The sequence below is a fragment of the Bactrocera dorsalis genome, chromosome 1 (assembly GCF_023373825.1).
Source record: "Bactrocera dorsalis isolate Fly_Bdor chromosome 1, ASM2337382v1, whole genome shotgun sequence".
Taxonomy (NCBI): Eukaryota; Metazoa; Arthropoda; class Insecta; order Diptera; family Tephritidae; genus Bactrocera; species Bactrocera dorsalis.
This window is the reverse complement of record NC_064303.1, coordinates 27,285,293-27,409,566: the sequence shown is the minus strand read 5'-3', so window position 1 is coordinate 27,409,566 and position 124,274 is coordinate 27,285,293. Positions and strand designations below refer to the sequence as shown.

At 34.4% G+C, this 124,274-nt stretch overlaps 9 protein-coding genes across 27 annotated transcripts; 4 read left to right on the top strand and 5 right to left on the bottom strand.

Moving 5' to 3' along the window:
• Positions 1 to 11,936: 11,936 nt before the first annotated feature.
• LOC105221773 (serine-rich adhesin for platelets) lies at positions 11,937 to 41,728 on the bottom strand. Of its 5 annotated transcripts, XM_049461016.1 has the most exons (10): positions 41,337 to 41,728; positions 40,118 to 40,500; positions 38,876 to 39,911; positions 27,550 to 27,752; positions 27,149 to 27,464; positions 26,125 to 27,072; positions 22,970 to 24,654; positions 20,972 to 21,043; positions 18,938 to 20,699; positions 11,937 to 16,378 (listed from the first exon to the last, which is right to left on the bottom strand). In XM_049461016.1, exons 3-10 carry the CDS (start codon positions 39,867 to 39,869, stop codon positions 15,723 to 15,725), a joined length of 6,636 nt encoding a protein of 2,211 aa, XP_049316973.1. In that variant the 5' UTR covers positions 39,870 to 39,911; positions 40,118 to 40,500; positions 41,337 to 41,728; the 3' UTR covers positions 11,937 to 15,722. The 5 variants fall into 5 exon arrangements, with proteins under 5 accessions (XP_049316973.1, XP_049316977.1, XP_049316970.1 ...); XM_049461020.1 differs by lacking the exon at positions 40,118 to 40,500; XM_049461013.1 differs by lacking the exon at positions 41,337 to 41,728 and having other exon boundaries at positions 40,118 to 41,146.
• Positions 41,729 to 42,111: 383 nt separating this feature from the next.
• On the top strand, positions 42,112 to 48,343 carry LOC105221772 (ubiquitin conjugation factor E4 A). The gene is made up of 4 exons (XM_049461033.1): positions 42,112 to 43,035; positions 43,106 to 43,494; positions 43,663 to 44,731; positions 46,572 to 48,343. Exons 1-4 carry the CDS (start codon positions 42,270 to 42,272, stop codon positions 47,372 to 47,374), a joined length of 3,027 nt encoding a protein of 1,008 aa, XP_049316990.1. The 5' UTR covers positions 42,112 to 42,269; the 3' UTR covers positions 47,375 to 48,343.
• Positions 48,344 to 48,542: 199 nt separating this feature from the next.
• Positions 48,543 to 51,965, top strand: LOC105221769 (hydroxymethylglutaryl-CoA lyase, mitochondrial). The gene is made up of 3 exons (XM_011198878.4): positions 48,543 to 50,719; positions 50,785 to 51,463; positions 51,580 to 51,965. Exons 1-3 carry the CDS (start codon positions 50,657 to 50,659, stop codon positions 51,828 to 51,830), a joined length of 993 nt encoding a protein of 330 aa, XP_011197180.2. The 5' UTR covers positions 48,543 to 50,656; the 3' UTR covers positions 51,831 to 51,965.
• On the bottom strand, positions 51,961 to 55,344 carry LOC105221771 (uncharacterized). Of its 5 annotated transcripts, XM_029548542.2 has the most exons (6): positions 55,171 to 55,262; positions 54,961 to 55,099; positions 54,239 to 54,699; positions 53,048 to 54,175; positions 52,416 to 52,810; positions 51,961 to 52,344 (listed from the first exon to the last, which is right to left on the bottom strand). In XM_029548542.2, the coding sequence occupies exons 2-6, from the start codon at positions 55,032 to 55,034 to the stop codon at positions 52,087 to 52,089; spliced, it is 2,316 nt and encodes a 771-aa protein (XP_029404402.2). In that variant the 5' UTR covers positions 55,035 to 55,099; positions 55,171 to 55,262; the 3' UTR covers positions 51,961 to 52,086. The 5 variants fall into 5 exon arrangements, with proteins under 5 accessions (XP_029404402.2, XP_029404401.2, XP_019844394.2 ...); XM_029548541.2 differs by lacking the exon at positions 54,961 to 55,099 and having other exon boundaries at positions 55,241 to 55,344; XM_019988835.3 differs by lacking the exon at positions 54,961 to 55,099 and having other exon boundaries at positions 55,171 to 55,303.
• A 987-nt stretch (positions 55,345 to 56,331) lies between these two features.
• Positions 56,332 to 58,650, top strand: LOC105221768 (oxygen-dependent coproporphyrinogen-III oxidase). Of its 8 annotated transcripts, none has more exons than XM_011198872.4 (3): positions 56,449 to 56,479; positions 56,626 to 56,720; positions 56,803 to 58,650. In XM_011198872.4, the coding sequence occupies exon 3, from the start codon at positions 56,831 to 56,833 to the stop codon at positions 57,989 to 57,991; it is 1,161 nt and encodes a 386-aa protein (XP_011197174.2). In that variant the 5' UTR covers positions 56,449 to 56,479; positions 56,626 to 56,720; positions 56,803 to 56,830; the 3' UTR covers positions 57,992 to 58,650. The 8 variants fall into 8 exon arrangements, with proteins under 8 accessions (XP_011197178.2, XP_011197174.2, XP_019844384.2 ...); XM_019988825.3 differs by having other exon boundaries at positions 56,461 to 56,479; positions 56,822 to 58,650; XM_011198876.4 differs by lacking the exon at positions 56,626 to 56,720 and having other exon boundaries at positions 56,332 to 56,479; positions 56,822 to 58,650.
• Positions 58,651 to 60,375: 1,725 nt separating this feature from the next.
• LOC105221767 (U1 small nuclear ribonucleoprotein 70 kDa) lies at positions 60,376 to 62,602 on the bottom strand. The gene is made up of 2 exons (XM_011198870.4): positions 62,436 to 62,602; positions 60,376 to 62,369 (listed from the first exon to the last, which is right to left on the bottom strand). The coding sequence occupies exon 2, from the start codon at positions 62,316 to 62,318 to the stop codon at positions 61,014 to 61,016; it is 1,305 nt and encodes a 434-aa protein (XP_011197172.2). The 5' UTR covers positions 62,319 to 62,369; positions 62,436 to 62,602; the 3' UTR covers positions 60,376 to 61,013.
• A 1,571-nt stretch (positions 62,603 to 64,173) lies between these two features.
• Positions 64,174 to 92,353, top strand: LOC105221765 (protein cup). Of its 3 annotated transcripts, XM_029548540.2 has the most exons (8): positions 64,189 to 64,492; positions 64,554 to 65,064; positions 65,639 to 66,676; positions 69,414 to 69,983; positions 71,311 to 71,512; positions 71,567 to 72,202; positions 80,862 to 81,983; positions 91,818 to 92,353. In XM_029548540.2, the coding sequence occupies exons 2-8, from the start codon at positions 64,582 to 64,584 to the stop codon at positions 91,829 to 91,831; spliced, it is 4,065 nt and encodes a 1,354-aa protein (XP_029404400.2). In that variant the 5' UTR covers positions 64,189 to 64,492; positions 64,554 to 64,581; the 3' UTR covers positions 91,832 to 92,353. The 3 variants fall into 3 exon arrangements, with proteins under 3 accessions (XP_019844381.2, XP_029404400.2, XP_029404399.2); XM_019988822.3 differs by having other exon boundaries at positions 64,174 to 64,492; positions 71,311 to 72,202; XM_029548539.2 differs by having other exon boundaries at positions 64,190 to 64,492; positions 64,561 to 65,064; positions 71,311 to 72,202.
• On the bottom strand, positions 87,219 to 88,545 carry LOC105221766 (serine protease inhibitor 27A). The gene has a single exon (XM_011198868.4). It carries the CDS (start codon positions 88,418 to 88,420, stop codon positions 87,332 to 87,334), a length of 1,089 nt encoding a protein of 362 aa, XP_011197170.2. The 5' UTR covers positions 88,421 to 88,545; the 3' UTR covers positions 87,219 to 87,331.
• A 1,592-nt stretch (positions 92,354 to 93,945) lies between the features above and the next one.
• On the bottom strand, positions 93,946 to 123,415 carry LOC105234282 (sodium/hydrogen exchanger 6). 2 transcript variants are annotated; one of them, XM_011198856.4, is made up of 15 exons: positions 122,647 to 123,415; positions 117,765 to 117,889; positions 117,498 to 117,692; positions 117,149 to 117,438; positions 116,943 to 117,084; positions 115,979 to 116,287; positions 115,798 to 115,909; positions 115,579 to 115,732; positions 115,457 to 115,508; positions 114,457 to 114,489; positions 111,721 to 111,780; positions 111,173 to 111,312; positions 108,063 to 108,171; positions 107,557 to 107,724; positions 93,946 to 94,362 (listed from the first exon to the last, which is right to left on the bottom strand). In XM_011198856.4, the coding sequence occupies exons 1-15, from the start codon at positions 123,098 to 123,100 to the stop codon at positions 94,285 to 94,287; spliced, it is 2,421 nt and encodes an 806-aa protein (XP_011197158.1). In that variant the 5' UTR covers positions 123,101 to 123,415; the 3' UTR covers positions 93,946 to 94,284. The 2 variants fall into 2 exon arrangements, with proteins under 2 accessions (XP_011197158.1, XP_019844390.1); XM_019988831.3 differs by having other exon boundaries at positions 111,173 to 111,294.
• Between the last annotated feature and the right edge of the window lie 859 nt (positions 123,416 to 124,274).

Sequence of the window (124,274 nt, the reverse complement as noted above, 5' to 3'; positions counted from 1 at the left end):
ACAACCGCTCCGGGGAAGCCGTTTTAAGTCAATTGAAGACATTAAACGTGAATCGCTACGCGCATTGAGGCTATTCCGGAAATTTACTTTAACAACTGTTTCGATGATTGGAAAAAATTTAACATTATAAAATTATGAACAAAGTCTTCCAAATTTTTGCTCATAGTACAAGTAATAGTAGTTGCTTGCTGTCACTGAATACATCTGCAAGAGAGCAAAGAGTTCAAATATAGCGAGCCAAAAAAAAAGCGAATCGAAGACGTTTTGAATAATTAGTTAGCTTTTGATAGAACCCATATAAACATTAGCCCCTAGTAAAGGAAAAAAATAAATAAATATACTTTTTTTTTATAATTTTTATGGGCATGTTTTACTTTATTATTTTATTTATAGTTAGTTGTGGTATTTTTGTGAAACTATTTCGAACATTTTTGTGTTTTATGCCATGTGTTACTTATTCTTGTTGTGTTTCTTACCTTTTTTGTTGCTTTATTTCTTTTTGAGTATAATTAATATACACTCCATTTATGTATAATATATATAAGTAACATTTAGTATTACCAACTATGCATACATTATATGTTGTTGCTGCTGTTGTTATTATTATGATGTTTAATTAAAAAGTTATTTTAAGTATTTTATTTGATTAATTAATTCAAGAATATACACTGAAATTGTGAAACGCAATAAATAGTAATTTTATGAGTAATAAGTACACACACATAAATATTTTAATATATATTTTAGATATAGTTACATGAATTGTGAATACTTAATACAATAAGACGTATTTTTGCGTTTTTTTTTTGTAATTTATATTTTTATTAATTTTGTAGTTTGCTTAAAACAATTTCACATTAGTAAATATATATTTTTCACCTCGCAAATTAAGTTAGAATTTGCATAAGTTGCGATGTTCTCCAGTTTCATTAAGTTTCAATAGAAAAATAAATGAAATTCATAAAAAATGTACAAAAAATTGTATATAACTTATATTGGGTATACAGTATTTGTAAATGTTTGTCTGTATGTAAAAGTTGTTGTGTTTATCGCGTTAAAATTGTTGTATTAGTCTACATAGCATTTGTAGAGAGTGTATACATATGAAGGGTATAATATTGTTTGCCGTAGGTTTTTACAAATGTTTGAGAGCTGTATATTTATATGTATGTATGTATGTATATAGGTGTTTTTTAATTCATTTTTATTCTTTCTTTTTATATTATATTGTCTTATTTCCTTATGAGCGCTGTACTATAAACTCGCAATGCACATAAATTATACATACATATATGAGGTGAAATTTTGTAAACTTTTTAACAGTTCTGAGCAAGCACACAAAACTTTTTTTCTAAAATAAATAATATTCAATGCGAAAAGCTTGTCTAAAAGAACATGGTGTTTCTCGAGCAATTCACAAATTAAGAAACCTCACAGGTTGGCCATTACAGCTATATGATATAAAGATATGCGGATGTTTGAAAATCTAAATATTAGGTTTATGCGGACTTGGGGCAGTAATGCGAAAGTGAACAGCCTTGTGCCACCAGTGTCGAATCCTCCGTCATATTCCGGAAAATAAAAGCTTCCCCCAAAATCCATTAGTCGTCGGCCATTGGAGCCGAGTTCCAACTAGTCGAAGTCGAAATTGAAGAGAACTTTGAAATGAAAATTTATCTTAACTGTAGTAAATTTATACCAAAATATTAAAAAAACTAACCTTTTTCAATTTTGAAATCGCTTCCAATATAATACTATACACTATTGAAAATATACCCTTTATGGAGGAGCCATAAAGCTAATACCTGTTACAGTAAAACCGAAAGCAATACACTCCAAAAGCTCTTTTCTATCTATCTAGTATTCACTTTTCTTAACTGAATAATGAAGCATAAACGTACATATGATCTGTATTATCTTTAGTAACCTTTGTGGAAATCAAAAATATTCGACGTAAAACTTTATAAAGGTTTGTCTTATAAAGCATGATCGAAAGCGATTTTAAGTAAGTTCTGTTGCATGGTAGAAATCGAAACTACAACAGCATTCGATAAGTTGCTGCGTTCTAGCAACAATCGGTTCAACTTAAGCAGTACAGATCCAGATTTATTTTCCACCAATGCCTCAGTACTTGGAAGAATTCTGCAAAAATATATAGGTCAGTTTTTTATGTCGCTGTTACGACTAAACCAAATGACTTTCTAAAGTGTTTCAGATAAAATTTTGGTTAAAGATAACCAAAATAACTGGAAAATATTCGAGGCGAGTAGATTCAGTTGTATAGATTTAAAATTTAGCCACTACATAACTTTCGTGAATTAAATTTGGTAACCAATTACGGTTCATCAGCAGTTGGATAGGCCCTCTAGAGATGATATCAGAGTTTCATAACTCCTGATAGAGATCTTCTTCTTTATTATACAGGTGAATACGAATATGTTCTGACAGAAAGGGGAGGAAACTAAGAGATCTCATGAGGGATGAGATGAAAGGCTTATTACATATAGTTTAATAGTTGTTTTAAGTGGAAAAACTATGTGAACATCATGATAAAATTATTTTTTTTTTTTTTGCATATTTCAATCATCTATAACTAATATTTTAAATGATTATTTTAAAAAAAATTGAGTTACAGCCTCCTAAACTGTCGTTTATCTTTAAACAGATTTTTCACTAAATTTCCCAATTCAAATGTTCGAGTTACATTGAAGACAAATCATACGACCATTTTAATTTTTATACCCTGCACAGAGTATATTAAGTATGCCAAGATGTTTTTAACACCTAAAAATAAAACATTGGAAAACCTATAAAGTCTATATAATTATAAATGATCATGATGATGAACTGAGTCGATTCAGTCATGCCCGTCTACCTGTCCGTCCATTGCCACAGTGTTTCGAGGTTTTGCTCTAAAATTTTGCACACGGGCTTTTCTTCCAAAACAGCTGCTGATTTGTCGGAGTCGCCAATATAGGGTCATTATTCAGATCGCACCACTACTGACTCATTGAAAGTGGCTTGGTTCAACGCTCGAAAAAAAGTGAGGTTATCCCTTCATGATTACGAATTTACACGCTAAAAATTAATATTAAATAAAACTGCAGTTAGTAAAATTATATTTTTGGTGAAACAAAATTTTCAATTATTAATTTTTCATTAATCATGGATGATGTGATAAAGAATAATATATAAACAAAAACAAACGCAAATTATTTATTTTGAAACTAAGCTAGTTTTTTATTTGAAATCATGCTCAACTTAAAAATATGAAAATCAACAAATAATTTTTATTTTCAACTAAAATAAAATATTTTTTAAATATGTTGCATGTTTCCGGGATTAGTATGCCGCATATGTGTAATTTAAGGTTATGGCGCCCATGCCATATTACTTTGTAAGCAATAAACGGCTTGGGAGCTGCTACATTTATGTATTTACTTATTAACAATTATTTATTTCATTTAATCATAAATAAAGGTACTTAAAACAATTGATTTTTCGTAATTTAAAAGTTCATTGAGCGCACAACATTTATTCATGGTTGTTATTCTAGTGGCATTAAATATTGTATAAGTATTTTTAGAGAATGCTACAGAGTTGACTCTTCAGAACGTGAATGTGGACCTGAGGCTTCTACGGAGAACAATTGATAAAAGATCAGGGCGAGAAACACATAGCTCATTTGAGAAAAATAGTAAGGGAGGTTGGGATGATAAATTATTTTGAAGGTGAGGAGGGGTGGTTAAGTTTTCGAATTCTTTGAATATGTAACCGAGATCTAAGTGAAAGTGGTTGCTACTATTTAAGCTTTTTAGAATAAATAAATCTGAGAATCGGATCAGGAGATGCTGCAGTCCATAAGAATGGTGAAGACGCACATGTTTGAAACCGAAAGGTTCGCCTTTCAGCAGATCTGGAGTTAAGAGTTCTTACGTTTAACACAAATTGGCCACTACCGGTGCCAAAGTGATCCAAGCTACTTTTTTCAATAGCCCTTTTTTGACAGATCACGCGTGAGTCGTGTTAAGATGTTATGTTATTTTTGTTCAGTATTGTTCAGCATTTCATCATGGAAAGACTTTATCATTGGATTATATTCGACTGAATAGACCGCGTCCAGCACGCAGTGAAGAAAATATAGCAGTCGCTGATGAGAATGTACACGAAGATCGTGGAGAAACGATTCGGCGCCGTTCGGCCTGACATATGGAACAACTTAGCGCATTTTACATCGAGATCTTAAATTGAAAACGTACGCTCAACTTTCCCAAGCAACATTGCTTCGCCCTATGGGCTCTCGAAACATTGCAAGAAGCTTCGACGTTTTCGATGTTTTTTCTTTAAAAAAGTAGGGATCCTCGATATATCACCCTTTATTATCTATTAAAGGACAATTATGTGAACGATAAATGAAAGACGTGGCAGTTACGTATAAATTTGAGAAGCATGGAAAATTCAGCATCCCTAAAAATATTTAGAGAAGGACATTTGATATGACTGAAAGCAGACTCGAATTAAATACTACACCCAGAAATGAAGAGCAACAAAGCAGCAACCCTACTCCTCTTTCTCTTACAAATGTACTACAGGGATTGGCTGAAAGGTGATTAAGTACTCGCGCGATAAAAAGACATAATCGTTCACATTTAGCAAGAAATCTAACCTGAATAGGGCACTATAACGTTTCAAGAGCTGAGGACAAACGCTGCGTACAGTGGTAACCACTTAGGGTATGCCTCACTTCGTGTAGAAAGAAGATTCATTTGGAAAGCGCTACACAGGCTGTAGTTGCAATGCTTCTTAAGGTCTAACTGTATTGTAACTAACAAATTAACAAAATTGTAAGTAACGGAAATTTTCCTATTCTTTTTTGAAATTTGTAGGCACCACTTATCTGCAGGGATCGATATTTGTGTGTATATTTATCATTTTTATCTTGGAATTTTTTACGTATTTTGCAAATATATAATTTAAGCATTTCAGTTAGAACAAAAGCGAGTAGTAATAGTTTTTTTGCCCTGTACTTAATTATATCATTGTTTACGTTATAATTTCAAGGTATTTTTATGAGCACAAAATTATTTGCTTTGCATTTGTGACATTTTTATTTTAATTATATTTGATTCGGATACTTCTTAGGTTCAAACTATGCGCCACTGAGCTCAAGAAATATCCAGAAATATTAAAAAAAAATTGTATTACATAAATAATTTTTCATTACTTCTTTGTATTTTTTTTTTATCTAATTCAGTGGTTCCGCAATGTTGCCGTATAATCACAAATATTTGTATTAACTTGTCATACACTAACAAAATGATTTTATAAAATTGTGGAAAATGTCCATTATTTAATTTTGTTATCGAAAAATGTACGTTGGGCATAAAACATAACAAATAAGCTCATCAGTATGCTGATTTATGATAAATGATAAAAATACTTATATGTATATAGCAGTAGACCTAGACTCATAAATATTTTAAAAATTTCTTTAAAAACAAAATTGTTTATCTTCAATAAATGTTGATTTAAAATTTATAACGACAACAAAATTTGGGCGTCCAAGCCAATTTTCATAGATATTACTTCTTTAAATTAACTTTTCTTTAAAAATCTTTTAACAAATGTTTAAAAAATATTGTTAATTAATATTACTGAGCAAAAAATCTCAATGAAATTCACGCTAATTAACATTAGAACTCATTATGTCGTTTTACAATAAAAATCATTTATACAAAAAAAAAAGTAAAAACTTTGAAATATAAATAAATATGAAATTTGGTTTAAAATTTTTTTTAACTTTTTAAAATAAATGTTATATTTTTAAGCTATTTGCTTACATATATAGCAATTTGCAACAGCAAAATTTATGTATTTTTAAATTTTCAATTAAACTAATGTTTATTAATTTTTGTAATGCTTAATTTTGAAAATAATATTTAATTTGTTTTAATATATTTTTTTTTACTTTTAAAATAAATATTATACTTTTAAGCAATTTGCTTACGTATATAGCAATTTACAACAGCAAAATTTATGTGTTTTTAACGAATAAGGCACGTTGTTGAATCTCAATTAAAAAATTTAGCTTCCAAATATTTATTTTACATTTATATTTGAAAATTTCATATTTATAATTATAAAAAAACAATTAATATGCACTTTTAACCGTTATGTTGGATAATTAAAATATATTTTTAAGCTGCTGCATATGCTTACTTAGGTTAGGTCAAGTTTGCTGACTGATTTACAACAGATCACTTTTTGGCTTTCATGACATCAACTAATTTCTGAAAGATTAAAACATCTATAATCTGTGCTGAACAAAAAAATTAAAATTTCCAAAAATAATTTTTAACTGCACTTTTTGAAGAACAATCATAAACAAAGTTGTAATTAAGTACAATTTTGAAGAAGTCTCCAAAGTCATACTTTTTGAAAAAAACAGAAGAAATTTTTACCAACATTTTTTAAAAACAATTATCAAAAAAGTTAAAAAAAAATATCCAAAGTCTCATTTTTAGAAAAACTTTTAAAAGTTAAGTACAAATTTTAAGAAATTTCGAAAGTCTCACTGTTAAAAAAACATTTAAAAATTAAGTACAAATTTTAAGAAATTTCGAAAGTCTCATTTTATGAAAAATATTTAAAATAAGTACAATTATACAATTATTACGAAATTACCATAGTCTCACTTAAAACAAAAAAAATGTTATTTACTTATTAAAAAAAAATGAAAAAAATCGCAAAAAAATTTCGTTGCTGTGATTGGAGTGAGTGATAATTAAAAAAAAACTACTAAATAAGTACAGTTACCAAAATTTCCTTATTAACTTCATTAAAAAAATATAATTCAAAGCAATTTGTTATTGTTATTGTTAGTGTATGACAAGTTTTACTGGCAAATTTCTGCCTTCATAACTGACAATTTTACGTTTATTTTGAGTTATCGCACACTAATTTTATTTAAATTTTTTTAGGCATCGTATAGTTTTTAACTCTCTCTATCTCTATTCTCTTGCAATAACTTAACTAAAACTGCATATTTAATAGCCTCTCATTTCTTCACATATGTTGTGTTTTATAGCAATCAAATTATTGGAAATTACATGTTTTACAAAGCGGCTTATCTCTCATCAGCATGTTTCGTACTTAATATTGCATTTCATAAAGAAAAAAATATTTAAATATTTATACCCTAAACAGGATATATTCAGTTCGCCACGAAGTTTGTAATACACAAATTTAAACGTCGGAAACCCTAAAAAATACTTGAATGCTCAATGCATGATGAGCTGTATCTGTGTACTACTTTTTTTGATCGGTTTCAATTCTGATTCCGACAACTATCAGATTCCCCAACACCCCTGCATGTTACTTCTCTTTTAAAACGCTTTTTCGGAGCTTGGTTTCTTAAACCGGAATACACTTTTTTAAAAATAAATTAATTTACAACTTGATTTAATAATATAAGTGCTAAGTCGAGATACGTGTTTTTGTCAAATTTCTCACGCAATATACTTAGCTCCAATGTGGTTTTCACTACTGTAAAAAATCATAATAAACGTATAACTGTAGTTCGAAAACATTACATTATTTTCTATTGCTATTATTATTGACTTTTTATATTGCTTACACTTTATTTATAATGTTACAATTATTATTATTTTTCATTTCACCGTCATTTGCTTGAACTCAGCGGCGCAAATTTTTGGATTTCAGGAATAGTTGTGCTTCAGAAATTTTGTATAATATATGTATGTATGTATGTAATTTGAAATGAAATATATGCATCACTTAACTGTTTGTAGTCTCAAAGATTTCGCAATAAGTACAACTGTGGGCAAAGTGCGTGGTGAAAACAAAAAACGCAGCGCAATTCACCACAATTTAGACATTATTTTCACATAATAACAGTTGTGTTGTATATAAACTTGTCATCACAATTTTCCCACCGTTAAAAATTATAGGCAATTTTAATAAAATCGCAACAAATTCATAAATATAATATTTCAATGTGAATGTGTGTGTGTGTGATAAGTTTTCGGTAGGTAATTTTGCGTGTTGTACAGAAATTATACGTAAATATATGTATATATTTATGCATGAACATATATATGTATAATTTAATGCATAAACTATGTATGTAGGCATGTATTTATGTTTAGCATTTATATTATCAATTGTTGAAAATCAGTGCTTTCATTTGCAAATTTAAGTAAAAATGTTTTGGAGTTTTTTTTTTTTGTTTTTTGGCTTATTTTATAGAAAATTTTGCAAAGTAATATTTAATTGCGTTTACTACGATTTTTAGATTTTTTAGATAACACTTCTACATTTTTGTTGTATTTTTTTTAACTGTGTATTTAGTGCATTTGTATTATTTTGTAAACGATAGTTCCGTTTGATGACAGAAAACACAACTTTTTTAGCTACGCCAATTGTCAGTAACTAATTTGCCATACATTTTACAATGCAAACTTTGCTCTGCTACTTTCCATAACAACTTTCTTTCATACAAAAGTGATTTTTATGCTGTGTATAACCTCGAAAATTGTATCATTTCCATTTGAGAACCATGCAGAAACTTAAGATATATACTTTTCCGAACAACTTAAAAATTATTTCCGATTCTTTGCTCAAAACTAGCAACTTTACACATACAAACAGCATTTAGCACGCTATTAAGTGACGCCATGTAGCTGTTTCTTGATTTTTGTTTTTGTTTTTAATACAGATTTTCAGAATTTGTCTCAATCAATGCAACACTGTTAAACGTGCTACTTTTGTGGTCTCTTGCAATGCTTTAATTGCAAAACAATTTTTAACCATAGTTAAATCAAACAAAATAAAGGGGCATGGCTTGGGAGAGCTATAAGAAAACAGCAACAACAAAATAAAAACTATTAACACAACTGCTATTGTACATAGTAGTGGATATACACTGCGTGTAATGAGGGTCGTTAACAACTACATTGATGTTTGGCCAAAACGGCGCAACAAATCAACATTTGTACAGTGCAAACATTATTCAAATATTAATATCACAACATGAGATCATTTGTAAACTTCCTGACGCATGCGCGCACACATTCAAACACACACTCATACATACAAAATTACACACAAACGCAGCCAGTCTCCCACACACACACATTGCTGACTTCATTGTATAACAGTATTTTATATAAATAACGTATATTTTTACATATATATAGGTATATATATACAAATTAATTCATAATATTCTTTTTCTTTTAATGCTAGTATGGTTAGTGTAATTTGAAACAACAATAACAATAGTTTTACCTAAAATTTACGTAATGTTACACGAAACAAAATGCATCACATATAATATAACGGAGAAAAATAACTGCAATTGCAAGTAAATAATTGGGGAAGATGGAGTTATATCTGTGGTGTAAAACCGTATACTTTATAGGCGGTATTTAAGAAATTCAACTGCTAAAACTATAACCCCGGATGCCATGGCTGTAGTCGTATACAAGCTTGATTTAAGCCCAATAACCGCAGAGAATAGCAAAGCAAATATAATTATATGATAATTACATAAATTACATACAATAACTAAATACATAATCTTCATATATTATTAGCATTATATTATTTAAAAAACTACAAAATAAAAAAAAGAAAACATTGTAATAGTTATAAAATAAAATAAAAATACATAAACAATTAATAATATCTATAACAATATTAAAAATATTGAAATAATATTTTAGCAGTAAAATTATAATATATTATTAAAATAAAATGTATAAATAAATCTTAACGTATTTCGACCACATTTTGCCCTACATACTGCTTTAAATTAATATGAATTTTTGAAATAGTTACGATATTCTAAAGAAAATCCGAAAATAAATAAACGAAACATGAGTAAATTAAGAGAAATAAACTAAAAAATATTACTAATTAAAAAGTTTATTCCAAACAAAATAATAAAGAAATAAATTAATTCAAAAAAATAAAAGCAAAAAAAATCGAAGAATTACAAAAAATAAAAATAATAATAATTTCAATGAACACAAAAATATTATTTCAAATAACAAAAAATAAAAAAATAAATTAAAAATAAAATAAATAAGTATTTTTAAAGAATTAATACTTTAAAATTATATAAACAAATTGGATATATATGCAAAATATTTATTTTTAATTTGATAATTTTTTTATATACAATAATATGTAATATTAATTAAATAATAAAACAAAAATAAATTGTCTATAATTTTATTTTTCATTTATTGTAAATGTTTGTACTTTTATTGTTAAAATATATTTTTAGAAGATGGCTTACTATGCAGATAAAAAAAATAATTACCTGGATAAATAATTTATAAAAGAAAATTAACAAATAATGAATAATAAATTTCAAATTTAGATAAAAAACAAAATAAGAAAGCATAAGTTTCATTAGTAAAAATATAAATAAATTAAAAAATATAAGTTCTTATTTTTTCTTACTATATTTTTTTTTAATCAATTATATATTTTAATTTCTTGTTTAAATTTATATGCTTAAATATGAAATAATGAAATACAAACAATAAAACTACAATAAATTATAATATACAATTATAAAACAAAAATAATTAGGAAAATTTTAAGATTTAATTAATTATTTGTATTTTATTTTGTTTTCTTGTTTGCTTTAATTTTTAATTCATTGCATATAAAAAAATTAAAAATTAATGTAAAATTAAAAACCAATAAAAAAACCGTAAATTTTAAATTATTTTACTTTTCTTATTGATTTTTGTGTTCATTTTTAATTTCTTATAAGCTATAATCTTTTCTATTATTTAAAATTATTTGTGTATATAGAAACAATTATAAAGATAAAAAGTAAGAAAAAAATAAGAAAGAATTGTATGTAAATTAGAAACAAAAGTATTCCTGATTAAATTAAATTATATATTAAATTATATATTTTCGTTTCTATTTGGTTCCTGTATATACATACATATGTATTTAATTTTGTATGCATTTGACCAGGGTTGCAAATAATCCGTTAAGAAAATTAATAAATTTCTGAATAAAATTTTCTTTAATCCCAAAACAGGATTAAATTGCTTTTAGGTTCAATCCCAAATACCGGATTGAAAGAAATTCACACCCAATCGCGGGAATATACTTACATTTAAAATGTATAGTATAGTTTTCAATCCCAAAATCGGAAGTGAAAATTGAAAATTGTAATTTTTAATTATACTATCAATTTTAATATCAAAAATTTCAATTACATAATTTGCAATCCTGCATTTAATATTAAAATTATACGTTTACAAAGAAAAAATTATAAGATTAAAAAAAAAAAAAACAATATATAATTTAAAAAGAAAAATAAATAAGAATATTGATAAAAATAAATAAACATATTAATAATTATATTCATTTAATAATGTATGAAAATAATATAAATATATTTGTAATTAATAATTAGAAACATATTTTTTATTTTTATCTTATTATATATTTCACTTTTTCTTTGTAAATTATAAAAAAATTAAAAGCAAAAAAAAAAAATAATAAAAATAAAACGTTAAAATATGAATAATAATTGTAATTTCTGACAAAAACTATTGAAACAAATTTAATTGATAGTATTATAATATTTTTATAGTTTAACCTAAAGTAAAGTATTTTTTAGGATAATACAAATTCCTGCATTAATTTTGTTAAATATTGCAGGCATTGAAGAAATACGAAAGATAAAACAAAAAATTTTACATATATTAAAAAATAAATATAGCCTAATAAAATAAAATTAAAATTTTCAGTTAATTTATTATAAATTAAATTGAAAATATATATAAATTAAAAAATTGAAAATATATACATATAAATTAAAAAATCTAAAATTATATTCTAAAAAATAAAATCAAAAATTTTCTAATAATCTATTCCAATGAAATAACTGTTTTTTTGTGTATTTATGGCATATCAGTTGTACTAAATTATTGTTGCTAACTTTTGTGTTAGCAACATTTTTTTTTTTGTTAGATAATTCTGCTACTGTAAGTATTGCAAGTGATAAGTCAAGGGTAAACCGACATACTTGCATAGAATATATCAGATCGTATACGTAAATAAACAACAGTATATTTGAACATATTGGTTTGTCAAAAAAGTCTTGCGGTATTTTCGCTAGTTGGCGCTGAAAGCGCGTAGTTCTAGTTTTATTCGTCGCATCGGGTCATGCTATACCTTTTTGGAAAGCTCATTTCACGCGCTAACACGTGTTTGATTGATTGTCGTTTCTTTTAAGTCGTTCGCGAGTTATAGCGTCGCAAACATGGAGCAAAATAAAGAGAAAATACGGCATATTTTACTGTACTACTACGATAAAGGCAAAAATGCATCTCAAGCCGCCAATAAAATTTGTGCAGTTTATGGACACGATACAGTTTCCATTTCCACCGCACAACGATGGTTTCAACGTTTTCGTTCTGGTGTAGAGGTGGTCGAAGATGCGCCACGCTCCGGAAGGCCTGTCGTCGAAAATTGCGATAAAATCGCTGAATTGGTCGAAAGAGACCGGCATAGTAGCAGCCGTAGCATCGGTCAAGAGCTGGGCATGAGTCATCAAAAATTTATTTCAATTTCAATAAAAAAATAAAAAAAATCAATAAAAATACCGCAAGACTTTTTTGACAACCCATTATATAAATGCTTGGTGGGCTATAATGTTGATGATAACTAAAGTCTTAAATTTTTGAGAAGTAATTTACATTTACAAATATTATTTATGTATGCAAATTTGTAAAATATTTAATGTACATAGTACGTGGTTAATTAACATGTAATTTAAAAAACTATCTATAAAGCTTTGTATATGCTATATTATAGGCTCATGCAGAAAAGCATAGTAGCGAAATACAGTGTCGTGAAAAATGATAAAATTCATACCTGTAATGGATTTGTTACTTCATTAGAAAGCAGTACATATTCTGAAAACACGATATAAATATTTAACATACATATCTACATTTGTATTTACATATATTTATTATTGTATTACGATTGCTGTTTCTTAGCATCTATGCATTTCTAGTTTATATTGTGTAAATGGCGTAGAGTAAATTTAAGTTGTAGGAATATGTTGATCTTATACATTGTACAAGTATAACCTCAAATATAAAAATTATTTTATAATGTCATTAAGAAATTATTTTAATTATATACATTTTTTTCAAATGACTTTTTCATATATATTTGCAATTAAGTAACAAATAGCCCATTTCAACTGGGCTTCCCGATAACAGGAACAATAAAATTTTTTTTTTATTTTTGTGTTTTCAAAATAAATAATAATAATCAAAATAAATCAATTGAATTGAAGACTTAATTGTACAACAAATTTTGTATAGTAAAATTACTATTTAAAATCAAAAATAATTTGACAAATTTTTTGTGTTAATATTATTTATTTATTATTATATTTTTTTAATATTAATATTATTTATTTATTATAATTTTTTAAACAATTTTCAATTGTAAAAATGTTTGTAATGACCGAAAATATGTTTTTTTGCAAAGGAAAAGTTAAAAATAAATTTCATACTTGAATCTAATTTGTTAGAGCCTTTGTTAAATTGTTTAGAACTTAATAATAATTATCAAACAATGTGTTTTGTTTAATTTTGTAAATTTAGGAGCACATAGTGCAAATTTCACTTTTAACGCCAGTTCAAAACTTAGAAAAGTAATAAAATGCTTAAAAAAAATTTTGTGTTTAAGTTTTATGCAATGAATAATTATGGAGAGTCTACTTAATATTTAAGTACATTAATTATATATATATATATATACTTATTTTTATTATATATATTTTTTGTATAATCTCGGTGTCTATTAAAGAAGAAGATATACATATATAATTTTTATTAAATATTATCATATAATTAGTTTTTTTTTTTGCGTTGGAACTGATAAACCAAAAACGTTTACCAAATTTAGAATTACTTTCACAAGAAGGCAGCCAATCAAACTCTAAATCACTTTTGAAGTATGTGTGTCTGTTTGCAAAGTTAATTAAAAAACACACTTCAACAATTTTATTTTATATCTATTAGACATTTTAAAGGCATTTTATGCCATTTTTATTGATTTGTATCATAAAGATTTATAAAATAATTTTATAGTACATATTGCCGAATAGTTTTAATGCAACTTCGGTAATATGAAATTTAATACGATTTTATATAAAACCAAAAACTATAAATTTAATTAATATTTTGATGACTAATTTCATTTATTATTTTGTTTTATTTGCAAGTATTTTTAAACACCTTGAATCACATTTCGCTGGAACTTTAAAAATTTTTAAGTTAATATTAATCTACAAATTTTGCTTAATAAATTAATTTTTAGAAAATATGTGTAAATAAGTACACATTCATAAATTTTCAACTTTGCCGCTAATCGCAGTAATTTTAGTTTATTTAGTTTAGTTTATTTGGAAATTTTTGGTTTGCTTTAAGAAAATTGATTTGAAATCTTAAATCAGATCTGATCAAAACAAAAAAAAGAACACATTACAAAAACAAACTCCACGCTATTTACACAATTTGTTGTGAGTGCAAATTTCATATTATTAAGGTATATATTTGCTTAATATATACTTTTTATTTTTAAATTTTTGTGTATTTGTTTTACATAATTTGTTATTTAAATTTTGTGTATGTATTTGCTTTTCCATACTTTTATCGTTTTTATTTTGCTTCAATTTTTTTCGCATTATTCGCAATAACTCAAACGACTTGTTTGCCATGGGCATCGGGTTATAGAAGTGCAAAACACCCTGGGGAAAAATGCTTTAAGCATATCAAGTACCCTGCTTAAGGAGTTTGTGCAAACGCCTACAAAAACTGTTTATCACCACAAAACACCCCACTGCGGTTTTTAAATTAAATAAATATTTATATACATAATTATAGCATCATTTCGACATCAAATGCAGCTCAACAGGTAACGCCATTGCCTAAATTTAATGCTTTTAGGCTTAACCAAATACATATTTACAGTTATGAACATACACACACGCACATACACACCCACACCAACATTGTTTTGTAAAAGAACAATAATAGTAGACATTAATACACCATTTACGCTCGCATTTGAAATCACATTATTATTCCTCAGTTGCAAAAGTTCAATGGAAATTATTGAAATAACACGCGTAACACACAGCAATTGAGATTGAGTTGAAAACAGAAACTAGCAGTTTTGTAGTTGACGTCATATGGTAACACTTAACAGCTTTCATGGCTGTGTAGAACTTGGAAATAATTTAAGCGTTGTTTGAAAAAATACATAAATGTAATAATAGTTCCGCTTGCTAACGGTACACACAGCATATTTAGCATATTTTCAACACTTTTCAACTTTTTGTAGTTGTTATTTGAGAAAAAAATGTACACTGTCTAAGCGTAAATAAAAAGTGGGAGCGAAGCAAGCGCGTAATTACTTCTTAAAGCTAGCACAAAGATTAGAAAATCCACTAATTTTAAGTTACTTAAGTGCGTAATCGCCAAATATATATATATATATCTGTATATCTGTCTGTATAGATTAATATTGTAGGTATACAACAATACAACTCCCAATTTTTAAATTAAAAAATCTAAGTAAATGTAAAAGAATTAAATAATTTTTAAAGTTTACAGTTAGAAAGTAAAGAACCCGTTAAATTAAGTGCTAGCAGAAGCATTCGAGGGCGCACTGCTAACTGGCTCCTCTTTTTTGACTGACGCTGGCGCCAGTGCTAGATTAGCTCCTTCGACAGCGTGTAAGCCACTAACCAGGCTGGCATTACCAGTGGTTTTAGCATTGAAATCTTCGAGCACTGTAGATTTTTTAATCACCCCCGCAGCGTCCACATCCTCCAATAATGCTACCGCCCCTAGTGGTGGTGGTTGTTGCTGCAACTGTTGCTGCTGCTCCTTTACACAACGCACCGCCTCCTCGATCCCTGTGAGCTTTTGTAAGCTTTGCAATGTCTCCTCATTGATTGTATGCTCCGGTGAGATGTTCTCTTTGATTTCTTGCTTAACTTCGGTGGGTATGAGCGCAATATCATGCTGTTCTGTTGTTAGTGTAATGTTACCAACGCCACTTCCATCAGAACCGCCTGATAAAACGTCATTTGTGTTGCCGCTGGCACCGCTTGTAATACCAGTGTTCGTATTTGTTGTTGTTGTTGCTACTGTTGATGTTGTAGTAGCCTCATTTCCAAAAGAGAGATTTTGTCGAAAGACCTTACTTAACTGTTGCGAGGCATGGACGAATTTTTGCAAGAGCTGTTGTGAAGAGGCGTCACTTAAAGTGCAGTCACTAACATTGAAAGCTGCAAAAGAATGTGCAAAGAAAGGGAAAGATGATCATCATATATTATTATAAAATATTTATTACAGTGGGGTTTAAATTTATGCGAATGAAATAATAACCAAACCGAAAAGTACCCATCAATATGTTTTTTATTGTATAATAAGGGGCACACCTGATATCAAATGATCGATTTTTCCTATTTCCATAGGTTATATGTACCTTTGAAAATAATTTACAAAAATTTAAATCGATCTCACAAACAATTTTTGTATTATACCCTTTTAAAGTGTAGCCACTCAAGGCAATCAGCCTGATGGAGCTAATTTTATTTAAAGACGATTTCTTCAAAACTTTATTTTTCCAATCTTGCTTGATTGCTTACTTGAGAACAAACGATCCGATCACTAACAATTTTTTATCTGCACGTTCTTTATATAAAGGGTGTCGAAAAGACATGAAATTTTCATGAACAAATACAACGAATATAATATTATGGCCAAGAATTTAGCATTATTATAAAAATAAAACTTGCCATTATGTTCTAAAAAGCGTTCGAATAAATTCTAGCCTGGGCATCTCGCCTTTAAGCGCTTTTGCAGCAATTGGGGCAATTTGTCAGCAAGAAATTCTCTCGAAAGGCGTCAATCGTTTTGCGCATATCTCCGTAGACAAGCGACTTCAGATAACCCTACAAAAAATAGTCTAGTAGAGTACGATCATAAGAGGCCACGCCAGAGGCGCACGACGCGAGAACAGGCGCTCATCAAAAGTTATCTTCAATAAATTGATCGGTTCACTAGCTGCATGACATGTAGCACCGTCTTGTGCAAAGCAAAGGTTGTCCGTATCAGCATCTTACAATTCAGACTCGAAAAAATCTTTAATCTTGTCTCTATAGCGATCCATAGACTGAAACATTATGGCAGCCCCCATTTTTGAAGAAATATACACCAATGACTCCCTCTGTCCATAGCGCACACCAACAATGGATTATCGCACTCCAAATATGACAATTTGGTTTATTAATTTACTCATTCAACCAAAAGTGAGCTTCATCGATCGGTTGACATCTCATTTTGGGCCCATTCACCGAACCTGCGACGCGCTTGATAGTCGTTCGGCTGTTTGTATTTTGGTAACAAATTTGCACAGTTTGCAAACGTTGTTGCGGAGTAAGTTTGTTTATGATGAAATTGCAAACCAAACTAAGTATATGTAAATTAAGTAACAGCTGTCAAAAATACCTACTGCGAAGTATTGGCGCATTAAAAATCACACGACTTAAAAAACCAAACGTTAGTTCTCCAGTTTTGGTAAGCCAAAAACTAGATCTCTGACAAATAACGATACTGCACTGGATGTGTACAACCACAGTAAAATCAATAATCGCTTATGGAGCAATTGCCTGGTCGGAGTGAAAGTAAACTCAGCCAGAACTGCAAAACCCCAAAAACTAGCGTGCGCTTGTATAACAGAATCCATGAAAAAATGCCTCACAGTGGCACTAAAGGCTTTACTAGAACTTATACTCCTCACGAATTTATAGAGCTTTCGCAAAGGAACCCCTTATTAACCATGAACAAAGATGGGACAGGAAAAAGAAAGGTCGTATCATCCACAAAAGCAGCAGAATTAAGGAAAAGAGTTCATCTATCCAATTTTAATAGACAATATGATTTTAATAGAGGTATGAAGACAATAAAACTCACTTGAAATTCAGCACAGGTTTAAGATAAAAAAATATCGTGGGAAGGAAGAAATAAAAGCACACTCACAGGTTTGGTACACAAGTCAACAAACGAAATCGGCGCCGAGAAGAAATACTGCATATAGTAATTTACAGAATAGCCAAGCTGCACTGATGGCAATATCATCAATCAAATCGCACATGATATGGGAATGTGTGAGGGAATTAAATGCAGTAAGAGAACGGAATAAACTTCGGCTACTTAGGGTTCCGGGACATAAAGGAATTGAAGCAATCGAATTAGCAGACTTTCAAAAGAAGCGGCATCGCTCTTTTTCCTAATAAGCCCTCACACCATAAAAATGGTTCTGAGACATGACGAAAAGAAAATAAGGACAGTTACTGGTATTGTAGTGACGGAATAACACATGCGACTGATAGACGATTACAACACTCGCAGATTTAAACATAATTAGCAAAAATAACTAAAGAATACTAATAAGATTTCCAACGGTATATGCACAAAATAGGAATGAGCTCTGACGAAACTTGTCGCTTCTGTGAGTTAAAACCCGAGAAGCGGGCGCACATAGGTCGGAATACATAGGCAAATGACTGGACGAATGCTGACGCATCTATGACTTATGCAGCCAAATGTGCAAAGTCACATTAAATAAATTCATGAATGCCTCAAGCTGCCTTAATTTTCAAAGGGCCCTAGGATTGAACGACACAAGATAAAAGAATTAGTGGGCACTATAGACCTATGGTCGCATATACTCCTTATCTATCTATATATGGTATTGTATTTGTGAAGGCTATTACAGGTTCGGGTTAACTTTGTTTCTTGTTTTAACTGAAATCAGATTCACGAGCAAAGAAATCTCTCACCTGTAGCATTATTAATGGCAACTGTTGTGTTCAAAGTAGAGGGAAGCATAGCTGTAGGATTTGTTTGTGGTGGCGTACTAGCCGCTGACGATGGCTGTGTCTTATTCTCAGGCGATGAGCTACGCTGAAAGAATAGTGAACGTAATTTGTCCACAGCGCCTGGATTCGCCATCCACGAGACTTTACGTTGGCGTTGTTGTGATTCTTCCGTTGTTAACGGCGACGCAGAAGATGAGCTCAAATCGGTTGTTGAATTCTTGGTGAGCGTAATGTCGTTATCATTGTCATTGAAAACGGCAAGTGGGCAACGAGTAGTAGCTGCATTTAAGAGTTCATCGCGCAAACTGAGCTCACCAATAGCACCAACATTACCACCAATACCATCAGTGGAGTCACTCGAGCTACTGGAAAATATGGGTGACAGCGGTGAGGATGTCGTTGTTGCTGAGGAATTCGAATGCAGCGACGCAGGCGATGTCGATGATGAAGAGGACGAAGACGAACAGCTGGGCGATAATGAAGTAATGTTAGAATTCTGTGTACTAGTAGTGGTAGTAACAGTGGCGGCGGTCGCTTGACTTTCGATTGTGGATACTTCATTAGTGTTTGGCGGTGAGAGTGGTTGTTGTTGTTGTGGTTCACTTGGTTGCAGTATTGTTTGACCTGCTGGTTGTGATATTTCTGCTTGTAGCGTCGGCATTTCGGCTATTGTTTTTGTACTATTAACTTCTTTTTCAGAAATATTCTGACTAAAATCAGGAATATTTGTGCTTGTGTTGCTGCCGCTGTCTTCGGCAATGGCGGGAGTTGGCGGTGTGACTATAAGTGTTGTATGTTGAACCACAATTTTGTCACTTTCGCCGCCGTGTTTAATAGCAGTTGAGACTTTATCTTGTTGAGTTGCTGTTGCTGAATTTTCACCCGCCGCTTTGGTGTCAACTACTGGTACTACCGCCGCTATTGTTGTTGCTGCCGGTTCTATTGGCTTCGCTTGTGCACCAGAGTATATAGTGAGCTTGGCATTTTCCGGTGCATGCTTAGCTATCGGCGTAGGCGGCAAATGGATCGGTGGTGTAATTGGCGGTAATGAGCGACTTGATAATGGCACGCGTGGATCTTCGTAGATTTTCGATACCAGAAAACGTGAGCGTTGCGACGATGAAAATCGTTTAATCGATTGTGTCGACGATGTAACAGTAGCCATTGAGGGCAGCGAACTGGACGTTGGGAGTGAGCTAGATGCCGCCGCCGGTAGGGCGCTCAATGAACTCTTATATGGCATATCAGCGGGCATAGAAACGGTGCTACCATTGCTGTTGGTGGCTAGCGATGATGTAGATGATGCAGTTGAGGGCGGTGTTTGAGCCAGGGGTGAGGTAACCGGACTGTCTTCGGTGACACGAAATACCTGAAAACGACTGCGATTTGGCGAAGAAGATGGTGAAATTGTTGGTGGACTGGGCACTGGTGAGCGCAGACGTGCACCGGTTTTTCGCTTCGCTTCCAACTTCGTATTGACCGCCGATGGTGCTGGGGAGGCGTTGGCGGTCATCACGCTAGTAGACTCGAAGAGCGGTCGTGTATGGCAGGTCAATGAGATTTTGCGTGAGCCCATATAGTAGCCGCTGCGTCGTTTATTAGTCGCGCCACATGTATGTGATTTGTCCGATTGTAATTGCGCCTGCGTTTTTTCATTACGCGAACACATTGAGCGCACGTTTTCCAATACGCGCGTATAGTCCATGTGCGCCTCGCTGCCCACCTGCGAAGGAAGATAAAAATTTAAGGAAAAAAATTGAATATCCAGTAATGTTATTGCCAGTGTAGACATGCTATTTTTAATCACATAAAACTTATTGAGAAGCAGGTAAGCAGAATAAGTATATGAACCGTTATTTTCCATTGCATATAGAAAAAAATATGTTATATATTATAAATTAAATACGTGCAAGACAAATGTAAGCGCCATTTAGCAAGCAAAAAATAAGCCATTCCATCAGCCAGTAATTTGTAGAGTCTAATGACCTTACTTACACACTCCGCTGATTTTGTCGTCTGTTGGTTGTATAAATCCGTGACATGTGGCACTATTTGTAATTTTTCAAACTTGAGCGCAAAACATGCAAAGTACAAAATTATGTTCATGATTTTCGTTTTCTAATGAGTTTTCAAAGGCATGTTATATAGTATTGGAAGATTATAATGATAATTTAATCATCAACCAGCAATCTAATTAGGAAATTAGAACTCATAGGCGAGCATGAAACTTCAACTAACAGTCTCTGTACAAATAATCAAATTGAAAATATTGTTCTATATTTTGTAAAAGTCCAAAGACATAACCATAATTTATACGACTGCTCCGTCAGGGCACCCAAAACTAGTCCCTTATTTCGGGTAACCTCGAATAATATTTATACCCTGAACAGGGTATTTCATTCATCATTTTTTCTTTAAGAAGCTGGTCATTTGTCGCGACTGCCGATATCGGCCACTATAACATATAGCTGTCATACAAACTGAACGATCGGAATCAAGTTCTTGTATGGCAAACTATCACATTTGACAATGTATCTTCACAAAAGTTGGCACAGGTTATTTTCTAAGATAATAATATAATATACGAAGAAATTGTTCAGATCGGCTTACTATAGCATACAGCTGCTATACAAACTGAACGATCGGAATTTGGTGCTGGTACGGAAAACTTTTGCATTTGACAAGAAATAATCACGAAATTTGGTATAAATTATTTTCTAGGGCAACAATGTAATATATGAAGAAATTGTTCAGATCGGTTAACTGTAGCATATAGCTGCCATAAAGACTGAATGATCGGAATCAAATGCTTGCATGGGAAACTTCCTCATTTCACGATATATCTTCACGAAGTTTGACATGGATTACTGCTTAAGGTAATAATATAATCTCCAAACAAATTGTTCAGATCGGATTACTTTAGCATATATGTATGTAGCTTCCATACAAACTGAACACATAGTTACTAAAAGAAATGCACCAGTGAAGGGTATATTAGCCTCGGTGCAACCGAAGTTAACGTTTTTCCTTGTTCTCTTTATAATCAAAGTGGTCAAATAAACAAAACACTACTACTAAATAATACCGCTAAATACTAACAAGAAACCAGTAACATATTTATGTTGTTGTAGTAAGATATTTCAAAAATTTCTTGAATTGAGGAACTTGAGGAATTAGGTTGATGACAGTTCTTGGACGATTAAAATCCGACTAACCGTATTTGTACTGGATGTAAACATTATGCAAATTAAAAAATACTTGGTCGGATTCTAGTAATGTAGACCCGTAGTTAGCCAAAAAGTTTATAACACACAGAGGGAACTTATAATATAAGTATACATATGTATACTTAAATGAACAGGTTGGAGATTCAATAGGATTTGTCTGTATATACGCGCCCGTTTTTGAGATATCGATCTGAAATCGACCCATTAAGCATATAGCATAGCTGTAATACAAACTGAACGATCGGAATCAATTCCTTGTATGAGGAACTTTTTCATTTGAAGAGGTGTCTTTGTGAAATCTGTCTCGGCTAATTGTCTAAAGCAGCGTTACAATCAACAAGAAATTTTCCAGAACAGACTGCTATCGCACATAGCTGTCATACTAACTGAAAGATCAAAATCAGGCATTTGTATGGAAAACTTTTTTATTTGACTAGCTATCTTAACGAAATTCGATACAGTACCTTCACGCAATTTTACATGGATTATTTTCCAATGCTACAATATCCGAATCCGAATAAATAGAACGGACGGTATGCTATAGTCCAAACAAATTGTTCAGTTCGGACCACTGCAACATTAAGCTGCCACCGACCGATCAAAATCAAGTTCTTGAATAACATCAATATTAAATATACTTCATGATCGCCTGATGAGCTCAAGACAAGACTTTAAATAACACTAACGCTGAAACAATTCAAATAACGAGTTCGTAACACAACTTCAAAGCATCACTTAACTTTACTATTTGTAAAGCCATACTCACCGACAAACGTTTCGGCTCATCATCGATATCGATTTGCGTGATTGTTGTATTTGATTTGAGCACTTCAGCAATTTTCGTTAGACTCTCCACTTCTAACTTATTGTCGCGTATATCTAGGCGCTGCAAGGTGCTATTGCCACCAAAAGTCAGAATAGAAGCCAACGTCTCGATGCCATTCGCACTAAGGTGTGCACTCTGCAGACCCAGTGTCGTCAGCGTCGTATTGCGCATGAGACTATCTTTTATTCGTGTCACGAAATCATTTGATAGGCAGTTTTTGCCAATGTTTAGCAATTCAAGAGAATTGGTCTCCGCTAGCAAGTTCGCTATGTAGTAGCCAGCCTCTTTACTCAAATTATTATTCCACAAAGCGAGCGCTTTCAAGCCGCTGGGTGTTTTCACCGCGGGCTCGGTGCGTGCATCCGATTGTCGTTGTTGCCGCGTGAGTGTATCATTTTTGGTAAGTTTTTCATTTAGCTGTGATGAAGTGGAGAAATTAAGATCACTACTAATGCTGCCGTCCAGTGAATTGTCACTACAAAGGCTATCTGAACTCTGCGAGCGATGACGTGTGGCAGGTGTAATGAAGGTGACCGATGACTCTGTACGACGCATACCCTGACTAGCGCCGCCTGGCGAGGTCGACGGTGGCGGTGGTGTTGGTATTAATCGATTACCATGCGCTTCCTTATCCTTAGCCACCAGACTGTCAGAGACGATAGTGACTTTTGGCATTGATGGCAATTCATTCAAAACATTTTCATGTATATCCGCTGCTTTAGACGCTGCAACTGTGTTTGTTGTTATTTGCATTGTAGCAATTGCTTTCTCTTGCTCGTTCGACGCCTTTACCACACTGGCATATGTGTTGGCTGTGAAACCCGTATTTGGTGTTATTGTTCGACAATTCGCATCAATATCCTCCTCCAATGCGCTTAGTGGTGGGACACCCAATTGTCGTATGTTCAATGGTGACGGCGGTGTTGGTGTAGAAGTTGGCGTTACACCCGCGTCAGCCAAATACTCTGTAGACTCAGTAGCTATAGTACCCGTTTCAATGGCTACACCTTTCCCAATATCGTCCATCGGCGCACCGTCAAAGGAGGACGATAGCCGACTATATTCCTCTGGCAAATGCCTACTAATATCACCTTCGGAGGCACTTTCAAATGCAGAATCAGTACTGTGCGTATCGTCATAATCATCGGCCAGCTTTGAGTTCTTATTCACATCGACCGCCTTCGAGGCCGGTAACTGTTGCTGCAGTAATGTTGTTGTTTGCTCTAACTGTAAACGATCATCATCAACGATATTAGAAATGGCGGCAGGTGCTTCCGCAATCGTGCAATCACCTTCGCCGGCGGTTACTTCGAAGATATCGGTAACATTTGGCGCGTTCGCTTGCTGACCTAAGAGTATATTTTGATTCTGATTATCCTGATCTTGTGCCGCCGGTCCGCCTAAGTCGTGATACTTTCTGCAAACGTCTTCGTCGCCACTAATGTCGGAAATTGTGCTGCTTGTTGTATTGTTGTTGCCATTGTTCTCATCATTACTTGATGGCGAGCTGGCCGATATAGTCTCACTATGGTTGTTACTGTGACTAACGGTTCCTTCACCACTACTCCCATTACTGCTGTTGTCAAGCGTTGCGATGCCTGGATCTGTCTCCGAAGGTGTAATATCTAGAAAATTAGATATACACATTTAAAATTATATTAAATATAAATTTATAGTATTTGTGTAAGGTTCAAAATTTTATTATATTTGTGCGTAATACTACATGGATAAATAAAATGGTTTGTAAATTTCATTATAGATAAGTAAACTGATAGATCAATAGAGCAATTAAAGACCGTCCCGCGATATTTGGGTCAATGTAACCGGAACGGACCTGAATTTTTATTTTGTCAAAAACAGGAAGCATTCCAAATTAGTGCAGGTTGTCTGCAATTCAACTTAATTACAAATATATGGTTGACAAAATTTGAACGAATTTTAACGAAAATATTTTTAAAAAATTATCCCGGAGAAGTCATTGCACTGCGAGCACAGCAAGCGACGATCAGCAACCATCACTGGAGGGGTTGCGAAAGCCTAAGTGAACCTTGTTCCATTGATACTCACGAGCTGAGGCTAAAGATTTTGAAGGACACAACTTGTCAAAGTTGCAATGAATAAGATGAAATGGAAACATCTAGATACTTTCTCCACTGTCCAGTTTTCACCAGACTAAACTTAAAGCATCTCAATTGCCACACTTTTTGCGAACCCGGCAAATTGGCGGTAGTTTATTGATATAAGCCGCCACAATAAATTTGTGGCAGGCTCTAGGCGATTTGTGGCTATGCGACAGTCTTTTTGATTCATACCTAGGAGCACTGAGCTTCACATCGGACAAGCACCTCCAGCTGTGCTCACGAGAATTCAGTCTATTCATCTAACCTGCCCTAACTTAGTCTCGCCGTTAATTTTGTTACAATTATATAAAAATTAAACTATAACACTATAATAAATTGGGTTGAAATCAGTTTAGTAGTTTATGAGAGCTATAAAATTTTATGCGTGATATGAGCTATCGCACATTTATTAAATTCAACTTAACCGTTATATTGGAAATAGTGTGGTTATTTTATGATTAAACCGATTTTCACTGTAGATAAATAGGTTTACAAAATACTTCTTTTTAGCAAGTTTGACTGAAATAGGTTAAGCAGTTACTGAAGTGTGCTCTTTTAGCATCTTAAAGGACGCGGCCTCGCCCACTTTTCAAATATTTTTAGCTCACAGGTGCCCCCTTTCACCAGGACACGTTATACCAAATAACAGTTTTGTATTTTAATTTGGGGTTTAGTTATAGCAATTTGTATGTTTTTACTTTAAGGTCCATTCGGACCATTTCTTGGTTGTGCACCACTCTTGGTTACCAAGTTTTATTAGGATATATAATTTTTTAAACGTATCGGAAAATTCTTTCTGTATCGAATTCGATGCGGATTTAATGATTGAACCCAAAATTAAAAATATGTTGAAAGGAAAAAAACAAAGAAATTCTGAATCAACCATTGACTCTATATCAACATGTTGCCGGAATATAAATATAGTTTTCTTTTTAAAACAAAACATACCAAATCTTAATAGTAATCGAAACTCACCTATCAACACCATTTCCTCCACTTCTTTAGCTTGACCTAGATTTGAGTCCGTCACGCTTTCCACCCGCGCTGCCACCCGCGCCAATAAGTCGCTTGCCGCCTTCATGTTGGAGTTACCCTTATGCGTATCGTTCGATGCGCTTGTCGTCCCCGTTGCCGCAGACGTATCAAATATATCATCACTGGTGATGCTTGCATCTTCAGAGCCACATGCCGCTATGGTATCTGTGGACAAATTCGACGCGCCCTCTTCGCTGCTGCTTTCGCTATTCATGGACAATAGCTTATCCAACATTGATTGCCCAGTTGGCGCAAATGCGCCATTTTTATGATTGCTTGATTTTACTGTGTCTTCCGTGTCGTCATCACCGTCCATTTCGTCCAAAGATGACACATTGGACGCTGTTGTTAACGCCACAGCAGCGCCAACTGAAGATTTGCCATTTAGAATTGTGTTGTTTGCTTGTGACACCGTTACTTCAACTAACACCGCAGCATTTGTGACTTTATCTGTTGTCTTCAACGTGCTAAAAACGTCCGTGGAGTTATCAACATTGCTTACTTTCTGCTTGCTATCTGGAACTTTATCTTCACTTTCACTATTTTCCGCGTTTTCGTCAACGCTGCTCTTACTACTGGCATTGAACGAATCGCTAGAGTCTAAATCAGTTGTTTGTGATGCATCAATTGATGACAAACTGTCGTCGTCATCTATTGCCGCCGAACGATGCAACATCGAACGCCGTTCCAATTCACTGGATTGCAGTATTAATGCGTCGACGATGTAAAGCAGACCCATATCTCTAATATTGTTGTTGCTTATATCAATCAGTTCAATGTAGTGATTGTATTTCAGCAAAGAGCCAATAGCTTCAGCATCTTTACAATCTAAATCATTATGTGCTAACCATAGCTCTTTAAGTATGGAATTTGAGCGCAATTTAAAACCTGTAATAAATACGAGTTTTTGTTGTTGTAAATTTATTGAAATATAGAGAAAATATAACAAAAGTCAGGCACTCACATAAGCCATCCAGCGCACCCCTTAAACCACAATGTTCCAATTTTAAGGTATGCAAATTAGATGCACTTATCGCCAGTCCCAAACCATCGGCGCTTTGCTTCGAAATTGGATTGCCTTGTGCGATTAGAACACGCAATTCTTCGCTATGCTTCACCATAGCCATGCAACCAGCCCAACCGCGCATGGTCATACCTTTGGAATTGGATGAGATGTCCAATTCATGGGTGGCCTCATAATACTCGATCATTTCGAAGAGTGCACTTGTCGCCCATTCGTCCAGATCACATGATGAGAGATCTATAAATTTGTACTGTACCTGCAAAATATACGGGAGTACGAGAAAAATATATGTTTACAACAATATTTTTTCGCAATCCACCAGTATCGAATGTATCGATTACCCGTTTAAAAATTTCCTCCAATGCTTCACAATCGCTGGCCGCCAATTTAATTGTTTTTAACGATAGCACTGGCTGACGTTGTTGTTTATTTAATTCAACACCTTTCAAGTGATCCAATACAGTCTGTAAGGGTTTTGTTTTATGTTTGCGGCATGACATCACATAGAGTTCGGCAATTTCGGAAATGCTCTTAACCAAACATGCTAAATGAAATGATAAATGATATTAATGTATACATATATGCATATTTATGTTGTTTAGTAGCTTAATATTTATTTATTTGATAAAATGAAGCAAAGGTTTAATTCACGCTATAATACCATTGACAAGTACATTTAGTGTCGCATAAAAGGGTATAAAAAATGTATATTGATTTTGATCGTTCAGTTTGTATGGCAGCTTACGCTATAGTGATCCGATCTGAATATTTCTGGAGTTGCCTCAGACAATGAGATACATAGAAATTATCTTGACAAATAAAAAATGTGTTCATACGTAGGTTGGCTTTTATATTTCGGGATTCGAGAACAAAAACAAATTAAATCATCGAAAATCGATTTATTTTTTTTTTTTTCAAAATATTCTCCATTAAAATCTATATAACTTTGCGTGTGCTTAAACAAATTTTCGAAGCACTCTTGCCACTCTGATTGAAGTATCTTCAAAACATGCGTTTGGAACGCATCAACCGTCTCTTCAGGTGTCGAAAAGCGTTGACCTCTTAGTTTATTTTTATTCGTACAGGAACAAAAAGTAGTCATCCGGTCCTAAGTCAGTACTATATCAACAGAGTGATGTTTTGACTGCTTATAAATGAAGTTGTTTCAATCGGTTTGCGAGAGCTGGCATTTTGGTGGTGAAAAGTTATCCGTCTTCGGTGGTTGACTTTCCTAACTTCTTGAAAGACAATTGGCTAAGGATTGTGTACCACTCAGAATTTACTGTTCTGCATTTTTATACTGGTAAGGTGGCGATATGTCCAGTTGTTCCAAAAAATAAGAAACCATTTGCTTGGAAGTTCTTCGTGCACGAACAACTTTTGTTGGATTCGGCTCATCTTGAATGACCCATACAGTTGACTGCTCTTTTCTTTCAGCGCTTACGCGTAAATTCACGATCGGATCAGATCGGAATACCTCCGATCGAAACAGTGTTCTTTAATATAGATAATTCTTGAATGCGTGTCATTGACATAATAGAACTTACCGCTCTCACAATAAGCGTCTACGTAACAGAAACATACGGAAACTACGGAGGTCGGGAAGAGAAAGGGGAACGTGGTTGAATTTTTTAGGGTTAAAATCGGTTTATCTCGATTTCTGGCAGTTTTGCCTATAGACAAAAGTTATATGGCAAAGTTGCAGATTATGAAAAGATCTACAACTTCTATTTACTATATACTCGTATGTTAGATTTTTTTCATAGTAGTGGTCAGTTCATGAAACTTTCTTAAGCCAGCTTTCTAACGAAGAATCCTAAAGGTTCCTAATGGACTATTAAAAAACGTGCAAAGAATTAAAATACGAGTTGTATATTTGTGAACAGGTGACCGTAGATAAGCAGCTAGGGAGAATGAGGTGTAATGTGTAAGAAGACAATCTTTCGAATACATAGGAGCAAACTCTGTATTCAATGGAAGGAAACCATATTGCCTCTTTAGATTGGCCATCACAATTACCAAACGTCAATTCAATAGAGAAATATCCTGTTAAACTTTCGTACCCACGCAGTTTCGAAGGTCCCGTAGCCTACTGGGCGATAGCATTCAGGAACATCAGAAGACGTATGACATATATGTAGAGAAGAGAACCTCTTTTTGATAAAATTAGTTCTGGAGCGAACGAGGTGTGTTCTTTGCGGTAACATTGAGACTTTACGGATAATTAGAAATCAATCATCTCCTGGCTGGGGTAGGCATTTAGATTAAATTATTGTAATTGGCAAACTTTTTTTGATATTTACAGCAATAACAGCAAGCCAAAGCAAACAAATGGCAAACGTCTTCCAGAATAAGTGCAAAAAGGAATAAGTTTATAGAACATTCACTTCTGAACTAAAACAAAATAACGTCAACTCCGGTTAAAAGGTTTATATACAAGAAATTGATTTTGTTAGGTTGGTTCGTATGACAGTTGAGCGGATATTACTACATCGCCCTGGATAAAAATCTGTGCTAAATTTCGTGACGATGTCTTGTTAAACAAACAAAATTTTATTCGAACTGTAGCGCTGCTTTTGACAAATAGCCGAGCCAGATTTTGTTAAGATACCTGTTCAAATAACAAAAGTTCCTCATACGATGAATTGAATCTTATCGTTCAGTTTGTATGACAGATATATGCTTTAGTGGGCTGATATTGGCGGTTTCGACAAATGCAGGTTCTTGGGGAAAAAGAAACCTGTGTAAATTTCAGATCGATATTTTAAGAACCGAGATACTAGTTCCCGTGGCTAAGTTGGTAGGACTGTTCTTAAATACGATGACAAACATGACGCGATCTGTCAACAGCAGTTGCTAAAGCCGGTAGACCACTGTAGTTCATTGGATTTTTACAATGGATGGAAATATCGAACAAAGAATTTGTTGCAAATTTTATATTTCTAACCAAATTTCGTGTGCGGAATCCTTAAGAATGTTAGAAAAGGTTTACGTTGATTCAGTTTTATCAAAAACACAAATCTACGAGTGGTACAAAGCCTTCAAAGACGGTCGGGAGATCGTTGAAGGCATGGCTCGTTCTGGACGACTTTCGACTTCTTCGGCTGCCGAATATAGTGAAGGGACATGGTGCTTGAAAATCGGCAGGCAAGCGTTAACTAGATGGCAAGAGAGCGACATCTGAAGCAAGTCCGTTCGAATGATTTTGGCGGATATTTTGGGTATGAAACGCGTTCTTTGCTCGACTCGTCCCGATAAAACTGAATTTTTTTCAAAAAGAGTGCCGTAAACATGTCCCTTTGGAGATGCTTGATCGTGCGAATTCCGATCCCACATTCATGGAGAGCATTATAACTTCCGATGAGACATGGGTTGATGACTTTGACACGCAAACAAGTCAACAATCATCGGAATAGAGTGAAAAAAACGAGCCGAATGATGCTAATTATCTTTTTCGATATTCCTGGTGTGAGGCATCATGAATTTGTTCCGAAGAGACAAACGTACAATAGGAGTTCTATTTCATCGTATTGAGGCATTTGCGTGAGAACATCCGTCGAAAACGGCCGGAATTGTGGAAGAACAATTCCTGGATTTTACACGATGACCGAATTTAAAGCCAAAACCGCAATAAATACCATCGATCGACCTCCTTATTCACCATATTTTACTACGTGTGATTTTTTCTTGTTCCTCAAACTGAAATTGCCGCTCCATAGAAACCGTTTTCAGTCAATCAAAGAGATAAAACAAAATTCGCTGAAGAAGCTAAAAGCCATCCCAAAAAGTGCTTTTGAAGAGTGCTTCGAGGGCTAGAAAAATCGTTGGCATAAATAAATATTGATGAATAATTAAATAATTTGTGATTTATTTACTATTTCCGGGTACTCTTTTATAGAGTCTCCGACATTTGCCTCTGGGTGTTACAAACTTCGTGGCAAAGTTAATTTACCCTGTTCAGGATATTAAAAGAGCACTGTTATGTACTTATACATATAAAATTATATATAATTCAAGCATTGAAAGGCCTAGGAAAATAAACAGTTTGCATGGCCCAAAAACGTATTTATATAAAAAATATATTTTCTATTTGTGCATCACTTTTTCAAATTTGTAAGAAGCAAATATTTTGCAGTGTACAAAAACAAAGCCAAACACAAATTAGTGAACACCACAAAAACAACAGCTAAATCCAATGACTTACGGTGTGAAAAATTAAATAAATATTTAAACAAATATACATAAATGTTCACATTCATATTTTTAGATATCTGCCGGTTTTGTGCTTTGATGAATCACAAAGAATTACTTTGTATATATAGCAAAATTATTCCCGGCAACGATTCGACAAACAAATAAACTAAGGAAAAACGAAAGCGAAAAAAAAAATAAACGAATAAAAGAAGAGCACTCAACGAACGACAGTAGACGGACTGGTGACATTGGCATAAACAAGTGCATATGTATGTACGTATGTACATATGTATGTATGAGTGTGTATGTGTTTGTGTTTGCCAAGATGATGAACGTTGACGGGCGACGTCGACTAAAGATCTATACATAAGTATACTGTAGGCATATTTGACGTTATTCGGCGATCGCGAGAAATTTTTAATTGATATGCGGCACAAACCAAAAGGATGGAACTAATTAATTTCTAGTATTAAGAGTACCTACGACAGCTACCGTACGTGTAAACAAATATATATGTTCATATGTATATAGAACTTATTGTACATATTTACAAAAATGTGTACGCCATTATTTGAAAAAAAAAAACAAAATATGAGAAAACGTTAACTTCGCTTCACAAGCAGATAAGTTTCCAAACAAGAACTTGATTTTGATCGTTCAATTTGTATAGCAGCTACATAAATGCGATCCACTCTGAACAATTTGTTCGAGAATTTTACGGTTGCCTTGAAGAATAAGCCAAATTTTATGAAGATATCTAGTCAAATAAAAAAATTATATAGGAACGTGATTTTGATCGATCACTTAATATGTCACCGATATGCTATAGTGGTCCGATCTAAACAATTTGTTCAGATATTGTTGCTGTGCTTTGGATAATAATCCATGTAAAATTTCGGAAAGAAATACATTTTTTTTAAGCAAAAACTTGTTTTTGATCTTTCAATTTGTATGGCAGCTAAATGCTATAGTGATCCGACATCGGAGTAGCAGTTGCTTTGGAGGAAAAGGATATGCGCGAAATTTCAGATCAATACCCACAAAAAATAGGAACTAAATGGTGGTCCATTTCGAGGCTCCCTACTTTTTAAAGAAAAAGCACAGATACTTCACATTTAATGGGGAATGTTTATTATCATTCAAAAAAACGTTCTTTAGCATTAATTTTTGAAGATTATCTCTATCAATTGTTAGATGCGGCTACGTCTCAGATGGTCCATCCATTGAGTCCAATTTTCGATGACTCGTTCGAGCATTTTGATTGGTAACTGTCGTAATGTTTTGCTCCAAGGCCTGAATCAAAGCGGGGTTGTCCGCATAGACTTTAGACTTTACACAGAAAAAACTCTAACGGTGTGATATCACACGATCTTGGTGGCCCAAAAAGTGAATGTGCAGGGAATGGCGCCCTCTTGTTGAAACAAATTTGTCCCCGAATTCATTAGCTTCAAGCATCAAATAGCCGGTTATCATGGTGCGATAACGATCGCCTTTGACGGTTACGCTCTCTTCGGCATCGTTTTGAAGAAATATGGACCGATGATTCCAACGGTCCACAAACCACAGCAAACCGTTGTCTTTTCTGGACGAAATGGCAGCTCTTTAATCTCTTCAGATTGCTCTTCTCCCCAATCGTTCCATACGTCAGACCGAGTTGCTGCGAATGGCGGCGAATCGGCTCTTCACGGTTTTCGTGTACACTCTCAGCAACGGCTGTTATATTTTCTTCACTGGGTGCTGGACGTGCTTGAATATTATGCAGTAATAAATGGTGGGTTTCAAGATCGACGATGGAGTTGCAAATAGTATCCTTAGTAGGCCGATTATGTTAACCATAAGTTGGTAGAAGCACGATAAAGACATTTTTTATAGAACGTGTCTATCAAAGAAAGGTTATTGAAAAAACTACTTGGATCACCCATTAGTTTAGGTATAGATACACAGATAAACGGATGTATATATTTTATAGTGTCTCTAACGCTTCTTTCTGGGTCTCAAACTTAATATAAAATACTAAATGTTATTGTTTCACCGTAAAGAGTGCAGCAGTCACCCCGCTTTACGTACATACATACTCCTTTTCTGCTTATTGAATTATTGTGAATAAAACGATTAAAGCATTTGAATTTATTCTCCTTCCTCGTCGTTTTCTTCTTCAGTTTTTTGTTTTACTTCAGCTACAAATTAAATACAAGTGTGAAACAAGACTAAATAAAAAAACAAAACAAAAAACAAATACAATGAATTTGTTAACAAAAAATAAACAAACGTAATACACTTGCATATGTACTATATACATATCTACATACATACATACATACATATATGCTTGTATAATAAAATCCAGTGATTATTTGCGCATATGTGAGCTGTTTTGCTAATTAGGCAGCTCAACATTTAGCGTGCAAAGTGTTATTGGATTGTCAGTATCAACGACACCGATGCTTTATCACGTGTTCTATCGAATCGTACAGTATACATACACACCCACACATACCTAAATACATATAATGTATACTCTAGCAAAGTCAGAACACTCGAAAAGTAATGAAACGCGAAAAACTAAAATGAAAAGTTTTTGCACGAACCAAAGCAAATAAAGTCTATCGATAATCAAAGCAAAAAATAAAAATAAATAAATAATTATATATGTATGTATACATGGCGCTCTTGATTAATGTGCCCCCTATAATGGCAAACACCCACCCTGAATATAAAAAATGTTTAATTGCAAAACGATTGACCGAACAAAACCCCTCGCCTAGCAGATTAGAGGACAATTAAAATTTTACTTACATTTAAAAAAGAAGGAAAAACTAGGTAATACTCGCAGTAAAATACTTAGGATGACCATCTAAATAAGTTGGAACTATTTTTAAATTGATCTCACAAATAAAATAGAAATAATATTATTGTCAGCGGGAATAAAACAACGAACCAGTGGAAAGTAAGACGTATGTATGTATGTACATACAGCTGCGTGTAATGAAATAGTAGTGAACATTCGTTTAAAAAAATGTATATATTTATGTATTTCTACTTCCTTATTAACGTAGATACCGCTTGTGCAGTTAGAGCCGAGTTTACAACAGTGCGCCAGTCGTTCTTCCTTTTCGCTGTTTGGAGGCACTTGGAGATTCTAAGCGTAGCCAGGTCCTTCTCCATCTGGCCTTTCCAACGTAGTGGAGTTTATTGTTCCATCGACTGCGGTATTAGCCGTTACCAATGCACAAAGGACCATAAATCTACCGCAAAACATTTCTCTCGAAAACTCGTAACGTCGACTCATCAGCTGTTGCCATCCTTCATGCACCATATAGCAGGACGTAGATGATGAGTGACTTATAGAATTTGGTCTTTGTTCCTCGAGAGAGGACTACTACTACTATGAGCAAAAAATAGTAAAACTTTGTTCATAAAATAAAATTTCTTACTTCATTCTTCAAAATCTATGTCATCGTCCCTTAAAAGTAGTCCCCCTTGGCTCCAACACACTTCTGCTAAAGCTTTTTCCAATCCTCGAAACAGTTGCTAAAATAAATTTCCACAATAGACAACACCCAAGGACTCTTTGAAAATACTAAATAAATACCGTTACTCCGTAGAACAGATGGTATTGTAGAATGTTTGTAATTCTCATGGAGCAATGAAATAGTAGCAAAAACTTATTATAAAATTTATTTAAAGTCAAGGTTATAGTTTTTAATATGCATAAATAGTAAGTTCGGCAGGTTTTTCTTACTTTTAAAACGGATAATAAAAAAAATTTGCTTTTATTCTTTAATAGGACACGCGGAACCTTGCAGTGAAGAAAAGGGAAAATTGATTAGAAACTTTACATAGACCAGCCAAACCTTAAAAAAAAATTCCTGCAATATATAAAAAAAAACACAAGAAAACAGTGGCCCCAGAAGGATTCTTTCAGAGGTTGACGAAAATTCGACCAATAATGGCTGCTGTAGAGTTTCGGGCGAATTAATTTAAACGTGCGCTGTTCATATTGTGAGAAGAAGGTTACAAGATCATAATTTGCATGCTCGCATCCCTTCTAAGGCCCCTTTATTCTAAAACAAAAGCACGTAGCACAACATCTTAGATTTTCACAGGAACATCTGACCTGGCCAATAGAGAAATGTGGGAACATACTTTGGACTGAAGAGTCGAAAATTATTTTCTATGGCCGGAAAGAGTTTCGAAAGTATGTGTGACGTCCCCTTAACACAGAGTATGACATAAAGCTTAAAAACATAGTGGGTCAAGTAAAATGATATCGTGATATTTCTCAAATATACTGCAAAATGTTATGCTATCATGCACTAAAACACTAAAAAAAAAAGAGTAGTCTGTCACACAAATGAGGTTGGGGCAATAGGATTGAGTTTATAGACCAGCCAGCTCGATATTCTCATCTCAATCCCACTGTTTGGACCTACAATCAACAACGATCCGTGATCCGTAATTAAGGGGGCACGGCGAGCTACATACATATGTACATATATCTACGAACAGGGCGAAACTTCTGTGGAGTCTATGAAGAGATATTGTATATTTTTGACTTAAAATTAAGATCATTATACCAAGTACAAAATATATGTAGGTATACACAGAACTTAAAAAATATCTCTCAACGATAATTTAATATAACTTTTACCAAGCAGTATAATAAAACTTATACTTCCTGTGTGAATTAAATTTCTTCATTTTAATTTTTTTTTACCTGCAAACATATTATGGAAAGGGAGTTTTACATGTGTTAACAATTGAAAACAATTCTATTGCTCGCAGCAGTACATAAGTATATTCGTATATATAAAATAATATACATATGTATGGATATATCTACATATGTATGTACATATATGTATGTATATACTTGCACGTATGTAACGCGAGTGTAGAATAAACAATTGCCAAAAATTACAACGATAAATTAACATCTTTACTGAGCAGTCAAATGTGAATATACATATAAATACATACGTACATATATACATATTTATGCATATACATATGTATGTACGGGAAAGGAATATATTTAATGGAATTTTTCAATAAAACTTTAATATTCAAAATAATTTTACTAGTAATTTTACAAGTACCTCAAAATAGGTAGAGCAATATCAAACAAACGTCACGAATAAAATTTATTTTTATTTATTCATTTTATCGTACTCATGTATATATGTAGGTACCTGTCAAATGATAAACAATTTTCATATCAGATTTAGATAATAATGGGCAAGTGAGCTGAACAGTCGACTAACATTCATTTTGGCTTCTACTAGAAATGTGTCCGCATCAAAATCCAAAAATTTTAAAATGTATTATTTTCCCTTCCCAGAATACAAATATACATTTCTAACATGTAATCATCGAACACTCAGACGCAATAATGTTTATATGTACATATGTACATATATCTTTCAATTTAAAAATTAAGACAAAACGCACACTACATATCACATTAAAATATCAACTAAAATATAGTAATTAAAAAAACACAAAATAATAAATATACCCTTCAATTATAAGAAAGTTTTCTATACAAGAACTGGATTTTGATCGAGTTTAGTTTGTATGCCAACTATATTCTACAGTGAAACGATCTGAATATTCTGAGATTCTAAGAAATGAGAAATGAGAATTCTGAGAAAGTGTGCAATATATAAAAACGATATCCCAAATCCCAATCTCCGACGTTTGTCAATGTTCAACTTCATGGCAAACTAGATATACCCTGTTAAGGGGATAAAAAAAGACAATAAGATCACTATATGGCTATAATACCCCTAATTGGAGTATTTCTTTTACCAACTATATGTATAACTAAAGCTGAATATGTAACCGACCAACAGTTTTCATCCAGTGCAAAACGCTTTGTTTCCATACAACAAGGCAAGAACTTGGTTTTGAATTTAATTTAATTTACTAAAGCTATCTAAAGAAAGTGATAAGTTCATGTGTATGCTCTATACACAGAAATAACATGTACTAACCGTAAAGATACCTTTACCAAATTTTAAACCATATTTTCAACTACACATATAGTAAAAGTAACATAGAGTGATACATAATTTATATACATATGTACGTCTAGAAAATAAAACACTTAACGTTCATATTTAGCAAAAAAATAGACAATAAACATCTCCTTTCTTCAAATTTACGCTAATTGATAAGCGCAATCAGGCTGATCGTACATAGGCGACAAATACCTACATATGTATGTATGTACATGTATGGATGATAAAAGTGACAAACTCATATTTGTAAAAAAAAAAAGAATTAAAAAGCAATACTGAAGTAAAGATTGGTAAACTGGAACGAATTAAAATAATTTTAAAATGCGAGTGAAAGAAAGTAAAAAAAAAAATATGCTCTACACGAGCCTACTATGGTATAACAAAGATAACACGACAGGGAACGCGATAACATTTAAATGCAAAGTAATTAATTGACGATGAAAAGTATTTCTAAGCTTTATTAGTTGTGTTAGGCAAATAAATAATATGTAACATTAAAGCTGATAAAGTAATTATAATTTAATTGCAGCAATCGTAAATATTATAAACAAGTTTGTGACGTATTCCTATACAGTAATTTAATTCGTATAAAACTTATTCTATTTACTAAGAAAACGAATGCTACATTATTGATAAATAAACACTTTTATAAAGATTTGAAATGTTAAGAACTTAATAAAATAATTAAATAACATTAGTCGCCATACATGTCTAGTTCTAACCTGTTCCCACGACGTTTGGGTCTACGTAACCGGAACGGACCTGAATTTTTATCCGGCCATAGACTGTCAACCACTACTACTCCAACTCAAACTTATATTTTTTGATGATACGCTTACGCGGTTATTAAAAAAAAATATACACGCAAAATGAGAAAGTGATTTTAATAGAAATTGTTTTGCCACTATGAAATGAAAATTTAATCCGCAGAGGAAACAACCTTAATGGCAACAAAATAATACAAACGAATTTTTTTATAGCTTTGTTGATTTATCTTTACATTTATTTTTTAATTATCAATAATAGGGCATCGATGCGAAAATCGCGAAAAATACAACAATATCTTTCGGCACGCAAAATACGACCACACTGACGGTGACATATTGAAAAGCATTGCGAACAAACTCTTTTATTTGCAGAACGCATGACATTGTCGCATCATTGCATAAGTTTTAGTTCAAAGTCATTGAATTTGCACTGATTTATTTAAATGTTATTTGCATTTATTTAACTTTAATACCGACCTATGAAGGCATATACATTTATGTGCACACTCCTTATAATATTTTACGTATTTTAAGAAATGAAAGAAGCTTCTACAAACAAACGCTGACAACTTGACAACTCTTTGTTCATAAATCACATTTCCGCCATTAATAAAAATATAATAAAAAAGAATCGGATAAAATTTGCGTTATTAATCAAATTTTTAGGTTTAATAACCACTTACCCTGTCCCCATGGGTTTGCTGGCTCCAGGTAGCCTGTAACCAGTTCATTATCACTTTTTGGAAATGACACTCGACGGGGCAATGCGCTAATCGGATCAGATCCTTTGCGTAATGAGCACGGTGAAACTGTAACACTGCAAGCACCAGTTTTTGTAATAGCACCCGTGTGTCTTGATAACACTGTTGTTTTTACGTTAATAGCTGATTTGTCAATGCTTATACTACCGCTTGACCCTAGCACTGAATCTTTAGACCACATCGTTGTTTGCTTAGTATCATGATAGCTTCTCATTTTCTGCTGCTGCTGATTGGGGCACATTTGTGACTGTACGCTTAATGTGGTATCGCTTGAGGTGTGCGTAAGATGTGTTGCGCCGCTTTGCATTGACATTGCTAAGGTGGGCGATGACGGTGAAGAGGGCGGTGTAGGCGGTATTGGTGGTTTAGATGTTGTTATTTCTAGTACGGTCACTTTATTTGTTGTTGTAGTTTCAGCGCATGGTTCTTTGGCAAAATGTAACATTTGTGTACCATCCCCCACAACATCTGCTTTTACAGCATCCGTTGGCCTGATCTCATTGCTCTTTGTGGTTAAATTCTTAATACACAAATGATCGCTCGGTTGGTTTTTAGAAGAAACGACAGGCGGTATGGCAGCATGATCATCTTCTTTAATGACGTTAGTGATCGCACTTCCATCGTCATTTCCTCTAACAGTTGCTATGCTTGCTAATTCGCTTTCATCACTAATTGCAAACATAGATTTACCAATTACTGGCACTAAATTCTTTGTGATCTCATATGTTGTGTGCCGTATTGGTAACTGAAAATCTTCACTACTATGCTTTTCACTATCAATGCACTTCTCATTTTCAACTGTTTTGCTGATGTTTATTGAATCAGCCAATGTTGTCACTGCAGCAGTTGATATTTTTGTTTCTTCAATAATGACTGGATTTTGTTTCTCATTTTCAATATTTTTATTATAACTCATATTCCCCCCAACAGGTTTTATAAAGTTTTTTGGTAAATGTAACTAGAAAAACAAAAACGTTCATAAATCTTTATTAAAAATGTTTATAGGTAATCTAATATCTGGATTTCAGTAATCCGGATAGTTTTTATAAACAATTTAAGAAATAAAAATCTAGTTTCAAACATCTGATGTGTTGTATAGCATATATTTTATTCCTCACATTTTTGCTTAATTTTCCCGCGACAAATTTTATTTGAGATAATTACCTTCCGAATTAATCCGTATGTTTGTTTTATAAAGTACTCAAATTGAGAAATTAAAATTATATCAGTGTAATGAAAAATAATTTATTTAAACAATTTCGTAGTCAGTTGCTCCCGTTTAGCGTTTTGTTTAGTATTTTTGTTGCTGCACTCTTTAAGTATGTTTTTTCACTTTCTCTTTCTGTCTTTCGTTTACTCTATTTTTTATACTTTTGATTTTTTTTTTGTATTTATTATATTTTGATTATTTATTTGCTTGTGTTCTGGCGTCTTTATTCACTTTTCACTCGATTTAATTTTAAAACATTTACTCCGAATATTATACTGCTAATTTTTTTGCTTGCACTCACATGCGAATTTGACTTTTATCGCATGTTATCATGGGCCTATTTTGCAATATTTTAATTTCATTTGATTAAGGTCCAATGAATTTACTCCAACAAAATAATTGAATACATTTTTAATTATTCTTACGAGGTGTGCAGAAATTATAAAAAAAAAACTCTAGATAGTCTGCAATAAATGGGTGCGAATTCGTAATTAAAAACACTCTTTGTTGTCAACTTCGTGGTTACACAATGTCAACAGCACACTAATCTTCTCGTGCAAAGTACTTTTAAAAAGTTTCGATAGCGATTTTTTGCATTTAATCTTCAATATGCTTTTTATATCTTCGCACTATTTTCAAATTAGATTTTTTTATAAAAATTATGAATTTACTAGAGGCGCGTGCGAAAATGCTAATCAGAACAACCAACCACAATGACAGCGAAGATGCGAAAGGCAGAAAATAAAACCGAAACGAAAATCAAAAACATTACCTACACATAAACATAAAGTGAAGGGTTGATACGAAATGTACACTAGTTATTTGTAGTCTTTAAAAACTTTACCTATTAACAAATTCTATAGAAATGTCCATCACGTATGTAATATATAGAACAAAATAGTTTTATTTTATATTTGTGTTAAACATAACATGCGTATATCATAAATTAAGCATTGCACACTAAATCCAAGTTTATAAAATGTGGGTATCTATCAACCCTGTTTTTTTATGAGAAAATGATGTCAGAATGGGTAGAAAAAAGTAAGAAAAAAAAATTGTACATGCTAATATCTCTTTCCCGCTTGTATCAAGTTTTCCACTTTATATATCATTTGTTTTATTTATGATAGGACAAAATTACAACACTTATTCTTATATTAAAACAATTATTACTTTTTCCAGCGAAGCTTCGTCTGGTTTAGTAGTTGTATCCTCTAGATAGCAAATGAGTTTCCCTAAGCTACCATAAGGTTCGCAATTGAAAAACCATTATTTGAAAACCAATTTTCACTTATACGGCAACAGACAGAACAAACACGGTCGTTCCTTTTACATAATATTAAAAATTAGCCTTGTATAAATTTTCCACAATTATTACAGGACACAACTGCGTTTAATCTTAACTCATTTCCAATTGCACACTTATGAAAAGACGAAAATTATACTGACGAAACAAATGGATGAAAAGGATCGCAAAAAGAACACATTTATGAATGAAGAGAAAACAAATTTCAACTGACAGTCGTTTTGCGATGTTGTATTTTATAGCACAACTTGATTACAAACTACATATGTAATGATAACACGATACAGACAAGAAGAATACTCTTAATTTTGGCATTGTATATACTTTACGGAGTGCCAAAAAAACTAAAAAATTATTCAATATTTTTTATTTATTATAAAAAATCAGAAGCAATTATCTAAATGAAAATTAAGTTGATTTTAATTCATAGTTTAATACTTGAAGTAAATTAATAATAAACACTATATAATATTTAGAACTGTTCTTTTATTTGGGACCAATGATAAATGCAATAAATAAATTCCACATAATGGTGCGGGAATTTTAAAACAATAATACTTTTTTATGAGTGCACAACCCTTTTTAATCAGCTGACTTACCATATTTCTTCATGTTTCAGCCAGTTCATCTTTCTCTGTTTTTGTTTATATCAATTGACATATTATTTGCAGCAAAGCAACCCCCACTGGTTTTGACAACTCTTTGTGGTAGTGAAATTAAAAATTGTGATTTTTCATTTACAAACGAAAAGTGTTTTATTTAAAGCTAATTTTAAATAAAATATAAATTTTTTGATTGCAATGGCTGCGGCGGAGTTGAATCCCTTCGCCGCATTACTTAACGAACCAAAAGAAGAAGAGGGCATTAAACAAGACTTACTCGAGCGTATTCTACTTTTCACATTGCGTAAAGGTTCAGCGTCCAATGCAGCAAGAAGCTTTCCACTAATTTCCATGACTGATATAGTTGTGGATGCCGATAATGACTCAACCGTAAGCGAAGAACTATTGGCTCATGCTATTTTTGAACGCTTAATGCTTAGCGATCCTGGAGATTATTTGGTGGAAACTGGTAGTGGCGTTTGTGATGAAGATGCTGTAGAGACGCGTGCAATATGTTATCTACATCGTGCATTTATTGCATGCGAACATGCAAAAGCGGAATTACCTGAACATTATGATGCTTGTGAAAAAATACGAAATCTTATACTAACAAATGACAGCACTTGTACACGTCAGCCAGAATTATTTATAAATCAGAATTTATCTACACAGTGGTTAGAGGTACTGGAACACTCTGATCCAGCAGATACCACAACTCAAGAATTCTTTGTACAAACTGTCGTCAAAGTAATGGCGGAAGACGATCAGATCGAAGCGCTGGGAGCTTTGAAAGCTATATTTTATCCAATGCTAGCTGAAGTACAAAAACAATTAGCAAACATCAATCTCATAACTATAAAGAAAAATACGTTTTGGACACTTAGTTATTTCGTACGAGACAAACGTGTACCACAATTGGGTGAAGTGCTCATCGATTATGTTACGCCCAATCCAAATGCCAAAGGTATGAATACTGAACTACTACTATATGACATTTACGAATCATATACAATACTTATATTCTTTTCTTACAGGTAGTGAGTATATGGATACATTGCTTGGTCAATTACTTTGTCTATCTATTATGCCCAAAAAATCGAATGGGCCATTCGAGTTCTTTGCGGAAATCAGTTTAGAGACACAACACTCTGATCCATCACTGTGGCAACTTATGGCTATTCATCAAGATGCGGTGTTTGCACTTATCAAGCAATTACTAGTATTGAGCGCAACTACGAAAAAAAAGACCCTGCAATGGATTTCCAATTGCTTGCATGCAAATGTATCACGTGGCCATTTGTGGAGCAATATTAATTTGCCATTTGAGCAAGTAATAAATCAAAATGCTAGCGATTCTTTTATGATTGGTCTGACAGCGGTTCTACTACGACTTTGCGCTCCTCTATGCGAGCCCTCAATGAAAGTACGTATAATTGAAACTCAAAATATAATGCTATCTTGGATTACAATTTTTTTAATTCCGTATTTGTTCAAAAAAAATTTAATCCAAAATTTGTATAATGCGGTTCTGCAACCCCGGTTAAAAATATTACCTACTAACTATTTATTCCTTTCTCCCACTCTTTTATAGGTTTTATTAGTCGATCCAACATATTGTGCTGTTGCCGATGCTGACCGGCAAGCAAAACAAGTTAGCTTATTAAAAGCCGCAGAAGAAACCTGTCTTTTGCCCATTGATGAGCATGAAACACGAATCGTGGCTGAGAAATTTAATTTTGTCACCGAATTATTTTACATGACACACAAAGCATTTGAGTTAGGCTATCGGGCATGTATTGAACGTTACACACGAATGACGCGCGAATTGCATAGTTTACAAACAGCATATCATGATGTGGCACAAACAAATCCAAACAACGATTTAGCTAAAAATTTATTACGTATGTTGAAAGAGCAAATGCAGCAATATCTCTGCATGCGTAACGGGCTAATGGAACCCACAAATGATACGCATATACTAAAATTTTTCGAAGCAACCACCATTTGGCTAACGGAAATCGCCCTAATTACCGAAGATGAGTTTAAGTCTGCCGTCGCAAAGCAAGACTTTGCACCGCATACTCGTAAAGAACGTCAAATACCCGATAAATGTGAATTTATACCGCCATATTTGAAGTCAGTACCCGAAAATGTTATTGACAATGTAGTTGCTTATCTAAGTTTTAGTCGCCATTTTCCACCCGGTCAATTCATTGAGATTTATCAATCATCACATGACGCGCTGTTCAAAATGATTGTTTTATTTATGGGTAGTGCAGAACTCGTTAAGAATCCACATTTGCGTGCTAAGCTTGCTGAAGCACTGGAATTTTTGTTACCCAAGCAAATTTCCGGCAGTATGCGTAATTCATTCATAACTCGTGTATTCGATAGTAATGCGGATCGTCTGAAGGTAGTGCGCAGTTTGTTGAATGTATTCGTTAGCATCGAAATGACTGGACAATCGGTGCAATTTGAGCAAAAATTCAACTACCGTCGTCCAATGTATGCCATTATGGAGTACTTGTGGACCAAAGAGGACCAGGTGCAATGTTTTAAGGATTTGGCTAGGGAAGCAGAAGAAAATATGGAGGCTATTGAACCGCCACTGTTTCTCCGATTCATTAATTTACTTATTAACGATGCTATATTTTTGTTGGGTAAGTTGGGTGCTGTAAAAATTTGTACATATTTTAGTTTGATAAGGAGATTATTTCTAATGCTTTTTTACGATTTAATTTATATACTTTTGTATGTGTATTTTTATACCGTGAACACGGCACATTAAGTTTGCCACGAAGTTTGTAACACCGAAAAGGAAATGTCGGGGCCATGTCCGTCTGTCTGTTTGTATATACGCACTAGTCTCTCATTTTTGGGATACTCATTAAATTTGCGCATGTCCTTTTCTCACCAAGAGCCTGCTTATTTGTCCGATTCGCCGATATCGGACCACTGTCGCATACAGCTGCCAGGCCTTAAGACTCACAGGGAGTGGACCACGAGTTACGTGGCCCCATGTTGCCTACGCAATATCGCGACGCTAGCCTCTACGGCTGTGCAATCTGCACACAGTTCGCGCGCTGCGCCGGCACTGACCCTGAGTGGCAGACAGAGGACCTCCACGGTCCCCAGGAGCTCAAACAGGCAACATAGCTCCCACTCTGACAGCTTTTGACACAGTCAACCACACAACACTACTGCAGGACATTGAGACAACAGCGCTTCCTCCAGGACTGAAGAGGTGGACCATGAACTACCTGAGCGGTCGTCAATCATCCGTACTATTTCGAGGTGAAACATCTAAACTGAGAAGAATTAAACAGGGGGTTCCGTAGGGTGGTGTCCCTCCCCGTTACTGTTTAACTTCTATATCTCGAAACTTCCTCAACCACCAGAGGGGGTTTCCATAACCTCGTACGCTGATGACTGTACGATATTGACGTCGGGCAATGGAATCGATGGCATGTGTTCGAAGGTAAAGGCAATCGGTCGGCCGGTCCTCAAATACGGAGCACCCATATGGTCGCCTGGATGCAGTGGCACGCAGATGAGGAAATTACAGACCTGTCAAAATACTGCACTCCGGACCGCGACGGGATGCCTTCTGATGTCTCCCATCGAACATCTACATAGTGAAACGCTTATGCTCTCAGTTAAGGAGCATAATAAACTCCTCTCCAGGCAGTTCCTGCTGGGATGTTTTCGCAGAAACCACCCCTGCAGCCACCTGCTTGGAGCCGAACCGCCTCCTCGGAGCATCAAAAGGTCTTTCCTGGACTACGTCGACGACATCGTACAGTATGCCGACCGGACTTCGGACGCAACTAACTTTCGACAGGTACTGACCGCCATTCACAATGGAGCCATCAACACCTTCACCGACTCCCTTCCCGTGAATTGCATTCTTGGAGTCAAATCACCATCTATCGCAGACCAAGAGCTCGAGTTGCCGCGAGTGACCCAGCGCAACTTCGTTCTGGATATTGTAGCGGGTTAACCTCCTACTTATCCAGAATTGACCCTGACATACCCAATGTATGTCCTGCATACAACGAGTCTCCACATGACACTGACCACCTCTTTGCATGCCCTACCAACCCCACCCAACTAACATCCTCTTCCCTTTGGTTCGATCCCGTCGAAACAGCACGTTTCCTGGGCCTCCCGTTAGATGACGTCGACGACAACACTGATAACCCCCCCCCCCATCCCAACGGGACTGATAACCGCTAAAACAACAACAACAGCTGCCATACAAACCGTACGATCAAAATCAAGCTCTAGTTTTTTTAGCAAGACAGTTTCAAGGATTTTGCATAGATTATTGTCTAAAGAAACTCTAAAATATTCGAAGAAATTCTTCAGATCGGAAGAACTTTTATGCTATAAAAATGTACCTGTGAATGCTATTATAACATCGGTGCAGCCGAAGTTACGTTTTCTCTTGTTTTCCTAGCGTTACGTTTGCATTTTATATAATATAATTTATTCCGTTAGATGAATCGCTCTCCAATTTGGAACAAATTCGACAACTACAAGAGGCGCAGAGTCGTGGTGAATGGGATGCACTCTCACAGAACGATCGCCAACAGCAATTATCGAGTCTACATCACTTAGGTCAGATGGCGCGTATCGACAATATTCTGGGCCGTGATACGATCAATATTCTGAAACTGCTTACAACTGAGATTAAAAGTATTTTTTGTCACAACAGCATGGTCGATCGAATTGCCGCAATGTTGAACTATTTCCTCTTAAATTTGGTCGGACCACAAAAGGAGCGTTTCAAGGTAAAAGATAAGAAAGAATTTGAATTTGATCCAGCCCAGACGGTGTTAGAAATTTGTCGCATCTACATAAATCTCAGTAGCAGCGAACAATTTTGTTTGGCTATTTCACAAGATGGCCGCTCATATAGTTCGGAACTGTTCAACTATGCCGAGAATATACTAATACGCATTGGTGGTGGGCAATTAATTGGCGAAATAAGCGATTTCGCCGCGAAAGTACAACGTATGGAAGTGCAATATCGCGAAGAACAAGAATTCATGGCTGACGCACCCGATGAATATCTCGATCCGATTATGTCTACGTTAATGACAGATCCGGTAATACTGCCCAGCTCGAAAGTGACTGTGGATCGTTCGACTATAGCACGGCATTTGCTTAGTGATCAAACAGATCCCTTTAATCGTGCGCCTCTGACAATGGATAAAGTGCAACCGAACAACGAACTGAAGCAGAAAATCGAAACGTGGATGACGGAGAAACGTGCCAGCGGACGTGCCGCGAAAAGTTGAAGACGATTGTATTGCGTGAAATAGCCAAAGATGTTAATAGTTGTAAGTGGCGCGTTTGTCCATAGCTTTTTGTTTTTGTTTCGTTTCGTTTTATTTTGGAAAGTGCAGCAATGTTTGGCGTTGCGACAGTAGATATTTTCATGTATATAAATAAATATATACATTAATGAATTCGTTAAAGCCTTCGAGTTTTGCCCAACAATAATTTCACATTCCAAAAATCCATTCATTTCATGCAGAATTCAACTTTTAATCAAAAATTTAAACCAGCAATGTAAAATAATTTGAGCTTGGGCTTGAAATGGTGCTAGATGGGAACCTTGCAAGTTTACTTTTGTATATCCCTATTTAATTTAAATTTAATGAACATAAAATATATAAGTTTGGCAATAACCAAATGTTAAAGTTTCGAACACTTTTTATTTAATCTATTATCTTTTTATACCCTGAACAGGGTATATTAAGTTTGACACGAAGTTTATAACATCAAGAAGGAAGCGTCGGAGACCCTATAAAGTATGTATGTATATATATAAATGATCAGTATGTTGAGCTGAGTCTATTTAGGCATGTCCGTCTGTCAGTCTGTCCGTCTGTCTGTATATATAGTTTTTAAAATATCGTTCTGAAATTTTGTAAACGTCATTTTCTCTTCAAGCTGCTCATTTGTCGAAACTGGCGATATCAGACCACTATAATATATAGCTGCCATACAAACTGAACGATCGGAATCAAGTGCTTGCATGTGAAACTTCCTCATTTAACGATATATCTTCAAGAAATTTGGTATGAGTTATTGTTCATAGAAATAATGTAATATGGGAAGAAATTGTTCAGATCGGCTCACTATAGCATATAGCATTTAGCAAACCGAAGGATTGGAATCAAGGGCTTGTATAGAAAACTTTCTCATTTGACAAGATATATTCACGAAATTTGGTATAGATTATTTTCTAAGGCAACAATATAGAACGAAAAAATTTTTCAGATTGTTTACTATAGCATATACATAGCTTCCATACAAACTGGACACATATGCAGTTACTAAAAGAAATGCACCTGTGAAGAGTATGTTAGCCTTCGGTGCAGCCGAAGTTAACGTTTTGTCTTGTTTTTTTTTTTCCCCAAATTTGTTATTAATATGTTTGGTAAATACTATATACTGATTTATTTATGAAAATATGTCTCCAACATAGTAAACGCAATAGAAAACTTCTAAGTGTACCCAGATAAGCTAACCCGGGCAGCGGCGGTGGACAGGCACCCTGCCAATTATCTAATGGATGTTTTGCAATAATATCGATAAGCATTTATACCAATTATGTATAATATGTACGTAGATGTATATTGAGTTCCACTAAATTCGTATTTTTGTTTAAATAAAATAGAAAAAATAACAAATTCGATATTTTATCAATTAATTTTACAAAAGCTGTTAATTTTTTATTTGACTTTTATTTTCTGTATAAACCAAATAACAAAAATTTTGTGTATATTACTTTTTTTTGCAAATATATTATGTGAAGGTCCAAACAATTTCTTAAACATATACAAATATGTGTTTAAAATTTTTTCTTTGAAATATGTTAAGGTTGGCATGAAAAAGATTCTCCAGGTAAAACAATAGATAATCACAGGCATGAAATACATTTATGGACAAAGTAGTAGGTTTAAGCAGTTTTAGTAATTAACTTTAATATATTTGCAATTAAAACAATTTTATTTTAGTTATATCTTTGCTATACATTATTAAACCTAAATAAGTCGGAAATCTTTCGTTCCGAATAGTATAACTGAAATTTTCCTAAATAAGAAATAGTATTGGTCAAAATAATAGGTGTAAAATATTAAAAAAAAACAATAAATTCAATTTATTCCTTATCGCGGGTTTTTAATAACTGGTTTTTAAAGTTTTCCAATTCTATTCGTTATGGGTTAATTTAATTTTTACCATGTTTCCAATGGGGTATAATTATAAAGTTCGTTTGCGCTCGCCAGATGAATGGGTTGAAATATCCAATTTTCTTCATAAAAATCTTTATCAAAAGCAATGATCTCGCTATCTATTTGATTAATGTATACTTCGGCATTCACCTTAGTCGGTAAATAGTACATATGGAGCTAACGGCAGCCCATACCAATAAAATTCTCTCTCAATGGTTTCACTTATAGCAATTCTCTCTTGGTTTTCGTGTATTACGCCAATATTTAAGATGGCGATCGGATGGTCCAAACTTTTTCCATCACTAAAAATAACGTTTGCAAACTCGTACTTCCAAACCCGGTATTTGTCGCAAACCAAAATACGGGCATCTTTATGTCGCATATTCAATCGCGACTGGGCTACTTTTGATTCAAACTTAATTTCATGCTTCATAATTTGCTGAAAACGCTGCTTATTGATTGGTATGCCTAATTCTCATGCTTTCGCTAGTTGCTAAATGACAAATGCGTCTCTTGGTCCGTTTATCAACTGTTGGTAACCGACCAATACGCTTGTTATCATTATTGTTTTGACGATGTTTCAAATAATTTGTGACTGTATTACGATGTCGGTTCACTGAAGCAGCAATTCGACCAATTTTTATTCGGGTTTCATGCATTCATTTTTTCACTGATAATTCCTTTACGAAGGTATGTAAGCGGTCATTAAAACCAAATGCTTAAGCACAAAAAAATCAAAGACAGCCATTTACATTCAAATGAATTTGTATATTAGCTTCACCCTTTTCATGACAGGTGTCAGCAATTTAACAAAAAGGGGGTGGAAAAATCAACCTGCGTTGCTTTTGTTTAATTTTTAAGATCCTACGTGTTATTGTTGTTACAACAAAGAGTTTTTAGGATTAGTGCTATGTTGATGGTTACTCGGTTATAATTCTGCACATTGGGCAACTGTACAAACTCTCCGTCTCCTAACATTAGTAAAAATATTTAATAATCCTCTGGATAGTAACGTGTCGAATATAAATACAAGACGAAGAAGAAGTCTGGTGACTTGACGAATATAAAAAATGTCTGTATATTAATGGTCCCATTAGTGATAAATAACAATTTAACTTTCCATGTTTGAGATTATTCCTAAACATTAAAGTAAACAAGTAAATTTGTTTGCCCCTAAAATCACACTTTAGTAGCGGCTCGAACAGCTGATAAACAAAAGAACACCAATTGCTGATCGGCGATCAGTTGTTTTCAACCAAAAATACGCGTTCGTCCATACATAAGTACATAACGAGTCGTGTATTTATATATTAAAAGAGCACATCTAGACCCGAAAAGATGTTCACATTAAGAACTTTATTAAAACCCAATATAAATATAACGCTTCGTACTATTGCAACGGTAAGAAGTTAGCCACTATAACCCTATTACATAAATCGCAATAACAACTACTAAATTTCTTATAGAGCAGAGGTACACCCAATGCTGTGCGTATTGTTGAGGTTGGACCAAGAGATGGTCTACAAAATGAACCAAAATTGCTACCGGCCTCAGTGAAAATTGCACTAATCAACCAATTGTCCGAGACAGGCCTACGCACCATTGAGGCCACATCCTTTGTTAGTCCAAAATGGGTGCCACAAATGGGCGACAACACGGAAGTGCTGCGTGGCATACAGAAGCGAACGGGTATCACTTATCCAGTGTTAACGCCTAATTTAAAAGGCTTCGAAAGCGCTCTAAAAGCAGGTGCAACCGAAGTAGCCGTCTTTGGTGCAGCATCCGACTCCTTTTCAATGAAAAATATAAATTGCACAGCAGCTGAAAGTATCAAACGCTTCCAACCGGTCATAGAAGCGGCACAAAGGGCTGAAGTTAAAGTACGCGGCTATGTATCTACAGTGGTTGGTTGTCCTTATGAGGGCGCTGTGAAGCCTAGCGCTGTGGCAAAAATTGTGAACGCACTTTTCAGTTTGGGTTGTTATGAGATATCATTGGGCGACACAATCGGCGTAGGTACACCTGGTTCTATGCGCCGCATGTTGGATGAAGTAGTGAAAGTTGTACCGCCAAAGAAATTGGCAGTGCATTGTCATGACACCTACGGGCAAGCGTTAGCCAACATTCTTGTCTCCTTAGAATATGGTAAGTCTGCCGAGTATTGCATTTTACATACATTACATATGTATATCATAAAGGAATACAGCTAAATAATATTGGCAAACTTTGAACATTATATTTTTATCAATTTTCTTTTGCAGGCATATCAGTTGTTGATTCCTCGGTGTCAGGGCTCGGCGGTTGTCCATACGCGCGCGGTGCTTCCGGCAATGTGGCCACAGAAGATGTAGTTTATATGCTGCATGGAATGGGTATTGAAACAGGAGTAGATCTAGAGAAATTAATAGCGGTCGGTCGCTACATATGCAATGAGTTGGGCCGTCCATCCGAATCTAAAGTAAATCGTGCTTGGAAGGGGGCGACACCACAGAAAATAAAAGAGAATTGCTAACAGAAAAATATTGGCATGAATCCTTTGAAATTGACACCGAAACTGCGATAATATTGCATTTATTAAACTAGCTTTACTAGTCTATGCATTTATTTTAATTGTAAAAATAAAGACAAACTTCAATCCAGCAAACAATTTCAGATTAAGTAAAACTACAACTATTAATAAAAAAAATAACCTCCAACCAAGCCACACCGGATACACGAACATACATAGCTAATTTAAAAGAATATATATGTATGATCTAATAGCCATTCTAAAATTTCCTTGCATCTTTCATTGTATACACCGATATATCGCCGGACATTAAGGATAAATTTGCCAAGCTGCCATTGTTACGTTGCGTTGTGTTACCAAAACTGGCTTTGTTTGCGGTTTCTTTATGATTTACTTGGTTAGCGGACATTTTCAATTTACCTTCATGTCGCACCACTGTAGGTAGCATTGCATTCTCCAGATATTTTTGTATCTTCTTACCGCCCGGTATAGTGACTGGCGTACGCTCGTCAACGATCTATAAGCATGCAATAAATAAATGATGGTATTAGTTCAAAACATATTTTGTTTTTCTAGTTAGAAACTTACATGTTTGAACTCTGATGAAATATATGCCTTCTTTGGCAAACTAGATGTTTTTGTGCCGGTATTCACCTTCAATGCAAATTTCGGTTGGTGGACTTTTGTTTCTTGCTCAAGTTCACGGAAAACAGTTGCATTATGTACATCCGGTCGATCCGTTCGCTGTTTGAGATTTGTCATTAATGGTGTGGTGGCGGTCTTTTTCATATAAGCACCCACCGGGCTGACAATATGCGAAAATTGTTTGCTGCCAGTTGGTTCCTTAAGGCGGGTTGGTATAGCGGAGGCGGGTCTTTTAAATAGTTCAAATTTAGGCATTGGCCGCAAATCCATTTCAAAACGTTTATTTTTTTGTGCACTGCTCTGCGGTGTACGCCGTGGTGAAGACAAAAGTTGTTTTGCTGTAGATAAAATTAATCGTTAATGAAATATATTTTAGATCGGACCAAAATGTCATAAAGCAGCAAATAGTTTAAGCTACGAACAAATTTTTTAGATCGGAACAATAAAGCATATAACTGCCATACACACTGGCCGATCAAAATCAATTTTTATATTAAAATCTATATTTTTAATTTGTGAAAATTATGATAGCTTCGGTGCAATCAAAGTTAATGTTTTTTCTTGTTATAGCCTACCTTTTGTACCTGTTACAATTGCTGTGGGTTTTGCGTTTAAAGCCTTCTTAGCAGGCGACGAATAATTGCTATTTTGCTTTTTTGGTGAGTATGTGAATGTTCTTTCCTTCTCTTTCAATGGCTTCACTGTCATTGTTGCTGGAACCAATTCAACTTTTTTTACAATAGGTGTTTGTATATTCAAGCCAACATTTGGAGAAGCCGTAGCAGCCATATATTGCATGCCTTTTTTCATCATATATTCTACTTCTTCCATGGTGTCATTGAAATGCATTGACTGTTCACCACTTTCATCGAAAACTTCACCGCAATTTTCCTTGTCGTTTTCTAATGAATTTTCCAATTCATCGGATTCAGTACTCTTCAAACCACTAGAGGTGTATAAGCTTTTATATAAATATTTGTCCGGTTTGTTGTGGTCTTCCACAACTGAATCACACTCACGCTTGAATTCATCTTTAACCGTAATATTCGCTTTGTTATGTGACGTAATCAATTCTTCCGATTCATCATCTGATAGTAACTCAATAACGCCTGCAGATTCATCAGAAGATGGACTTGGCGATTGATTCTTTGTATTATGTACTATCTTGGGATCATCACTAGTTATATCCAATACACTTATTAGCTGTTGTTGCGGTGCCGCTAAAGTTTTATCAAGTTGTATTAATTCCAGACTTGAATCTAAATCCTCTACTTCTTTCGACACGTATTCCTCGTGTGTTTTGGAATCTTTACTAACAGCGCTGGCATCTGTAGTTTCGTGTGCTGTATCGTAGTAGCTTGTGGCTGAGGTCTCACTGCCTTTTACAGCACTTTGAAAGCTGACATGTGATGATAAATCATCATCAACACATGAAGCGTTATTAAAATCATCTTCTTCATCACACTCCTCTATTATAGTAGAGGGTCGCAGGAGGCCAACCATTTTAACAGGTGATGTTTGCAAAGTGGTCTCACCCAATATAGTTGTGTCCCACAATTTTGATGGCGCTTCTATATCTTCTAGTTGCGTGACATCAATACCCTTAAGCGGTGTGTCTATTTCTAATTGCTTCTGCTCTTGTACACACAAATCGTGTAGTAAACGTTGTAACGACTTTGCTTCCTCATCGATTTCTTGAAGTTCTATAAATCCAGAAAATAAAACTAGTGATGAGTGCATTAGTAAATACAAATATTAGAAATTACCTTTTTTACATGGTGTTTTAAAATCATTTCCACTACGCTTTTTAACGTCTTCTACAATTAGCTCCTTGTCATCGCTATGTATATATTGGAACAAAGTACTGTTTGGATCAGAGGCAGTTTTATCACACATTTTTTCCAAAGCCATGAAACTATCATCCGATGAGCGTTGCCATTGAACCGCCTGTTGCTTATCTTCAAACATACTCTCATCATAATAAGCCTTTTTGGGCTTTGTTTTATGTTGTACGGACGCATTTACATTGATTGGCTTATTTTCATCATTTTCAATTTCGAACATTTTTTCTTCAGTATTTTGAGTTCCTTCAAGTCTTGTTGAGTGATTGAGATTTTGTTCTTCAAAAGAAATTGTCTTTCCTTCAATAAACACTTGCAAATCCTCAGTTAGATCAAGACTAAATCTGTCAGACTGGACAGGAGTTTTAGAAATCGGCGTTAACGTGCTATTTTAATGGAAATAGAATTATAAAATATTTATTTTTTTTTTAACTAACAATATTAGAAGCAATATACAATGTTAATATGATTATAAAAAAGATGCAAAAAATTTAGTGTATTTCTAAAGGGTCAAAGAATTGGAAAAATTTCAAATATTTACCATACATACATATGCTAATCTACAGATATAAGTAGGTGATCATTCACGCTCTCCAATATTTATTAATTACATATTATGAAATTGACATGCAAACATATGCATTTACCGTTGCATGAAAAGTAACTTCTTAACTTTTGCACGCCAAGCGCTATTTGCTTGAAATTTTTCCAATCCAGACATTTGTAATTAGTAGAGTTGAAAAGAAAACCAACATCCAAGATTTGTACTTTCACCGATCCAAACTTCTATGTGTTAATCGCAAATCAAATATGTATATTCAATTCAATTACTTTCAGTTTATTTATAACGCACTCACGAATTAGAAAAATAAAGAAAACGTTGTTGAAATTGTAATAATTATATGGTAAATTCAGTGAAGTATTTACCACAGGTGAAAATAAACGTTGAATGAATTTTGAATAATGCGGCAAAGCCAAAACCAACGAAAATATCGAAATGCTACCAACTGCAGCATGTCATAATTAGAGTTGCATCTTGGTAAAATCTTAGTGAACGTCTACAGTGGAAAAATATCTAAAATTTGAAGCAATTTGGTAAACTGGGAGTTTAGGTCTCTCAACGGAAGTCGCAAAAATGAAATTTTTTGTAAATCGTCTTATCGGAACGGAAAAATGATTGGATTTTCATCCGGCCAAGGACTGTAAACTACAAGAATTCTGCCACTATAATAAAAATCAAAAAGTTGTTGTACTTATGTTTTAATGCTTTTATAACGACAAACACTTCAATAATTCGTTGCTACTCGTCATTTATTTTGTATTAACTGTGCAAAAATAATTTGTATTCAATATTTAACCAATACGCGAAAGAACTGAAGATGGCCTTGTATTGAAGAGGGACCGAACAGGGTTATACTTTTAAAAAATGTTTATTGCCTACTTCGTTACGTTACCTTGCCTTGCCAGCAATTTTATCACACACTTTTATTAATATTATTAACATTGCTTTAAAATTTGATAGAATGTATTACTGTTTGTTGCATAACTTGAAAGTCTTAATAACTAAATGATAGTTTTGAAAATATCACAACATTATTATAGAAAGGTGTTAATTTATAAACAATGTTTTAAAACCTGTATGTTTTTGTTTACAAAAATGGCTGCAATATAGAATCAGGGAATGCCTGGTTTCGAAGTTAAAATGGGTATGTACGGATTCTCCAGATTCTCCATTTTCTTATTGTATGAATAAATGGATTTCACCGAAAGTTAAATATGGAATTAAAATTAATTGTGCACTATTTAAAACAAACAATTAGTTAAGTGGTAGTGGATATAAGAGTTAAAAATATATGTATGCGTGAAATTCATTATATATCACAGAAATACGCATTTTAAATAGTTGAAGTTTTGAACTTTAATTTAAAAAAATAAAATCAACAAATTGAACACTTTGTGATTGGGTGGTAATAGAGAAGTGTGAATATTGACCATTTGAAAGCAATTTCTTGATCGGGTAATTGTATATCTTATAACTTTTCAACGTTTCGTTATACTGTTACGTTTCGTAACAAAAAGTGCTAACGTTGGTTATCACTGAACATATGTTCGTTTCAGCGGCTAGTAGCTTTTTAAACATAAGTGGAAAAACATTTCTCATTGAAGGTATTTGCATCATCTTTTGCCATGATTTGCATAATGTTAAATGATAAGATAATAATCGGAACTATAAAAATTTAATTTTAAATATTATGTTAATAAAAAGAAAGAAGTTGAATTTGTTGACAATATTAGTAATAATTATTTGGTAGGCAAATTCGTGCAACGATTACATTGTCAGAGTCACGTCGTCCAGTAAAACGCTTGCAACAATCAAATTTCTAGTATTCGAAAAAGTGCACTGTAGGTATGAAGTAAGACAGATGACATTAAAGGAGGTTAAACATAGGTGTAAAAAAAAACAAGTTTTATTATATTTACAAATAAAGTTTTGTTATTTTATTTTAGGTTTGTATAATGGCTTTTACAAAATGCTTACGCCGAGTGTTGACCTCTATTGCCAGCTATCAAATGGCACGTCGTACTAGCGGCAGACAGGTACGCTATTTAATTGTAGGTTTTGGCTTGGCTACTTCTGCTTCTATTTCTTTCGTGCACTTGGAAGCTGCTAGAAAACGAAAGCTTAATACTTCCATCTATATGGCAGAACCAATTACAGACACTAATACGCTGATTGATAATGAGGATGATATGCGTACTAAAATGGAGTTAATGATAATGAGAATTCAAGCAGACGTATGTCGTGCTTTAGAGGCCGAAGAATACGCCGGACAAAAATTTAAAGTCGATCGCTGGCAGCGTGCAGAAGGTGGTGGCGGTATTACGTGCGTCCTTCAGGATGGTGAAGTGTTCGAGAAAGCTGGTGTTAATATTTCCGTTGTAACTGGTATGTTACCACCGGGTGCTGTTCAACAAATGCGTACCAGGGGAAAGAATTTGGCCGAAGGCAAGAAGTTGCCATTTTTCGCCGCTGGTGTAAGTGCTGTAATACATCCTAGAAATCCACATGTACCAACAATACATTTCAACTATCGCTATTTCGAAGTTGAGAGCGATGGCGAGAAACAATGGTGGTTCGGCGGTGGCACAGACCTCACACCATATTATTTGAACGAAAAGGATGCGGTACATTTTCACAAAACACTAAAGGACGCTTGTGACGAACATGACTCCAGTTACTACCCACGTTTTAAGAAATGGTGTGATGATTACTTCCGCATTACACATAGAAAGGAAAGTAGAGGTATTGGTGGTATATTTTTCGACGATGTGGACACACCGAACCAAGAAGAAGCGTTTAAATTTGTTACCAGTTGTGCTAATTCGGTAATCCCTTCATACTTGCCGCTTGTGCGCCAACACAAAAACGATGATTACGGCGATAAGGAGCGCCAGTGGCAACTTTTACGTCGTGGCCGCTATGTGGAATTTAATTTAATCTACGACAGAGGCACAAAATTCGGTCTCTATACGCCAGGTGCGCGGTATGAAAGTATACTAATGTCATTGCCGTTGACGGCGCGTTGGGAATACATGCATACAGTGCCATCCAATTCCAAGGAAGGGAAACTTTTGGAAGTATTACAAAATCCTAAGGACTGGATTGCTAGCGCTTAATAAGGGGAAGAAAGCACAGAAGTCTACGTAATACCTGCTATAACCAATACCTCATTTGTAATTGGTCTTCGTTTAATTATGAAACTATGTAGACAATGAAAGTGTTTGTTTAAATTATATTACGGTGCAATTACTACACAGTAGTATAATATAATGATATGTTTTTGTGGAATTTTAACAATAGAAGTTACTTGTATAATTAGATTTGTATGTATTTAAAAGAGAATAAAGTGCACTTTTTGTAACAGTTTAAATACAAACATGTTTTCATGTAGCTCATATGGGTCACCAAGTGTTATACATATTTATACATGTATGTAATTCCGTTGCCTTTTCAAATTTGTCTATTAACTATTAATCAACAATGAAGATTTATTTTACTACAAAAAAATCGAAAGCATACATTACCGCAGCCAATAAATAAAAATAAACAGTCATTTGTACATTCGAAAATTATATTTTTTAATTTATGCTTTTGAATAATGCACAATGTGAATCTTTAAAATAATCGAAACAATAAGTAGGCGTGAAGACTTACGAAACACAAGTGGTCCTTGGAAATTATTTGATTCTTTCAAAATGAACTGGCAAAACTCTTACGAAACAATGCATGTCAAATACCGTAAAACGTGAATGAGCGCTATCAACAATTTCTTCTATATTATATGTATATATTTTTCTTTTAAATAAAAAATGTTTAATTACACTTTAGAAAAACTTTACTTTCTCGAGTCTAGTTTGTCAAGTTCTAGTCTTATTTTCACTAAATAGACCAATTTTTAAAGGCACATTTACTTATGTCGTTGAAATTGCCTTACTGAAAGTAATAGATAGTAAAAATATATGAGTATATATTTTCTACATCATAAATGTTTAAAGCACCATCTGAATTCCTCAATGCCCTCATGATTACGATCAAAGCCAACTGCTTTAATATTGAAATATCGGAAACGATTCCATAAGGCCCAATCCTACTTACAAGAACCAAATATAAAAATGCGATTACGAAATCTTAACGGTAATTTACTAATCAGCTACGACTACCACGTCATAGTGACCACACTAACACACCAGAAAAACATTAGCTGAGAAAAGAAAGGAACGGCATGTGCACTTACCAACGCCCAAATTGTTCGCATTTTTTATCGCTTTACCCCTCATTTCTTGCCAATAGTGACCAACAAAATAACTGCAATATCAGCACTTTATAACTTAAGTGACATTGAGATAAGATTTGAAGTTATTACAAACAAATAATTTCATTTCGTCACCAGAAATGCAAAATAACGTATCATCAAAAAATTCGAAATTGAGGGTCTTGTTGATTACGCTTCACTACTTCAACTTCACATTTTCAGGTTCTGCGCTCAGGTATACCAAGTTTTAACCAATATTAAAATTTTTTTCACTCATGATCCATTTTATTTCGGGTTTCATTCATGCCACTGTAAATTTTCAAAAATATTGTTACGTTATTTTGAATTGCAGGTGACGATTTAGAAAACCCTTTAAAGAAAACAATATGCGATTTTTATAAAGAACCGAAATTATTGAAGGAAACCGGTATATTATTTTGCACAAACATTTTTACATTTTGTTGGCCACTATGTAGTTTTAACAAGTCCCCTTTAACCAGCATATGAAGTGACAGAAAACAGCAACTTCACTTACTAATACAACCATTCCATTTGAATTTGATCAACTTACATTGTATCATACCTACATACATGGGGTCTCTAATTGTGCTAACCGCTTCCGACACGCAAGCTTTGGGAGTCAGTGGGCAAGGTGAACGTTCGATCCCCTAAAATGGGAAAATCATTAGTATTTCTTGCATACTCAAACATTACCTTTGCCGTTAGTGTTTTTTAACAAGTCATTGAAATATGTTTGTTGTTTTTGTGAGAATTTAATCAATCTAAACATTTACCCGTTCTTTACATTGCATACTTTCCCCTAATGCGTAAAGCATTAGTTTAAAAATTCTTAGTTTGGAATAAATTGTACTCAAACTGGAAGAAGAGAAAAGATAATTAAAATTGGCGAGTTACTTTCTATACTATTACGGAATGAACATAAATAGTATACAATGTGGGAAGTGGGCAGTATAAAACAAAGAGTTCCGTGTAACTTATTCAAATTAATCATTACTTGTTTGAATGAATCGTCCCATGTACCAGCATAGGATTGACACTATCTCTAAACAAATTACTCACTAACTCCAAACACTCTATACACGAAGGCGGCCGGAATACTTTGATTGCATGCACACAACCAAAGCACAGGTTTTGATCTGCAGTCTGCTAGGTACAGTATGGTTTCTCCCGAATGTGATATTCCAAAGTAATTGGATACGCGTTACCGCAAGTAAACACAACTCAGTCTCCAATTTTTTTACTTACTCTTTGCATTTTGGTTGTTCTTCCTTACATTAGGGTTGCGATTATTTTGTTTTATATGTTTAAGTTACATATTAATATAAATAATTACATTTAGAGCAGCAAACAAAATTTTAAATCCAAATATATCAGTATGCTTGTAATTTTTTGCACATTGTAGGGATATTTATTTAAATTTTAACATCCCAAGATATCACTTAATGGAAATTATGAATCGGAGTCTATTAAAAAATTAAGTATTATTAATCGCGTGAATTAATTAAAATCTCAAAAGTTTTTGACTAAAAATGTTTAAATAGTTTATACATAATTGGTTAATAATAATTTCATCTCAACACAGCGATGAAGAAAAACTTGCTATGGTGTATATTGGAATTTCAAATATTGTTTGCTCTGTTATTTTTAAACTATTACGACTTAGGCGTTTGTACTATGTAAAATTTAAATCTGAGTTTATCTTGTTTTGTTAGTGCAAACAATTTGTTTCATAATTAATATTTAAAAATTATTTCGAAAATCATGAAAAAAGTATGAAATTCAAACGCTAAATCGAAAGAGTTGTGTTCAAATATTGAAAGTGGAACAAAAAGTATACTATCCAGTTTGTAATATACAGTTTAACCTCAACGCCACCATGATTGTTGACCATCATTGGGATTCTGTCCATTCTCGCCAACACCGCGTCCAGTTAAAGGGGGAGGTGGCACGCTAAACATATCTTGTGGTGGCCGGAATTTTTCTTCATGCTCGTCGTCATCACTTTCTCGTTTTATACCAGTTGTTTGATAAGAATTCATGGGATAAGTTGGATAACCGTCGTCTATTGGTTCTTCCTTGATTTTGATGTCGATATCACGGAAATCAGGTTTACGTTCTTTGACATCACGATCTCCACGATCACGCTCCTTGTCACGACGATCACGTTCACGTTTCTTATCACGTCTCTCCCTAGATGAATCTCGCTCCCTTGATTTTGATCGTCTCTTCTTTTTATCCCTGTCGCGCTCCCGCTCACGATCGCGTTCTCGTTCTTTTTCACGCCTATCACGTTTCTCAAATTCGTCATATTCACGTTCACGACTACCAGCACGTCGTCTTCTACGCTCACGTGATTTGCTTCGCGAACGTCTTGAACGCTCCCTTTCACGTTCTCGGAGTCTTTCACGAGATCGTGAGCGTCGTCTTACTGCGTCGCCTGCTCCGAAACGATTACGCTCGACAAGTCGTGCACTTTCCCGATCCTCACGTTCCCGTTCTAGACGGTAACGCTCTCGTTCTCTTTCATTGTCTTCCCTACCAGAATGTTTTATATTAACATCATTACCACCTCGTCGTGTTCCTCCTAAACCACCACCCAAGCGTCGTGGTAGCCATCCTTTTACAGTGCGTGCTCGCTCAACATCAACTAATACACGTTTACCATCGATTTTCTTACCATCAGCATGTTTATAAGCAGCATGCATATCTCTTTCATGTTCATATTCGATGAATGCGTAACCTTTGGGCTTACCCGATTCCTGGTCTGATATCATAACAATTTTCTTTATAGGTCCGTATATCTCAAATTCACGTCTCAATTTCGATTCGGATGTGTCATAGTTTATACGTGCAATGAACAATGTACGGAACGGATCTTCTGTCGAGTTTTTTATTTCTTGAGGATCCCAAAGAGCGATTTCTCGTTCCAATTTATATGCAACTTGTTCAGCTTTTTCTCGACGCCGACGATCCAATCGCTCTTGGCGAGTTTCGACACGCTTTGCAGGCGGGGTATCTTTTGGATCTTCGAACTCACTAAGAAAACCACCAATACCAAGATAGCCACGCGACTTCTTTTCATGTGGTAACTTATCCACCGGCGGCATATATGGTATTGGATCACGTGCGGCAAATAGTGCCAAAAGATTCGGCGGCAGATACTGTGTCATTTTGTCTATTACCTTGTTTCGTAGTCCAACGAAGAGTCCACTAATACAAACCTAGATACAAATGAGGTTAAAAAATTACCTTAGTTTTTTTGTTTGAGATATTAATGAAAAACTTGCCTTAAACTTCCATGCAACAATATTAAAAACACAGTTGCAACCTCTTGCGGCAACAATATAATAATTGCACTATCAATTAATCTTATTTTCATATAATTTAAAAAACTGCATCAGATTTTTTTCGCTGGTGCAGAAAATTTAACAAATGGCGTACAAATGAAAGCTTGACGTTTACATACAGGGTTGTATTTATCGTGAATGCTCATCAATCAAGCAAAAGATTTATCATGTCGCTCTTGAGTACAACTGAACGCATGGGTTCAGACACGAAAAGTTTATCGGCCTCGGCCAAAATATTTAGTTGTTGTTGTAGCAGCAGAAACCTTCCCTAGGAATATTTCGTTTTCGTATGTGTTTCATTTCACATGGGCATTTATTTATTTTTTATTTCAGAAAATTGCCAAAGGCAGGGCAAGAGAAACAAAGTCAACAATAACCAACAAAAATAGTAAATAAATTTACATCTTTATATATTTAATCAACACTCCAAATCCATATTTTTTTATGAATCTCCGTATGTATTATTTTATAGTCCTGACAGACGAGCAAAATTAATGCGCCTTAATAGCCCTGACAGACGACAGCGCTAATATGCATTAGCGGGCTTAATTTACATTTATTTGCGCATTTGACCCATGTTAATGCAAGTTTGTAATGCACAAGAATTCCGTGCATTTGGTTGAATTTACCAAATTTGAGTAGACAACACTGCTCAAAAATGGCCGATTTTTGCTATTTATTGACAGATATCGCACTTTTGCTATCCATTTTTCCAATATTCTTAACTTTTTTGCACACTTCTTCAGCATTACAATCAATTATTGCTATTAATTTCACTCTATTATCTTTTAACGTAGATAGTATTAAACGAATTTTTTCGTTAAATTTATATTGAGTTTCCAAAATTACCAAAATTTCTTTTAATAATTTATCTTATTCATTTTTATTTCATTTTTTTTTGTAATAAAGAAACAAATTTCACTATCAGCTGTCTAAATGCACAAGTCTGCCGTCTGTCACCATAAAATTTCAATTCGCATTAGCGTTGCTTAAGGCGCATTAATTTTGCTCGTCTGTTAGGGCTATTAACTTATTTCAAATCATCAACTTAATTCTTGCAATTGGCAGTATTGAGGGTATTACAATTATCGAAATAAATATTAAATCCCTTCAAACCAAATAATGGTTAAATCACTAGTTAATTACGCTAGAAAAATTTCTGTCAGTTTCCAAAGAGGAGTTGAAAAATCTCTACGTATAATCCCTCATTCGTTTTATACATACATATATACGATGTGGTAAAATTCATTGATATCCATGGTGAAATCGTTTTCGCGCTTCTTTCAAATAGAATACGTTTATCATAGAGAAGGTTGACGTTTCAGATATCATAACTTTTCGCAGGGGTACTTGGCAGAGATGAGGGAGTTTCACCACAGACAAATTTTAAGCCTGCTTCACCAGAGTTTTGCAACAGGGGACTCGAAAGTAGCAGAATTGAGCATTTTCGGTGTTAAATGAGAAATATAATGCTAATTTCAATGTAAAGAAATGTACGCCTACAGATTCGTTTATTTTCTAAGCGTTCTCTTTTTCAAATATACGATTTTCGATAGTTGTAACTCTGGTACTATTTAGCAGAGATAATAGGTCACACTTAAATATGTGGAATGGGCAGCACTTGAAAATGTAAATATGGAAATTAACAGTTAAATTCCAATATAATTCCAATGAGATTCGGATTAATCTGGCGGGCGATAACAAAAACAAAACCAGCAGCAACGGTAAAATTATGAAATCGTCTTGACATTTCGTTTTGATGACGAACGGAATTTTTCTGGAAACAGGAAAAAGTGATAGATTAGTGAATTTTTAAACCTTGGTGCAATTTGCAGATAAAGTTTTCTTAATATTCAGTGGGTGGAATTATAAATTTTTTCTGTATTGCTTAAGTTCTTTTTATGAATTTATTTGTTTTGAATAAGTAGTGGCTAGTCCATAAATTGCATTTTGAATAAGTTATCAGTGTTTTAAATATTATATTCTGATTACATAAGGTAAGTAGATGAAAATAACGTTAATTCAAAGGTAATATTTATTAACCGTTTTTTTAATAAGTATCTAGCAAGAGGTCATAGAAACAACCATGACTGAGCCATCATATATGGATACTAAAATAACACATGTTATGAAAAAACTAGAAAACAATAACTCTGAATGCATGAAAAACGTTCCAGAGATTCATGTTGTGGAAGAGGTTGCGAATGAAGTGGTTAAAGAATCTTTGGAAATGGAAGGAGGTTGTGAAAATATTACCCATACTCCAGTAAGAAAGAATTTCGAGATTCCACCACCACCGCCACCAACACCAGTTCATGACAGGATTTCCACCAAGTGTGCCGAAGATATAAAGCACAATTCTGTATTGCAATTTAAAATTATGCAAGAAGCAAAAGATGCAATAAAAATTTTGGAAGAAGATTGCGGAGTAGTAATACAATCTGGAATGAATGATCATTGTGCTGAAGAAGAAATCTCGGAAGATATCAGTAATAATGACACGCTGGCATTAGAAAATACCAGAAAATTAGTAACTGACCGAGAAGACGACCGAACGGCATCTTCAAAGGTAAGTGTATGTATACATAGTATATGTGATGTGTTTCAACAGAACAATATTTATTTTACTTGCTAAAAGCAGTATTATTTTCTTATTTCGCCAATGTAGGATTATTTTCTTATCTTATCTTATTTAAGAATTGTTTAATGATAATAAATTAAGGCTATTTTTGATAACATCTAAATAGTTAAAAAAAAGTTTGTATAAATATACAAGAAATAAAATGCATTTGTGTTTTAGTTAAAGATGATTGTGAATTATAGTTTAACGAAGTTATCTTTTGGCTTACAGAATATGTTAAAATTGGTAAATCCATATTTTACTTTCAAACTTTTACTTTTCTAAAAGAAAAAACAAAATAATTTTGTTCACCATAATCAAATTGTTTTCATTTCTAACATACGACTTTTTCTGTACGCAGTGTCACGAAAAATTTTTAAGAACAATTTTGGCAATTATAAATTTAAATAAAAATCCTTATTCTATAAAAAAAAAACATTGACTTTTAGTGTAATTCTATACAGTGTAACAACAATATTAATTCACGTAAATGTATTTGTACAAATCACTTTTTCGCCATCAGATGGAACCGCTAGAAAAGGCCAAGGAGGCAATACCTCATTCAAGTATTTTAAAGATATTAGCGGAAGCAGCACCTTCACCCAATGGCGATGAAACGCTAAAAATTCCAATTATTGAAAATGAATCAACGTCGGCAACAGAAGCACCGCTACTACCAACCCTTGCTATAGTTGAATATCGTTCGGCATTTGAAATGTGCGCCAAACAACTTACCGTTGCAGAAGCACGTTCTGCAAGAGTCCATCGTCTATTAGATAAATGTATTAAGACTAATTCACCTGTATATGCTACTGCAATACCATTACCACCACCTTCAAATTCGAATCAGAATTCGGTATCCGCCGAAAATGTGACATTGCATAATGATATTTGCTCTGGCAATAAATCAAAGCAGTTTTCCAAAACTGACACACATAACTACAATCATCATCGAAATGACGATGAGGCTATGCCATTGCATATGCTACCAGCACGTTCCTCCACCCCTTATACTCAACAGACATTGTCTTGTTCTGTTGTTAATTGTGATTTAGCGCTAATTAGCGAACAGGTTAGCCCTTTGAGTGAAACTGACGATGAGAAAGAGCCATTAATAATGAAACTACGACAAATGACTCCACAAACGCAACGTAAATCAAAAATGCTTTCAATTTCAAAATCAGCACCCGTAATTAGTCAACATTTGGATGAGACCAAACTTTGCAAATCTAAATCATTGGAGAAATCTAATTGTTTCACAAGCTATAGTCGTGCAAGTTTACTTCATATACGCAATGAATTATTAAATATACATCATTCACATAATAAACATCCTACAAAAAAACGCAGTGTGCCAAATATCGTAGATTGCGATGTCATCGAATTAGAGGCGCGATTACGTCGGCTTAATATTTGGAAACCTGAAACTTTTGAGGAAAACATGAGTGGCCGTAAACATCAGTGGGCACGAAGTAATGACATGATGCCTGCATTTTTTAAAAATAAAAACATATTGGATGAGTCGATTATAAAAAGTCAGCCCCCACAGCCAGAACTTAAGGTAAAGCAAATACTTTTTAAGGGGTTAGTTATAGTTTTATATTTACCAGTAAAATATTTTATTTTATAAATTTAAAAACGTACCATTAAATACTAGATAGAAATTTGGAAAAAAAATGATAATTTTAAAAATAACTGCTTGCGGTGATCATCACTAATCCTTGGAAATATTTCCGAAATCAATCGAAGAATAAAAATTAGTTTCATTAATAAAAAATCGAGTACCTGATCGAAACAAACTGGCGACCTCACTAAGTTTTTTTTTTTTTTCTAAATTTTCGAAAAAAAACGGTTAATGTTCTTTTTACAATTTACAAGCGAAGCCAGGACCTTCTCCACCACATCTTTCCAACGGAGTGGAGGCTTGCCTCTTCCTTTGCTTCCCCCGGCTGGTATTGCGTCGAATGCTTTCAGAACTGGAGTGTTTACTTCCATTCGGACGACATGACCTAGCCGTAGTCTTTTAAGGGGTTATATCCACTTGCGAGGCAGAAAAAACGGTTTTTTTTTTGTGAATTTTTTCCAAAGAGGCATTTTATTTTATACATTAATGGAAAAAATTTATTTAAACAGAATTTAATGTTCTTTAACAATCAGCGGTTTATATAAAAAAATATTGGATCCCCTAGCTCCTGTAGATGATCTGCGTAGAGACGCCCAAAAAAAGTGCTTGGCGGTGAGCAAGATATCTCTGGTCCAAATTATCCGATAACCAAAAACCAGAAATATTTAGTTTTGTGATGAATAACTACAGGTAATGATCGAAGGTCTAGTCAAAATTTTGATATTTGACAAAATGGCGGCTGTTCAAAAAAAATTCAGTTTTTCATGAAAATTTTTCACTTCAAAGTGGCTTAAAAATCGAAATTATTGTCCAAAACCTTATTCCTTCCATCATTACCTGCAAAATATATCTGAGTAAGTCGTGTGAAAATTTCAACCGATCGGTTTAGCGGTTTCGGAGAAATTTTCCTCACCGACTCTGAAAACACGGTTTTGAGATAAACGCGTTTAAAGTTTCGGGAACGATTTACGTGCCCCACCTACTTTCGAACGCTCGGAAACGTTCTTAGTAATATGCTCATATCTCCGAAACTAATTGTCGGATCGATTTGAAATTTTCAGATATATGTACAGGGTAGGCCATTTAAAGTTGACCCATCTGGCAACGCTGTAACTTTTAACAGCGCTGACAAATCGGCTAATGTCATACCGCGTTAGAAGCGTCATTCGAAGACAATTTATACCATGGAACAGTACACTCCAAAAGAACGCGCTGAAATTGTTCAGCTTTATATTCAAAATAACTTTTCAATTGTTGTGTGTCAGACGAGGCACATTTCTCGTTGAATGGAGGCGTAAACAAGCAAAATTGCCGATTTTATGCCACCGAAAATCCTCAATTAATTGAAGAACAGCCTCTTTACGACCAAAAAGTAACAGTTTGGTGCGGTGTTTGCGCGAATATGATCATCGGACCGTATTTTTTCGAAGACGATGATGGAGCCACGACAACAGTCAATGGTGAGCGTTATCGAGCCATGATAACGGATTTTGTGATACCCATTATTCGCGAAAATGACATGGATAACTTCTGGTTTCAACAGGACGGGGCTACATGCCATACAGCTCGACCAACAATCAATTTATTGCGACCATTTTTCCCCGGGCGATTGATATCGAAAAATGGTGATGTTGACTGGCCACCGAGATCACCAGATTTGACGCCACCAGACTTTTATTTGTGGGGTTATTTGAAATCCAAGGTATACGCTAATAAGCCAAAGACCTTAGCTCAACTGAAAGCCAACATTCGACGTGAAACAGCCGCCATATCATCCGAAACATTGGCCAAAGTCATGGAAAATGTCGAAAAAAGAGTGCATTTAGCTGTCAAAGCTAAAGGTGCCCATTTACGCGATCTAATTTTTAAATATTAGCTGAAACAAATCCCCTTGGACCAAAATAAATTATTTTTGAAATGAACAAAAAACATTGTTTTCTTTTGTTCTTTTTTTTTTACAAATGGGTCAACTTTAAATGGCCTACCCTGTATATAGATATAGATTTTTTAAAAATCACAAGTGGATATAACCATTTAATTCGCTGAACTATACCAATGTCGTGGGATATCTCTTACAGCTCATCATTCCATCGAATGCGATATTCGCCGTTGCCATTGCGCAAAGGACCATAATATTCCGCAAAAGCTTTCTTTTTTGAAAACTCGTAACGTCAACTCATCAGATGTTGTCATCGTTCATACCTCTGCACCATATAGCAGGATGGTAAAATGAGTGACTTATAGAGTTCAAATCCAATCTGGAGTAAGCAGAACTAACGGCCATTTAGTTCTGCAGCTCGAATTATTTTCTCCAAGAGTAGATTGAAGAAGTCACACGAAAGGGAGTCGCCTTGTCTGAAACCTCGTTTGGTATCGAACAGCTCGAAGAGGCCTTTCCCGATCCTCACGGGGCTTTTGGTATTGCTCAACGTCAGTTTACACAGCCGTATTTTTGTGCGGGGATACCAAATTCTATTAGTATAACTAATTTTTACTCTAAAAAATATTTTTGGGGCTACAAATTTTAAGTGAATATTTTTAATATATTATATCTTAAGAAATTTGAATAAAAAATCGATTTAGCGAAAATTCTGACTACCTTTGATCCCCAAACTATAAGGAAACATTTTTTATTCCTTAATTTTTTTTTTTATAATGTTTTCACCGACCATAGGACTCTGCTATAATAACAAATCAACGTCGTATTGGTAGCGGTAGATTACCCAAAGTTAAATGGGCAAATTCAGTGGGAACCGACAATCCTCAATCCTGCGAAAAAGATGCCAACAATAATACGCCAACTAACAACGATATTTCAAGTAAGCTTAGGCTTCTTAAGCTTTTTGAAACAAGTAAAGTTGATAATATGCGCCATGATAAGAATGCAATTAGACCGGCATTATCAGCACTAACAGGTCTTGGCAAGAATGCAGATCGCGCCGCTACGTCGTCGTCGTCGTCAGCTAATACCAATAATGCCAATTATGTAAAGCGTTTAACGTCAGGCTATTTGGTTGTTACGAATTCTAAAGATCGTGTGAAAGAAGATAACGACCACCATCGTTATAAAAATGAGGAACCGGAATGGTTTAGTTGTGGTCCCACTTCGCGTCTAGACACGATTGAATTGTGTGGTTTTGATGATGATGAAGAGCAGCTGGGCAACAAGACGGACCATAATGATAATAAGATTTTGAATGAAAATGATGATGCCAAAGAAAATCGTAACGAAAATGCAAATATGGTAAGTATAGTTAGTTCACAAATAGATTAAAAACCAACAATTATAATTGAAGACGTATTTGTTGTAGTAAAAAAGTTTTTTCTCCGGTTTTATGTCAAATTAAAGGGGGAAAAAGTGTTTACATCGTCTGCACCGAAGTTATAGCATAACCTTCATATGTGCATCTCTTGAAGCATAAAAGGTATAAGGTGATATTTATCTAGATTTTGATTTGCAAAGCTATACGCTATAGTAGTCCGATCTAAAAAATTTCTTCGAAAATTGTACCTTTGCACACAAAATTTCATAAAGATATATTGTCAAACCGAAAAGTTTAATACAAAAATTGGATATAGATCATACAGTTTTGTATGGCAGCTACACTCGTGGCCACGCAAACCTTACCGCTATACTTTCTTAATTTTTTTTCGGACTTTATCGTTCGTTTGGGATTTTCATCAATTTTGTTTTTTTTTTTTATGTTTTTAGTAAGTATAAATGAATTAAATTATATTATCTAATTATAATTACCTTTAATGAGTAAAACACAAATTAGTTTTTCTGTTCTTATACAAAAGCGGACGACTTTATTGTCTTAAAGTTTTGTGTTTCAATTTAAAAAAAAAAATTAAATATTAATTCCAATTATAGCGTAAATGAAATTAAATTAAAAAAATATAATTTTTTCATCGTATGTCAGTCTCTTACATTTTGAGCTTATTTTGTAAAGTTCACAATCTTTCAATTTTAATTTAGCTATAGCTGAATGTATTTTGTTTTTAATTTTTAATATTTTTGATTAATAAAATGTTATTAACTTATTTCTAAATACAAAATTTCTATACCCCAAAAAGTACCACTATAAAGTGTAGTCAAATATCCACAATACATTAAATTTTGAGCGGTAGGCCACGAGTGTATAACCTATAGTAGTTTAATCTTAATAATTTCTTCGAAGCTTGTACCTTTGTCTTGAACAATAATCCGTGTCAAATATCGTCAAGATACATATCTCGCCAAATCAAAAAGTTTTCCATATGTGGCCATTTCTTTTTAAACATTTAGTTTGTATAGCAGCTATATGCTATAGTGGTCTGATTTGATAATTTTCTTTCAAGTTTGTGTGGCAGCTATATAAATAATCGATCGCCAGGGTTTTACAACTATAAATATATTGTATAAGGTCTCTGGACAAACTTAATGTGCCCTGTTCTGAGTATAAAAAAGAAACATTTCTTTTGTCACGTTCCATTTGTGTGTCGTTAAAAGTGTTAAAACTGGAAAAATACAGCTTGACATCTCATATTTAGAGACGTGTTTAATATTTACACATATTTTCTTCCCACAGGCTTTAAAGAACAATACTTCAGCACGAAATTCGCAACAACAGGGCTTCAAGTGTGAATCAAACAATGGCAAAGGAAACAGTAAATCTCTACAAGACAGTGTCGAATTGCAGGAAGAACGAAAATCTATTTCCTTTCAGTATGACAAATTTTCAGGAGGTGCAAACAAAACAATGCAACGTCAGTACGGTGGCGGTAGTGAGAGTAATGGACATAATTCAAGTGGTCGTTCAAGATTCATACCATTTTTTGCGGCAGGTGGCAAAAAGACGCACGACCGTATTGAAAAGAATGGCTCATCAACATCGTTGAATGAATTTTTCAAGCAGGCCTTGAATGTACAGCAATCAACTGATCAACAGAAACAACAACAAAAGCAGACACAACAACACCAAAAAACGGCATTAAATTCAAATATGAATTTGGGCGATATCCCTTTGGTGGATGAATTGGAGGCTAAGTGGCGTCGTAATTCTTTGACTGAACATACTCAACATAACAGCAATATTAACATGGAAAATAAAAACTATAAATACAAAAATTTTAGTCACAAACAGAATCAAGATAATATGCAAGACTCAAATAATAATGTATTATTACAAAATTCTGAAAATTTCAAACAATTGCTGGGCAAATTGCAAACTAATAATAACAAAAATGTCCAAAACAAACAATCAACAACAAACACAACGAAGACAAATGGCAAAGGCGACGGACAGAATTCATCAACATTTCAACAACAAACAGCAAATCAATTTTGCAGTGAAAATATTACTAATTTTATATTTAAACAGCAGCAATATCAACAACAACAACTTTTGCTTGCAAATTTACATATGAAAGCTATTTTAAGCCGTCCGGAAGCACAATATCTTTTGCTGGGTTTAGCCAAAGGTAAGTTAAAAAATGTAATTTTTGGTAGTTGCAGTTAGTTTTTATATATAAAAATAATGTAATATCTCTACGGATATAAAAAACAACAAAAAAAAAAGAAATACCAAAAATTGAGACTTCAGAAATTTATGTTGTATATAAAAACATAAAAATTCTCAAAAATGCGAATTTACATTTCAAAATTTATGCTGTGTATAAAAATCAAAAGAAAAATGTATATGTATATGTATTTAATACCACATTTTGTAATCATATAAAATGCAGCTACTTGTCGTTTTAGGATTAAAGTCGTACTGACTTATTCAGTTTTGCATGTGAAACATTTTTATCATTTGATAAAAACTTTTTCGGTAATTGTAGCTTTGATTGTAAGTTTAATTAAGATAAGATTTCTTTCTCAGAAATTCAGACATGTGAATTCCCGAGTTAATACGTACATATGTCGGTTTTACTTGAATACTCAGAAAAAAAGCTTGCTTAATACGAGGGCTGTCCGATAAATAACCGACCTCAACGTGAAGCTAGCGGCACATCTGAAAAAAAAGTTTCTACTTCAAATTGTGCATATTATAATAGCTACTCGCCAAAATTTCAGAAATTTATCTTGCGCAATTATCTGTTGACAGTCGTTTTTGTGAGTCTATTTCGGTGATTTCCCCAAAATGGAAAAAATTTAATATCGAGCTGTAATTAAATTTTTATTTTTGAAAGGCAATACGCCTTCACAAATCAAAGATGAGTTGGACTCTGTGTATGGTGACTCTGCACCATCGTTTACCACCGTAAAATTTTGGGCAACTGAATTTAAACGTGGTCGCAGGAGCTTGGAAGATGATGAACGTCCTGGGCGTCCAAAAACTGTAACCACTAACGATAACATCGCTAAAGTTCATCAATTGGTACTAGACGACCGCCGGATTAAAGTTAGGGAAATAGCTGAGATTATGAAGATGTCAAAAGAAACTGTTTGTCACATATTAAACCAAGATTTGGGCATGAGAAAGCTGTCCGCGCGTTGGGTGCCGCGTTTGCTTACGCTAGACCACAAACGTGCGCGCATGAACATTTCCAGCACTCTGTTGGCTCAGTTTAGAGGCAATAAGACCGAGTTTTGGCGCCGATTGATAACTGTAGACGAAACTTGGATTCATCATTATACGCCCGAAACAAAAATCCAATCTAAACAGTGGATTGAAAAGGGGGAACCAGCCTCAAAAGAACCTAAAGCTGGGTATTCGGCTGGGAAAGTGATGGCGAGTGTTTTTTGGGACAACCATGGAATTATTTTTATTGACTATCTTGAAAAAGGAAAAACTATAACAGGAGCATACTACCCATCATTATTGGACAAGCTAAAGGAAGAAATTTCGAAAAATCGGCCACATTTGCAAAAAAAGAAAGTCTTGTTCCACCAAGACAACGCACCATCTCACACCTCAACAGTCGCCATGGCGAAAATCCACGAATTGCGGTTCGAACTGCTTGACCATCCACCTTATTCACCGGATCTAGCACCAAGCGACTTTTTTTGTTTCCTCAACTTAAAACTGCGCTCGGCGGCCAGAGATTTTCGTCAAATGAGGAGGCAATCTCTTTCGTGAACTCGTATTTTGCAGACAAAGACACCAAGTACTATTTGGAAGGGTTGCAGAGATGGGAGCATCGCTGGGAGAAGTGTGTGGAGTTACAAGGAGACTATGTAGAAAAATAAAAAAAAAATTTTGAAAAAGTCGCGTGCATCATGGTTAGGTCGGTTATTTATCGGACAGCCCTCGTATATGTAATTGTTACACATAAGTGAACTTAGCTTTTTGTGATAACAAAGTTAATTTTGAACAGTTTTTCAAGTTTTTTTTCTGAATTGGTAATTTTTTTCATTAAACCTCAAAATGCTGCAGATAAATTAAATTATTATACATTGAACAGGGTATATTAAGTTTGTCACGAAGTTTGTAACACCCAGAAGAAAGCGTAGGAGACCCTACAAAGTGTATATGTATACACTGGTGGTCACATAATTAAGGACACTCCGTTTTCTTTTAAAATTGGTTTATTTTATAACTTAAAAGCGACATATTTTTTTTAAACTTAAGTTACCATTTTTATTGTCTTCTAAGATATAGATTTATTAAAAACACGGGTCAACACAAAATTTGACTATAACTTTAAAGCAGTAAATTTCCATGTTTCAGGTCGAAATTAGACGAAAAAAATATATGTATGTCATGAAAATGTTTGCTTTTTCATTTAGGAAATAGCTTTAACGATAGTATAATTATATATTATTATTATATAGTATTATTACTTTAACTTTTACAAAAGCAAACTTGATACGAAAAAAAGGTACTTTCTTATCCTTTTTGTTCATAATTAATCAGAAAATCATAAAATAAACTTTAGGACAAAGAACGAAAACTTTTTTGTAGAGTTGGGAAATTTAACGAAAAAATGTTTTCAATTCAACGTGGAAAAAAAAATTAATCATACATATTTATTTTGACTTGGTCAACTAATTAAGGACATTTAAAATTTTTGCTTAGTATATTAAAAATAATACTAAAAAAATTAAAATTTGATTCTGAATTAATGTTTTCAGTTAATATTTTGTCGGATAGCCTTTTGATTCAAGGACAGCTTCACATCTTCTAGTCAGACTACTGACCAAACGCTGACATCGCTCAGTTGATATGCTCTGCCATATTTCCTTGATATTTTGAAATAATTCGTCAGTATTTATGCTTGATTTTTTCCCCAAGCCTCTTTTGACATCTGCCCAGAGGTTTTCGATTGGATTTAAGTCCGGAGTCTGGGCAGGCCAATCCAAAACCGTAATGTTTTCGGACGAAAGCCAAGTTTTAACACTCCCAGCAGTGCGCTTGGGGTCGTTATCCTGCATAAAAATGTATGGTTCAGGCATGTGTTCCCTTGCAAATGGCTTCATTGTACTCGACAATATATCTTTATTTATCCATTGTTTGAGTTATCCGTCAAATAGGATCTACACCGTACCACGAAAATGCAGCCCAAAAGATAATACTGCCTCCACCATGCTTAACCGTTTTTAAAGTGTATCGAGGGTGAAATTCCTTGTTTGGTGGGCGTCGAACAAATTGTTTCCCATCTGAACCAAACAAATTAAACCTGGATTAATCACTCCACAGTATTTGTTTCCAAAAATCTGAGGGCTTTCCGATATGCTCCTTTGCAAATGTAATACGACTCTTTAAGCTTTTGCTGCACACGTACGGTTTTTTCTTGCGATATAACCCCGTAGCCCATTTTCAAGAAGACGGCGTCGGATGGTTCGTGTTGATACATCGTTGGTCAGTTGATCCTTTATAGTGCCGAGAATTTGCCTGGAAGTTAAAAAAGGATTTGCCTTCCAAACTCTACAAATTACACGATCGTCCTTTTAAGTAGTTTTTCTGGATCGTTTTTTTTTTCTTATTTTATTCTCTGTACTTCCGTAATGAATCAAAGCATTGTGAACTATTGATTTTGAGCACAAAAGCTCCTTCACTACGGCTCTAATGGACATTTTTTCCTTCACGTACTTGTAAATAATAATTTTCCTCAGTTCTGGAGAAGAACTCCTTTTTCGACCCATATCTAACAGTTTTATTATTTGAATTTGAATATTTAGTTAATATACAAATGATTTACACAACTTACCGCAAGTTTTTGTGTTAAAATAATAAAAATTGAATAAAAAAATTAGGGTCCTTAAATATGTGACCAAGCACCAGCTCACTCAAAATACAATAAATTTATCAAACCGCCGAATTTTAGTAAAAGTATTGAAATTTGGTACTCAAACACGTGCATTGTTATAATATACCGTTGCAATTTAAAGTGGGTCTCTAGGAGAAAATTTAGTGCGAAAAACATTGAACTGAAACGCGTGCTTTATTCAACTTTATTTTGTCCCTTATTATGTGGCCACCAGTGTATATAAATGATCAGTATGTTGAGCTAAGTCGATTTAGCCATGTCCGTCTGTCCGTCTGTCTGTATATAAACAAACTAGTCCCTCAGTTTTTAAGATATCGTTCTGAAATTTTGCAAACGTCATTTTCTCTTCAAAAAGCTGCTCATTTGTCGGTACTGCCGATATCGGACTACTATAACATATAGCTGCCATACAAACTGAACGATCGGAATCAAGTTCTTGTATGGAAAACTTTCACATTTGACAATGTATCTTCACAAAAGTTGGCACAGGTTTTTCTAAAATAATAATGTAATATCCGAAGGAATTGCTCAGATCGGTTAACTAGTGAATAGCAGATAGCTTAGGGTGCTTCAAAAAAAATTTTTTGAGTTTTTTTTAACTCTTACCTCCTCAAATGTTAGTGATTGACAAACAAAAAATTCTCCCTCAAGCCAGGCGCTGTAGCTTAACTCTAAGGGGTCGCTATTTTTTTAGAGTCCCATACATTTAACATCGGAATTTTCGTTTTTTCATTCAAACTAAAATTTCGCCAACTAATTTTCGTTTCTCAAAAATAACCATCACATATTCATAAAGTTGGCTTTTCAAACTTTTAAAAAATTCCGCAAGAAAATAGCTTCGGGAAATTGGGGAATTAAGGGAAAGGAAAGCTAAAACCTAGAGGACAGACTAGTGAAGGGCCACAAAAAACGAATACAGTTCTTGATTGTCACATTGTAACTATTTGTAAAAGCGACCCATTCAAGTCGTCGAAGGTGATAGCAGCAGAAATTGGAAAGTTAGTAAGTGGTCAAAAAGTTCGCAGGCGCTTGCACAAGCTATCAGGACGAATAGAAGGAAAGTTCCGTTAATGCGATCAAGAAATTTACATGTGAGGTTAAACTTCGCAAGAATTAATTTAGATTGGTCAGGACCTGAGGGAGAAAAAAAAATGGAGAAACTACTTATGAAGCGATGAAACGAAAATAAATTTGTTTGTGAAAGAAATGTGCGTCGTCCAAAAGGAAAGGAGTTTCACTTTTTAATCACCAAACAAAAGCTGTGAAACATGGAGGTGGAAATGTTATGGTTTGAGCATGTTTTTCTTGGCATGGTGTAGTTCCTATATACCGTACAACTAACAAAATGACAGCCCGAGTACAAGGTAATACTTGAAAATGTCATGATATCCTATGCTAAAGAAAACTTACCATTACGTTGGGTATATCAGCAAGATAATGACTCAAAAAATACCTCCAAACTGGTTAAGAAATATTTTGAAGACAATAATGTTAACATGTTGAAAAGGCCAAGCCAATCCCCGGATTTACATCCAATAGAAAACCTTTGGGGAGAACTAAAAAAAATTTGGCGAATCAATCTTTCTCTTCCAAATACCAGTTTTGGAAGCGCATACAAATATGACATACCAAAAGAAACATTTCAGACTTTATTCAGTAGTATGCCCAAACGAATAAATAAAGTAATCCAGAGTAATGGTGGATATACTGGCTATTAACTGACTATTGTTAAATGTACAACAAAACTGTGTCATCAAAATTTGTTTTTCCATAATAATTGTCTTATTAAAAGTACCTATTTTTTGAGCAAGTTGATTTTAGCTATGAAATATTTTTGGATCTTCATTTGTTTGTTTAAATTTAAATAAAACATTTTTTTGATGTGCTTTACTTGAAAAAGTACTGTGTAACTTGTACTTGAAAAAGTACTGTGTGATGTGCTTTACTTGAGCAGGTGTGTATAGTACGAGGGCTGTCCGATAAATAACCGACCATGATGCACGCGACTTTTTCAAAAATTTTATTTTTATTTTTCTACATAGTCTCCTTGTAACTCCACACACTTCTCCCAGCGATGCTCCCATCTCTGCAACCCTTCCAAATAGTACTTGGCGTCTTTGTCTGCAAAATACGAGTTCACGAAAGAGATTGCCTCCTCATTTGACGAAAATCTCTGGCCGCCGAGCGCAGTTTTAAGTTGAGGAAACAAAAAAAGTCGCTTGGTGCTAGATCTGGTGAATAATGTGGATGGTCAAGCAGTTCGAACCGCAATTCGTGGATTTTCGCCATGGCGACTGTTGAGGTGTGAGATGGTGCGTTGTCTTGGTGGAACAAGACTTTCTTTTTTTGCAAATGTGGCCGATTTTTCGAAATTTCTTCCTTTTTTTTTTTCAAGATAGTCGATAAAAATAATTCCATGGCTGTCCCAAAAAACACTCGCCATCACTTTCCCAGCCGAATACACAGCTTTAGGTTTTTTTGGGGCTGGTTCCCCCTTTTCAATCCACGGTTTAGATTGGATTTTTGTTTCGGGCGTATAATGATGAATCCAAGTTTCGTCTACAGTTATCAATCGGCGCCAAAACTCGGTCTTATTGCCTCTAAACCAGTGTTGTCCAACGTGACTGTGTGCAGGTTATGCTTGTGTTGGTTATTCTAGCGTCAACTGATCGCAAAATTCTTCTTTGCTTGCCTACGAAGTTGAATACAGTAGCACAATCGTGCTTTCACAGACACTTGTCGCGACATGTTGGTGTGAGGTGTCTGGCACTGTCCGTGCGCTATTGTGCGCATAGGCCGTGGACAACGCTGCTCTAAACTGAGCCAACAGAGCGCTGGAAATGTTCATGCGCGCACGTTTGTGGTCTAGCGTAAGCAAACGCGGCACCCAACGCGCGGACAGCTTTCTCATGCCCAAATCTTGGTTTAACCCTCGTCGAGACCAACGGTCTGATACACTTAGTCGAGACCAATGGTGCTTGGCTAGGCCCCTATGTGTTTACATACATTTGTATGGAAATACGTGTTGTATTTACGCTCATATATGTACAATATAGATAGATTTTTGAAATTTCTTACCTCTCAATTTGATTGAAATCAAATTTACCGCTTTGTTCACGCTTGGCGTAGCAAAAGCGTTCACAAAAAATGTAACATTTTGAGAAAAAATACATTTTTTCTTAACCTTTTAAAGCGCTCTAGCGGCTAAAGTATTTGACTTAGGTTGGTCAAATAAATTGCACCGGCTGGGTAATTTAAAGAGCTTTCAGGAAATGTATAATTTCAAGGCCCAATTGCCCCCAAGGCCCCACCGGGGGCGTGGCAATAAGCGAAAATGGGTTTTCACCATGTCCCCCCCTTTGTTTCACTACAGTTGGGGAGGTATGGGGCCGGGGGAGATCAACACCATTTTGCGAGTTAGTTCGCCCCTGGGGCTTTCAGGGAAGCCCTCAACCTTCCCTCTATCTCTACCAGGGGCGTCGCAATAGCGTTCACAAAAAATGTAACATTTTGAGAAAAAATACATTTTTTCTTAACCTTTAAAACGCTCTAGCGGCTATAGTATTTGACCTAGATAAACATACAAACCAATTTGGACATGCAATGAACATGAAAACAGATAAATTAACCGTGCGAAGTGATAGAAACATTCCAAAGTTCATATATTTTCATACAAAACATATGGGGTCTAGCCAAGCACCATTGGTCTCGACTAAGGTGTAATATTATAATATCCTTTTTTCGTCCTTTTCGATACGATATCCTTGAGTTTTTTTTCTGAATTCTATAGACAATAAAATTCTAGGAAGCTACCTGGAAGCGCAAGTCGTTTGCTACACTCTAAATATATTTAAATAACATTTAAAAACAAAATATGCCTGGCCAGACCCGTTGGTCTCGACGAGGGTTAATATGTGACAAACAGTTTCTTTTGACATCTTCATAATCTCAGCTATTTCCCTAACTTTAATCCGGCGGTCGTCTAGTACCAATTGATGAACTTTAGCGATGTTATCGTTAGTGGTTACAGTTTTTGGACACCCAGGACGTTCATCATCTTCCAAGCTCCTGCGACCACGTTTAAATTCAGTTGCCCAAAATTTTACGGTGGTAAACGATGGTGCAGAGTTACCATACACAGAGTCCAACTCATCTTTGATTTGTGAAGGCGTATTGCCTTTCAAAAATAAAAATTTAATTACAGCTCGATATTAAATTTTTTCCATTTTGGGGAAATCACCGAAATAGACTCACAAAAACGACTGCCAACAGATAATTTTTTTTTCAAATGTGCCGCTAGCTTCACGTTGAGGTCGGTTATTTATCGGACAGCCCTCGTATAGTATACCGATATCGACAGTTCAGACAAATGGAGAAGAAAAAGGTGTGTACAAAATTCAGATCAATATCTCAAAAAATGAGGGGCTAATTGCATATATAGAATAGATGGGCAGTCAGACGAACCTAACTAAAGTGATTCAGCTCATGACCTCTTAATATTATATACTTGTAGTTGTTGTAGAGGCAGAAATTATTTCTGAAGTCGTTTCGAAGAGTGGTGCCGAGTTGACAATCCTTGGTTGGATAAAAATTCGGCGTCGATTCGTGGAAACGGCCGGCTTTATAGGGTTCCCGACTTTTGCTTAATATACCCTGTTAAAGGTATAACAACACCCGTTCCAAAACGTGTTATCGAACGAATCTGATTTAACATTGTACAAATAAGTAAACAAAAAACAATAATATTTTTAGATTTTGAAGAGACAGGCTTTATATACTGAAGTAACACAGGATGCGAACAAACAAGAAACTCCAAATTTTTAAATTTTTTTGTAATTTTGAATATAATTTAATAATTTTTAAAATAATTTTCGGTCAATCCGTTTAATTTCTCATTATATTTTCTCCAACTTCATTTTAATTTCAGGTGATATTTCTAAGCATGGCCTACTTGTTCAACTATCTAATCCGCGTTTGCCGCAACGTGATCGTGAGGCAATAACTGCAGTCCTCACATTCACCTCGACACAGCAAACGCACGGATTACAAACGCAATTTCCACATACACAGCACCAGCAGCAACCAACTTTCCACAATCAACAGACGCATCCATTTGATTCCTTTTCCAATAATATGGTGATAAATCAGTTGCAAAATTTACAAAATTTGGCATTAGTGCAGCAAACATTGGCAGTACAACAACAGCAACAACAACATCAGCAGCAGCAACAGCAACAACACAATAGCAATCAGCGTAATCCATTTGCGTTGCAACCAATGACCACGGAAGAGCTACAAAATCACACCAAATTAATAATGCAAAATGCATTGGCAAAACGAAAATTTGAAGAGCAACAATCGAATATATTAGGTATGCAAAAGATATTGCAATTAAATGCAGTAGCTACGGCCGCTGCTGCTGCAGCTGCAGTGACAGTTAATAAACAGCATCAGCAGCAGCACTCACAGCTACCAAATCAAAATCGTATGCCAACCGGTATAGCAGCAGCAGCTACCGGACATAACGGTAGTCATGTCAATCGTACAAGTGTCGGTAGTGGCAATCGAAGACTGCAAGCATTGCAGAATCTTTTTAACGATTCGAATGGCATGGTCGACGCTATGGATGTAGTATCATCCAAAAATGCGTTCACTAATGGTTTCCATCCATCCAAATCGCAATCTTATCATAATGGCGCTGGCGTCTATCGCAATACGAGCTATGGCAATGTCAATAGCATGCCGGCGATTTCTCGACGACGTTCCTTTCCGAGCAGATTTTCGAATGCGAATGGTGGGAATTCTGTGCAAACAGGTTCCATGAAATGCAATAATTCAGACACAGATTTCCAGCAACAGCAACAACCACAACAATCTGTATCGTCAGTAGAGACGACTGACAGCCATACAGGAAATCAGAGTCGTTATAATAATTACAACAATAAAAATAATTCAAACAATAATAGTCAGGTAGCGTTGGAGATTACAATTGGCGCACAAGAGGCGCAGCAACAGCAACAACAACCAACCGTACTGTCAACAGGTGTCGGTAAGTTCTTAGTTTCTTATAACACTGTGATAGCTTTTTTCAAAAAAAAAAAAGACAAGACCAAATTCGACGGTTTCCTCCCATTTCGGGTCCTACGAATCGAACTGCATCATTACTTTTTTGAGTTACAATCATGGTTTCATACAAAAATTTTTGTTGAAGTTTTTCATCAAAGTGGCCCATTGTAAGAGAGGCACATTTTCTTCGGTCTATAACTTTTTTAATGTTGACTTTTTTGGTAAACTTTCTTTGGCAAAGCTTCTCAGAATAAGTCCGTCTTTAAGTTCTTAGATGACTGTAAACCCCAAAATCAATGTTTTTTGTGTCCTTATAGCCAATATGTCGAAAAAACTGAAATTTAATTCATTTTTTTTTAATGTTTTTTCCCTCACGTTTCGTCAATATTTTAATTTACCCTTTGATACATGATTATTGTGTACAAATCAGCAAGCAACGAGTCAAGCTTTTTGCCGCTGTACCAATGCTCAAGGGGGGCGGCGACTTGGTGAAATCTTTCTCCATGCTCATCGGATTCAGTCGGAACTTGCTGCTCAAAATGGTCCTTGTGATGGTGAAGGAAATGAATTTTTAAGGACATATTCACACCTATTTCTTCAAAAGCGTCCACCATGTCATCCACATATTTTTTCCAATCTTCAGACCGGTGCACTCCTAAGCAATGGTTTATAACGGTCATAACGGAGTTCCAGGCAATTTTTTCATTTGGCCTTAGAAGTTTTCCGAATTTTGCGTTTTTCATAAGTTTTCTTATATCGGGGCCATGTTGGAGCTTATGGCAATTGGATTGTGTTATCCACATACAGCAATCCTGCTTTTAAACTATTTTTCGACGAGTCAATAAACAAGCGCCATTGCTCTGGTTTGTACTCACAGTTCATGTATTGCATAAGACCAGGAATATTTTTACAATACGAAAAAGTATTGTCGCCATTAACCTCAAAGAAATCTAAAAGCTCCTGCTGTCTTTTGCGGTATCCATACACCTTCACATCTTTAGACAATATATTTACCGATCGAAGATGATGTGCTAGGCAAATCGCTTGTCTTTGCGATAATTTCAGCTGTCGTACCATCGTATTCAAACGGGCTTGGGAAATCTCCAAGTGACGACATGGGCTTTCAACTTCGGTTGGGTTATACATTGAGAGTAGATCTGTAGGCTCGGTGGAAAATGTTGGCGAAATATATCTGTCAGTTGGACTTGGACGTCTTGGTATTGGAACATTTTCTGAGTGATATACTGGTAGCTGTGCAGATTGAACACTTTTGTAAACTGTTTTTTTTTTTGAGTCTTGCAAATTTGTTCTTGCACGCGTAGTAGTTACCAGTATGATGCCCTTGTGGATCTATCCAAATCATTGGGATGCCGAACCCCATTTTTAGGCACAGTCTTTTTGACCAGTTATGCAGGTTGTTGTTGCATTGCGTGCAAATGGTATTTGGCACCCAATCTACGTCTCTTATAACGGGCAAATCGAACTATTCCTCGTAGATGCCGGCAGTTCCCGAAGATATTTTGCGTCTACTCCGAGGGCTTGTAAATTTTCCACATACGTAGCAGAACTACGATAGGCCAATTGGAGACTTATTCATTTTAATTTATTTTCTTAATATACAAGGCACTAAAACAATGTTCTTTCCGCGAAGTCAAAGACAAATTAACTACTGCAATCTATGCTTAAATTTTGACTTTTAGGCAAGCATTTAACGTTTCTTTCAAACGATACTTGTTGTTATTTCTTATCAGTGCTGTGGTTAAAAGCTTGACTCGTTGCTTGCTGATTTGTGTTGGACATTGATAGATGAGTCTTATTAAATTTAATTTAAATATTGTGCACAAATTTATGATACTTATTGATAACACTTATAAGCTACAAAAAAAAAAAAAAATAAAACAGCACACAAACATAGTTAGTGTAGCTTTTTTAAAAAATACAAATTTTGTTAAGTTTTTTTTTCTAATGGTTAGTTTGCTTAGAACGTTGTCTTTGCTTAAGTTTCTTACTATTACAAGATGTCACTTAATGTATAAGTATTAAAGGGTAAATTAAAATATTGACGAAACGTGAGGGAAAAAACATTAAAAAAAAATGAATTAAATTTCAGTTTTTTCGACATATTGGCTATAAGGACACAAAAACATTGATTTTGGGGTTTACAGTCATCTAAGAACTTAAAGACGGACTTATTCTGAGAAGCTTTGCCAAAGAAAGTTTACCAAAAAAGTCAACATTAAAAAAGTTAGAGACCGAAGAAAATGTGCCTTTCTCTTACAATGGGCCACTTTGATGAAAAACTTCAACAAAAATTTTTGTATGAAACCATGATTGTAACTCAAAAAAGTAATGATGCACTTCGATTCGTAGGACCCGAAATGGGGGGAAACCGTCGAATTTGGTCTTGTCTTTTTTTTTGACTATCACAGTGTAATTAATTATAAAATGGTATATGAAATTTATGCATACAGTTATAATTATATTTATTTTCGGCACAATTTGGCATACATAACGCCATACACATTCTATATACATACAATTCCCAAAAATTTTAATTAAAATATTTTATTAAATTCCCATACACCTAATTTAAAAAAAAAAAATATATCTCTAAAACCGGATTAAAAATTTATTTTTAATTTAAAAATCGGAATTGATTCCAATGTTGTGGTTAAAAATTGAAAAATTAATTTATTCGGAAGTGACTTGAAATTAGATTTTTTACATTTTCTGTTTCCTAAACCCTTAGAATTAATGTAGAAACCCACTTCTCTTTTGGAAGGGTTTGAAAAAGGCCCAAAAATAATACCGCTCGACGTTTATTTCAACGTTTATGTCCATCTTTCTATGCTTCTTCAGTACCTCAAACTTTAAACGCGTTTTTCTCAAAACACACTTTTTAAACTGGCGAATATGATTCCGGTCGAACTACGCAACCGATTTGCTTAATTTTTTTTAATGTTCACAAAACGCCTGGTTATCGTCCCTATATAATTTTATAATTTATTAAAAATGTTGTGACAAAATTTATGTAAAAAAAAAAAAAACATGGAGAAAAATTAAAAAAAAAAAAGTTTTTTACTTTTTTCTTTATCATAATTTTTTCATGATTCTAGTGGGGTTTGTGTTTCAGATGATCCAAACATGAGAAATCCTGTCCGCCAGTGAAAAACGCATCTCATTCACCCAGCCATTTCTCCGACAGGTGTCATCAAAAAATTCCGAAAAAAATTGTTTATCACTCCACGATATACCTCATGACATGTGAAAAAAGGTCTATTGTAGAATAAAAATTTCTATGAAAAAAAATATAAAAATAAACAGGCCAGATTATCTTACTGCCCCCTTAAGAATACTAACAGGATTTATTACTGAGTTATACTCTTTCTTGAAATTAAATTTGCGAATACTCCTGTGAGACACTATTTTTGTTTTGACTAGCAATGTTATTATGATCTTCCTGCAACGTAATGCAATATTGGGAGTCAATTTAACAGCTGGCTTAAACATTGTCTTGGAAGCTGGAAGTATATTCGCTATTTCTCTTTACGAATTTTCCTATTTGACTAAATTTTTAATATGCTCTCCGGTTTTTAGGTCACAATTTTTACCCCTTGATTAATAATAAACCTTATATAATTAATATTTCCGTTATTGTTTTGAAATGAAACCGTGTCCTTATTAAATCAGACAGCCGTATACTGATTTGGTTGAACACATAAAGGCTATTTATGTAATGACAGAATCCGTCCCAAGTACTGGCATTCATCCCGGTGGATGAACGTCTAGCCACAATCCGCATCAAAGCGAAGTTCTTCAAAATTTCGCTGATTTGCTGTTTCCCCGCCCGGTGGAAGAGAAGGACGCTTTGGTCACATCGTAACCTCTATGAGCGCTTTAAGCGCACCTATGAGAGCTTCTCCTATTACAATGTCAAAATCGTGCTTGACGACTTTAACGCTAGGGTGGGCAAAGGAGGTATCTTTGGCATAACGGTCGGTAAATTCAGCCCCCACGATAAAACATCCCCAAATGGGTTGATACTGATCGACTTCGCCGGAGCCCGAAATATGGTTATCTGTAGTACTAGATTCTAGCATTGAAAAAGAAGATCGAAACACACCACCTCTTCGTCGATTTTAAAGCTGCTTTTGACAGCACGAAAAGGAGCTGTTTTATGTCTGAATTTGGTATCCACGCAAAACTAATAGGGCTGTGGAAACTGACGTTGAGCAATACTAAAAGTTCCGAGCTCGAGCCGTTCAATACCAAACGAGCTTTCAGACTCCCTATCATGCGACTTCTTCAATCTACCGCTAGAGAAAATAATTCGAGTTGCAGAACTTAATCGAGCAGTATAGTCTTCTATATCTATGTACAGCTGCTGGCGTACGCCGATGATATTGACATCATTGGCCTCAACACCGGTACTGTTAGTTCTGCTTTCTCAAGACTGGATAAGGAATCGAAGCAAATGTGTCTGATAGTGAATGAGGGCCGTCGCACTCGTCACTTGGCGCCCACGTGACTGGTGACTTACAACTTCGAAGTCGTAGATAATTTCTTGGAACCAGTAATAACACCAAAAACAATGTCAGCCTCGAAATCCAAGGCAGAATAACTTTTGCCAACAGGTGTTACTTCGGGCTGAGTAGGCAATCGATAAGTACGACGAACAAAGATCAAACTCTTATAAGTCACTCATTACTCCCGTCCTGCTATATGGTGCAAAGGCATGGACGATGACAGCATCTGATGAGTCGTCGTTACGAATTTTCGAGAGAAAGGTTCTGCGGAAGATTTGTCGTTCTTTGCGCATGAGCAACGGCGAATATCACTTTCGATGGAACGATGAGCTGTATAAGTTATACGACGACATTGACTTAGTTCAGGGATTTAGAGGCAGCGGCTACATTGGCTAGGTCATATCGTCCGAATGAATGAAAATACTCCAGCTTCGACGCAGTACCCACCGGGAGAAGCAGAACAATACCGTCACTCAGTTGGGAGAGATCAGGTGGCTGCTGCAAACTCGGCTATAACCTCGTAAGCCCCCGCGTATAAAACCCCGTAACTATCTCTATTGGTTTTTTGAGTTACAGTTAGATGAACAAAGCTATTATATTCTGTAGCAACATGTTCCGAGAGTATGAAAACAACAAAAACTAAATTCAATACTTGGAGCGTTGAAAATATTTGTTAATAATTAAAACTATAATTGTTACATATTATTTCATAAAATTTATTTTGCATACTTGTTCTTCTATAATTCACATGCATATGTTTGTATACAAATATCCGTATTATTATCATTAAAATAAGAATTTGGTCTTATTGCACTGGATTCAAAACTTTACCTATACATACTATCCGACCTGTGCTTTTTTCTTTAATATAAAAAGCAAAAGGCCGATCTACATGAAATCTTTCATATTTAGTTGTTCGAACTTTCTCGTAGTCTTCCACTCGAGCTCTTCCGCTTCCATCGAACTGAACAAGTGTTGTTTGGAAAATATTTATCTTCTTTGTTTCAACGCCAAATGCAGGTTCAAAATCAACATCAAAGCGATGTGCAGAGTTCTTTTGAATATGCTCTCTCATGTCCGTGATAAAGTGATATTTGAATGTGGGCATTACTACATTCACACGCCGTTCTTTCATCATCCATTCGATACGCGTAAGCTGTTCGTAGCCGAGATTATTGATTGTTTCGTTGACACCTTGTTTGGTATGGGGTAGAATAATATACATAAAATAACCATTACTATAAGGTAATTCTAATATTTTAGCATCCAAAATTTGCGAATCAAGATACTTCAAATATTCCGTCGTTTCCACAGCTGGTAATACGATTGTACTATCCGGTCTTTCATGAAATGTAGCATTCAGTGTATATTTGAAATTAATCTGTAAAGTCTCCTTAAAATTGAGCATATTTAAAATTAATACTTGCAGGTTTTCTTCTTTTAAAATCATTTCACTTGATTTAAGAATAGTTTGATCCGCTATGTTTTCGGACCAATCGTTGATACTAGTAATCAGCTTCTTTTTATCAGTGAAAGATGTTTCTTGAATTTTGCAATCATAAAACCATTCTAAAGTGTCCGGATTATTTAGAATCATATTTGATTCGGCGAATATTACGTTTTGTCCTAGCATCGTTTTTTCATCGAATCCGAAACGTAAATTCATGCTCGGTGGTGTTTTCAGTAGCGCTCTTATATTGCTTGGTGAAACAATAATATTACTTTCGGCATTTTGTAATATTCGCGTTACATCCAAAATATACCACGAGTAAACGTTGTCATCCTGCGCAAATCCATCATCCTGTCCGTAAGCCAATGCGGTCGCACCCAAAACAAATAAGAATTTCACAAGAAATTGCCGCTCTAGTTTGTATGCAATTTTTAATGCTTCCATTTTCCAAATTCCAAGTATTTAATACGATTACGTTTACCGGCGGCGTATCAATCTTTTCAAAAGAAATTTGAACCGCACATCACAACTGCTCTATACGAAGTGTACCGCGCATATAATTTATAGATTATTGCTGAGGTTATATGGGCTATCTTCGCTTTAAAAATAATACATTTAATCGCCGAACATATACACACATACTTTTCGCTGAGTTGAGGTTTTATGACAGAATATAAAATTGTATACCCTATATGTACTTGTAGTAATTTTCAGGTCGGATAGTATGTCAGGAATCTAAAACTCACCGATCCAAACCGGGTATTATCGCCGAAAATACAGACCTTGGCCGGAGCAAAATCCGTATCAATTCCGTTAACGGCAATTGGTAATTAGTAGCTGTTATAGCTTACCTTAAGTAATTTTATGGAATGCCGTCGAGTTGACAATTCTTGGCCGCATAAAGATCCGCCCGTACATAGATCCGACTGTCCAGTGAACGGAAGTTACTGTTAATAAGCGTCTGGATAATGCTAGACAAACCGACATGCGAAAATCATTCGTCCCCTCATTCTGTTCATGTACACATAAGCCGATGGATAATCTCCATTTTTTGTTACAATAACCAGGGAAGATAATTTTCGAGAAAAAGAAAAACAAAATAGGATTAAGCCCATTGGAAAAGTAAAAAAGTAAATAGTGAAAGAAAAAATAATTTACTTACGATCGTACTGAAAATTACGACTCCTGTCGAAAAAAGTTGTCTGGCATAGTTAATGAAAAGATCTATAATCTTTTTCACAATTTAGGTGGTCAATTTAATTAACCAAGTTTTAGGTGTTTTATTTTTTTCTTTTACATGTTTTTTAAAGTAATCTGGTGTATGTATGTGTGCATAAGAGTAATTAATAATCCATTTATCTTCTAAAAAATAGTATTTTTTATTTAAAGTATATAAATATTTTTTTTCACCATAATTTTGACTTAACATAAAACGTCACCCATTTTCAATCGAAACGCACGTCTAAATATCAGATTATATAAAGTCGGTATGATTTTTCATTGTTTTTGTGAATTTGAGTTCACAGTTTCGTGTCTTTTGAAGTAACGGACATAGTTTAACGTACTTTTCTATATGCCTGCAGTTATTACAATATTGAAATACTTCAATAAATTCATATATGTATAATTCACGTGGCAACACCACACCGCAATTTTTCCTCATAAACAGCTGTTCGAATTGTCAAAATAACCTCAATTTTGTAGCACCGCTAAAAAATGACAATATCAATGCGTGATAGTGGTTATTTAACAATCTATTTGTGCTAAATGCGATCAGGGATCCTAAATCCTTAACTAAAAAGCGAAAATAGTGCGATGCGTATACGTCGTCCACGTGGTGTTACAGTGCAGCAATTGATGGTAGTTACTGCAATCGGTTTCTTGGGTGGAGTATACATTTGGAAACCACTTATATTGAAATATCGTGCGGAAGGCATTGAAGTAAAGGAAAACAGTGACAATTTAAAAGAAAAAGAACCAGTTGAAGCGCTAACTTCTAGCAGTGTGCCTGCAAATACAGTTGGGGGAAAAAGTGGAGTAAATACTTAAAAAAAGGAAACAATAGTGAGTAGGGATTTGTGTACTTTAATATATACTGTTAAATTCGCTTTTTATAGCAGAATCGGAAGGGTACTATTGTAACATATGATTTATATGTTTATCTGTAGGGCAGTAGCATCTACCAACCCGAAAGGGAAAATACGGAATTAAAGCTTGGTACATTAACTCAACTACTACCAACATTTAACTTATTTGTATTCCAATATTTGTTTTTACAATTTAGACAACTTCTACAAAAACTACTAATATAATATTATATTAAACAAAGACTAATACAACTTTGTACATATAAAATGAATGACTAATATTTTACTATAATAAGATTTTATATTTAAAATGCCAATACGAAATTTGGAATACTATTTTTTTTGCTTTTTATATGTTTTTTTTTTGTAATAAAACGCAAATTTGTTTGTAATGCTACAAAAATATACTAAAGAATAGTAACATGTTTTCGTTAGGGTTGCAAATATTATATTAAAAAAAAATTGGATTAAAGATGGTATTTTCATTCATAAAAAATCGTTTAAAAATCTTTTTTAATTTTTTTTTACATTTAATTTTGGCATTCAAATTTTATTTTTAATGTTTTTTTTTTTCAAATAAAAATAAAACTTTTTCTTTTCGGTATATGGGATTTAACAAATTTTTTCATTTTCTATCCGGTACTTGGTTTTAGAATTTATTTTTAATTAAGATTTTCTGGTTAACAAAACAAAATATTTTTGTTACTTAATAAATTGAAACATTTTCCATTAAAACAATTTTATTTTAGTTATATCTCTGTTTTTTTTTTTTTTATTAAACCTAAATATGTCGTAAATCTTTAATTCCGAATATTATAATTGAAACTTTGAAAATTGAAATAAGTTGTAATAGTATCGGTTAAATAAATATATAAATTATTTTTTTTTCTAATTAAAAAAAAATTCAAGTTATTCTTAATTCCATTCACGGGTTTTTAATAACCTATATATCCTCCGTAATTTTTCATAAGTATTCGAATGGATTCAACTAATTTTTGGCAGGTTTCCAATGGGGTATCATCCTAAAGTTTCTTTGCTTTCCGCCTAAATTGCTCCTTAATTTGAAAGAGAAGGTTGCCAATATCCTCTTAAGGTCCCTCCACAACTTCTCAATGGGAGTGGGAACAGATGATACAGGTTACCTTTGCATCCTTGAACCACTCAGATACCAACCTCGATGTATATTTTGGGTGGTTTTTTTTGTAGATAACACCATCTCAGCGGCATGTTTTTTCAGTAGATGGTAGTATAACGTACTTAAAACTGGTCATTGTGTTCTTTATCTAAAATAAAAGACCAAGCCAGAGGAAACATTTCCATCCCCTTTTTTGCATTGAGAAGAATGCGGCGGTCATCAATCAGGGCAGTTTTTCTTGGAAGACCAAGAGTTTCGTTTTTATTTTTTTGCTTTAGACCATTAGAAAGTTTCCCGACCGTTCTAACATACAGTGGCTCACAGCTTATTTTAGCAGCACATATTTCCGACTTTAAAGCATTCAAAACATAAAAAATTCTAGTTTAACAAATATACTTTATTCATTTTCAAATTTCATTTTTACAGAACTAAAATATTCGAAAACAGAAAGTATTGCATATAATCTAATCACAGCAAGGGCTGAAAAGTGTCAGGAATTTGAAATTTTAGTGTAATGTAGACTTAGAAATTATTTGAAACAACAGGGTTGGTTTAATATGCAAGAAATATTTCTTCCAGTTTCATGCAGATATCACTAAAGGTCGTTTTTATTTTACAGATGAGCGCCACTAAAATCTTTGTTGCGTTGAAAAATTCACCAGTTGGTTTTATGGCCGCGGGTATATTCTCGACGTTTGCCATAATTGGCACATATCGTTTCGCCATTAAGCCGCACCTGGATCGTCGACGTCGCGAGGAAGCCGAAGCATATGCCGAATATATATTTCAACAAGAGAGATCAAACGCAACAGCTTTCAAGCAATAACAAATACATATAAATTAAAAAAAAATATTCACAATAGTATAATTTAAGTAATTGTAAGTAAGGAATATAAACAATTTCCCATTGTTTTCAAATGCAAATTATATTACACAACACACATACAACCACACGCATCTTATAAATGCATGTTAAATATGCTGTAATTTATTTGCGTTTGCAGCCGTTGGGAATGTTGAAAGACTTTTTTGGCTATGTTTAATTTAAATTTAACTTTAATGAATCGTAATTTTGCGAAGGTGTCACGGCAAAAAAGAAATGGTTAGAAAAGATTGTAATTTATTATCGAGAAATTAAAAAAAAAAAACTTTAAACGCTGAAAGTTGAAAAACACTGTATCAGTGATAAGAAATGAAATTGATTTTGTTCTTTTTATTGTTAAAAAATTTTAGTTTCTTACATATAATGAATTTTCGAAACACCATATGAATTCAGTAATAATTTTATATTTTTTACTTATTGAAATGAAATTAAAAATGAATGAAACTAAGAAAAATGAAAATAATGTATCATTGAATTATTTGATTAAATAAAAATTGCAAAATTTCTAACTTAGTCCATGCTTAACAAAAAAAGCAAATTTTCTTTTATTTTAAACCAAGTTTTTGTAACGAAAACTGTTATGTTTGAAAGTTAGCTGCACGAAATTTGGCCTGGATCATTCACTAAGGCATTTGTTTGGCACTACATCGTGGAAAGACTTGCGCCTGAATAACGTTTACAAATCGCTCAACTTTATTACGAAAATTCTGTCAAGAATGTATCTCGCGCGCTACGCTTAACTTATGGTCTACATAATACTATTCGCAACACCACCACACATCTTGAGACACAGCATTCAATTTTTGATAATATTCGACCGGATAGACCATGTCCAGCACATAGTGCAGAAACTATAGCAGCCTAGCAGAGAATGTACACGAAAACTTTGGGGAGTCGATTAGGCGCTGTTCAGAGCAACTAGGACTGACGTATGGAACGACTTGACGAATTTTACGTTGAGATCTTAAAGTGAAAGCGTACAAAATATAGCTTGTGTAAGAACTGATGCCGCTCAACCTTCCCGAACGACATCGCATCGCTCTAAGGGCTTTTGAAAAGTTCCAAGGAGATCCGACATTTTCGAAACAAATTTTTTGTTCAGCGATGAGGCCTATTTTGAGCTCAACAGGCATGTAAACAAGTAAAATTGCCCCATTTGGGATGACGAGCAACTTGAAGAGATTTAGAAACTGTTATTTCATCCAGTAAAAACAACTGTTTGGAGTGGTTTGTGGGCCGATGGAAATATCGGTCCATATTTCTTCAAAAATTGTCGGTGAGAACGTAGCCGTCATTGGCGACCGTTATAACGCCATGACAACCGACTATTTGATACCTGAAATTGAAGCTCGTGATATTGGCAATATTTGGTTTTAACAAGACTGCGCCACTTGCCACATCGCATCAATCAATGGATGCATGGAAGAAACACTTCTGAGAGCAATTAATTTCACCAAGACCGTGTGATATCACACCGTTGGAGTTTTTCCTGTGGAGATATGTAAAGTCGTAAGTCTAAACGCACAACCCCGGTGGAACCGAAGTTAACAATTTTTCTTATTTTTGTACAAATAGTGCGTGTCTACAAGAAATGAAATTGCAACAAGTTGTTTTCTGTTTATTAAAAATCATTTATTTAATTTTGCGAAATTTTAACAGTTGAACAAAATAGTAGGTAATATAAGCATTATATGCCGAAAATATGGTTTGGAGATTTCCAATTATGCGTGGCTTTCTGCGCTTTGTGTGGCAGCCCTAAGCATTCCTCTCGTATGCGCTCAGATTTTCTGTTGTCCTTGAACTAAAATTACTTGCGAAAAATTTGGTTGACAGGAAGTTGACATTTCAAATATTTTTTAATTGTTTTTTTTTTTTTTAATTTGTCTAGTTTTTATTATTTTTTCATAGTTTCATTAATTTGTACAAAATTTATTTATCTTTTTAAGTATTCGTTTGTATGAATATGATTAATATATGTACTATGTAGACATTAATCAATCGTATTTGTAGCTTAAAACAAATGAAATACATTTCTCTTTTTGTTTTTATGTAAAATTTTTAAGCACAAAAAATATCTGTATTTCACAATTAGCGATTTTGTTTAGATTTATTTGTTTTCATATTAAGCAATTAAGAATCGAAACAAACATATTACTTGGAAAGGCTACATATAGTTATAGACATAAAAATGTTTTCAGTTACTCTATAAATTCTTTCCATAGAACCCTAATAGCCTAATGCGGGTCGAAACGGGGCTTTGCACATGTTCCATTATTTCCATCTGCATTTGCTTACGCGCGAATTGTGGCGTTAAGTCACGTGTGATTCGTATTTGTTTTTTTTGTTGTTGTTTTTAATTTAACGTTATTAGTCGTATGCATGTATATTATATATATATATATGTGTTTATTTATTTTATTGGACAATCAACAATTAAATTGCACCGCATATTTAGAAATAAAAAAGAAAAAAACAACGATATGATTAATTGCCGAGTATTTAGTAAGTATTTGCATACTAAATTTTTAAAAATTATTGCTAAATATTGAATAAATATTCTTGGTACTTGTACTTTTTTGTCTAATTTTTGGGTTTGTTTTCTGTACTGCTGGTATGAGAGTGTACGAGTGATGTTGCTGGTTCAATGAAAACAAGAAAAATAAATTATATATAAAATGATGGCGAAAAGGGAATCAGGCATCGGGTTTGCTTTACTAATTTTAACAAACAATAATATATATATAAAATAAAATATATATTTCTTTAATTATTATTTGTTTTTAATTGAAAAAATTCACATGCTTCTTAATTAATTGATAAATTAAAACGTTTACTTTTCTTATTACGCTTTGATATAGAAGTCAAAAAAGTCTAGAAATTTGTTTAGCTATTTAGAACACATAAAGTGCACAAAGAGAATTTTACTGTGTAAAAAATTAATCAAAATTAGAGTTTTTACGATTTGCAAACTGCTGTTAATCTCATTCAACCACTATATGTTAGATGTGAGAAGTGTTTTAAAGCGCACACACAATGTGAAATTAAAAAAAAATATACGATAGGTTACAGGTACCTTTACAAATAACATACTCAAATTTTAAATCGATATTGCAAATAGTTTTGGAGTTACAGCTTTCTAAAGTGTTGCCGCTCAGTGAAATCAGTTCAATTAGCTCCATCAGTTTATCTTTAAACCCGTTTTTCTCAAAACTAAATTTCTCAAATTTACTTGTTCGTAGACAAATGTTCTGATCGCTATAAAATTTTCTGCATGTTCTCTTTATACCACCACCAGACCTTCCAGTGATCAACTCTGACTCCACAATGACGACAACCTATGCTGATGATATTACACTGAAGCATCAAGCGGTAACTCAACTTCAGAAAACTGCAGATGCAATTGAATGCTCTAGAACCGTAACCCACCAAGTGGAATATTGGCATCAACACCGAAAAAGTCCGTACAAGTAGTTGGTAACCCTGAAGCACAAAAATAGCACATACTTACATATGCGCAACAAAATATTTGGTGATTACAATTGGTAAGAGACGCACTTGGAAAGATCACGTCACGGTCATTGAAAAACTTTTAATATTTCAATGATGCTCTAAAAAAAATTGATAAATCATATAACATATTCACACAAGGTCTATGATTGTATAATTTCCTAATCATAAACATCAATTAGAACATTAGTCCACCAGAAAATGTGAAATTGAATGTTGAGCTCGTTCAAAATCTGGTTCTTATGCTAGAAGTTCACAATAAATTCCGTAAATGGAAAAGTCGCTGTTCAATGAAATTTGAACCCAAAAATGTCCTCTAATTGGCAATAACCGACTTATATAAATCTGCAGTGATGTTGTCACCGTTAATCAATATATGAATATGACCTATATTATCGACAAAAATATAGATTACGAAGTATGGTCGACAGAGCTGAAGCTCGCACCCTTACATGGGAATCATTATGCTTACAGAGCAGGTAGGTCAACTAATTCTACTTTGTATCTGTTAACCGCGGAAATTCAAAATTAACTTAACAATGGAGAGGTGACGTCATGCGCCTTCTTACATATCGAAGCACCTTTTGACAATGCGTCTTATGCAAGTGTGGCAAAAGCACTAGAAAAAAGAAAGCACGAGTATGCAAATGGTTAGAGGCTATTTGGCACTAGGATAGCTGAGACTACTGTAGGGGATGATAAGATTCGTCTCGGCACGACAAAAAATTGGCTCATTAGCTCAAATATCTGAGTTGTTGTTGTTGTTTTAACGGATATGCTAATCCCCGTTAGGGTGGTAAGGGTCATCTGTGTTGTCGTCGAGGTCATCTAACGGTAGGCCCAGGAAACGCGCTGTTTCGACGGGGTCGGACCAAAGGGAGGAAGGTGTTAGATGAGTTGGGTTTGTGGGGCATGCAAAGAGGTGGCCAGTGTCATGCGGAGACTCGTTGCATGCAGGACATATATTGGATATGTCGGGGTCGATTCTGGATAAGTAGGAGTTTAACCTGCTACAATACCCAGAACGAAGTTGCGCTAGGGTCACTCGCGTTTCTCGCGGCAACTGGAGCTCTTCATCTGCAATAGGTGGTGCTTTGACTCCAAGAACGCCATTCACGGGAAGGGAGTCGGTGAAGGTGTTAATGGCTCCACTGTGAATGGCGGTCAGTACCTGTCTGAAGTCTGTAGCGTCCGAAGTTCGGTCGGCGTACTGTACGACGTCGTCGACGTAGTCGAGGAATGACCTCTTGATGCTCCTAGGAGGCGGCTCCGCTCCAAGCAGATGGCTGCAAGGGTGATTCCTACGGAAACATCCCAGCAGGAACTGCCTGGAGAGAAGTTCATTATGCTCCTTTACAGGAAGCATGCGCGTCTCACTATGGAGGTGTTCGATGGGAGACATCAAGAGACATCCCGTCGTAGTCCGGAGTGCTGTGTTCTGGCAGGTCTGTAGTTTCCTCATCTGCGTGCCACTGCATCCAGGCGACCATATCGGTGCTGCGTAGTTGAGGACCGGCCGGCCGATTGCCTTGTAAGTTGCCAACAACGTTTCTTTGTCTTTTCCCCATGTGCTGCCGGCTAGCGACTTGAGGATCTTGTTGCGGCTCTGTACTTTGGCGATAATCGCGGTCGTATGGGGAGTGAAGGAGCATAGACTATCAAAGGTTACGCCTAAAATTTTAGGGTTATTGACAGTCGGAATTTTGACGCCATCGACTGCAATATCAAGCTCAAGTCTATACTCCTTCGTCCAGTTTGTAAATATAGTCGCTGTGGATTTGGTGGGGGAAAGTTGGAGATTCCGTGCAGTGAGGAAACGAGAAAGGTCGGAGAGGTAGCTGTTCACTTTCGAACACATGCCATCGATTCCATTGCCCGACGTCAATATCGTGCAGTCATCAGCGTATGAGGTTATGGAGACCCCCTCTGGTGGTTGTGGGAGTTTCGAGATATAGAAGTTAAACAGTAGTGGGGAGAGGACACCACCCTGCGGAACCCCCTGTTTAATTCTTCTCAGTTTAGATGTTTCGCCTCGAAATAGTACGGATGACTGGCGACCACTCAGGTAGTTCATGGTCCACCTCTTTAACCCTGGAGGAAGCGTTGTTTTTTCTATGTCCTGCAATAGCGTTGTGTGGTTGACTGTGTCAAAGGCTTTTGACAAGTCCAACGCTACGAGGATCGTTCTCTCACAGGGTGGCTTCTGGTTGAGGCCACGAACTATCTGGGTGTTTATGACGCTAAGTGCTGTGGTGGTGCTGTGCACTTTTCGGAATCCATGCTGGTGGCTGGCTAGGCTCAGGTGGTGAGTGAAAGTCGGGAGTAGCAGGGCCTCAAGTGTCTTCACTACTGGGGAGAGGAGAGTTATCGGGCGATAAGATTCCCCTTTGTTGGCGGGTTTCCCAGGTTTCAGTAGTGGCACCACCCTTCCGATTTTCCACACATCGGGTATTTGAAGGGTGGTTAGTGACAAGTTGAGGACACTGGTGAGATAACCTACTCCCGCCGAGCCTAGATGCTTTAGCATTAGCATGTTGATTCCATCAGGGCCAATGGATTTGGATGATTTAGCTTTTGTGATGACACTCTGAACCTCCTCGCCGGTGAAAGTAAGTGGCGCGCAGTTGTTTGGCATTTTGCGCAGCCGCCGGTTAACACATCTCTTAGCTTTGTCTACCGAAGGGTGCAGTGTAAACTGCCGGCTAAAATAGCTCGCGCACTTCTTCGGGTCCGAAGAGGCACGACCATTGAATTGAACTTCTACTCGGTCGTCGTGTCTCTTCGGATTAGACAAAGCTTTGACAGTAGCCCAAAGCTTACTCACACCGGTGGAGAGGTTGCAGGACTTCAGGTGCTCTATCCATTTCGTCCGCTTATGTTGATTTACCACTCGCCGAATCTCCAAATTGAGATCCCTTATTCGGGGATCCCCGGGATCGGCATGGCGTAAGGTGTCGCGCTCATTAGCTAAGACAGCTGCTTCGGCTGGGAAATTGGGGCGGATTTCCGCTATTCTTCCAGCCGGGATGAAGCGAGCAGTAGCTGCTGCGATCACCTTGCGGAATTGACGTTCGCCAACGCATACGTCCGTAGGAATGGGTAGAGCGTTGAAGGTGCTCTCAGTGAATTCTGTGAAGCCGACCCAATTAGCTTTTTTGAAGTTAATGAAGGTACGGTTGTCCACAGAAACGAAATCGGGAGGCTTCTCGATCGAGATAATTATGGGCAGATGGTCTGATGCAAGAGTTAGCATAGGTCGCCAGGTTATGCTGTTTATCAGGCCACCGCTAGCAATGGTAATATCCGGCGAGCTATTACAGGTGCCCATAACTCTGGTGGGGGCTTCGTCATTCATTGTGCAGAATGTCGAATCGTCAATCTGTTCCGCCAGCTCCATCCCCCTACGATCATTTGACAGGCAGGAATGCCAAAGATCGTGGTGCGCGTTAAAGTCGCCTAGTACCATACGGTTTTCACCACGAAGTAGCGCACCTATATTCGGGTGATATCCTGTAGGGCAACATGTAACTGGGGGGATGTATATATTAAATATTTCGAGCTCGACATCGCCTGACCGGATAGCTATGCCCTGACATTCTAGGGTAGTATCCCTGGGGTCGATGTCTTCTTCGATTAAACGATACTGCACGGTGTTGTGCAATATGAAGGCTAGGCCACCACCACCATCTCGCTCGCGATCTTTACGTAAAACGTTGAAACCTGCACAACTCAGAAGATCTGAGCGGCTGTTTAGCTTGGTTTCTTGGACCGCAGCTATCGATACACGTTCCCGATTCATAAGTGCAACTATCTCCTCGATCTTGCTCTGGAGTCCGTTGCAGTTAAATTGAAGGAGTCGGGTTTGTCGCGGGTGTCCGTGGGTGATCCTGGGGGTGAGGGAGTGACGTGTTGGTGGTATTTGTTGCAGCTGCAGAACCCGCGGGGGCGGTTGTCGCACTGGGGTGTTGGTTGGCGACGCCACTGTTGTGAGTTGCGGGGGCAGACTCCTGCAGCATGGGGCAACGTAGGTGACACTCCACTCACGTGTGGTGCGCAGGCCGGAACACGTCGGGAAGTGGCACCAGCCAGTGCAGGAATTGCACTTAACTGATGCGACGTTCCGACGTATGACAGCCTGACACACGGAGCAGACTGTGCGAGGAACCAAGAGTTGCTGATTGGTTCTCGCACGAGGATTGGAGCGGGATGAAGGTTGGGGGGGGGACAAGTCAGAGTGGGAGCTGTGTTGCCTGTTTGAGCTCCTGACCGTAGAGGTCCTTTGTTGGCCACTCTGATTGAGTGGCGGCGCGGCGCGCGAACAGTGTGCAGGTTGCACAGCCGTGGAGGCTTGTGTCGCAGTATTGCGCAGACAACACGGGGCCACGTAACGCGTGGTCCACTCCCTGTGGGTCTTAAGGCCTGAGCAGGTCTTAAGATGGCTCCATCCATTGCATGTATTGCACCTGACCGAGGTGGAGTTTGGATGGAGCCTTTTAGCGCAGACGCAGCAGAAAAATTCCTCCGGGCCCGGGTTGGACTCAATGCCAGCACGAGTCAGGAGGATACGGAGCAACCCTGCTGCAAGGCGTTGCTCTAATGACGACAAACACATATTAATGCTTACCGATCCAAACGGGGTTAGATCGCCGAAAGGACAGCCCTTGGTCGGATAAAATCCGAGTCAATTCCGGTGCGTAGAACCGGCTGTCGTGGGAATTGTCTGAGTCTCACTCTTCGGTGGAAACAGACCATGATCAAAGTAACAAAAGCACTCATGGTGTGTAATCGCCTGGTTGAGAAATCCTGGTTCTGCAAGTCAAGGCTTATCAGGTGGACCGAAATCAATCAAACAGCCAAACATACAATTCTTCAAATAAGAAAAGACAAAAGTTTGACAAATTTAAGGTAGTCTCGTCCCAGCAAATGAAGACCTTAAGTGATGAAACATCACTGGCTCTTTTCTCGAGCGACAGCTTTACCAAAAGGTAAGGCTGAATGGAATAGCTCCACGTTAAGGGAGAGCACTATTAAGTGGTACACTGACAGCTCGAAAACGTCGGAAAGCATTGGTACAGTTGTCGTAGAGTGTAGAACGGGTTAATAGCTTCTTTGTTCGTTACCAACCTCATCTCGGGGCCAGGCCACAAGGATATAACCGAGAATGAACTGGTTGACGAGCTTTCCCACTCCGCAGCTGCTACTAAAATTGTAGGACCGGAACAGTGCGTTGCGGTTGATCCTCATGCGATGGAGAAGCTACTCCGTATGGAGGAGAGAGTGGACAAAGAAAGTATTGGAACAGCTCACAAAGTTTTTAACGGGTGGTTAAAACGTGAAGGGGTATAAAAGTCCTAGGCAAACATAAAACACAAATTTTTTAAGAAATTGTAAAAAATATGCTGACAAACTTTCAGACTTTAGGTGCAAATATGAGAATCAATCAATTAATATATATGTATGTATCTCCGCAATTTAAGAAATTATAATGAAGAACAGAGAGAGCGATACCATCAAAACGCAAAAGTGATGGGAGAAAAGTAGCAAGAATTGTCACAAAAAGGCCCTTGGATCGATGTTTCCAAATAGGGATCACATCGTTTCGCTAGCCTAGCTGTATATTGGACTTTATCAATATTCTTTGTGATTTAGGAGAGGGTACAATAGACCTAAGGTTGCGGTGCGTTTTTCATTTCTCAAACTAATCTAATCAGGACCCAAAAGTGATGAAAGAAAGGTAGCAAGGTTGTTGAGATCGTCATATAATGGCAGATTACTTCTGGTCCCTAAAAAAATTTTCAACTGAAATGTATAAAAGAAATGCTCTTAAAGGGCGATTTATTGAAATATAACAAGTGTTTTCTATATTTGTCTCTCTGTTTCCTTCAATGAATCCCTATATGTAATTTTATCATAATATTGTATCATGTTTTCTGATTCTTGTGATGTAAAATATAAAATAAAGATTTAAAAATAATGAAAACTTACGAAATCATTGACGGTGTCATGAATCTCGATCATCGATCTTAAATCCGGGCAACAAAATTACTGTAGACCAGGGTAATACGTCACTTGTAATAATAAGGACTAACTGTACCGTGTTTATATACATACATATGTATTGTGAGTCACAAAGTTAGTAGCCCAAAAATTAATTTTTAAATCAACTGATCAACATTTATTGCGAAATTCTCTAAAGTTTTATGTGAACCCCACTTAAAATTTACTACAATTTTTGTTCTTTAATTTTTCTACAATTAAACATTTAAAATTAATTAAATTCAAACAAGTCTAAGAGTAAATACAAGTAATATAAGTTTAAATTTAAATAAATCATTTAGTACATAAATCACAATTCAGAACATATACATATATATATTTATATATATGTATGTATATGTCAAAATATTATTTTTCTTTTGAAATTGTCTTTCATACTACTTTCCATACAATGTACGTGTATATATATGCATAAATATGTAAATTATGTAATGAATAACATCTTAATAATAAATAAATAGTAATAGGTGGATAAAATATTATAGCCAATAGTTTAATTTGAGTATAACTGGGAATTTGATGTGGTGCTTGAGAACAAATAAGTGCAGAAACCCAAATTAAAGCTAAACACATATGATTTTATTAACACCCAAAGGAGTTTGTGTACAAATATCTAATGAGAAAGCAAATAAGTTTCTCTCTCTCTCGCTCTTTTTGTTGCTATTAGCAACTAAATATGTTTTTGTTCTTATATGTGATGAGTACGGAGATCGTTCTCACTCTGCAAGTAAGAAAGAAAACAAACATTGAATAGAAAATCAATAAATTTAATTAAACAAAAAACACTTTAAAGCGTGTTCAACGTTTTGGAAGTTGTAAGTGAGGTTAGTTAATGTCCAAAGAAATTTATGTAGGTTAGTGACAGAGAGAAAAAATGCGATCACCGCATATATAGAGAATATTAGTAATTAAAATATTAATGGAATAGAAGATCAACTTTCTACATTAAATTTATTTTGCATTTTGTATTGTAATTATAATCCCCCAAACCAGTTTTTATGTAAATTATATTATTGTTAAATTATAATTAACAAATTGTGAATAGAAATTTACTGACACATACATACTTATGTATACGTATAACATTTATGCCAAATTTTAGATTCTAAGTAATATAAAAAAAAACCATCTTCGAATCGCCAATTCTCTGTACGCTAGTCCCAGAAAATACATAACTGATTGCTGTTCTGCCTCTATTTGGTTAAGAGAGTTGCATGATCGATTCGATGCTCATTAAATTCACGCGAATTGAAGAAAAAAAAGAACACATACAAAATATTATAGTTGCAAATAGTGCACCTAAATCAGATCGTCAGGGATAGCAGAGGAAGACCGCCACTACGTTGGATCAGATCAGGTGGAGAAGGATCTGACTACACTTGGAATCTCCAATTGGCGCCAAACAGCGAAAAGAAATAACGACTGGCACGCTGTTGTAAACTCGGCTATAACCGTATAAGCCTTGTATACGCCAAGTAATAAGAAGTGCACCTAAATTATAGAATATGCTTTTTTGCGGGAAGAGTTTTTGAATAAAGTTTTGTTGATATAATTGACGCTAAGAAAACTTCTTACACTTAATTGGACTTTTCCTCCTTCCCCCTTAACGTTATCTGACAAATGTAGTGTCCTACAAATTTCAGTCGGCTTTCATACAACTAATGGATTCTATGAGAACTTTTTGAATGACAGAATCACATCAGAAGTTTGTGCCATTGCCTGTTAAGAGAAGTATTGAGTGAGCTCCGAAAGACTGATGATGATGAAAATAGTGCACCAAAATCAACATGCTTTTTGGCAAAGACGTGGTTACTTGCTTCTTATAACTACTTAAAAATCATTTGATGAAAAACTCGCTTCATTCATCATTTTCTGAACCGAGTCTTTTGGAAAAAAGGCACTGACATTGAGCATTTCGCTTGCTAAACAGAAATATAAACTTTTTAGAATAGTTAAGAAATAATTTTTCATAAATCGTTTGAAAAGAATTTTCCATGTCAGAAGATATTGTTCATTCAAGTTTATTACCGGCATCACAAAGCTTTTCAATAATTACATCTGTACTTAAGGAGATGGTTTGAAAACGTATACGATTTTTCTTTCAAAGTCAATTCAAATGTTATAAGCCCAACAATACTGGTAGTTGATTGAAACTCGATTTACTGAAGCGCTAAGAACAAATTTTTTGGTGGAGTTCTTTACTTTTATAAGCTTTAAATTTTGAACGGAAGAGTTTAAAAATTATAAGCTGATACTATTGCAGTCAAAGACATCACTCCATAGTGAATGAGAGTATGGCTTGTCGCGCAGCGTTCAAATTAATTATTTTTTTTTTTTGGTGATAGTTTATGGTGAATAACCTCTAGCTGAACGAATTTGAAGACAAAAAATTAAAGGCACTACTCGATGAAAAGTAATGCAAAATACAAAAATTGTACGCATATTTGGGACTCATTAAAAGCAGCGGAATATATTCAAAAATAAGGAAACTTGAGGTGCCATATGGACTGAAGTCAAGAGGCTTTGATAAACGATTTTGAATGCCAGAAATACTGCTGAACGCTACAAAAAGAAGACGTTTCAAAAATTGTCTTCACTTATTCTTATCTGCCAAGCCGCGGCAATTCTTTTGAGATGGAATCCACCAATTGTCAGAAAGATGGGAAATTTGCCTAATAAGTTTTCTAAGGGTTTGAGTTGGATAGGTCAATTTATATGGCAACTATTGTATATTTGATAAATATATATAAATATTGCTTAGGACATGGCGAAATTTTAAGGCCATAACTAAAAGACTTCGGGACTACACCGATTATATACAGACGGACAGCGAATCGACTCAGCTCGTCCCGCAGGCTATAAAAAACCGCACTAATATAATTATACATTGTGACAAAAAAGTACACGCTTTTTGGGATGGCCTTCTGCTCTTTCGATGAATCTTTTTTATCTCTTCGAACGGGTCCACGGAGCGGCAATTTCAGTTTGGGGAACAAGAAAAAATCACACGGAGACAATTCTGGTGAATATGGTGGTTAATCGATGGCATTCATTACATTTTTGGCTTTAAATTCGGTCACAATCGCGGCTCGATGCGATGGTGCATTATCATCAAGTAAAATCCATGAATTGTTCTTCCACAATTGCGGTCATTTTCAACGAATGTTCTCACACGAACCCTCAAAACGGCCAAATAGAACTTCTTATTGACCGTCTGTCCCTCCGGAACAAATTCATGATGCACCAAACCACGAATTTCGAAAAAACCAATGAGCACCACCTTGATTTTTGATCGACTTTGGCGTGGTATTTTTGGTTTCGACCTTTTTTTTCCTCCATTCCTATGATTGTTGACTTGTTTGCTAGTTAAACTCATAAATCCATGTCTTATCGGCAGTTAAAATGCTCGCCATGAATGTGGAATCGGAATTCGCACGATCAAATATGTCCAAAGAGCCTATTTATGGTACTCTTTTTGAAGAAAATTCAGCTTTATCGGCCCGAGTCCAGTAAGAACGCGTTTCATACTCAAAATATCCACCAAAATCAATCAAACGAATTAGCGAGAGATGTCGAGCTATCTTGCCATCTCTCTTACACTTGCATGACGGTTTTTAAGCACCATATCCTTCATTTTTTTTAATATTTTCATCAAATGGTTGTCCAGAGCCATGTCTTTAACGTTCTCTTAACCGTCTTTTAAGGCTTAGTACCACTCGTAGGGTTGTGTTTTTGATAAAACTGAATCACCGTAAGACTTTTCCAACATTCGGAACGATTCTGCACACGAAATTTGGTTAGAAATATAAAATTTGCGACAAATTCTTTGCTCGATATTTTTGTTCATTGTAAAAATAGCAACGCACTACTGTGGTCTACCGACTTAGCCAATTTCCGGGTGCTTTTTTGTCACAATAGATACCCTTTGGACATTAGCTAATTTAAAATATATTTGAAATATTTCAGTCCATATGTAAAAATTTATTATTTGACAACTGCTGGACTTAATTTAGCGAACTGTAGTCAAGAGTATAGTTTATATGTGATACCTTTGACCATGTTAATGCCGAATGAGGTGGTAGACTGATAAAAAACGAAGCATTGTAAAAAAAGTTGAGTTCTTTTAGGCTTTTAAACCATAAATTAAATTAAATATAGAAATAACTGTGTATGCATGCACCTTACGTTAACAATTCATTTGAATTAGGGTTGTGTGTAGTATTTATGTGTGTGTGTGTGAGTGTGTATGTAATAAAATAAGTGAATTGGTGATTCTTAGTACAAGTACAAGGAATTTTTTTAACATTTAAGCATTTAGTTATACGCCAAAAGGTTGATGTTTTTGCGTCATTTTTGATTTTGATTCACATAAAGTTGTTAGTAACCAAACTAAGATCCGTTATTAATTGATTAGCTTCATTCAGAAAATTCGTATGCTGTGCATAACGAATTTTGCGATTTTTTTCGTTCGGATTTTGTGTTCCAGTAGTTACAAGTTAAACATATATTTTTGTTATTGTTGGTATTATAAATAATCATACAAGTAATAATTTAATAAATCATATATAAATATAATTAATATGTAGAATTGTTATTATTTAAGTATTTCAATTTTGTTTTTGTTTGTTTTTTTTTTTTTTTTGCATAACAAAGTTTCCATATGTGGTGGGTTATTCGACAGAAAAAATACAGAAATATAGCAGATGAAAAAAAAGAAAATTGTTTTTTTAATAATAGTTGGGTTAATTTGTTTACGTTTTATTTCACATGCAAAATATACATAATATTTATTTAATAATAAATAACAACAATAACAGCAACAATATTAACATAATAAATTTAAGTAAGTACATAAGTTCTGTAAAGTGATAGTAAAGTCTGTTACGAGATTACTGCAAGTAAGCGTTTAACGCAAAGTAAAAACGTTGTTAGTGAAATAAAATTTTTATTACAAACAAAAACAACAACAAACAGGAAATTGCACGAAAAAACTCGGAGAAAAAGTTTAATTTAAATAAGATTCAAAAAAATAAAATAAAATAAATTAATAAAAAAAATAATTAATTTAAAAATATTAAGAAAATTAAGAAACAAAAATTAAGTTGAATAGTTAAAAAAAAATTAATTAAAAAAGTAAATATTGAAAACAAAGTTTTTAAGATAAAATAATTTTAAATATTAAAAAAAATCAGGTAAATTAATTAAAAAGTTAATTATTGAAAAAAAAAAATAAGTTTTCCAGAGTTAATTTATTAATGAAAAACTAATTTAATTTTAAAACAAAAATAAATATAATCAAATAATAAAATTTAAACAAATGAAATTAATTGTTTGTTTTACAATTGAAAGTGCTTATTGTAAAGTTGTTTGTAGTTTTTTATAAATTACAAAAAAATTCAAATTAAAAGTGTAAAATAATCTACGGTGTGCAAATGTGTGGCCAAATGTCACAGCAAATAAAGAAATTTTTATGTTTTTACTTTTTTCTTTGAGAATTTTGTTTCAGTTTTACGCTAACTAATACCACAATACCTTATACACACGCCTTAACCTTTTCAAATATTAATGTGAATAAATTACTAATTCAGTTTATTCCAATAAGACCGCAATTAATCAAATAAATTTTTATACAATTTACTAAAAATTTCAATTAATGGACAGAACGGTTGTTCGTGGTTATAAATTTTCGTTAATGTTAACCTTGGCTCTCAGTTAGTCTTAGTTACTACATACAATAATAAGCGCGTATGTATGTATGTACGTATGTATGTAGTATATGTCAGTACAAGTTACATATATTTCGGTTGTTATGTAAGTATATATGTACGTAAGTATTTACATAAGTAATTCAATCACGATTTTTGTAGCTAGCAAAGAGGCTGCGATCATCCGCGACAAAGCGTATACTTACACGATTGATCGAATTGCGACGTGGACCCATGCCGGCTGAGCCGCCACTACCACTACCGCTGCCGCCATTTAAGCCACCTGCTGCGCCATTCGTTGAAGATGCACCGAAATTCTCATCATCAATGCAAATATCCGAATCCGAGTCGGAGCGCCGCAAACCGCCACCGTCCTGAGTTGTTGGTGCGCAGTAATTAGCCATATATACAAATATGTGTGTGGCAGATATTTATGTGTGATGTATTCATATACAAGGTGGATGAACCGCGCGTCAATGGTGCATGCAATGGGATGATAAGAAATGCAATGAAGTTCGGTAATTTGTAGTTGATATGTGCAAAAATCGGAAAGGAAAAGAAAATTCGAAAAAGTTGTACTGCCAACCGTAATACCTAATGTAATTTTAATGCAAATATTTCCCCCCATTATAATTATTTGTTAGTTGTTGGTATATATGTATGTATGTAGGTATGTATTCCAAAACGTATTTGTCGCTATTTACACTCGTACCTGTGTAAGTTGCTCGGTTGTGGTGAGTAAGCGCGCCACGGGATTACAGCATACGGGCAAAGTTTCGAGCAGCGTTGGTCGTGAATGCGTCAACAGCGGCTTCATATATCTGTGAAAAGGAAAAGGAAATAAAACGAGAAAAATTTTAGTTTTAATACACTTTAGATAGATAGATAGATAGAAAATAGTTGAGGTTTTGCTTTCCGACCTATGGTGTATTGTGTGCTCTCCTATACCACATATGACCACTAAGATCCTTCACTCTGAATAATTCCAGGCTTGTTTGGCGTGACTGGGTGATGTGATCCCTGTCCATATAGATGCCTCCTAAAGATTTGAGCATGCTTCTAAAAACTGCTGGGCAATCTAGAATCTGGTGTTCTGGACTTTCCTGTTCCACGTCGCAAAACCATCAGTTTGCGCAAGATACTATGCCCATGTTGGAGAAGTGTTTTTTGGGTCTGCAGTGCCCTGTATAGAGTGCGACAAGTAGACGGAATTTTTCTCGGGGGTGGTTGATCATATCTCTAAACCCTGCTACGTTGGAACCTCCTAGTAATAACTTGGTGTGGGGCATTCCTGTTGCCTGCTATCAGTGCGGTTCTCTCCCCACTCTCTCCCCCGTGCCGAGCAACTCCTTAATGGTGTGGGATCTCACCGCTATGGTTCTAGTTCCAGCATCCTGGAAGCCGCCGCAGAGTGGACTAGTTCGTCGGCCAGGACTAGTTCACGTATATTTAGATAGACAGACAGACGGACAAGGCTCGTCATACTGATCATTTATATACAGTAAAGGACAAAGGAGTTCATGAATATATGTAATTTGCGTTCGCTGTTATTTCTTCAATTTGACATCAGTCCGGCAATATTTTTTTATTATAAATTTTTAATCGTTGCATTAATTACCAGCGGGTAAAGTTTTTTTTAAGTAATGGGTCTTTTACTACTTCTTTGAATCGAAACTAATAGAAAGAGCGCGTGAACAGTTTTGTTCGCTGTAAGATTTTGTGCCAAATAAAGTTTAAATTTTATTTTTAATAAAGTTACTTGGTCCGATAAAACTAAAATCAAACACATAAGATCAAATGGGCTCGCATGAACATGAATTGACAAATAGTTAGTGTACAGGAACGCAACATATGCAAAACAATGAATTTGCAGGTGAGTCATCGATGGATTCTGGAAGCTTTTTTACGGAAATTAGCTGGGTGGACTTCGTTGGATCTATGGAATAATACGCGTCACAGCTCATATTGATATTTTGGAGGACTCTTATGTACTAAGTCTGGATACATTCGGACTCAAACACGGACAAGAAGATATATAATAATAAAAAAAGGAAAATTTTTGCCCAAAGGGAACATCCAAATACAGTAAATGAATTGTGGAAACGAGCCCTCCTGGCATAGTAAAGTATATTACTGTGAACCTCATAAATAGTATGCCTAAAAGGATGGAAGAAGTGAAAAGTTCGCCTGCTGGCCACATAAAACCGAACGGAACCGAACTTTTTAGTCAATAGACAAATGTTCAAACTTACATCTATTCAAAATTGAGTATTTGAACTGAGTTTGTTGGTTTCGAAAGCAGATTTAATAGCTTTCTGAATGTATTTATATTTTTACATATGCATAATTTTTAAGGGTTAAGAGAAATACGGTTATTTTCATTAACAGTTTCGTTCTTTTCAGGTTTCAGACAAGGGGACACTCTTTCGTGACACTTTTCGTGACTTCTTCAATCTATTCTTGGAGAAAATAATACGAGCTGCAGAACTGAATAGCGAAGGTACCATCTTCTATAAGAGTGTACAGCTGCTGGCGTACGCCGGTTATATTGATACCATTGGCCTCAACAACCTCCCCGTTAGTTCTGCTTTCTCCAGATGTCTCCGATGCCCCCCTTTTGGTGTTACCAACTTCGTGAAAAATTTAATATACCCTGCTCAGAGTATGAAAATTGTTTACCAGAAAGTAATTTTTTTTTAATTCGACGTCGTTCGTTCAAGCGTGGTACAAACGGGTCTACGTAATCTAAACGAACGCGAAGCAAACACACCGTATATTGTCGTTTTGGCTTTACGAAACCGTAGTGAAGCCAATAAAGTTCTAAAGTGTATTCTTGTGTAAGCTTGAGCGTGTCCAAAGAGCGGCTTTGATATGCATCTCCGGTGCACTGCGGACTACTCTAACAAAAGCACTTTAATCCATTTTACACATAGCACCCGTAGCCATTGCGTATCAGGGAAACTGGACATATAAAAGGGTACAAACCAGGACACCGAGATTCTTTCTCCTTTTTTCTTCTCTGGCTACTTTTTCTCTGCTCACATACCAACGAGGGTTATGTGGATGGGCAGAAGTGGCAGAAAAGAGGAACAGTGATTTATTTCACGGATGGGTAGAAGCTAGGAAAGAGAGGAAGAGCTCTCCGCCAATCTTAGATTTAAGCTATTGGACCACTGTAGTGTTTTTCAAACAAAAGTAGCTCCTATTAAGGTGGCGGTAGACTTACTGCAGCCACATCCAGGGAGGTGAGCACTCACTACGATATCAGAGCGGCAATACGAGTATCTCTTCTCATTAGAAATATCATAAAGCTAGTTTATTATAAATACTTTTGGATGCTTGGTCACAACGAAATCGCTGCAAATCCGACAAGCTAGCCAGAAGAGGTACCTTTACATCGATTCCATTGGAATGAGACCTCCATTATTTTGCGTTCTAGTACTGCATCAATGGACCGCGTGTGCGCTTAGCAAGCACAGGTCAACGATCCGTTTCTGTGCGACTGCAAAATTTCTTTCGCTTAAAGTAGAACACATAAAATCTTCTGAACTGCTTGCCCCTAGCAAAGTTAATTTTTCCACAATCGTAGGAGTTTTTTTACTGGACATTGTCCAATAGGTATTCATGCAGTAACTATCTCCTCCATTGTCTAACGTTTGCAAGACAGGTTGAAACGTCTCCACAGTCTTACCTTCGGTGAACAAGGAGACAGAGCACATACTGGCATTAACCGTCTCATTACGCTTAAAGCGCTTTGTCGATTTTTAAGGGTCTTATGATCTCTTAGATAGAAGTTTCAGATAAAAGTTTATATCAACTTACTTGGTATCGAAATTTCCCCATATTCTTGCCAAAAATGCCTTCTCATTGCGTTTGACATTCATGGCTGTCTGTGCGCTGGCATCGCCAATACCACCAGCTCCCTCAACGTCCACGTCAACGTCCTGCAAATATGCATCAGACTAATTTTTTAAATTCTAGTAAACTCTTCGACAGAAACAACAAATAAGCAAAATCACAAAGAAAATAAAAATAAAATAGTGCAAAAAATATACATACATATTGAAAGTGTAAAAAAGAAGAGAGAAGAAGCGTAACTAGTAAAATGCAACTGCAAAAAGCTAAAGCAAATACGAAGAAGAATAATAAAAGGTTAGAAAAAAAACGAAAGTTATACAAGGACACTTATGAAATCGGCATAAAATGTGGGCAAAATTAATATTTTAAGAAAAATATGATTTAATAAAAAAATTGTGGCAAAAAAAAAATTAAAACAAACTGTTTTTCATGACTTTGGACTGTTAAAAAATAGAAAATATAAAACAAATGTGAACTGTGCCTTATAACGCGTCACAGACACGTATCCTTACCAAGGAGCTGCGCCGACGCGACATAGGCAGCTGGCCCAAATTGAGTCCGGTATCGATTGACTGCTTGTGTATTGTACATGAAAACACAAAAATTACAAAAATTTTCGAACTAGATTATAGTCGTCTACTTTGAAAACGCCAACAAACTGAGCGAACTCATAAGAATTTAGAATTTAGAAAAATTTAGACAGTTTTCTGTTGAATTAGTTACCAAGTTAAGTTGTTAAGCCAATTGGCTAGCAGAAAGTCAGTACGGAAAGTTAACCCAAGTATACATTACACTATGCATTACCATGCACGATTATTATGATAATCAAGTGAAGTAAAAAAAAATCAATAAACGATATGTTAATGGAGCAATGTCCAAAACAAATATTGGATTTTTTCGCAACAATTTGTAAAGCTTACGAGGTTACTGTATGTCAAGCAATTATTATATCCAGCAACTTTTAAGCTTTTTAGAAATAACTTTTAGAAATGTAATAATCGCTAAACGTTGTTACCACATTACATAATTTTTGAAGATGTATTTGGAGGTTTATTAATCCTTGGAACGTTATAAATTTGGTTACAGAATAACTAGAAACTCATACAATTATAAGAACAACTATTATATCTTGTTATTAACCTCAAAATATTTGTTAATTAAAATTAAGAAATAAATGTAATTTTTTTTGAACGTTGATAGCATTGATGTTTACCCTATCCACCGTTTTAAGCAAGCAAGTGCGTGCATATTACCGAAGAATGCGAGATGGATATCAGGATTGTACGATACAAAAAAAATCTTAATAAAGAAGAATATTTTCGAGCTTTGCTACTATGCCTTTGAACGATAGCCAAATATTTTCATTAAAAATTTGATGCCGGGAGGGTATTATTACAGATTTATATTTATATGTGAGAAAAAAGTGAGTTAAAATATGGTAAGATACCCTGGCCAGCTATTATGTATGCCGTACAAATACCTGTAGGTCTTTGTAATGCCAGATGGAGGTTCATAATTAATACTTTACGTAGTGTAAGACGTCAACAGTTTTCGCGAATTTTAATAGAGACTTTATATCTAATTCTGATACTTCGTTCAGTCATTTGAAATGTTAAACTTCTAGATATCTAAGTCGAGTTCTAGATAATGACGAACAGAAGCAAATGCCGTCTTCTCTGTATTTTCTACATGTGCCAACTGTGACTAGGCCAACAACCGTCCAGCAGTCTTTCGAAAATTTCATGATTAATTATTTTTAGCGACTTGCGTAACCAGTTTAAGATTCCGTAGCCAAGCGGGTGGCACTTTTAGCAATCTCATCAGCTATTTAGTTTCCCGGATCACCTTTGTGGCCTGGAACACAGCATATATACAGACGCTTTTTGGCAGCCATTATATCTACTGCCTCCCTGTTTCTAAGAACATTCTCGGACGATATACGATTATTGATTTAATTGCTGCTTGGGTCAGAACTACCACACTAAGAGGAAACAATGGTTTAAAATACTACTAACATTGTTCAAAGGCGGTATAATTTGTTTTAACTAATTTACAAAAGTTTCTAATACCCCAATACACTGAAAAAAACGTACATCCTTTAAGACAAATTAATTCTTTAATTTTGTTAATAGCCTTTCCACATTTTTACCTGACTTAAAACATCAGATTTTATCACACAATGAATTGAAACAAAAACCTGCATAAAATAAAACTATATGTTTTGAGATAATCATAACAAATAATATTTAGTCTCCCTAAATAATTTGATAAAATTGAATTTCAAATATTTCAACCAATTCCATCTAACTTTCGATCAAGTCGATCAATTCGCTCAGTCTCATAATATTTAAAAACTGTGTAAACAAGCGTAGTATTTTTGCAAAATAAAAGGTGTGTGGTAGCCAGAGTTGCGAATTTTTTAACTAAAAAAATTTCTTTTAAAAATAGATTTTAAAATTTTAATTCCGATTTTAATTTTTAATAAAAATTGGATTTTATATTTTTAATTCCGATAAAAATTTTCAATACCGATCTCAAATGTTGGAATAAAGTTTAATTTTAAAATTCTCATAAAATTAAAAAAATAAATATATTTTTAATGTTTTAGAAATTTGTTTTTAATCCCAAAATCAAATGAAAAATTTACCAAATATAAATCATTTGAATTATACAAGTTTTTCGACTCTAGATTATAATACATGATTGCTTAAAAACTGTAGAACATGTAACAATTAATTTTTAATTATAATTTTGGGATTTAATTTTGATTTCTTATTTTTCAATACGATAATTGATGTTAAATTTTAATTTTTTTTTAATCCGACCAAATTGATATTCAAAATTTATTTTTATTTTTTCAATACCGTACTTGGGAGTAGAACTTTTAAAATTATTTCAATTAGCATTTTTGGAATAACATAACCAAAAAAAAGTATTGAAACTTTTATTAAATTATTTTTTAATGCATTATTTGCTACCCTGGTGGTACCGTGAAAAATATAATAGTACTTTGCCAAGTGTGATGAAAAGTGTATAATTAAATGTTAATATTTGTAACTGCTAAAAATAACGCCCAAGAGTTTCACCACAGAAAATTGTGCTGTAAAAAATTAGTAATAAAAGTGAGTAGTTTTCGTTAAATAATAATACATAAACGAATAACTAAATCGGTAAAAAATTTGAATTGTAAATATAAACATATTTTACTTATGAAGCTTATGAATGGTTAGAATGATTAGTGCACATACCGCAGCCGCTGTATTTTCCATTGAATTATAAACCTTTATTGGATTTAGTTATTTTCGAATTGGTGTATTTGCATTATTTAATTGCAGTTAAATTGGATGTGTGGGATGATGCGGTAGTTAAAGTAGGCGATAGAAAAAATATGAGAATTGAAATTGCAATAAAGAAAATTAATCGATCAGGTATTAATTATTCACAAGTGTACATATAAAAAGAATGAATACTTTATGGTTGAAGTTAGTGAGCAATAGTGCGCTTAAGTTGTTAACGGTATGCTCTATATCATGAAGAGTGGCACAATTTTTATTATTATTATTTTATAATTGTTAGTAATTTTTTTTAATATTTATTAATTTTAATTTTTTTATTTTTTGTTTAATTATTATTATTTTTTTAATTTATATTAACTTTTTTTAATTTTTATTATTTTTTTAATTTTAAAATAACAATATAAATAAATTTAAATAAAAACCCCAAGTTTTATTTATTGTTTTTAATTTATATTAGATTAATTTTTTTAATTTACTTTTAATTTTTTATATTATTATTGAACATTTTTTAATTTTATTGCATTTTTTTATTTTCATATTTTTTTTTGTAAAAATTGTGCTACCTTCATAACAATTTACAACATTTTTTGTATTTTAATTATTTAATTAGCTGGCTTTTTTAAACAACATGCTTTAAATTGATCTTCACAAGCTCGATTATAATTTTTTCCTCCATATTATTATTTTCGCTCAACACACACTTAAACGCGGCAATACAAAATGTATTTAATTTCAATGCCGTATAATGCCATATAATATTAGCAGTAATTTCAAATGATAAATTATTTAATGAAAAATATTAAAAAAATTACAGGCGCATCAAAGCAAATAGCTGCAATTCATTTACACACAATCAATGATGCCAGACAAATGAATTAAAACGTAACCCAAAACCAATTGCAGAATTATATTACAAGAAAAAAAAAAATGCAAAATGAAGCGTAGTACTCACACTGCGTACGCGATAATTATTTAACTGTTCAGTCTCTTCATCAACACCAACACTACGGAGTAAAAAATTAAATATACCTTAGTACGCATTTTGATTTTTCTAATAACAGCACAAAAACTTACGGTATTTTAAGCCAATTAAGCAAAAAATTAGATGCGCCACCTTGTATGACGACCGTAAAAATCACAATTAACGAGGTTGCAGTCAACATTGTTTGACGTGCCTCTGAAACGGTGTTGCGTATGGCCAAGGCAAAGGACATGGCACCGCGCAAGCCTATAAAATCAATAATTTTTAATCAAACAATTATGATTGTTAGGAAGTCAAACGCGTTATTATACCTGCAAAGAAAAGCATGTGCTGGAAATTCGATGAAATTTTCGGTTTACGGTTCAAATTCAACAGCCAAGATAGCGGATAGATATTAACAGCGCGTCCAATAGCAGCAGTGACCTATATAGTTCGAAAAAAATAAAAATAAATTTATTGGAAAATAGCAATAAATGTTTGCGCTGTACTTACAAAACCAGTTATGATGAAGACAGCATCGAAATGATGTTTCGGAAAGGTGAACATTGAAACGCCGATATATGAAAAGATGAAATTTTCCGCCAAGAAATTCAATAATTCGAATATTTCCTTTGTGCGTGTGCGCGAATTCTCCGAAAGATTGTTATAAGTATAATGCGCTTGGCAAATACCACAGAACAGCACAGCCACTACGCCAGTCAATTCCGAAGCTTCCGCAATCAGGAAAGTACTGTACGACATAAGCACAAAGAGCGCAGATTCGAGTAACGGAAACTCACGTACGCGTGTAAACTTAGTCAAGTGCAGTGGTAGTTAAGGAAGTTTTTGTAAAAAGTTTGGAATATATTGAAAAAATAAAAAGGTACAAATATACTAATAAAAAAATTTTAAATAATAATTATTTTAAAAGAAAAATAATAATAATAAAAATATTTAAAAAAATATATGTATATAAAATATTAAAAAAAATATTTAAAAATCATATGTTTTTTTTTTTTAAAAGCTGTAAAAACTATTTCGCACGTTAATTTAAAAGGTCACATATATGCATATAAAATATTAAAAAAAAATATATATATAAAAATATAAAATATTTAAAAATACATAAAAATACACGAAAATAGTACAATAATTAAAATAAAATATATATAAAAAACCAGACTATTTAATAAAAACAAGAAAATACTTAAAAAAATAATCAAGAGAAAAAATAAAAAAAAAATCAAATGAAATATTACATATGTATATAAATAAATATAAAGCATATTGAACAGTGATTTAACAAGAAGTAAGTAATATACAAATTAAAAAAAATAATAATTAATAATAATAATAAAAACAGGTAGTCTATTAAAAAGAACAATTTATAAAGGAAAATAAAATAATGTAGAAAAAAATTAAAAATAATGAAACAATTAAATAACTAAACTTAAGGACAATTTTTAGAAAAGGATATCAATGCCGTAAAACAGCCCATTGTTGCGCCAATCAATAATGACAGCATAAAAATACAAAAGAAATCGCTCAATGATCTGAAGAAGGCGTTTGTTTCGAAACCTCCTGTGCTCGAATAATGTTCGCCATAATTTTGTATAGCGCTAAAAAATAACAGCATAATTATTATTATTATATTATGTTACTAAGAGACATTAATATAATTACCCGCTCAGCACAATGGCCACTGCATCGTTAAGTACAGATTCACCAAAAACCAGCGCATATAAATTTACGTCCACATGCAAGTCATGGAATATTGCTAATATTGTTAGTGGATCTGTTGGTGATATCAAGGCTCCAAAATACAGCGTGTCCAGGAATGTGAAACTACTACTCAAATACTCTGGCATTAGTTTCACACAGCCGTACATAATAGCGCCGATTAGGAACGATGATAGAGTCGTGCCCAATATGGCGAACATCAAAATTGCGCCCAAATTGCGAAAAAAGTATTTCTAAAACGTGTTATGAAAATAAAAATGAACAGATGTTATTAACTGAACTAAATACGCACTTTTTTGAGACTATAACCGGCATGAAATATTATTGGCGGTAGTATTATGTTGAAGAAGATTTCCGGATCAAATGTGGCCTTCAAATCGATTTCATTCTCATCCACATCGTATACAATGCCGCGAAAAACATATGCATATGTCTTATTCGGTATGGGATCTTTATCGGTGGTATTAGGTGCCAATTTGCCGGGAAACTAAAAACGAAACAAATAGCAAAATATATTTAAAAAAATATGGAATAATAAATTTTATTTTTATGCCTTTACCTTCATCCATAACGTATCGGGTGGCAAAGATTGATTAAACTTTGGATCACCTGCTGGATCAACTTCCAAATGCACAAGTGGCGTCGAAGTGCCGGCATAGCGTATAACAGCGCCAACAATCAGTCCTGAGAAAGGATAGATATAAAAAAAATTAATTAGTAAAAAATTTAAAGTATAAAAAAGAGAATAATCATAAAATCTTTTTTTTGAGTTGCCTTTAAAATATGGGTGGGGTTTTTCAGTTTCAGTTTATAAAACAGTTTTGGCGAATGTTTATGCAAATATGTACTTAAATTCGTTAAAATATAAGAGTTTGGAAATGTTGGTACTGCTGGTGTAGTAAATATATTTATATACATATTTTATTGGTTAAGGTTGTTTCATAAATTTTATACACGAATACGACGAATATTGCATTCCGGTTATTAAATAAGCTTTTGACGTTACTTACGGGAAAAATGTGAGTTTCTATGACTTAACCTAAATATTCCGTAAAAATTATATTATGGAAACTACGAAATTTGGATTAGCTGTATAGCTGTATGCTATAGTTGTTCGATTTATCAATTTTTCCGGAGATTGTAGCGTTGGGTAATAATCTATGCCAAATTTCGTGATAATAGGCTGTCCAATAAAAAAAGCTTCAGATACAAGAACTTGAGTTTGATCTGTCAGTTAGTAGTTAGTATGGTAGCTATATACCGGGTTTTCTAATAGGGATGGTATGATTTCTAAGTGTCGCTTCGGTCAATGTTAATGGCATTTTTTCTCCGATGAGGATCACTTTAAACTTCTGGTGCCAAGGAAATCTACAAATTATTTATGAACAACCATTACATTCACCTAAATTGACAGTTTGATGTGGTCTTTGGTTTGGTGGAATCATCGGTCCGGAATGAAGCTGGTAACTGCCAATAAAGAGGTATAGATCAATGACAAACCATTTTTATGGCCAGATTTGAAAGAAGTTGATCTTGGCAACATCTAGTTACAACAAAACGGCGCTTCATGCCACACAGTACGTGCAACATCCGAATTATTGCAAGAAAAGTTTGGTGTTTCGACTATTTCAAGAAATTGTGATATTGAATGGCCACCAATAAGTGGTGATTTAACACCATTACACCACTTCTTGTGGGGTTATTTGAAGTCATTCGTCTTTAGAAAAACCCGGAATCGATTCAAGCTTTAGAAGTCAATTTTGAGTGTGGTATGCATGATATACGATTTAATTGAATGGAAAAAGTACTCGAAAATTTTGTTCATCAAATCCGTTTATGCAAAAGAGGTCGTGGAGGCACCTGTACAGTTGTGGCCCTACTTGAACAATATGTTCGGTGATTGTAACGTCGCCTAGGACAATATTCTATGGCTAATTTCGTGAAGATACCTTGTTAAATAAAAAAGTTTGTAATACAAGGACATGCGTTTGATCGGCCAATTTCTATCGTAACTACAGCTGTATTTGCTGTAGTGGTTCGATATCGCCGACTCCGACATATGAGCAGTTTTCTTTTGGGGAGAAAAGTACGTGTGCAAAATTTCAGATCAATATCTAACAGCTTGCGCAAATGCGGGTATATGAAGACGAACGGACGGACCGGCATGACTAAATGGACTCAGCTCGTCATGCTGTTCACTTACATTGTATATGTACAGCTGCGGTCAAAATAATTGTAGTGCTACTGTGGCATATAATTTAGTGTTTATAATTTCTTATGTTGACTTAGTTATTTGACGTCCTCATTAAAATACTGTTTACAGGTTAAGTAAAAAAGTAGCACTATAACTGTATAGCTTAGCACTTGATATTCGAATTTCGTTTATTTTCATAAGTGTGGGCCATTAAGGCGGTCAACTAATAGTAAAGCTTTTATTTGGATAAACAATTTTCGCAAACGTAAGTATTGAGTTTCTTGATGTATATTTTTTTATAAACTTGTAAAAATCTGATTCAAATATTGTCAGCAAAGGGACGACTGCACAGCTTATTAGCGCGATCTAATAAAAATAAAAAACTTATTTCAAAAACTTATACAAACGAACTCCTGAAACACGTGGCCGTCGTTCGGCATTAACTGACAGAGAGAGAAAGAACTGGGCCTGGAGGCAAGTGCAGAAACAATTCGTAGACGTTTGCGAAATTGTGATTTAAAAGTTTATAGATCAAGAAAACTGCCATTGTTATCAAAAACACATGTGGCTCAACGGCTGAAGTTTGCAAATGACCAATTCGATTGGCCCCTATCGAAATGAAGATACATTTTATGGAGAGACGAATCCACAACGTGGAGTAACCAGCACCCCAAACCTATAGAAAATTTGTGGTGTGACTGTTGAGCGTGCATGGAAATCAATATCAAACGAGCGATGTGAAAAAATCATTGATTCAATGCCTCGGCGATGTACCGCAGTTGTATTCAAGAAAGGGCACGCAACTAAGTATCAAATATTTCTCACATACTTAAGTGAATTTTGCTAAGAAAATTTTTTAGATTTAAATTATTATAATAAACTTTTTATTCAGCTGAGTTTGACTACTATTATTTTGACCGTTTATATATTCAAATCCTTTCGAAAATAAGTTTCAGTAAAATTAAAATGAATTATATTTTTAAGTTTTCATTTATGAATAGCATTTAAAAAAATTTGCTAAAAGCAAAGGCAAAGTAAACATTTAGCAAATAACAAACCGGCAAATTCTTTATTTATTTTCTACATTGTGCGCACTACTATTATTTTGACCGCAGCCGTATATAATGTATACTGTATACGGTTGTTGTTGTTATTGTTGTAGCGGCAGAATTTTACCCAATTGACAGCCCTTGGCCGCATAAAAAATTCGGCTCCGTTCCGGTTACGTACGACTGTCGTGGGAATGGATAGTCTCCGATGTTTTTTATAGAGTGTTACAAACTTTGTGGCAAACTTAATATACCTTCCCTGTTCAGGGTATATAAATGTTTACATTTTTTTAAGAGTGCATATTGCAAAATCGAGTTCAGATGTTATTCCATGTGACCACATAATTATTTGCCTTATCATTTTTGTGAAGCCTTCATCAAAGCCGTCTGTTATTTCGCAAAATAAATATACATATGTACATACATACATACATACATAAAAATATTTGTAGCGTCAAATATAAATAAATAATTTGTCAGATAGTACTCTTAAGTCACGTATGTACGTTTTTATTAGACTAAAAATTATATTATATGAATGCACAACTAAAACTTGCTTCTACATATGTATGTATGCACATATATGACATTTATATTTTGTTTGTACATACATACATACTATATAATTGAGTTACTAAGTTTATGATAACATTTTAAGCAAATTAAAGCTGGCGAAACAATTTCTGCCGTTAGTCATTATCCGGAAAAAATCACTGAAGTAAATGTTTGAATGTATGCACATACATACATTCACATACATAAGTACATATGTATGTACGTGTTTTGAGTTGCCCACTACGGTGTCATTAAAAAATTTAATAATGATAAGCATATAACTTATTTAATGCGTCTAGGAATATTCATTAAAATTAGTGATTTCTTGGGATTTGTTATGCATTTTTCATATAACACTACAGACGATGTAGCAGTTTAGTTGATTTATTTAGTTATGAACATATGTATAAATATTGAAATTTTTAAGAATTTACACAGCTGCTAGTATATTTTTCGGAAAAATTCTATCAATTGTATGCAATTAATTAAAAGCATTTTATTTACCAACACAAGCTTTTGCATGCATAGTGGTGATGCATTTCAAAAACTCGTATTTAATATGAAAATTATAAAATAATTGTTTATAGAGAAAAATTGTAATCAATAACGAACCATGCTATGATACTATCTAAATTTTTCACGCAATTTTGTTATGAAATTCTGTAATTATATTATGGGTATATGTTGTTCTTAACCCCCAAACTTGTAAAACTGGATACAATTTTGGTAAAGTAATATTATAAAACAACGGTTGCTAGTATAAATTAGTTTTCCTATTAAAACCACGTACTCTTAAGCAAAAACAAAAACTAGAAATTGTTCATGAATTTTACCAGTATTGCACATATTTGGAATTAGTTTATTTATCTACAGGGAAAGTGTCTACAAAATCAAAAAATGTATATGTACTAATGTACACATACGCGCTAATTGAGGGTAGCTTAATCATGTTATCAATGTCACGAAGAGTCTAAGTGATTAGGTTAACACCTTCTTTTGTGTTCTTTCATCCGCTCAAATTTGCGCACCCAAGCATATTTACCGTATGAATGTATCATAACACCTATACTGCTTGAATGTGAATTAAGAATTTTGTTTGCACAATAGTGATTGAATTTTATTTGCTTATACTATTGTTATTGCCACTAATAATCTCTTGTATAGAAGAAGGGGGTATAGGGCATACAATGCGTTCTATAAACAAGAAAACTGCTAACTTCGGCTGCACCGAAGCTAAAATACCCTTTGCAAATAAAAAAGTTTTCCATACAGGGATTTGAGTACCGTCGGTCAATTTGTATGACAGCTAAATATGTTATATAGTGGTCCGATACTGACGTTTCCGCACACGGACATATCTAAATCAAATCAGCTTGTCACACTGATCATTTATATATAGTATATATTGTATATGTCTCCTACGTGTTCTTCTGGGTGTTACAAACTTCGTGGCAAACTTAATATATTATGTTCAGGGTATAGAAAACACTTTTGTCACAATCGCAACATTTGATGAATCGATTTATTGTGTTGTAGTTAAAAGCTTCTTTCATTTAATTACGAGTACAATTGTAGGTTCGTGTTGATTGGAGAGGGGGCCAACATTGTAGTAGTATATTGACATATGGAAGCTTAAAACTTACCATAAATAACGGCAAGACCAGTTTCGTGTAACCAGGAAACACGGTGATGCTTGAACAGCCAAATAGTCAGTACAGTTAGCGTCAGCAAAAAGGTATATACCAACAGATTAAGACTATCAATTCTATGTGTTAGTGTGGCCTTTGCGTCCAGCGCAATATCCGTTGCCGTTGCATTGGCGGTATGCGTTAGTGCTGCTAATAGTAGAAACGTGTAAATTACATTTGATAAGCGGTCATTACCAAACCAAATGTGACCGACTACTCCACCGCTATCAACATCAGCACTGTCTTTGCTGTTATTGTTGCTCAATGAGAAACTATTTCGTAAAAAAATATTTCGATGTGTATTTTTTCTATGAAGCGGTGCTGTTGTGCCTTTAGCACACTTCTTATGGTGGCATGGTTTTGCCATTTTTATTGCCAGAGGATTATATACTTTTTGACTATACGCCATAGTCAGAAATCGATTTTTTTATTCTCTGCTTGTAGAGGTTTTGGATATGAGTCGACGAATTTTCGAATTTCGCCACCCACACCTAGCCCCTTGGGCAATTTATGTAATTATATTTCACAAAAATTTCTTCCACACAATTCTTTGAAATGTTTATATTTTTAGTTATTCACAACAAATATCACAATTTTGTTTTCGTTTTTACGCGATTACTCAGTCGAATGTTCTACGCAAATCCAATTCAGAAATGAAATCCTTCGTTCTGGACATCCGTATGTGTCTTTTCTATTATGCTTTTGACATTATTCTGAGCTTTGACAATGTCAGCTTTTTCTTTTGTTTTCACAAGAGTGAGAGATTAGATGCAGCTTTCGTTCTTGTTGTTTCCATAACAGTACAACAACAAATAATGTTTTTGTGCATAATTTGCTTTCGATTTTCATTCTAAACAAACTATTCTCCACTTAGGGTTGATTAGGAAAGTATTAAAATTGTATAGGTAATAAATGTTTTGCGGATAATTTTGGTTATATAAATTGCTTACATAACCTAATATTTATTTCAATTTAATAAATATTGTGTCCTCTGTGTCTTAGGAGAAAATTTATTAAATATTCAAACTATTCGTTTAATGAAGTAGCCAAAGCAAGGAGTAACTTAAATAATATGCAGAAGCTTAGCAGAATTGAAAAATTGCAATTTTAAATATTGTTTCTTAGTATATTATTTTTTTAAATTAATCATTAAATAAATTAAAAATTTTAAAAGTAATAATAATAATATTAAAAGTAATAGCCTTTTTTGTTGGTCCAATTACATCCAAAGCTTTTTGAGTTGACCATGACTAATTCTTTATTTCATCTAAAGTCAATCGGACAACATTTCTACTATTAGTAGATATGCTTGATCGAATTTTCATTTTAAATTATCAAACTGATGTCTTCCCGATTTTTCATATATTTTTGAAAAAAGAAATATTAATATTTTTATAAAATGTCAAAATATTTAAATTAGAAAAGGCACTAGTATTTTGTGTTTTTAAAAAGATGTCAGTTCATTGAAATCTAATGTGCAGTTTTCGAGCTATGGTAGTCACCAGTTTATAATAATAGCTTTTAGAAAAATTCATTTTATACAGTCAATTTACGGTACCTGCTCTCTGTCGTTTTAGAGATTC

What these genes read in the sequence shown, in the direction of transcription:
- LOC105221773 (XM_049461016.1), bottom strand. Translation starts at nt 39,869, where the DNA reads ATGAGTTATAATAAAAATATTGAAAATGAGAAACAAAATCCAGTCATT. An exon ending in GGAGGAAATGGTGTTGATAG is followed by an intron (nt 24,655 to 26,124) that starts GTGAGTTTCGAT and finishes CTAATTTTCTAG; the next exon opens with ATATTACACCTTCGGAGACA. An exon ending in ATGAGCCGAAACGTTTGTCG is followed by an intron (nt 21,044 to 22,969) that starts GTGAGTATGGCT and finishes TTTGCGCTCAAG; the next exon opens with TTTGAAAAATTACAAATAGT.
- LOC105221772 (XM_049461033.1), top strand. Translation starts at nt 42,270, where the DNA reads ATGGCTGCGGCGGAGTTGAATCCCTTCGCCGCATTACTTAACGAACCA. An exon ending in TATGCGAGCCCTCAATGAAA is followed by an intron (nt 43,495 to 43,662) that starts GTACGTATAATT and finishes ACTCTTTTATAG; the next exon opens with GTTTTATTAGTCGATCCAAC. An exon ending in CGATGCTATATTTTTGTTGG is followed by an intron (nt 44,732 to 46,571) that starts GTAAGTTGGGTG and finishes TTATTCCGTTAG; the next exon opens with ATGAATCGCTCTCCAATTTG.
- LOC105221769 (XM_011198878.4), top strand. Translation starts at nt 50,657, where the DNA reads ATGTTCACATTAAGAACTTTATTAAAACCCAATATAAATATAACGCTT. An exon ending in CGCTTCGTACTATTGCAACG is followed by an intron (nt 50,720 to 50,784) that starts GTAAGAAGTTAG and finishes AATTTCTTATAG; the next exon opens with AGCAGAGGTACACCCAATGC. An exon ending in TCTTGTCTCCTTAGAATATG is followed by an intron (nt 51,464 to 51,579) that starts GTAAGTCTGCCG and finishes TTTCTTTTGCAG; the next exon opens with GCATATCAGTTGTTGATTCC.
- LOC105221771 (XM_029548541.2), bottom strand. Translation starts at nt 55,329, where the DNA reads ATGCTGCAGTTGGTAGCATTTCGATATTTTCGTTGGTTTTGGCTTTGC. An exon ending in AATTGTAACAGGTACAAAAG is followed by an intron (nt 52,811 to 53,047) that starts GTAGGCTATAAC and finishes TTTTATCTACAG; the next exon opens with CAAAACAACTTTTGTCTTCA. An exon ending in TTTCATCAGAGTTCAAACAT is followed by an intron (nt 52,345 to 52,415) that starts GTAAGTTTCTAA and finishes GCATGCTTATAG; the next exon opens with ATCGTTGACGAGCGTACGCC.
- LOC105221767 (XM_011198870.4), bottom strand. Translation starts at nt 62,318, where the DNA reads ATGACACAGTATCTGCCGCCGAATCTTTTGGCACTATTTGCCGCACGT.
- LOC105221765 (XM_019988822.3), top strand. Translation starts at nt 64,582, where the DNA reads ATGACTGAGCCATCATATATGGATACTAAAATAACACATGTTATGAAA. An exon ending in CCCCACAGCCAGAACTTAAG is followed by an intron (nt 66,677 to 69,413) that starts GTAAAGCAAATA and finishes CACCGACCATAG; the next exon opens with GACTCTGCTATAATAACAAA. An exon ending in TTTGCTGGGTTTAGCCAAAG is followed by an intron (nt 72,203 to 80,861) that starts GTAAGTTAAAAA and finishes TTTTAATTTCAG; the next exon opens with GTGATATTTCTAAGCATGGC.
- LOC105221766 (XM_011198868.4), bottom strand. Translation starts at nt 88,420, where the DNA reads ATGGAAGCATTAAAAATTGCATACAAACTAGAGCGGCAATTTCTTGTG.
- LOC105234282 (XM_011198856.4), bottom strand. Translation starts at nt 123,100, where the DNA reads ATGGCGTATAGTCAAAAAGTATATAATCCTCTGGCAATAAAAATGGCA. An exon ending in TGGTCTTGCCGTTATTTATG is followed by an intron (nt 117,890 to 122,646) that starts GTAAGTTTTAAG and finishes ATCCTTTCTCAG; the next exon opens with GACTGATTGTTGGCGCTGTT. An exon ending in TGGGCTGTTTTACGGCATTG is followed by an intron (nt 116,288 to 116,942) that starts ATATCCTTTTCT and finishes CTACCACTGCAC; the next exon opens with TTGACTAAGTTTACACGCGT.